Source organism: Mustela putorius, unplaced genomic scaffold (genome assembly GCF_011764305.1).
Source record: "Mustela putorius furo isolate JIRA1106 unplaced genomic scaffold, ASM1176430v1.1 tig00000407_pilon_pilon_pilon, whole genome shotgun sequence".
Lineage (NCBI taxonomy): Eukaryota > Metazoa > Chordata > Mammalia > Carnivora > Mustelidae > Mustela > Mustela putorius.
The window spans coordinates 9,539,066-9,683,244 of record NW_025421373.1 but is presented as its reverse complement, the minus strand read 5'-3'; the positions used below and the strand labels follow the sequence as shown (position 1 = coordinate 9,683,244).

The 144,179-nt window shown below is 37.8% G+C and overlaps 2 protein-coding genes and 1 long non-coding RNA gene across 9 annotated transcripts; 2 read left to right on the top strand and 1 right to left on the bottom strand.

Moving 5' to 3' along the window:
- Positions 1-42,636: 42,636 nt before the first annotated feature.
- On the top strand, positions 42,637-91,937 carry RANBP3L (RAN binding protein 3 like). 5 transcript variants are annotated; one of them, XM_004738005.3, is made up of 15 exons: positions 42,639-43,223; positions 66,284-66,342; positions 67,464-67,500; positions 67,992-68,069; positions 69,075-69,149; positions 71,716-71,787; positions 72,126-72,265; positions 74,985-75,088; positions 76,409-76,493; positions 78,856-78,958; positions 79,539-79,669; positions 81,054-81,174; positions 82,592-82,734; positions 86,720-86,909; positions 88,533-91,937. In XM_004738005.3, exons 1-15 carry the CDS (start codon positions 43,133-43,135, stop codon positions 88,574-88,576), a joined length of 1,473 nt encoding a protein of 490 aa, XP_004738062.1. In that variant the 5' UTR covers positions 42,639-43,132; the 3' UTR covers positions 88,577-91,937. The 5 variants fall into 5 exon arrangements, with proteins under 5 accessions (XP_004738065.1, XP_004738064.1, XP_004738063.1 ...); XM_004738009.2 differs by having other exon boundaries at positions 43,206-43,223; positions 67,464-67,883; XM_004738007.3 differs by lacking the exon at positions 69,075-69,149 and having other exon boundaries at positions 42,638-43,223.
- LOC123391917 lies at positions 72,259-79,013 on the bottom strand. Its single transcript, XR_006606592.1, has 3 exons — positions 77,590-79,013; positions 75,798-75,881; positions 72,259-73,030 (listed from the first exon to the last, which is right to left on the bottom strand). It is a non-coding gene; the product is annotated as an uncharacterized LOC123391917 (long non-coding RNA).
- A 2,803-nt stretch (positions 91,938-94,740) lies between the features above and the next one.
- On the top strand, positions 94,741-140,436 carry NADK2 (NAD kinase 2, mitochondrial). Of its 3 annotated transcripts, none has more exons than XM_045079471.1 (13): positions 94,741-95,174; positions 107,164-107,252; positions 108,119-108,207; positions 109,069-109,150; positions 115,623-115,706; positions 117,101-117,237; positions 120,405-120,483; positions 123,231-123,296; positions 124,614-124,709; positions 133,457-133,512; positions 133,641-133,694; positions 135,880-136,003; positions 138,323-140,436. In XM_045079471.1, the coding sequence occupies exons 1-13, from the start codon at positions 94,875-94,877 to the stop codon at positions 138,459-138,461; spliced, it is 1,395 nt and encodes a 464-aa protein (XP_044935406.1). In that variant the 5' UTR covers positions 94,741-94,874; the 3' UTR covers positions 138,462-140,436. The 3 variants fall into 3 exon arrangements, with proteins under 3 accessions (XP_044935406.1, XP_044935407.1, XP_004738067.2); XM_004738010.3 differs by lacking the exon at positions 94,741-95,174 and adding an exon at positions 102,913-102,984; XM_045079472.1 differs by lacking the exon at positions 123,231-123,296.
- The last annotated feature ends 3,743 nt before the right edge of the window (positions 140,437-144,179 follow it).

Here is a 144,179-nt window from a genome sequence, read left to right as displayed (position 1 = left end):
CTTGTGAGTGCAAAGCTGGTTTTTTTCCCAGAGTTCCCTAAAGTCGTTAGGATTAGTTAGACTTCCTTACCTGATGAAGTTCATAAGAGACTCATGCCAGAGGTTAACTTAGTAGTTTTCAAAGAGAAATTGTCAAATGCACTGGAAGATTGTCATTACTTTTTTCCCCTACAGATAAAGTTATATAAAAAGCCAAATCACAGTCACAGTCTACTTGCTGAACATAGACTCAGTGGTATAGGCAAAACTCACAAATCTTGTGGATTTGGTTCCAGGGCACCATAATAAAGTGAATATTTCAATAACGTGCATTAAATATTTTTTTAATTCCCTGATGTATATGATAGTTATTTTATATTATACTGAAATCTATTAAGGGTGCGATAGCATTGTATCTAAAGGAACAATGTATATATCTTAATTAAAAAGTACCTTATTATTAGGACACCTAGGTGGCTCAGTTGGTTAAGCAGCTCCTTTGGCTCAGGTCATGATCCCGGCGTCCTCGGATCGAGTCCCATATCAGGTTCCTTGCTGGGCAGGGAGCCTGCTTCTCCCTCTGCCTCTGCCTGCCACTCTGTCTGCCTGTGTTCACTCTCTCTCTCTGACAAATAAATAAATAAAATCTTTTAAAAAATATATCTTATTATTAAAGCTAACTATCATCTGGGCTCTCAGTGAGTTGTAGCCTTTTTTTGATGGAAGTTCTTGCCTTCGTGTTGATGATTGACTGCAGGGTGGTGGTTGCTGACAGCTGGGGAGGCTAGGGCAACTTCTTAAAATAAAACAACAATGAAGTTTGCCACATTGATTGACTCTTCCTTCCACAAACAATTTCACAGTACTATGAGGTGCTGTTTTTTTGTTTTGTTTTTTAGATTTTTTTAAATTTATTTGACAGAGATCACAAGTAGGCGGAGAGGCAGGCAGAGAGAGGAGGAAGCAGGGTCCCTGCTGAGCAGAGAGCCCGATGTGGGGCTCGATCCCAGGACCCTGGGATCATGACCTGAGCCGAAGGCAGAGGCTTTAACCCACTGAGCCACCCAGGTGCCCCTTTGAGATGCTGTTTGATAACATTTTACCTACAGTAGAACGTCTCTCAAAATTGAAATCAATGCTGTCAAACCCTACCACGCTTTACCAACTAATGTTATGTGAATCCTTTTTTGTCATATCAACCTTCTTCATAGCATCCCTACCAGGAGTAGATTCCATCTCAAGAAACCATTTCCTTTGCTAATCAGTAAGAAGCAACTCCTCAGCCATTAGTATTGTCATGAGATTGCTGCAACTCTGTCCTATCTTCAGTCTCCACTTCTAATTCTAGTTCTCTTGCTATTTCTACCATATCTGTTGTTACTTTCTTCACTGAAGTTCTGAACCCCTCAAATTCACAGATGAGTGTTAGAATCAACTTCTTCCAAACTCTTGTTTGTGTTGATATTTTGACTCTCTTCCCATGCATTGTAAATTTCTCAATGGCACGTAGAATGGGGACCTTTCCAGAAGGTTTTCAATGAACTTTTCCCAGATCTATCAGAGGAATCACTCAAAATGTATTTCTTAAGTAATAAAACTTGGAAATTGAAATTACTACTTGATCCGTGGACTACAGAATGGATATTGTTTTGGTAGGCATGAAAATAGCATTGATCTCATTGTACATCTCCATCAGAGCTCTTGGGTGACCAGGTGCTTCTCCAACGAGCAGTAATATTTTGAAAGGAATCTTTTTTTTTTCTCAGTGGTAGGTCTTAACAGTAAACTTAAAATATTCAGTAAACTATGTTATTAATAGATGTGCTCTCATTCAGACTTTGTTGTTCCACTGATAGCACAGGCAGAGTAGATTTGACATAATTCTTAAGGACTGTAGAATTTTTGAAATGGTGAATGAACATTGGCTTCAATTTAAAGTCACCAGCTGCACTAGCCCTTAACAAGAGAGTTAGCCTGTCTTTGAAGCTTTGAATTCAGGCATAAACTTCTCATCTGCACCTATGATAGTCCTAGATGGCATCTTCTTCCAGTGTAAGGCTGTTTCATCTACACTGAAAATCTATTGCTTAAAGTGATGCCTTCATTATCGATCTGACCTGGATCTTCTAGAGAACTTCCTGCAGCTTCTACACCAGCACTTGCTGCTTCATCTTGTAGTTTTGTGTTATGAGGATTGGCCCTTTCCCTAAATCTCATGAACCAACCTTTGTTTTCTTCCTACTTTGCCTCAGCAGCTTTCGCACCTCTCCCAGCCCTCATAGAATTGAAGAGTCAAGGCCTTGCTCTCGACTAGGCTTTGGCTTAAAGGAATTTTGTGGCTTCTCTGATCCTTCCAGACCACTAAAACTTTCTCCATATCAGGAAAAAAAAAAAAAAGCCATTTCACTTTCTTATCATTCATGTGTTCACTGGACTAGCACTTTCAATTTCCTTCAAGAACTTTTCCTTTGCTTTCACAACATGACTAACTGTTTGGCACAACAGGTCTAGCTTTTGACCTACTTCAGGTTTCAGCATGTCTTCCTCAATAAGCTTAACCATTTCTAACTTTTGACTTAAAGTGAGAGATGTGTGACTCTTCCTTTCATTTGACCATTTAGAGGTCATTATAGCGTTAGTAATTGGCCTAATTTCAATATTGTTGTTTCTCAGGGAGCTAGGATGCCTGAGGAAAGGGAGAGAGACTGAGGCAGAGCTGGAACACCAGAAAACACACAACATTTATTCAGTTTTCCATCTTACAGGCACAGTCATGGTGCCCCAAACAATCACAATAATAACATCAAAGATCACTGATTACAATTGTCAAATCACTATGCTGTATGCCTGAAACATATGTATGTTTGACATAACATTATATGTCAATTATATTTCAGTAAAAAGATCACAAAGTGCAGATCACTGTAATAAATATAATAATGAAAAAGTTATAAATATTGAAAGAATTACCAAAATGTGACAGAGACATAAAGTGAGCAAATGCTCTTGGAAAAATGGTACTGATAGATTTGTTCAATGAAGTACTGCCACATACTTTCAATTTGTTTGAAAAAAAAAAAAAAGGCAAAACCTGCAAAGTGCAATAAAACAAGGTGTGCCTATTTCTGTATAATCTTAATGGCTATTGCATCAAACCAGAAAGTCTTGGCATCTCCATCTCCATCAGGTGTGTGCCTATCAATCAAATCAAATACATTCAGCAATCAGTTTCCCCTCCCCACTGCTGAAGGTAGCAAACATTCTAATCTTGGGGGTTTTCCCTTTTCTTGATTTTATGCCAACCTCCCTCTTCCTTCTCTCCATACTTGTGTTAATTCGTTCTTTAGATGTTAAAACCACTCATTACCTTTTTTTCCAAAATATACACTCTAAACTAATAAGTAAGCTTGGAAAATTTGGGGTTAAGTGAAGCTAGACTGTTTTTCCCTGTGGGGTTTCTCAGAATCTTTAAGTATTGATGTGAATCATAAAGCTCCAAGAAGGAAATCTACTGTATGGCATGTCTCAAACTTGTTTGGGCACTTTTTATATCTCAGGGCATCTCTCAGGACTAATCGAAGTGGAAAATACTGGGCTCCAGTTCTCTTGCCTTTACATTTATTCAAGTCTTGATAACATTATAGGTCCTAGTCCTACATTCAGCCTAAGGAAATGCTATCTTGTTACAGGGACTTCTGCAGAAAGATAACCTTATCTGTTTCCTATTGACTACATTTGCTAAAATTTCCCAAGTGTGATAAGGTGTATTAGGGTCACCTAATGTATCCATGTACCAGCTTTATATTATATATAACTTATCTTATGTTTATTTTATGTATAAAATGTATTTTTTACTAAGAAGATAATCACTTTTGAAAAGTAAATGAGCTAAAGAAAGGATTACCCTCTCATCCTAATTCAACTGCGTACAAAAAAAAGCAAAGGATTTATTTTATATGTTCTTACCATTCTCCTGAATAAATAATTTAAAAAATACTTTACTTTAGGGTGCTTGGGTGGCTCAGTTGGTTGGGCAACTGCCTTTGACTCATGGTCGTGATCTTGGAGTCCTGGGATCAAGTATCACATTGGGCTCCCAGCTCCGTGGGGAGTCTGCTTCTCCCTCTGACCTTCTCCTTTCTCATGCTCTCTCTTACTTTCTCTTTCTCTCTCAAATAAATAAATAAAGTCTTTAAAAAAATACCTTACTTTATTATTTAATTACTCATTAATTAAATAATTATTTAATTATTCATTTAAAAAATTATTAAAATCAAAAGTACTTATTTATTACTGCTTTGGTGTTAAATTTATAACAGAACCAAAGTGAGTTCACTCCTTGGTGAGTCAAAACTGTACCAGGTTGAGTTGTCACAGAAAGGAAACTTTTATTTGCAGCAAATGAGATCACAGGGAATGGTTTCCAAAGCAGTGACTCCCCAAGAGAGGGTGAACAGGTCCCTTTTGTTTAGGGTTAAGATGCATATTTTGATAGGGAAGTCTTGTCATCGTATGTAGAGGCGATAGTAAGTTTACACGTGTGCTCAAAGGAAAAGTGCCTGTATAGGAGGCTGAGGCTCCTCCTTAGGCAGATATTTTAGTATGGTAGTGAGGTAAAGGTGGTTGTTCCACAGTCCAGAGGTCATTTCATGGTCCATCTGTGCTGGTGTAAGTTGTGAGCCCAGTTTAGCACAAGTGGTCTGGGTGGTCTGGGCCCACTGGAGGTCTTGTCAGGGCAGTCACCATCACCTGAAGGGGTGGTTTTGGGTTTCACTTACCTGAGTTAAGAGGAAAGTCTGGAAGAAGAGTTTAAGTAAAAATGTAAGACAAAGGTTAGTGATTACTAGCAGGTGACCAGTAAGGGCTAGGTCTTGGGGTCGAGCTACTGACAATGTCTTGCTTTAAAATCATCCATTTAAAATTCTAAGAGGTTGTCTAGTCCTTACCCATTCATGCATAAAGTATAGTACCTAATCTATCTGAACTATGATCACCTGCTACTATATTCAGAGACATTTATGTGAAAGAGAAAAACACAATTTACTGCCATCAGTTTTCTTCCTTGTGTCTGCCTATGTCCTCTCCCATGATGGTTACATTCCTTCCTGTAGTATTTGGGGGAAAGAAGAATATGTCTCAAGTCTACATCTAAGTAAGTCAGGGCAACTTCTCTATTGTTCTTTGGCTCCTACTCACAGTTCCTACGGTGAACTTGTGCCTCTGTTCATTTCACTATTGGTCACTGTCTAGAATTCTGATGTGTGGTGTCAACTGATTTCACCAGTAGGTCAGGTAGAGGAGGCTACAATTCCCTTTTTGTTATGCAATAGAATTTTACTGGATGTTTGTGGGTTTAAAAAAGAAAGAAATTTTGGTTCAACATAGCACAAGAAACAATTTGAAATTTACAATTTTATTAGACATTACTCTTCTTATAAAAACAATGACTTCCCTATCACGGGGAATTTCTCAAGCCAGATCTGCTGCAATATCTGCTGCTACATATGAAAGGAGCTGCCTCTCCTTTTTCCCTTTCACTAGATGCCAGCAGCATCTCCAAACTGCTGTTAATTCCTACTGCAGAGCAGTTTATTCATCTAACTCAGTGGCTCTCAGCTGGGATCAATGTAACCTCCCCTCCCCCAGGAAACATTTGTCAATGTCTGTAGACATTTTTGATCATCATGACTAGGCATGGTGGTTCTACTTGCATCCGGGGGTAGAGGCAAGAGGTGTTGCTAAATATCCTACAATGTACAGAACATCTTCTCATAATAAAAAATTATCCAGTATAAATTGTCAGTACTGTAGATATTGAGAAACCCTGATCTGACTTCCACACAACCAACCAAACTAAAGTAAGTACATAGGTCAGCAAATCCAGATACTGATGAAAGTATTCTGCTGAACAATGGGCCATTTATTCCAAGACTCCACTACTAATAGTATAATCAACAAACATTGCAAAATTACAGTGCTTTCTTGAACATATCTTTATTTGAGTTTTGAGCAGAGTTCTATCCCTGCCAATATTTTGAAAGAAAGGGAAACAGTGCTTGGGGTACCTGGGTGGTATAGTCCATCAAGCCCCTGACAATGGTTTCAGCTCAGGTTGTGATCTCAGTGTTGTGAGATGGAGCCCGCGTCTGGTCTGCACTCAACATGGAGTGTGCTTAAGACTCTTTCTCTAAAGGGGAATCCTCTTACACTGTGGTGGGATGCAAACTGGTGTAGCCACTCCTGAAAACAATATGGAGGTTCCTCAAAAAGTTCAAAATGGAACTACCCTATGACCCAGAAATTGTACTATTAAGTATTTAGCCAAAGGATATAAACAAAATGGTTTGTAGGGACACATGCACACCAATGTTTCTAGCAGCAATGTCCATAATGGCCAAAATATGGAAAGAACCCAGGTATCCATTGAGAGATGAATGGATAAAGAAGACATCGTGTGTATGTGTATATATACTACACATTCACATATACATATACATAAGAATATTACTCAGCTATCAAAAGGATGAAATCTTGCCATTTGCAATGACATGGAGGGAACTAGAGGGTACTATGCTAAGTCAGAGAAAGAAAAATACCATATGATTTCATTCATATGTGGAACTTAAGAAACAAAAGAGATGAACATAGGGAAAGGGAAAGAAAAATAAAACAAGATGAATACAGAAAGGGAGGCAAACCATAAAAGACTTACAAATAGGGAACAAACTGAGGATTCTTGGAGGGTTGGTGGGCTAACTGGGTGATGGGCATTAAGGAGGGCACATGATGTGATGAGCACTGGTTGTTCTATGCAACTGGTGAATTACTAGATTCTACCCCCTGAAGCTAATAGTATTGTATATGTTAACTAAATTGAATTTAAACAAAAAATTTAGAAAAAAAATTTTTAAGTCTCTTTCTCCTTCTCCCCCTACCCCTTCTCACTGTGTTCTTCTCTCTCTCTCTTTCTTTCAAATCAATCAATCAATTTAAAAAAAAAAAATTTATTCTTCCCCTGTTAGGAAAAGTCCCTTAAAGTTGGGGATATTTTGTTCTCATTACAATTATATTTTAACTACTTTTCTTCTGTGTAAATGTGAACATTCCTCTTTCTGAAGCCTTACTAATAGAGATGGTGAATTGAGCTTTCTGCCAATGACCTTGCCCATGACTGTGGCTCTGCAGCTACAGGAGTTTGGAGATTAGTCCTGTGGTTAGAAAACAGCTTGCTTTTGTAAGTTTATTTCATTTGGGTATTGTGCATGTCTTAACATGATGCTTGCTTTCTTGTACTGGAAATTCCTAGTTACCTCTGAGACTCCAAAGCTACCCCCACCCCACCTCTCTCAATTTGTAAGGTCCTGAAAATCATCTCCTATCCTGGTGCAGTGACTGGCCCATAGAAGACTCTGTAACAGTTGGTTGCTGGATAGATACATGACTATTTGCTCAATAGACTTAGGTAGAAATGAAATAACATAGTCCAGATTGAGGGTGAGATATGGAAAAGGACTTGCATTAATCATGCAGATGTGGACAAGATACATCATTAAAGTTCTTGTTGCAGGACAACAAAGTTTCACAATACTAACTCCTTTAGAGGGTAATTTTAATTAAAAAAAAATTTTTTTTTTTTTAGTTTTAATTCTAGGTAGGCTCCATGCCCAATGTGGGGCTCAAACTCATAGTTCTGAGATAAAGAATCACACGCTCACCAACTGAGACCTAAGAGAGTAATTTTTTTAAAAGGATTTCATCTTAACTAGCTTCTCTGGTCTCATTTACTCAGAGAAACCAAACAATAATTCTAAAAAAATGTGTGTATACATGAAAATGTATTTTAACTGGAAAGGAGAACTGAAAGAATCTCAGAATTTAGTATATATCAGAACTGCCTGGAGAGTCATCAAAACACAGAATTCCAGGCCTCAACCCCAGAGATTTTAAACATGATAACTGTGAGGCCCAGAACACTGGCAACTTTAAAGAAACACGTTGTGTGAGGCCAGGGCAGTTCATTTGGAGTCTCATGTGGAGAAACACTCTTTGTGTCATAAAAAAGGGTATGCTCTGAGGCCATTGGAAGGGTTTTCTGAAAGTAACAGCAACAACCATAATCATAATGTACATTCCCAGACTTCAGCCTGGTTTATTCTCATTCGCTAGTAAAACATGACTTTTAGGAGCCGTGTGGCTAGAATTCCATAAATCTTACCCACCCATGGTCTGAACTGGTCACATTCTGGACTGGAGAGGGGATAAGTGCATCCAGGGGTTAATTTAAGTGGTCCAGCTGTGGGCAATAGGAGAAGCTACAGAGAAGCAGAGTTGATTAAAATAGGATGAAAAGGCAGAGGGGGATTTCCTAGAGGAGAATTCTAAGTGTCTGCAACGGCCTTGGAGAGAGGTTGCTATCACCGTGTATTAATTTGAATTCCTCTCATTTCAAAACATGGGGTTTTACTTGGACTTGATGAAACATTTTATTCAAAGCACAAAATTCTTGTGTACAAAAGTCTTCACTCGGTTTAATGAAAGGAAATGAAGAAGGAAGTGAAGAACAAGAAAAAGGAAAAGAAGGTTTTATCCAGGAACAAGGCTGGGGCTGGTAGAAGGACAGGAAGGTGAGACAATGAAAGAGATTCTGCCTGGAGCAAGAGATCACGAGCGGAGACTGCCCCTAGAGTGACTCTACCCCATCAAGTGAAAACTCATGGGGGAAGGTGAGACACGCTCTGGGTCCAATTTGCCAACAGTTTACCCACCAGCCTCCCAAGAGAGCTGAGTCCTGTCCTTCACAAGGCTCCCTGACATTGGAGGGGGAGTGCCAAGAACCATTCCTAACCTACCATTCATTATTTTTTCTTTTACTTCTTATGCCAGGAGCCTCACCTGGCACAGGCTTCGAAGAGCAGAGGCTATTCTGCTCACTGCTATCTCCTCGTGTTGTTTAATTGCCCAGAGACCTAGTTCTTAATGTTTGGAATAAAAGAACATAAAAACAAACACCAAATCCAACATCTCAGGATCTCACAGGCAGGAAGAAAAATGTTGTTCCAAGCTACAGGCAGTAAGTTGTAAGAGGGGCAGCTGGAAAAATAGTAAAAAGACCATAGTTTTCTGATCAGCTTTATTTTTCTTATTTCTGGTATAAGCACATTTATTTTGGTAAAAATTGAATTCTGGTAACTATAGGTAGATAGTATGAATGCACATGCAAAGTTAAAGAGACAAAAGTTATGATATATATTACAGGCAAAGGAAAATGGAATATCTCATGTTTTTGAATATGGAAAAGCTAAACATCAAAATCATAATATTTGAAAAGTGAACTTTATAAAACGAAAGTCAGAAAACCATGACTCATGCAGATAGTTCATCTTCAGAGATTATTTATAATTGAGTATATAGACATTACCTCTCCTAGAATGGATTTCAAAGCCACTTTTGAGAAGGTGTGTGGCAAAGTTTTTTAAATGAAACAAGAATTTGTTTGGTCAAAGATATTTGAGTAGGCCTCTTTCTTCGGCACTAGAAATCCATTTTTTTTATTTTTAAAAAATTTTTAGAGATTTTATTTATTTATTCATGAGAGAGAGAGAGAGAGAGAGTGAGTGAGTGTCAGAAGGCAAAGCGGGATCCCTGTGGAACAGGAAACCCAATGTGGCACTCGATCCCAGGACCATGGGATCATGACCTGAGCCAAAGGCAGATGCTTAACTGACTGTCACCCAGGCGCCCTTTTCTCTCTCTCTCTCTCTCTTCAACATTTTTATTTAAATTCAATTTAACTAAATACACTATTAGTAGTTTCAGGGATAGAATTTAGTGATTCATCAGTTGCATATAACACCCGGTGCTCATTACATCAAGTGCCCTCCTTAATGCCCGTCACTCAATTACCCCATCCCTTTGTCCACTTCCCCTCCAACAACCCTTAGTTTGTTTCCTAGAATTAAGAGTCTTTTATGGTTTGTGTCCTTCTCTATTTTTGTCTTAAGAAATCCATTAATTATTGATTTTTTTTTTCATGTGTCTCCGTATTTCTTTGTTCTGGTTGGGAGTCAGAAAAAGATGGAGAAGGTATGGTCCCACCCCAAGCAGAGGTTAATGAGTATTTCAAACTGTGTAAAATTCATGCTTTATCCTACAGTATTTCTTCATTTATTATTTAGAAAGCATTTCATTGAATTTTGCTGGCAAAACTCAACACAGCAAAACTGGGGTATTATTCAGGCTTGCACTTACTCTTATTAAAATAGGACAAAGGCAAAAATTATGTTTGTTTTTCAAGGAAAAGAAAACACCTGGAGAAAGTATACTTAAAGATATTAAAGATGTAATGAAAAAGGCTGAGCTGAAACTGGACATCAAAATGTAGCAGGTGACATTAGGCATGAACACATAAAATTTAGTATTTTTTAAAAGAGTAGAAAGAACTTAATATTCTAACATTTATTCTTTTTAGTAGAAAGAATGATGTTGCACAAAGATTACTTTATAGATTTTCTTTTTCATACAAATTAGCCCCAAACTAAAAATTATCCTAACTTTGCTTCTGGAACTCTTTAAATTTCCATTTCTTCCTTTGGGAGACTTTGACCTTGGTTCAACCAGTAATGTTTTGAATCTGAGTCTGATAGCTTGCTACACCTGGGTAGGTCCTGCTGAGATTCACAAGCATGATCTTGTAGGAATCTCCAGAAGCCTCCTCAATAAAACATTTGATGGAAGGCTTAAAAAGTTCTTGTGTCATCTAAGAGCATAGGAGAAACAACACCCCCTAGACCACTTAGTCCATTAACTGAAGACTACACCTCATCACAGACGCCCCAAGCAGTCCGAAATTCTGGCTGGAGGATTAAATCTGGGCTTCTTAGTTCATAGCATATGAACACACATACCCACATACACTCCGTCTCTCTCTCCCTCCTTCTCTCTCATGTGTGTGTGTGCACGCACACATGTCTGTGTATGATATACACATTTGGATTGCCTTAGGGTTTTTATTCTCAATATATGTAGTCCTCATAAAGTAATATAGAGCTGCAAAGAATGAATCATTAGGCCCCAAATATTCTTAGTATAAATCTACCCTTAAAGCTTTGAGGCTGGCTTTTCCAACCCATTTCAGTGTCTTGAGGATTTCTTAGCTATGTTGAAGGCATCTTCCCATTCCCTGCCACAAAGAGCATGAGAGAATGAGGGTGAGTGAGAGAACACTACTTCAGCAAAGACTTTTAACATTTCTGGACTCAGGAGGCATTTTGGAAAACCAAATTTAGATATTAAAAAAGTGCAATTTTAAGAAATTTCTCACTGGCTTAAGAAGGATGGGGTCAAAGTAGTTTTGATTTGGATTTTTTGGTAATTTCTGAATGTATTTTACATGACATACTATGCATATGATGACTCCAGCATTCTCAATATTCTCCACATTTCCACTGATGACTGACATCCTCCTCCCCAACTCTCGGAGGGTTGACCTTGATGTTTTCATGAGTAGGTAATGAAAGTGCTCTGCACATGCTGTCCATCTGCCTAACTCTATTTTGCCCACCCCCCATTTTTTTTTTTTTTTTTTTGCAACAGGTTATTAAGAATTCCTTCTCAGCCTTTTGGCTAAGATCAAATGCATCAGTAGCCAAAGGAGTAAGACATTGTTAATATATCTTAATATTTTACTCTCTATATAAATATTATGAATATCTCTTTGCAATTTTTAGGTTATAAATTTTATTTTACTGATTAACTGTATATTCTTTATTTAGCTTTAATCCCAATTCTAGCTGTTATATAGCTATATCTTATAGCCACAGTGGTTTGAAAATTGAAAAGCTTATTTGACAAAAATTCTGGTCCACATTATGTCTTTTCCTAAAGAGTTAAAAAAAACTTGTTTTTCAAACTTGAAATTAATCCTAAAAATATAAAAATTGGGTTGTTTTCTTGTTATTAAAATTTGAGAGTTCCTTGTTATGTTCTATATATGTCCTTTATCAAATGTTTTCTTCCAGTCTATAGTTTGTCTTTTTATTTTCTTAAGTGTTTTTTTGAGGCAGTTTTAATTTTGACAGAGCTCAATATATCATATTTTTTAAGTGACTCATGCCTTATCATTATCATATCATATCATATCATATCATTCATTTATGGCTCATGCCTATGAGTCACTTGTATCCTATCTATGAAATCCTTGCCTAGTCCAAGGTCACAAAGATTTTTTTCCTTGAAACCGTAAAACTTCTAGAGAAAGAGGTAAGAAAAAAAATGCTTTATATGGGTATGTTGGGATGATCACCTGATTTTTCTTCTTTGTTTGATATGGTGAATTACATCAATTAATTTTTAAATGATAAATGAACCTTGTTTCTCTGGGATAAATCCAACTAGATCATGATGTATGATCCTTCTCATGTATTTTTTGGACTTGGTCTACAATTTTTTTTTAATTTGTTTAGAATTTTGGCATTTATTTTCATGAGAAATATTAATCTATTATTTTATTTTCTTGTCATGTCTTTGGTTTTGGAGTCAAGGTACTGCTGGCTTCATAGAATGAGTTGGGAAGTAGTCCTTCCTATTTAACTTTACCAAAAAGTTTGTGTCTAATTACTATGACTTATTGAATGTTTGGTAGAATTCACCAGCAAAGCCATCTATGATTTTTTTGTATGTGTGGAATTTAAATCCAATTTCCAATTTCAATTTATTTAATAGATATAGAGCCATTCAAGTTATGTATTTCTTCTGAAATGAACTTAGTGGTTTGTGTTTTTCAATTACCTGTTTAAGTTGTCAAAGTTCTTGGCATAAAGTTGTTCATAATATTTCCTTATTATCCTTTTAATATCTATATATTTATGGTGATGTCGCTTTTCTCAATAATGATATTGGTAATTTGTACTTTCTTTTTTGCCTGATCAGTGTGCCAAAGGTTTATAAATATTATTATTTTTCTCAAAACCCAGCTTTTGGTTTTATTGGTTTTCCCTTTGTTTTCTATTTTTATTGATTTCTGATTTTTACTATTCCTTTTCCTCTATTTACTTAAGGTTTCACTTTCTGTATTTAAAAATCCTATTTTCAGGAAGACTTTGAAGTAATTAATTTGAGACCTTTCTTCTTTTCTAATATTGACATTTACTGTTATAGTATTCCCTCACATATTGATTTAGTGGCATTCTACAAACTTTGATGTGTCATGTTTTCATCTGCATTTAGTTCAAAATACATTCTATTTCCCTTTGGTTTCTTTAGGGTCATAGATAATGTACAAGTGTGTTTTTTAGTTTCCAAATATTTAGGAATTTTCCAGATATCTTTATGTTATTGATTTGTAATTAATTTCCGTTGAGGTTATAAGAATACTTTGTATAACTTGAACCATTTTAAATGCATGGAGGTTTATTTGATGCTCAGAATATGGTCTTTCTTGGTAAATGTTTTATATACTCTTGAAAGGAATGTGTTCTGGGGCGTTGAGTGAAGTGTTCTATAAATGAGTTGGTGAAATTATGTGATAGTGTTGTTAGGTCATCTATATCCTTACTGATTTCTGTTTACTATTTTATTAACTATTGAAAGAGAGGTATTGAATCTCTGACTATATTTGTCTCTTCTTCCTTGCAATTCTATCAGTTTTTGCTTCATGTATTTTGAAGATTGATAATTATGTATGTAAACATTTATGATCATTAAGCTGTCTTTGTGAACTGATAAAAGTTCACAGCTCTTCTTTATTCCTAGTAATAGTCTTTGATCGGAAATGGACTTTGACAATAATATCATCACTCAAACTTTCTTTGGATTAGTGTTAGCATGGTTTATGTTTTACATTGTTTTACTTTTTTTTAATCTGTTTATATCAGTGGCTTTATTGGAAACAGTAGAGAGGTAGTATTACTTTTTAATTTAATCTGCAATCTCTGCCAGGGTATTAGACCATTTATATTTAGTGTGATCATTCATATAATTAGGTTCAAATCTATCATCTTGCTATTTTTTCCTGTGTGCTCACCTGGTCTTTGTTGTCTTCCATCTTTTTCTGTTATCTTTTGAACATTGTTTTTACTGTTTATTTTATTTTTAAGTAGAATATATATTTTAGAGAAGCTTTAGAGTCACATCAAAATTGAGTGGAAAGTACAGAAATTTCATATATACCCCTGCTCCCACATATGCATAGCCTCCCTAACTATCAACAGTTGATGAATCTGCATTGACACATCATTAGCACCTAAGATCAATAGTTTACATTAGGCTTTACTCTTGTAAATTCAATGGGATTTGACAAGTGTATAATGACAGGTATCCACCATTATAGTATCATACAGAATAAATTCAGTACCTTAAAAATCCTTTGTGTTCCACCTCTTCATCCCTTTTCCCCCCTCTAGCCCTCTGGCAACAAGTGATTCTTTTACTACTTGCAGGATTTTGCCTTTTCCAGAATGTCATCATTGTATGTAGCCTTTTCAATTTGGCATCTTTCACTTAGTAATATGTGTCCAAGTTTATCCCCCATTTCTTTTCATGTCTTGATAGCTCATTTTAAAAACACTAAATAATAGTCCATTGGTTAGATGTACCACAGTTTATTTATCCATTCACTGACTGAAAAACATCTTGGTTGCTTCCAAGTGTTGGCAATTATGAATAAAGCTTCTATAAACACCTGTGTGTAGGTTTTTGTGTGGGCGTAATTTTCATCTCCTTTGGGTAAATACCTAGGAATGAAATTTCTGGAACATATGGTAAAAATATGTTTAGTTTTATAAAAACAAAAAACCAAAACAACTGCCTAACTGTCTTCCAAAGTGACTACACCACTTTGCCTTCCCCCAGTGGTGAAGGAGATTTCCTGGCACTCCATAGCTTCTTTAGCACTTGGTGTTGTCAGTGTTTTGGTGTGGCCATTCAATAGGTGTGTAGTGGTATCTCATTATTCTAATTTACAATTCTCCAAGACATTTGAAATTGAAAATCTTTCTGTACACTTGCTTGTCATCTGTACATCTTCTTTGATGAGGTGTCCGTTCAGGTCTTTTGTCCATTTTTTAAATCATATTGTTCATTTTCTTATGGTTAAGTTTTTAAAAGTTCTTTGTATATTCTGGATAACTTTTATCAGGTATGTCTTTTGAAAATATTTTCTCCCAGTCTTCAGCTTATTTTCTTATTTTCTTGAGGTATTTTTTGTTATTATAATTTACTTCCTTTGTTGGCTTATAACTGTAACTTTTTGTTTTGTTGTCTCAAGGGTTTATAAGTTACACTTTCACAGCTTACCTTTAAGTACACTGTACTACTTTACTTGTAGTCTATAACCTTACAATAGTATACCTCTATTTCTTCCCTCTTGATCTTTGTGCTGTTGTTGTCATAGATTTTATTTTTGCAAATGTTATAAACCTCACACATCATTGTTAATACTTTTTTTAAACAGTTAATTATCTTTTAAATGTAAATAATAAGAAAACATCTTATATATTTAACCCATGTACTTACCACTTCCAATGGTATTCATTCCTTTGTACAGATTAACATGTTCAACTGACACAACTTTCCTTTTGCCCGAAGAACTTCCTTTAGCTTTTCTTCTAGTGAAGGAATGTTGACGATTAGTTTTTTCCAGATTTTTGTGTGTATTACTTATTTTGCCTTCATGTTTGAAAGATATTTTTGCTTGGAGTAGAACTCTGGGTTTACAGTATTGTTCTTTCAATATTTTTAAGGATGTCACTCCACTGTCTTCTCACTTGCATTCTTCTGATGTGGGATCTGCTTGTATCTTTATCTTTTTTTGTGCTGTATATCACATGTGTTATACACATGTTTTCACTCTCTGCTTTTACAATTTTTTGCTATTGATTTCTAACAAATCAATTATGACATGCCTTGGTGTAGTCTTTATCTTTCTTGTGCTTGAATTAATGGGTTTATAATTTTCATCCAACTTGGAAAAATTTTGGTTATTATTTAAAAAAAAATTTTTTCCTGCCTTTCCCTGACTCTCATCTCTTTTGGTGACCCAAATCACACATATATTAGTTTACTTGAGGTTGTCTAACAGCTCACTGATGATGCTCTGTTCACTTTTTAAAACTCTCCTTCTTCTATATACTACATTTTAGATAGTGTTTATTATTCTGTTCACATGTTTATTTATTTTTCTCATCTCCAGTGTCCAATCTGCTGCTAATCCCACCCAGTGTATTTTTCATCTAATTTTATTTCTGTTTGGGTCTATTTTTTAAATATCTTTCATGTCTTTAAATTTTTGAACACATGAAATATAGTTAATATTTCAACATTTTTGTCTACTAATTCTAACATTTATTTTGTTCTGAGTTTATTTTGATTGATTATTTGCCTTACTATGTGTTGTAGTTTTCCTCATCCCTAGTAATAATTTACATACTTGGTAATTTTTTATTGGGTGCCAGTCATTGTGAATTTTACCTTGATATGTGCTTTACATTTCTATAAATATTCTTACTCTTTGTTCCAGGACACAGTTATGTTATGTGGAAATGGTGGGTTTTTTTCTGGTCTTGCTTTTATGATTTATTAAGTGGGACCTGGATAGTATTCCATATAAGGCTAATTGTTCCCCACCACTAAGATGACATCCTTTTAAGTATTCAACATAATGCTCTATGAATCATAAGATTTTCCTTCATGATATCTGGGTACAGACACTACTCTGATTCTGTATGGGTACCAGGTACTCTGGTACTCTTGCTCTACCTTTGCAGGTGATTCTGTTCCTGGCCTGTTTCCTCACATGCATTTGCTAGTCAGTACTCAGGTGAAAATTCAAGGGAAAATCTGCAGATCATTAAGTATCTGTCTGTAAAGTTCCTTTTCATTCCCAGTACTTTTTCCTGTGAACTAGCTACCTTGTTCACTGCACAGTTTCAGCTCCATCTCAAGCCAGGGAATCATCCAGTCTCCACCTGGGTGCCCCTTTTCTGGGTCCATTCTGTAGAGACTGGAATCTGTCTTAGGACAGCATAATCATAGGATAATCATAGGACTCACATCATTTTTCTCCTTTCTTTTAGAAGTTGTTGTTCTTCATTGCATGATATCTAGTGTCTTGGAAACCATTGTTTTATATATTTTCTTTACTTATTGGTCATTTAAGGTGGAAATGTAAATCTGGCCCTGCTACTCCATCTTGGCCCAAAGTGTAATTCAGTTTCCAGCATATTTGTTTGTTTATTTTTAAAAATATTTTATTTATTTATTCACCAGAGAGAGAAAGAGAGAGCACAAGTAGGTAGAGCAGCAGGCAGAGGCAGGGGGAGAAGTGGGCTCCCCGCTAAGCAGAGAGCCCCATGTGGGACTCAGTCCCAGGACTTTAGGATCATGACCTGAACCCAAGGCAGACGTTTTCTGACTGAACACCCAAGTGTCCCAGTTTCCAGCATATTTATTTAGAGAAGGATAATGGGTAATATTCATTATCAGGAATGAAAGGGAAAAATGGAAAGAAAGAGAGGAAGAAATCCGCTTTTAAATAAATCTTACAGAAAGATGTTGTTGGGAAGTAGCAAAATGAGAAGAAAAGAATAATGTGGAGTTCTTCATTAAGCTAAATTTATTTCATTTAAATGAAATCATATATATATATATATATTTGCTGCCTTTCTGTGTTAAAAGGACTTTCATCCGATTTTGTTTTTTACCTTGTAAAATAAAAAATTGATCATTCGTCCAACTGAAAAAAATACTGGCTTATCAAATTCTAATGTCTGGGAAAGAGTGGTAAATTTGGGTACTAAAAACAGATGGCTGGGAAATAATTGATTTCTAAGGTTACAAATAAAAAAGCTGTGAGCTCTTTGAAGGTTGAGATTGTATTTTTATTAAGCATTCTGTTTCCAGTGTCCAGCACATAACTGATGCTCAGTATATGTTTGTTGAATGAATGAATGAATTTGGTGCCTAACCACATAATACTCAAGGACTGCTGGTCTGGCAGGTCCAGGAATTTTCCAGTGTAGCCCTCTTCTTAATTGATCTGCTTCATTAAAGTGGAAGCAGTGAGACTAATTGGCTTTGACACAGGCTAATTTCCCCAGGTCAATGATGTGGTTGTCACACACCTCTCAGTAAATAAGCTGATGTCCAAGGCACCTGAGGCACAAGACCTAATCAGTTGGCAGGATCTTGGACCATGACAACATAGGGAGAGAAGAAACTGTACAGCATTAACTGGTGAGTCTTCCAGGATTCTGGAACACAGACACAAAAGACTGACCCGGAAGATACCTGCTCTGTGGTTTACAACCCTGGCTGCTCCTTAGAATCACTTGAGATGTTTTTATAATATATAGAACTAAACCCTATATCCAGCAATTCAGACTCAATTCTCTGAGGTGGGGAATGAAATTGGAATATTTTTAAAGCTCTTATGCAAGTCTACTGTACAGCTAGGGTTACAAATTACTGTGTCAAGCCAAGAAATTAATAATCCCTTTCTGTCTTTGTTAGTCTCTCCCATTCAAAAGGTGTCCTATTCTCCAGTAAGACACTACGAGTAAGAGATATGCATTAGAAAAATGCCAAGTCAGGGGTGCCTGGGTGGCTCAGTGGGTTAAGGCCTCTGCCTTCAGCTCAGTTCATTATCCCAGGGTCCTTGGACTGAACCCTACATTAGGCTTTCCTCTCAGCGAGGAGCCTGCTTCCTCCTCGCTATCTCTGCCTACTTGTGATCTTTGTCTGTCAAATAAATAAATAAATAAAATCTTTAAAAAAAAAAAAAAAGAAAGAAAGAAAAAGAAAAATGCCAAGTCAGATGTTGGCAGATACTGCCTTTATTTTGGTATCAGTGCCATTTTTCTGTTAAAAGCCCCCATTTCTGTTCTGCAGGAGGACATTACAAGTTAACGCAATTAGGTAAGCATCCATCTAATTTAGTGTGTCCGTAGTCAAATTCAAGTCAAACCATTTCAATCGCGATCCAGTTCAAAAATCCCTTCTCCGAATTGCCTTTCTTCCCTACTCTTACTGAATTTCCAGGGAAGAAAGCTCATGCTTGACTTTTGTGAAAGCAGCAGGGAGATGAAGTCAGGAAGAATAAGCTGACTGATAGAGACCAGGTGGGGGCAGGAAACTGGAGCTGGTTACAGTCACTTCTCTGCTGATTACAGATGCCAGTGTCATCACCCAGTCTGGTTGTGTGTATCTTCCTGCTGGCTCAGCAGTCCCTGAATTTTCCCGGCATGCTGTGATTTGCCTCTGCTTTATTCCCAGAGTGCAGATCTGCCCTGAGTCTCTGCTTGTGGGGTTCCTTCATGTCCACCCAACATTTATAAGGCCTGAGGCAAATGGAGACACACTATCTTAAGTCTATATATTTAAGAGTTTTAAATAAGGTTGATAAACTGCCAAATGAAATATGTTTTATCCTAACTCAAAATATATACTTTGTAAGGACAAATCAAAAAAATACATATAAAGCTGAGAGTTAGCAAAATACCAGTTAAATACAAGTGAATTTAATTTTTGTTCCACATGCCAGGCAGTCTCTTGATGGGATGTCAATGTTAGGATGAGTAATAGTTCAGAAATTAGTATATATTTGTTTCCTGGAATCTAAATTTTTGAGACATCATTTCAAGTAAAGTCACTAATTAAGGTGATATAATCAAAACTTTCAGCTATAACTTGTATTCTTGTGTTTACTAATGAACACATGGATTAAAAAATGAAATGTAATTATATTCAAACTATAAAATTTGGGTAAATTTTTAGGAAAATTTAAAGTAAATATAAACAAATAAAATTTTCCCCTATGTTTCCTAGGTTGTTAAGTAAGATTTCTTCTAAAATATTTTAAATATTTTAAATTAAAATATTTTAATATTTAATATTCTTCTAAAATATTAAAATTAAAAGGCAAACTATAAATTATAATGAATATCAGTTGATTTTTCACAAAATTTTAAATCAAAGTGATTCCATTAAAACTGAAAAAAAATTTTAAATTTTAATTCTTATTAAAATTTTTATAGAAAAAGAACTATTTGTAATTCTAAATTTTAATGTCCATGAAATTGCCAGTATAAAGGAAAGTAATCTTGCTTCATGCCGGCTACACTAGATCTATAATATATATACATTTAAGGCTCACATGAGCAATACTGTCATTATTTCTCAGCTCTCAGGTTAGGTGTTAAAAACAGTCGTCCAATTCATGAGCATCTGTGGAAGTACAAACAAAAAATGAAGAGAACAAAGAAAATGGGCAGTTGTCACAATGGGGAAATTGATATTTCAGTATAGTAGAAACTTCTATATGCACACTATTTGAGAGGAAGGATTTACAAGTTAATTAACTTGGTGGTTTTTTTCTCCCCAAGAGTTTTCACCAAATGCAATGCTATAATCCTTCCCACACCTGCAAGCAGCCTCTACATGAGTGCAGATCACAAACCTTCCTGGCTGTGGACGCAATTGCCTGTTTCGAGTATTTGAGGGAGTGGAGAAGCTCTCTCTGAGGCCTGAATAGTGTCAGTCGGAGAGCAAACTTTTAGGGTTTTATGTTGGACTGCACCACTTCTGACCTCAGATTCTGAGTGGCAGCAGCACCATGTAATTCTTCAACAAATGCATTTGTTGGTGACTTGCAGAGCTCTGGAAAGATGGGGTCCAGGAAAGGGCTCCCTCTTGCCTGAGACTAAGGCTGGTATGGAAACATTTGTTTCTTTGGTCTCTGGGGAATGAGGGTTTTCTTAGCAGGCCGATCTGTGCTTCTGACCTTCTTATTGGACCTCTGGGGCCCTGGGAAGCTTGGACTCCCTGTTAGAACCACCTTGGCTCCATGGAACACTGGGAGATAATTTGTGGCTGTTCCTGACTTGTCCTGCCCCCTCTCTCTTCCCTCTGCCTGAGCACTGGCATCCTCTGACGTGCTTATGGGTTCTGCTGCTCAACACATTCCAGATGAGAAACTGGTGCCAACTTCTATGTTCAGATTTATCCCTCAACTTCACAGGCTGTTCCCTGGGGATCCTCTTTATAGGAAACCATGGCGAGTGCTCCCCCTTCTTAAGAGTGGGAGAATGTGGAAAGAGAAAAGCTTCCAACTCTAACGCTCCAAGATGTCTTCAAGAAGTCTCCCTGGTGTTTCTCTATAATTTCTCTGTAGATCCCCCCTCTAGTGGTGGAGTGAGGATCAAATGCCCTTCTGATCTGCTCCATTGTCTTTGTTTCTCACCAGGCTGGTCCTCACATCAGTACTTATGTCTGTTCTCCCAGGAAGAGGCTCCTTGCAAGGGGTAAGAAAGTAACATTGTAGATTGCCATTTTGAAGCCATCCAAAGACTGATCACCACCTGGCTGTGGCGGACCAGGCTTGATACCATATTGTAGGATGGAGGACGTCATTTTTTTCATGACATTCATGACTTTTTTTTGTCCTAGAGTTTAACACCAGGCTGACTCCTCAATCTGTGAACCAAACCACACAAAGACTTTTTCAGAAATCTCTGCCCTTTTCTGCTAAATAGTTCAGGTATCATCATTTTCTGTTAGTCTTTGTCTCTTTTTAAACTACAAAATGTTTGCCTACCTTTAAACTCAAAAATATTCGGAGTGCCTGGGTGGCTCGGTGGGTTGAGGCCTCTGCCTTCAGCTCAGGTCATGATCCCAGGATCCTGGGATTGAGCCCTGCATCGGGCTCTCTGCTTAGCGGGGAGCCTGCTTCCTCTGCTCTCTCTCTCTGCCTGACTCTGCCTACTTGTGATCTCTGTCTGTCAAATAAATAATAATAATAAAAAAACCAAAATTCTTTAAAAAAAACTCAAAAAGAAGCTTATAAAGTTTGTTTCAAATGAGCTGCAAAGAGGGGAAAACCATATTTTTCTTGTAATAGTTTTTAGACAGAATACTTGACTCTATTTCATAACACAAATTCCCCTGGATGAAATATTATTTCTTATCCCAGGCATGGCTGACTCTCTGAAAGGCACTGTAGATAATTCCACTTGGTATCTGCTATGTCTGTAATTTACTGGGTCTGCCAAATGCTGACTAAACAAATCATGTTAGTTGACTCCCAATGGGGTTTTCCTCTTTGGTTCACAATGGGCAGCCATCTCCATCTCTCCATCATATCTAGTTAACATCTTTCATGCTTTGTGCGATTGTAAATAGTATTTAATTTAGAACTTTGTAAATTATAAAAATGGCATAATTTTTAAAATGCATTTCACAACCCATGATTATAGAGTTGGAAAAAGAGAAAGCAAAAATATCTGTTTGTTTGTTTTTTGTTTATTTGGGTTTTTTTTTGTTTGTTTGTTTGGTTTGTTTTTTGTTTGTTTGTTTGTTTGTTTTTTTGAGGGCAAGAGTGGAGATGGTTTCAAATGAAGCTTTCTCATGCAACTGGAAAATTCCCACAGCTGAAATGCTGGCTGTCTGTCAACCATCTAGTTGAAAAAGACTTCCTCGCCCTGAGAGAAAATGGGAATGTGAGAACATCAAGAAAAAATGAAGCCCTACTGCTTTACTGCTTGGTTTTATGCAGGTTTTAAAAAGAAGAATCCTGCCAGGAGTTTTGGGCTGTGCTGTTGATATAAATTTTAGAAATTTGACTTAGAAGAAACCTTGAGTGTGATTTCATGTATTCATTCTGCCAGTGAAACTCATTGCTACCTGAGGTGTGCCTGTCTCTGTGCTCACTTGGGACCCAAAGTTGAATTAGACATGGTCCTTGTCCACAGAAATTCTTGACGTCCTGTTGCTGAGACCCTTGCAATCCACAGGGCTCAAATTCGGTAACTCAAATTTATCAGTTTGCCCAAGAATGTTCATTCTACAGAGAGTTGACTCATCCTCAACAAACCAAAACAGTGGTTTGTTCTTACCATATACATATATGGTAAGAAATATACATATTCTAAGTCAGTACTTTCTATGCAAAGCAAGATGTTAACATCTAAACAGCTTGTGCCCAGCAATGAGCCAGGTACAGTTATCTCATCTAATGTAGACTGCAAATTAATGTTATGTAGGTATTACTGAACTCATTTTGTGTGACTCAGAAATGAAAGTTGGAAGATTAAAAGTTGCTCAAGGTCATACAGTTAGCAAAGGGTGAAACCTTAATTCCAGCAGGCCTGCCTGATTTTAGAGCCCCTCCAATTTAATGATCCTGAGTTCATTTAATCGTATTAAATTCTGCCTTTGGTTCTTAGGTCAATAGCACTTTATTCTTTCCATTTATTCTAGATTTCAATTGCTTAACTTTCCCCAACTATTAAAAAAAAAAATCTACTGCAATTTTCTCCATTTGGTTTTTTAACCATGGATGGAGCAGAAACTTTCCCCATTTGGGGAACAATCTGCTAAGATCTAAACATGCCACAGTTTGGTTATTTCATCATGGTCTCAATGAGAAAAAAGAAATCATAACATGTTTCTTTCTTCCCTTCTTCCACCCTTCCTTCCCTTCTTTCTTATTCTCCCCTTTTCTTTCTGTCCTTTATTTCTAATTTAAAAGCACCATATATTAGGCCCAATGCACTCCTATCTTCATGGGAAGAAGCATATGTATGCAGGTAATTATCAGGAAATACGTATATTCAATAATAGAAAGATATCCAAAATACAGTTCCAGCCTGGAAGACAGTTCCTGGAGGAGGTGGAGCCAAAGAATCTTTCACCCAAGAAGATGCTTGATCTTGATGCTTGAAAAATGAATAGGCAAGAGGAAGGGTGATTTGGAGAGAAAGTGTGTGTCTTTGTTGGCTACAGATTCCTATACCAGCGACTACTAAATGCAATATTAAGAAAAGGAATGGAGATGCAGAAGGGTCAGATCCAAACAAGTATTGTATTGATATTGGCAATGTGTGGTTTCCAAAGACAAGTGTTCTGCTGCTCTCAGTGGTGTTAGTGTGGAAGATGAGGCAGCTGCTGGAATGGCACCATGCCAGTCAGTGTGGATGGAATGACTCTGTCTCATAGAAAGTATGATGCTAAATACTTCATCTTTTCTCAGGACTTTTCTGTTTGTTATAAAAGCCATTTGACATGGTACAAATTAGAGCAAGGCTGTGATGCAAAGCATTTATTTTCTCACAATTTTTTAATGCAACAAGAGTGGGGTCTTCATGATGATTTAGACCAATCCTTGGTGATGGGGATGAAACCCACCTTTCCTGGAGCACATGGCTGCACTAGATTAGAGTTCTGTCAATAAAAAGAGGGAGGAAATGGCTGCCAGGCAGGCACTGAGCAATGTCTGCTACAGAGCAAGTAAGAATATTGAGGGACTAGGTGATTGACATTTGCAATGGCATACAGATGACGCATTTGTGTACCAATGAAGAAGGAGCATTGCATATTTTCTCTCTTTTTTAGTACCATGCACATCACTATAGGTCACACATAATGGTCTGCGGAGGACTTTTCATTAGTTTTTGTTTTGTTTTATTGTATCTTTATTGTCTTTGAAATAGTCTTTATAAAGTGCTTTGAATTTATATTCATCATCTGCAAGGTGCCGGAGATTTAACTTGCCTTCATTCATTCCATATCTGAATAACTATGAAAAAGCAAGGAATTTGCTTTCTGGCAAATCAAAGACGGCAAATAAGATCAAAGATGGTAAATAAAAGTGTTTCTTTGGGAAAAAAAAGAAAGTTTCTTGGGAAACAACAAAATAAAAGCCATCAAAGATCCTAGATGACCTCAGATAAAGCCACCTACCTGACTGGACTACCTGCTCACCTTTGGACTATTATATAATAAAGAAATTTCTATCTTCTTTGAGGCACTCTATTTTACAGCCTATTTATTACAACAGCCTATCCTAACACACTTGTTGATCTTTTTTGAAGACAAAATCAGGTTTTGACATAAGAAACTGAAATTTAGAATTTTATGTAAAATCTACAGGTCTCTCTCTTTTAAGAGGTTCTTAATTCAGTATTATTTGAAGCTCTGCTTAGGGCAAAACCACGTGTCCATGCATTTTCACTGTCCCTTTGGCATTGCTTCTTGCCTCCAACACTTCTTGTCTGTGTGACTGGTTGTTTCTGTGTTTTCTCTCCATCATGGACACAATGATATGTGCAAGGAGGCAGAGAGAGGATCCTGGCCAACATTTGAAAGGAGAGGATGAAATGAACATTGTGGACTCTCTACGTCTCTTACTTGGTATTTTATAAAAATATTAATTTATCAGGTGGAAATACTACAAAGCACGCAGCTCCTCCAGTGAAGGATGATTAAGGATGTAGTAGATCATGGGAAATGGAAAGATAGTCTAGGAAGGACTGTTGAGTGGATTAGGTGGGTTAACATGGGTAAGGACTTAGAACAGTGTCAGCAAACAATAAACACACACTTAAGGCTGGATGTTAGCATTATGCAACTTGCCCAAGGTCACAACTAGTTGAGGAGTACATGGACCTCCTGGATGGACTTTAAATGTTTCAGTTTGTTCACAATTTTTGCTTGCTTTTTGGTTCTGCATGCTGAAATTTCCTAAACTTTACCTTCCATATGACTAATTCTACCTTTAATCATGTTCATTATTTAGTTCACTTACTAGATGAGATGTGGGGGGATTTTTTGGCACTCATATTTTTTTATTTCCAAGAATTTTTCTAGTGCCCTGGTAACTCATTTTTGTATAGCAACTGTTCTTATATTGTAGATGTAATATCCTTTCTGTTCTGAGGACACTCGTTTAAATTATTTTTTTCAAGTTCTCTTTGATTTCCTGCATTATTTCTATTCCCCCCTCCCCCCCTCGCAGTGTCCTCTGTTCTGTTTAACCCACTGAGCCACCCAGGTGCTCCTCATCTGTTCTGTTTAAGCATCTGGTGCATTTCTTTTCTTTTATTGGTTTTCCTGAAACATCTAATTATCTTGCATTGGCCATTCACATTTAGGAGTGAAGATTTAGCTTGATTTATATTGACATTTAGCAGGATTTTCTCTGCAGCCATGTGGGTCTTGTTCCCAGCAGGCTTCTCCTAAGGGCTGGTTTCATGCTTTGTGTAAGTGCACTGGTTGTATTGATAGACTTTTAGGTTCATGGATATAAAGCAGACAGACATCCTTCAATTACCATTAACTAGGACTTTGGCTGTAGAAGGCTTTAGCACATTTCTTTCCTGAGACTACCTACTTTTCTCTCCAGTCTCTTTCCGTGTGGAAAGTGGAAGGGGGGCAGTCATAAGGCACTTTCAGCTCTACTTCTCTTTCTGGCCCCTGTTTCAAAGGCTTTTCTAGGTAAATACCTAGTAATGCAATTGCTGGGTTGTAGGGTAGCTAAACTCCATACTGTTTTCCAGAGTGGTTACAATAGCTTTCATTCTCACCAACAGTGTCAAAAGGTTCCCTTTCCTCTACATCCTCACCAACATCTGTCATTTCCTGACTTGTTAATTTTAACCATTCTGACTGGTGTGGGGTTGTATCTCATTGAGGTTTTGATTTGTATTTCCGTGATGCTGAATGATGTTGAGCACTTTTTTCATTTGTCTGATGGCCATTTGGATGTCTTCTTTGCACTAATGTCTGTTCTCTTCTGCCCATTTCTTGATTGGATTATTTATACTTTGGGTGTTGAGTTTGATATGTTTTTTACAGATTTTGGATACTAGCCCTTTAACTATCATTTGTAAATATCTTCCCCCATTCTATCAGCTATCTTTTGGTTTTGTTGACTGTTTCCTTTGTTGTACAAAAGCTTTTTATCTTGATGAAGTCTAAGTACTTCATTTTTTTCTTTGGTTCCATTGCCTTTGGAGACGTGTCTAGCAAGAAGTTGCTGCAGCCAAGGTCAAAGAGGTTGCTGCTTATGTTCTCCTCAAGAATTTTGATGGATTCTTGTCTCACATTTTGGTCTTTCATCAATTTTGAGTCTATTTTTGTGTGTGGTGTAAGGAAATGGTCCAGTTTCCTTCTTCTGTATGGGGTTGTCGAATTTTCCCAACACAATTCATTGAAGATACTGTCTTTTTTCAATTAGATATTCTTTCCTGCTTTGTTGAAGATTAGTTGACCATAAAGCTGATGGTCCATTTCCGGATTCTGTTACATTGAAAAGACCATACTGTCATGATGATTACAGCTTTGTAAGAGAGCTTGAGGTCCGGAATTGTGATGCCACCAGCTTTGGTTTTCTTTTACAAGATGCTTTTGGCTATTCAGGGTCTTTTCTTATTCCATATAATTATTAGGATTATTTGTTCCAACTCTGTGAAAAAAGTTGATGATATTTTGATAAGGATTGCATTGAATATATAGGTTACTCTAGGTAGCATAGACATCTTAACAATATTTAATCTTCCAATCCATGAGCATGGGACATTTTTCCATTTCTTTGTGTCTTCCTCAGTTTCTTTCACGAGTGTTCTATAGTTTTCTGAGTATAGATCCTTTGTCTCTTTGGTTAGGTTTATTTCTCGGTATCTTATGGTTTTTGGATGCAATTGTAAATGGGATTGACTCCTTAATCTCTCTTTCTTCTGTCTCATTGTTAGTGTATAGAAATGCAACTGATTCCTGTGCATTGATTTTATATCCTACCACTTTGTTGAATTCCTGTATGAGTTCTCACACTTTGCACTTTGGGGGTGGAATCTTTTCAGTTTTCCACATAGAGTATCATGTCACCTAAGAAGAGTGAGAGTTTGACTTTTTTACTGATTTGAATGCCTTTTATTTCTTTTTATTGTCTGACTGCTGAGTCTAGGATTTCTAATACTATGTTGAACAACAGTGGTGATAGCAAACATCCCTGCCATGTCATGACCTTAGAGGAAAAGCTCTTGAATTTTCCCCATTGAGAATGATATTTGCTGCAGGTTTTCCATAGATGGCTTTTATGATATTAAGGAATGTTCACTCTATCCTTATAATGCGGAGAGTTTTAATAAAGAAAGGATGCTGTACTTTGTCAAATGCTTTTTCTGCATCTATTGAGAGGATCATATGGTTCTTGTCCTTTCTTTTATTAATGTCTATTCTTTTATTTATCACACTGGTTTGTGGATGTTGAATCACCCTTGCAACCCAGGAATAAATCCCACTTGGTCGTGGCGAACAATCATTTTAATGTACTGTTGGATCCTATTGGCTAGTATATGGGTGAGAATTTTTGCATTTAAGCAAAATGGATGGATTTGAATGGATCCATCCATTTTGCATCCATGGAAAATTAGATTTTCTAATTTTCTTTTTTGATGGGATCTTTGTTTGGTTTTGGGATCAAGATAAATGCTGACCTCATAGAAAGAGTTTGAAAGTTTTCCCTCCATTTTTATATTTTGAACAGCTTCAAAAGAAAAGGTATTAATTCTTCTTTAAATGTTTGGTAGAATTCTCCTGCCAAGCCATCTGGCCCTGGACTCTTGTTTGTTGGGGGATTTTTGATACTGCTTCAATTCCCTTGCTGGTTATGGGTCTGTTCAGATTTTCTATTTTTTCCTGTTTCAGTTTTGGTAGGTTATACTTCTCTAGAATGCATCCAGATTGCTTAATTCATTGGCACACAGTTGTTCATAATATGTTCTTATACTTGTTTGTATTTCTTCAGTGTTGGTTGTGATTGCTCCACTTTAATTCATGATATTATTTATTTGGGTCCTTTCTCTTTCCTTTTTGACAAATCTGGCCAGGGGTTTATCAATCTTATTATTTCTTTCAAAGAACCAGTTCCTAGTTTTGTTGATTTGTTCTACTGTTCTTTTGGTTTCTATTTCATTGATTTCTGTTCTAATCTTTATTAGTTCTCTTCTCTTGCGGGGTTTAGGCTTTATTTGCTGTTCTTTCTCCAGCTCCTAAGGTTAGGTTGTGTATTTGATACCTTTTTTGTTTCTTAAGAAAGACTTGTACTATTATATACTTCCCTCTTAGGACTGCCTTTGCTGCATCCCAAAAGTTTTGAATAGTTATGACTTCATTTTTATTTGTTTCCATGAATTTTTAAAATTCTTCTTTAATTTCCCAATTGACCCATTCATTCTTTAGTAGGATGTTCTTTAGCCACCATGTATTTAAATTCTTTCCAAATTTCCTCTTCACTTGATCTTAGCCAAAAGGCTGAGAAGTGATCCAAATTTCCTCTTGTGATTGAGTTCAAGTGTCAAAGCACTGTGTTCTGAAAATATGCAGGGAATGATCCCAGTCTTTTGGTACTGGTTGAGACCTGATTTGTGACTCAATATGTGATCTATTCTGGAGAATGTCCCATGTGCATGCAAAAGAATGTGTATTCCTCTGCTTTAGGATAGAATGCTCTGAATATGTCTGTGAAGACCATCTAGTCTGGTGGGTCACTCAAAGTCCTTGTTTCCTTGTTGATCTTCTGCTTAGCTGATCTGTCCATTGCACTGAGTGGGGTATTAAAGTCCCCTACTATTATAGTATTATTTTTTATGTGTTTCTTTGATTTTGTTATTAATTGGTTTATATAATTATCTGCTCTCATGTTAGGGGAATAGATATTTACAATTGTTAGATCTGCTTGTTGGATAGGCCCTTTAGGTATGATATAGTGTCCTTCCTTATCTTTTCTTACAGTCTTTGGTTCAAAAATCTAGTTTGCCTCATATAAGGATTGCTACCCAAGCTTTCTTTTGATGTCCATTAGCATGATAAATCATTTCCCCACACACACACTTTATTTATTATTTTTAAATTTTTTAATTTATTTTCAGCATAACAGTATTCATTGTTTTTGCACCACACCCAGTGCTCCATGCAATCTGTACCCTCTCCAATACCCATCACCTGGTTCCCCCAACCTCCCACCCCCCCACCCCTCAGATTGTTTTTCAGAGTCCATAGTCTCTCATGGTTCACCTCCCCTTCCAATATCCTTCAACTCCCTTCTTCTCTCTAACTCCCCTTGTCCTCCATGCTATTTGTTATGCTCCACAAATAAGTGAAACCATATGATAATTGACTCTCTCTGCTTGACTTATTTCACTCAGCATAATCTCTTCCAGTCCCATCCATGTTGCTACAAAAGTTGGGTATTCATCCTTTCTGATGGAGGCATAATACTCTGTAGTGTATATGGACCACATCTTTCTTATCCATTTGTCCGTTGAAGGGCATCTTGGTTCTTTCCACAGTTTGGCGACCGTGGCCATTGCTGCTATAAACATTGGGGCACAGATGGCCCTTCTTTTCACTACATCTGTATCTTTGGGGTAAATACCCAGTAGTGCAATTGCAGGGTCATAGGGAAGCTCTATTTTTAATTTCTTAAGGAATCTCCACACTGTTCTCCAAAGTGGCTGCACCAACTTGCATTCCCACCAAGAGTGGAAGAGAGTTCCCCTTTCTCCACATCCCCTCCAACACATGTTGTTTCCTGTCTTGCTAATTTTGGCCATTCTAACTAGTGTAAGGTGGTATCTCAATGTGTTTTTAATTTGAATCTCCTTGATGGCTAGTAATCCTGAACATTTTTTCATGTGTCTGATAGCTATTTGTATGTCTTCATTGGAGAAGTGTCTGTTCATATCTTCTGCCCATTTTTTGATATGATTGTTTTGCCACACACACACTTTAAATCTGGAGTTATCATTGGATCTAAAATGAGTCTCTTACAGACAGCATATCAGTGGGTCTTGATTTTTTTTATCCAGTCTGCTGACTTGTGTCTTTTGCTTGGGGCATTTAGCCCATTTACATTCAGAGTAACTATTGAAAGATATGAATTTAGTGCCATAGTATTACCTGCAAAGTCACTGTTTCTGTACACTATCTCTATTCCTTTCTGATGTATGTTAATTTGGGGTTCTCTTGTCCCTTAAAGGATCCCCTTTAATATTTCTTGCAGGTTTGGTTTAGTGATCACAAATTGTTTTAGTTTCTGTTTGTCCTGGAAGCTTTTTATCTCTCCTATTTTTAATGTCATCCTTGCTGGATAGTTTTGACTGCATGTTTTTCTCATTTATCACCCCGAATATATCATGCCAGTCCTTTCTGGCCTGCCAGGTCTCTGTGGACAGGTCTTTTCTTCCAATCTGATGTTTCTGCCCTTGTAGGTTATGGACCTATTGTCCAGATTTTCAGGATTTTCAATTTGTCTCTGAGACTTGCAAGTTTCATTATTATTTGTCAAGGTGTTGACCTATTTTTATTGATTTTCAGTGGGGATTCTCTGTGCCTGCTAGACTTGAATGCCCGTTCCTTCCCCCAGAAGTTCTTTTAGGGAGTTCTCCACTATACTTTGTTCCAGTATACCTTCTGCCCTTCTCTCTCTTTCCCCTTCTTCTGGGATCTCAATTATTCTAATATTGTTTTTACTTTATGGTTTCACTTATCTCTCACATTCTCTCCTCATGCTCCAGTACTTGTTTATCTCTCTTTTTCTCAGCTTCTTTATTCTCCATCATTTTGTCTTCTAATTCTCTCCTCTGCCTCATTTATCCTAGTGATTAGAGTCTCCATTTTTTGCTGCATCTTATAGCCAAAAAGGCTATGTTTTCAACTTGATTAGATTTTAGTTCTTTCCCTTCTCCAGGTATCTTCTATGCTTTTTTTTCTCCCTAAGCCCAGCTGCCATCTTTGTAATCATTATTCTGAACTTTAGTTCCAACATCCTACTTGTGTCCATATTGATTAGGTCCCTGGCAGTCAGTACTGCCTCTTGTTCTCTTTTTCAAAGTGAGTTTTTCTGTTTTGTCATTCTGTCCAGAGAAGAATAGATGAACAAGAGAACAAAATAATAAAATGACAACAATGACCTCAGGGAAATATGCACTAAACAAATCAGAAGAGACCTAAAACAAACAAAACAAAACAAATAGAGAGAGAATGAATATAATCAGACAGGTGAACAGACCAGAGTAATACACTGGGTCCTGTCTATATTTTGGTCTGTTTGTTAGAAAACTACATCCCAAAATTATAAAGTAAATAAAACTACATATATATATACATATATATGTATATATAAAATTAAATGGAGTGAAAGGATAGAATGTAAGTATAAAAATGAAAATTTAAAAAGATTCTTAAAAAGTTGATAAAATTAATTGGTTGAAAAGAAAAGAGGAAAAAATTAAAATTGGGTGACTAAAGAATTGTGCGGGGGTGGGGGGCATGAATTCTGTATACTATTGTCCCCGAGTGCTGGAGTTCGGCAGTTCTGTGTGATCAATAAACTTGGTCTTGACTGAATGTTCTTACTGATCTTCTGGGCTGGGCGGGGTGGGGGTTGCTATTGCACTGATTCTCAAGTGTCTTTGCCTGGGATGGAATTGTACCATCCTTGCCAGGGGCCAGGCTAAGTAAGCTGTTCTGCATTGGTCTACGTGGCTTTTGTTCCCTGAAGGCTTTCCATGCCTTTAGAGGATGATAATGAAAATGGTAGCCTCCTGATCTCCGGCTCTGGAGCCAAAATATCAGGGCTCTACTCCTCCATGCACCCTCAGAGAAAAGCAGTCAATCACCCATGTCTCCCTGGTCTCCAGCCACACTTTGCACTCAGCTGGCATATGACAAAACATTTCTATCTCAAGCACACAACCTCATTTTGAGTCTCCAAACCCTAAAAACTCCTGTAGCTTCTGTCTTGCTGTGGTTTGGCTACTTGCTGGTCAGACCAGTTGCCTGACCATGCTGGGGTTCATGGTTTATGGCAACTCCAGAGCTGAGAGCCCACTCCTAGGCTCTCTGATTGCAGCCCAATTCCCTTCTCCAATGTCTGGGAACTCTGCCACACTCAGGCACCTCTGGTCTTTCTGTGATCCCAAGGATCCCGAGACCACAAGGTTCCATCTAGGATTCTGCCCCACTTTGCCACCTTAGCATCTTTCAGGCAGAGACATCCCACATAGGAGCAGACTTCTATATGTTCTGGTTTTGTGTTCCACTGCTATATCACTTTCCAGTAACCAGGCCACAGAGGCTCCCTACCCCCATGGTTCATCTTCCCATATATTGCCTTGGATTCACTTCTCCATACCTCCTACCTTGCAGTGGTTATGTTTCTATACGTAGGGTTGCAGCTATTCTTTTCTTAGGCCTTGGGTTGGGTTCATAGATGTTCTGAATGATCTGATAGCTATCATGCTGAATTCTTGGGATCAGATGAGACTAAGGTCTCCTACTCCTCCACCATCTTGGACTATCTCTGTCCCTCTCCTTTTAATCATCTTGTAAGTCCTCATAATTTCTCATCCAGTGATGGCACACAGATAAAGATGATTTTCTAATCAGCATCACCTATATTTTTTATATACCCTATTGTATAATTTTTCAATGATATGAAATGACTTTTTAAAAGATTTTTGTTTATTTATTTGAAAGAGAGTGAGAGAGGGAGAGAGAGAGCACATCACAAGCATGGGGAGCAGCAGAGGGAGAGGCAGATTCCCTGCTGAGCAGGGAGCCCAACCTGGGGCTTAATCCCAGGACCCCAGGATCATTACTTGAGCCAAAGGCAGATGCTTAAACAACTGAGCCACCCAGGTGCTCCTGAATGCATTTTGAAGTGTGTGCTCAGTTTCTTATTTTAATTAGTCTTTTCTGTAGTAAGTTTAAATAATCTCTTCTCTATTGTCTTTAAATGTTTACGTAGGGTTGATTATCTACACAGGTTTGCTTAAGAAAGCTGACAATGAAGTATGTGTTTGTTGATTCAGGTGGAATGTGTAATATCCATGAAAACACACCAGAAGTTTTATCTAATCATATCCATAACACTTAAATCTAAGCTTCAGAGTTCCTGGGAGAGTTTCAAGCTGCTCCGAATCGAAAGACATTTTAAAGAATCAAAAGTAGGAGGCTGGGACGCCTGGGTAGCTCAGTTGGTTAGGCAACTGCCTTTGGTTCGGGTCATGATCCTGGAGTCCCAGGATCGAGTCCCACATCTGGCTCCCTGCTCAGCAGGGAGTCTGCTTCTCCCACTGACTTCTCTCCTCTCATGCTCTCTCTCTCTCATTCTCTCTCTCTCTCAAATAAACAATTTTAAAAAAAAAAATCTTAAAAAAAAAAAAAAAGAAATAGAAGGCTAATTCTTTCTTGATTCACCCTTTCTTGATTTACCCCACTGGACCCTTGAGACAATGAGTAGGATCTTGTATTCTGACTCTTCCATCCTTTTCAAGGATATATGAACACATCCTTTCCAACCTTTTCACGTTCAGTTGCTCTCTGTCCTCACTGCACAACAAAGGAGTGGATTCAGTGGCCCTGGTACTGTTTAAACTGTTCAGGGAGCCCCCATGCTGCAGCACACTGGACACTGTTGTTATTTGAAGTTGAAAATCAATATCTGAGCTACAACACCTGATTCTCACATGCCAGTCGTGAATGCCAGGGAAATAAGGGGTGTGTGTGGGGGGGAGGGGTATTGGGAGGCAAGAAGTGGTTGTAGTCCTACAGTATAATGTTAGTTGATATGTATTGACTATTGTGTATAGACCTCTGAAGTCATATATGTGGAAATATAAAAACCTCCTAGATCTTTTTTCTTTACTGCCCCACCAAGGAGATGAAGTTAGATTAAAAACATTTTCCAGGGGTGCCTGGGTGGCTCAGTGGGTTAAAGCCTCTGCCTTTGGCTCAGGTCATGATCCCAGGGTCCTGGGATCGAACCCCACATCGGGCTCTCTGTTCAGCAGGGAGCCTGCTTCCTCCTCTCTCTCTGCCTGCCTCTCTGCCTACTTGTGATCTCTGTCTGTCAAATAAATAAATAAAATTGAAAAAAAAAAAAAACACATTTCCATCCTTGAAAATGCAACCTGTGTGGACTGAATGTTCATGGCCTTCCCTGCCCCCACCAAATTCATATGTTGAAATCTTACCCTCCAGATGGGAGGGTGTTAGGTGGGGCTTTTAGGAGGTGAGGAGTTCATGGGAAAGGAGCCCTTCTGAATGGGATTAGTGCCCTCCTAAAAGGTACCCCAGAGATCTCCCTCCCCCTCTTCCCACCATGTGAGAACACAGTGAAAGTCAGCAGCCTGAATCCTAGAAGAGGGTCCTTACCAGAACCCAACCATGCTGGTGCCCTGTTCTTGGACTTCCAGCTTCCAGAACCGGGAGAAATAAATTTCTGTTGTATATAAGCCATCAGTCTGTGGAACTTTCTTACACCAGCCCAAACTAAGATACAACCTAATTACATTTATGATAGAAATAATAAGATAGTAATAAAATTAGAAGAATGGTATAGAAGGGAACATCTGTACAGTCGAGCAGTAATGAGTAAAATGACTCTGGTTTTCTTTAAATGTGAGTTTTCCATCTTCATGTAAAGTCCAGCCTTCATCCCCTGCCACAGAGGCCTCTGAGTCAATGGTCATGCGCCCTGGACAATGGCAGGTGTTTCCCTGTATACTGCAATGTGCATGTCTTTGCTTGTTTATAAATTATATTCATGTACTGCCCCACAAATACATTATGAATGCTAAAATTCCTATCTTTTGTTATATTTTAAGATATATAGAGTGAAAAGTTAAATAGGAAAAGAAATTTGGAGAGTTTCTCTCCATGTCCTAATAAAACACATTGCCCATTCCTTATATCCTTCCAGTCAAGCTCATTAAAAGTAATCATATTTTAATTTTTGTATCATCAAAATTAAAAATATGTTTATAAAAGTAGTCATGAAGGAATAATAAGTCCCATGTATTTATCACTTAGTTTAATAATGATCCATTTAGGGCGAGGCTTTTTTTTTGAGTCCCAATGGGCTTTTATTGAGATAAACTAACAAAAAGCAAGATTTTATCAGCAGCACCTGGGTGGCTCAGTTGGTTGAGTGTCTGACTCTTGGTTTCCACTCAGTTCATGCTATTTCAGCAGTGGGCTCGAGCCCTGCATAGGGCTCCATGCTCAGTGTGGAATCTCCTTCGGATTCTCCCCCCCTTTCCCTCCTGCTCTCTCTTTCTCTCTCTCTCTCAAATAAACAAACAATCTCAAAAACAAACAAACAAACATAAAAACCCCCAAGATTTCATTAGTCATCTTTTCTGAATCTTACAAACTCAGCAGAGATCCTGGTGCATATGTGTGTACTTACAACATAACACATCCCAAGAAAAAGAGTCCCACTAGAACACTCGCCAATTACCAGAAGGCTGATTTTTCCTATCCCCAAATATTTTCAAAATTTTGAGTCGCCACTCTTCACTTCTCACTGGAACTGGTCCCTTGTGGCTAGGGACATTGGGATTCTTTCCCATTTTTACTGAACAAAAAATACATGTCTTCAAGTTTTAGTTTTGTTTCAGAAAAGGGAACTGACTTTGTTTCCTCCAGGCCCCCCTCCTCTATAACCACCGGTTAAAATACAGTAGAATTTATGGCATGTCTTCTGTCATCTATACCTTCCATATTTTCCTCATTCAAATTGTTTTGAAGCAAATTCCAGACATGTCATTTCATTTTCAATATTTCAAAACTGTATTTTATGCCACTTAATTAACATAAAAGGAAAATGAGTGAGAGAAGAAATAGAGAAAAAGAGTAAAAGGAAGAAAGGATCCAACGTGCTAACTAATGAAGGAAAGAAGGTATGAGGGAGAGAGGGAGGAGGAACATAGTTGGGTCATTATTTTATTCCTGTGAATATGAATTCCTATCAAGGAACAAAAGTTTGGTCTGATGCAAGTTAATTTGCTTTATTTTGGAAATGATCCCAGCTAATGAATGTTTACCTTCAAAGAGTTCAGTTCTGCTGCACACCCATTGACCCCGTGCCTGTGTACTTTAAACACTTTTAGGTAGAATTCAGACTCTGTAGGATCATTTGATCCTACCCAGATGGTGGACATTATGGAATCAGAACCACTATATTCTGGGTTTCCTTGCCACTTAAAACAAACAAAATAAAACTGCATTTTTCTGCCCTTTGGTTTTATTTTGTCTTGCTTTCACTTTGGCTGAAAGGCTTCGATAAAGCTAGAAAAAATGTAAAGCTATAAGGATTAAATACCAGTTCACAGCAACAATCAAATTTCACCCATAGGAGAATAATTAGGTAACTTTCCTACAACTCAGACACAGATTATCATTTCCTGAGCTCACAAATACAAGACCCTGTTCTGTAAGCACTGGATGAAGACATGGGTTTATTTTGCTGTGGGGCCAAGGTTATTTTACTAACTGACCTTGGACTCTGCTGACCTCCAGAGGGAGCCCTGTAGCAGCCAAAGCTGAGGCTCATCTGTGAAAGGGCCAAAAGAAATTTTGTTTCAAATGCCAAGGCAATGTTTATGGAGTGAGGCAATATTTCTGATAACCCAGAGCCAAATGTTGGTGTTCAATGGATTAAAGATCAATGATAGCAATTTCAGAATAGTGAGCACCTTTAATAAGTAAGCAGTTTGAGGCTATGCCAACGTAGCCTCCTGAATTCATGGAGAGGAACAAGTATTCAAGCAGAACAATCTCTAATACCACCATTTGCATTGCTTATGTTTTGATAGATAGAAATTATGAATTGTGAATTGTGAATCCAGCCAACTGTGCTACCTGAGAAATTCTTTGAGCTAAAAACGTACAGTGACTTAGAGTAACACAACTCTAGACAACCACAAAAACCTGCCTGGCTGGTATTTTATGATACACACATTGCATAAGCCATAGTGAGATGCTGAAACTCAAAAGTCTCCTCCACTGTGTCTTTGGTGGAAGGAAGAGTGGTTTAGGAAAAAAACAAATCTACCATGCAATAATATAAAGAAGCAGAAGATCTGTTATTTAAAATCAATAGATATTCTAAAGTCTTAACACTGGTTCCTCGGTGTTGAACTAAAACGACCATGTGATAACTCTTCAGTGTTTGGGGGGTCATGTGAGGCTCTGGCCAGGAGCTCATGATTTTCATGTTTGCATTATGTTGAGGGTCTTTTATCCTTTTATTTGAGGATAAGAGTGATAAATGCAGTACTACTGCTTTTTATTTGTTACAGTTGTCATTCAAAGCAGCCCAAAGACTATCAAAGAGTAGATATACTTGTACACTAAATATCACAAATACTTTTGAAACAAGTCAGATTATTAATTAAACAAGTAACTCACTTGCATACTAATGTACAATGCATGTCCTCCTACTTTTTAAACATGATTCAGCTGAAAGACAAAAACTCCTATAAACCTAGAACCATTTATATTATTCAACCAAGTACTATGCATTCTGAGCTAAGTTCTCATCCTAAAATACCAATTTTTCCAGTATCTACCCCAAACACACCAGCCGATAAGATTATTTACCTGTGACGTACCATTCCACTCTATCCCTCTGGGAGTACAAAGACACAGGTCAAGCAAGGAGAATATGGGAGAGAAGGAAGAATCCAGACCAAGAAAAATAGTGGCATCTTTTTTTTAAAGTCTGAATTCAATTAACCAAAATATAGTCCATCATTCGTTTTTGATGTAATGTTCAATGATTCATTAGTTGTGTATAATACTCGGTGCTCATCACATCACATGCCCTCCTTAATGCCCATCACTCAGTTACCCCATTCCCCCATCCACCTCCTTATTGCAACCCTCAATTTGTTTCCCAGATGAAGAGTCTCTCATGGTGTGTCTCCCTCTCTAATTTCTTCCCATTCAGTTTTCCCTCCCTTCCCCTCCAATCCTCTGCACTATTCCTTATGTTCCACATATGCATGAAACCATATGATAACTGTCTTTCTCTGATTGACTTATTTCACTCAGCATAATCCCCTCCAGTTCCACCCATGTCGATGTAAATGGGAGGTATTCATCCTTTCTGATGGTTGAGTAAGATTTCATTGTATATATGAATCATATCTTCTTTATTTGTTCATCTGTTGAAAAGTATCTCAGATCCTTCAACACTGGCTATTGTGGACATTGCTGCTATGAACATTGGGGTCCATGTGCCCTTTTTTTTTTCACTACATCTGTATCTTTGGGGTAAATACCCAGCAGTGCTATTACCGGGTTGTAGTGTAGCTCTATTTTTAGCTTCTGTGGAATCTCCCTACTGTACCAACTTGCATTCAATAGTGGCATCTTTCTGACATCACAGAGAGTTGACAAGGGATGAAGCTTGAATTTCACTTTTACTCAAATTGCAAGTTAAAAAAATGCCAAATTATTCACCTGTTTTTTGTTTTTTTGTTTTTGTTTTACCCAACTAGACTTTACTTTCTATAGTCTGACTCCTTGCTTTTATTGACAACCAAAAAACAAAATATATATGTCCATTATGAACCACGAACTCGGTAGTGTTTCTGAAAAATAACAGTATGGCTTACTATAGCAGATGCTTACTATGGCTGATGCAGTTGATGTTATTTTATATATTCCTATAAAACTCTGGTTTCAGCTACACTGGCTTATTTTCAGTGGAAATTGGTGAGTCCAACAGAGACTCCTCCCAGAGCAGGCATGTGACCCAACATGCAATGTAGGAGCCCAGGAATCTCCTTAACACTATCAAACACAGGGTCGCGGGGCGCCTGGGTGGCTCAGTGGGTTAAGCCGCTGCCTTCGGCTCGGGTCATGATCTCAGGGTCCTGGGATCGAGCCCCGCATCGGGCTCTCTGCTCCTCGGGGAGCCTGCTTCCTCCTCTCTCTCTCTGCCTCTCTGCCTGCCTCTCTGCCTGCTTGTCATCTCTCTCTGTTAAATAAATAAATAAAATCTTAAAAAAAAAAAAAAAAACACAGGGTCGCTGCCCAGTGCTAACTCAATGACACACAACTGAGGGACACAGAGGAACCAGGCAGCAAGTCTCCCCTGGTATTGTCCCTAGTCCTTTATGTTGTGGCACTGGAAACTACGTTTAGGGAGTCTTGTTTGGTTTCATTAGCCCTCAGGAAAGACAAAATGAAAGAAATAAAAGAGTATACCAGATCTATTTAAGCATATTATGCTTATTTACCTTGATAAGAGGACTTTTAAAATACTCCATCTAAAATAGTCAAACTCAGAGAAACAGAGAATGGAGTGGTGGTAACCAGAATTGGTGGTGGGGAAAATGGGAAGTATATTGGTCAAGAGTAAACATTTACAGTTATAAGATTGACAAATTTGGGGGCACCTGGCTGGCTCAGTGGGTTAAGCCGCTGCCTTCGGCTCAGGTCATGATCTCAGGGTTCTGGGATGGAGCCCCGCATCCATCCGGCTCTCTGCTCAGCAGGGAGCCTGCTTCCTCCTCTCTCTCTGCCTGCCTCTCTGCCTACTTGTGATCTCTGTCTGTCAAATAAATAAATAAAATCTTAAAAAAAAAAAAAAGATTGACAAATTTGGGGAGCTAATGTGCAGGATTGAGATTACAGCTAATACTACTGTATCATGTACTTGAATGTTGCTAAGAGAGTGGATCTTAAGCATTCCCACCACAAAAAACAAATGCTAATTATGTGACAGGATGAGGTATAGCTAATGTTATAGTGGTAATCATCTTTCAAAATATAAATGTATCAAATCACCATGTTGTACACCTTAAATTTACAGGAGGTTCTGTGTCCATTATATATCAATGAGGCTTGGGGGTGGGGGAGTTAGGTTAAAAAGAAAATATATATATATATTTCAGATACCATCCCATATCTCTGACTCTGCATTTCGGGCCCAGGCCCCTTTATGACATTCCCAGAGTAATTACTGAGCCAGGTTTGAAAACTGAGGGCTTAGGTTTTCAAGTACACTCCCTGATCCTACTCATATTTTAAGGTTTAACCTATTTCCTTTTCCTTTCTCAGGTCTTTATATTCCAGAAGGAATGTTGAATAATTTCTTGCATTTGTTACCAAAAGTTTGTTTCATTTGACAAATGAAGACACAAACTCAGAGATGTTAAGTACTTGATTCAAGGTTGTTACACAGTACACTATTTAGGAATGCCAGGACAAGGAAGCTGTTTGTTTTAGCCTCTGTGGTTAGTTCACCATTCCTTTCCCCTCAGCTTTATATCCATGCATAAGAAAAATGGAGGCATCAAGGGGCTTCCTTGAAAAATCAGACATAAATCAGGGTAAATGTAGATATTAATCCCTAAGCAATATTTTCTCTCAGAGAGAAACCTACAGGATGTAAAAGACTTATGACACATATCAACTAAAGACAGCATGTGGACCTTGGGGTCCCAATTTGAACAGAATGTAAAAATTTTTTTTAAATTATGAGACACCAGGAAAATAACTACACCACGTGAATATTCAATTACATTAAGGAATTGTGTTTAAATATTAAAAGGGTGACAATTTAATTATGGCTCACTTTTTCAAAGTCCTTGCATTTTAGAAATATATATTGAAATATTTACAAAAGCAACAATCTCTGGGAAGCTTCAGATCCAGTGGTGGGGTGGGGGACGAGAGTGGCTTTGATGAAAGAGATTTGAAATAAGATTTGACCATGAGTTGATAATGATTAATCCAAGTGATGGTGCATGGGACTTACTTTGCTCCTCTTTCTACCTACTCATATGCATGTTTTAAATTTCTCATTATAACACTCTTTTTTAAAGAATCCATTTCTCTCAAGGGCTGGCTTACGATTTTGTGGGTTATTCAACTTACCTATGTAATAATAGGCTTATTAGTGAGGTCCACAACTTGGTAGAATATTGATAGCTTTATGCCTCCAGCAGCCTTCTATCATGACTGTTGGAGACAAATGCCAACCATTAAAGCAGAAACTATGGTTCTCTAGTAACAACAATCTGTTTCCAAGTAGCTACGTACTTCTATAACCTGTTGCACTGTGAGGGACCTCAAACTACAATAAGTAAGCTATTGAAAAAATAAAAGCAGTTTAATAAATAACAGTAACCGTGAAAGAGCCAGCACACAGATCCGAAGACTTTTCATAACTCCAAGGATGCTTGGCGACTTGTTAACTGTGTCAAAGTCGGAGAAGGGCTTACCCAGATCTGGCTAGCGGGTAACCTAGTTAAGGTGTCAGGTTTAGCACCAATTTCCAAATATGCCCAGGAAGCTGCACCACCCAGACTTTGAGGAGGACCACTCTGCCTTTCTCCTTTGCCCCAGCTCACCACCTGGGGTCAGACTCTACGAGCTGTGAATCTTCAAGGGCAGGATCTGCTAACATTCAATACAACTTCAGAGGTAGCAGTTTCCAGTCAAATGAAAGGTGTTGGGGTTTGTTTTTTAAACAATAATCCAATATCCTATTATTTCAATGAATATTTCAGTGAAATATGCTTTGGCAGCACAAGAAACCCCTGGAGAAAGCTGTGTTTTATGACCTAGAAGTGGAATTAGAGAATGCAAGGGGAAAGAGAGGTAGATTGTTGGAAAGATAATGTTTTATGTGTTTATTTGTCTTCCAGAACTCCAAATAGTTGTGTTGGCAGGCAGGCTGCTCCGTAGCTGCCCCCTTCTGAAGACTCAGAGGTGTTTACAGAAACTGAAAGTTCCAGCAGTATATTTCCATGAGCTCATTACCGGCTCCAGTTATACCCTTTAGCTGTTGCATGTGCAAATGAATATCCACGCAGAATAAACCTCTACTCTGAGCTTTTGTTTAAATTACAAAGTAGCAGAAGTCGGGTATATGATTACTGTAACATCAGGGCATCTTTTTAGAATCCCTGCTTTGGTCACTATCATTCAAAGCAACTCCAATACCATTTCTTGCCTGCCTCTTTATGCTAATCAGCCTCGCTCCCTTGGCTCCTCCTCCCTCAGCTTCCCTTAAGAACTGTTCACTTTCAGCTGTCACGAAGGGTAACTCAGACCAGGCTTTGAAATCATCTGATTTAACTCAGCAGGACTTTTTAAATTTTGCGTCTATTACTCCAGCAGTCCTCTCTAAATGCCAGAGGCATTCGATTTCATGTGAGCAGATGAGGCAAGAATTGCCAAAACTGTCATTGGTTAGAAATAGTTATTTTGTAGGATTTTGCACCAGAAAGGGGGAAAGCTTCAAAGCACTTTGAGATGAAAGAAGAATTAAGTTGTGTTTTTATCCAAACGAATTGTCATCTTTATATGTAAGGGAAATTAAACTGGTAAACATTTATTTCAAGAATCATGACTCGGAAGCATTTGGAAGTTTATTAGAGAAGTAAATGTTTTACACTCAAGGACAGGACCTGCATGCTTCTCTGTGGTTCTGGGTGTCTGATGAAGACCATTTTAGGTTACTGACCAAGAGAAGGAAATGCCCTAGTGAGACTGCAGCCACAGCCCTATCGCCAGCACCATGTCTACCGTACAAAGAAAAGGCAGCAGCCACCTGTTTAACAGTTCGTACATCTGTAAACTGAAGCTTCCACAAGACCAGCGACCACAAGGTGAGTCAGCCAGGCTAATGGGCTATGTGTTCAGTGATCTCTGGGCCATTTGCATTTCAGGAAGAATGGTAGGCTGGGGAAGTACCTGGGGAATCTCTGGTTGTAAAATTCTTTACCATCTTTTTTTTTTTTTTTTTAACTCTGAGACCAGACATACTCGTGATCCATCAGGGTGAGTTAACGTAGATCTACTATTGGTTTTGAAAGGACCGTGGGAGACGATCAAGAAAGCATATTCCTTGGACTTGCAACTCGGAGGCTTATATGCTTAAACTTCTGGCCACTGTCATTTTTCTAGAGTGTGATAGACTTGTGTAATTCAAAATGCCCATCCAGGCAAAGCAGAATCAGCTACAAGGGGAACTTGCTGAGAGTAGCTTTAAGATAGCCTAGAACTATCTTCCCTGCCCTGCCACTAATGGCACATTTTTGGATTTAGAGTTTAAACCTAATTTTTGCCTGGGTCTCTGACGCATTCATCTGTGGGAAAAATAAATATATTCTTAACTCTCTTCCTGTTATGATGTAGGAACAGCTGGAGACAGACAGGGAGAAGTGTCACATTTCACGTGATGGGTTCTCATTCAGACTAAACTATCTACCTGGCAGCCAGTTTCACCATCAGTCTTTTAAAAATTTTACATCTACTACCCAGCTGCATCGATTAGTGGCAGATGGTGGACACGAATAGCCAAGAGGATCCTTCCAATCCATTCTGTCACGGACAGCAAAGGACACTTGGGTAAAGGCAGGGTGCTGTCATAGATGACATCATCACTCCCCAGAGGCTGAGTATTGGCCCCAGGCGTTTCTAACTTGCCCTCTAACGGCTGGTGGATGTCTCTGTGTATGGATCTAGGCTACCAGAACTTGATTTACTTTTCCACAGACAGTTTTAGATTTTAGTGGCATGGAAAGTGTTGGCTCATGCACTGAAAACTCCCATTTCCAAGGTGGCATCTATGTGCTGACATTTGCAAGACAGTGTCAGGCCATCTCCCTGCCTTCGTTCCTGGACTTAGGCTGTACAAGGCTTGGCATAGTGCGGGTAGAAAATACTTTACAAGAAATGGAAATAGCAGAAAATTTTAAAATCATTCTGTATCATCAGGGCTCCTGTAAGCTATTTTAAACTAATTGCCTTAGCATGTCAAGTCCCGGAATGTGCCAGGGTTTAATCATAACATTGTGAAATTCTTACCCTTTTGTTAGTAAACTCTAAATCATCATGGGTTTTTGTTGGCTTTTCATTTTGTTTTAAATGCTTACAGTAACTTCCCCACTCCATTGCTAATATAATATTTATTCTATAAAATTTGCCAGGGAAAGCATTAAGGAGATGGTAAAAATCATCACCCAAAGATAGTTGCTATTAACATTTTAATGTATATCCTATCCTTCTAGCCTTTTCTTCTGTGCACATGTACAACTTATTCCTTGGCTTGTCTTTTAAATAGAGTTATTTCACATATAGTTGTCTTGTAAACTGCTTTTTAATTTAATAATTGATTACAAACAGATCTCCATGTCATATATTCTTCTACAACCTTATCTTTTTTAAAGATTTCATTTATTTATTTGACAGACAGAGATCACAAGTAGGCAGAGCAGCAAGCAGAAAGAGGGGGGAAGTAGGCTCCCCGCTGAGCAGAGAGCCCGATGTGGGACTCAATCCCAGGACCCTGAGATCATGACCTGAGTCGAAGGCAGAGGCTTAACCCATTGAGCCATCCAGGCACCCCTACAACCTTATTTTTAACTGTTGTATACTATTCCTTTAAATAGATGTAACAAAATTCCTTAGGCAGCTCTCGATGGGACATTTTATTTCTATTTTTTCCACTATTACAAACAACACTGTGTTTCATAAAAGCTAATGGATAAATCATTGCAGAGAAAGATTACTTTCTTGGGATATATCCTTAGTGGTGAAACTGTGAAGTCAAAGAATATGTATGTTTTTAATATTTTGTGGGCTTTTTTGGTGTTTGTTTTTGTTTGTTTGTTTTGCCAATTGGTCCTCCAACCAGAAGTTTACATTTTCAGTAATACCGGTGTAATATTTTTAAAAGTTTTTCCCAATTTTATAAGTGGAAATACTATCCCGCTGTTTTCTTCACTGAAGGCAGTCTGTCTTAATATTCCCTCCTCATACTGGCCATATTCAGAGGACACTGGAAATATCATTATGATGACATACTTCCCAAAATACCAACAAGAGAAGTCTGGTCTCTTTTCTCAGACTGAAGCTTTTGCCTAGAATGTTTTGAAAGCAACCATATTCTTCCACAACCGAGTCACAAAATATCAGCCCACATAAGCCACAATCCATAAAGCAATTCACACAGGCCATTGACAGCTACAAAAACTGTCATCTAGAGGTCTGAACTGACAAGTGACACTGGGCAGTGTTTCCTGTGCTGCTAAATAGTGTTCTAGTTACTGTGCTGGAGTTGAAAAGTGTTCTTTGAGTGTAGCGGCCTTGATTTTTCCTCCATGCTCTATTTGCACCTTGCTATTATGCAAAGTTCAGCAAAGGTCCAAGAAAGCAAAAGCCATTAGTTTCAGAGAGTGAGGTCTGTTGCGGATTTATTCACTGAGGTATTCTGAGTTTGTGGCTTTGGCCTACCACACCAAAATTCCAACTTTTTAAACTTAATGTACGGGCCATGACTAGCTGGCATTAACTCTTCCAAGGGCACAACTGGATTCAACACATACATACTTTCTAGACTTCCACGCTCTATGTTGAGGTGCTTGATGTCATAAAGCTGTGCTTTTTGGGTGATCACTGATATAAAAGTCACTTGTTTTTTAGCAACTCTCTGAACAATGACTATCCAAAGCACTGGGCTGGTCACTGAGTACATGAGTTGAATCAAGCCGACTAAGCCGTGGTGTCCAGTCCAGCCAGTATTTACCTGCTACAGCAATAGCTGGTACAGAGTCCGGAACAGAAGTCCAGGAAGGTCCTCTCTCTACTTGTTGCTGTCTGATAGCTTCTTCTGGGAGAGTTCAAATCCACTGATATCTAACTCTAATCTGAGACCACATTTGTCAACATTAACCTGTGTATGAAAAACCTCTACACTGTTCAGTACGTGATACATGTAGGTACTAGGCAAAATTCACCATATGTTTTATAATGCTGTATACTTTAAAATTTACAAAGTAAATTTCTAAAAGCCTTTAAAAATTATAAAATTTTCAATGTTACCTTATTTAATTCTCACAATAGTCACACAAGGTCATGTATTAGTTAAGATTCTCCAAAGAAACAGAATCTATACAATGTGTGTGTGTGTGTGTGTGTGTGTGTGTGTGTATGTAGATAGAGATAAAGAAAGAGATAGAGATAAAGATAGAAATTTATTTTAGGGGCGCCTGGGTGACTCAGTGGGTTAAAGCCTCTGCCTTTGGCTCAGGTCCTGATCCCAGGGTCCTGAGATCGAGCCCCATGTCGGGCTCTCTGCTCCGCAGGGAGCCTGCTTCCTCACCTCTCTCTCTCTCTGCCTTCCTCTCTGCCTACTTGTGATTTCTCTCTCTCTCTGTCAAATAAATAAAATCTTTAAAAAAAAATTTATTTTAAATAAAAAAACCTGGGTCGCTCAGTTGGTTGAGCATCTAACTCTTGATTTCAGTTCAGGTCATTGCCTCAAGGTCCTGGGATCAAGCCCCGTGTGGGGCTCTGTGCTTGGTGTGGAGTTTGCTTGAGAGTCCCTCCCTCTCCCCTGCCCCTACCCCAACTTGCATGCTTGATCTCTCTCTCTTTCAAATAAATAGCCTTTAAAAATTAAAAATAGTCTTTAAAATTTTTAATTTTTTAGAAATTTAAAAAAATTTATTTTAAGATATTGCCTCACACAATCAGGGAAGCTGGCAAGTCCAAAATCCTCTGTGTTGGCCATCAGGCTGGAGTCCCAGGCAAAGAGCTGACCAATGTTGCTGCTGAAATCTGAAATTTCCTCTTGCTCAGGGCAGGTTAGTCTTTTGTTATATCAAACCCTCGGCTGATTGGTTGAGGCCCACAACATTCTAGAGGGTCATTTGCTTTACTCACAGTCCACAAGTTTAAATGTAAATCTTACCCCAAATCACCCTCACCAAATCATCCAGAATAATGTTTGACCAAATATCTGGTACTGTGGTGCAGCCAAATTGATACATAAAATTAACGATTTTAAGTGGGCATCATTATCTCAATTTCAAAGATGTGGAAACTGGGAATCCTTAAAGTCAAGTGATTTTTCTAAGGTTATGTAGTTATTAAGGCCTACTTTCAGTGCACTTTCTGCGCTATAGATCTGAATCATAGAATCCATGATTCCTAACATTACAATGTTTAATTTTTTTTCATTGCTCCATATCAAAGAACGTTCTCTGCAAACCCTCAAGCTGCATTAGGATTCCTTCTGCTTTTGTTCATTCTGACACCACCTGAGTGTGCTACAATTTAACTCAATTCTGGTATTATCCAAACTTAGTGAAGACTCCCAAAGTGAAGGGCTCAGTCTCATGGGACGGACCATTTCAAACATCAGCTACAAAATTTCAGGCACCTCCATTTCTGCCTGAGTGATTGCAAATGCAAGGCTTTCCACAACTCTCCCAGGTTTAAAACTTTGGTAAAATGACTCATAGAATCCAAGTAAGCCTTGTACCATTTTATTACAAAGAATGCCCATGAACAGCCAACTGAAGAGATACATAAGGCAAGGTTTGGGAGGGTTCTGAGCTCAGGAGTTCTGTCGCCATGGAGTCTGGGTCTTCTGCTCTCCCAGGACATCAGTGAGATCACCAACGAGGAAGTCCAGTGAGCCTGGGTGTCCAGAGTTTTCATATGATTGAACTCAATTTCCACTCTCTCTTCCCTCTCTTCAGGTTGGGGGTAGGATGTAGGGCTAGAAGTTCCAACTGTATAGTTGCTTGGTCTTTTTGGTGTGGCTAATCCCTCCCTGGAGACACCTCATTAGCAAAACAGACACCTGACACTTAGTTGGGAAATTCTAAGTGCTTTGAAGCTCTGTGCAAGGAATAGAGAACAAAAACCAGATCTATTCTTTATTACATCATACTTTGGCTGTGATTTCTGGATGAATTCTCTTCTTAGTGTCAGGTCAGTTTCCTGCAAGTCAAGAAAAATAGATTAATGCCTTCAGTCGCATACTTATTCAGTGCAGTTTTTGCCAACTGCTGGATTCTGTGTTAGACACCAGAAATGCAAAGATGTTTATCTCCCAGGATTGTTTTCTATCATGTGTGTTTTTAGAGGAATTCTGTAATGAGAACTCAGCTAATGATACCTATTCAACTTTTTGGGTGAAAGAAAAAGTGGTTTGATTCCATAATGTTCTGACTTTGCTGTACGCACCCTCATTCTTTGTATCTGAGCCACACTCCTCTTGAGGGTTTCAGAAGGCACTTAATTTAGCTTTGAACTTAGTAAATACAAATATAAAGGCTAAGGGGGCCTATTTACTGTGCAATCAAATTTGCTCCGAAGTCTGAACTATTGAGTGCTGCAAACGCACTCTCTCCCCTCAATATATTCTGTAAGCATTTATGAACGTACTTAACTTAGAACACCTAAAAAATTTAAATGCTTAGAACTGAAGACACAACCATGAGAAAGGGAGCCCAGTAGTGGCAAACAATGAAATAATGCCTTTTATATTAAAACATTAGGTGAAATATATATATATTATGCTTCTCAAAATAGATTTATATTAACTTTCCTTTTTTGTGATTCTAAAACTATGATACGGCCTAGACAGTGTGACGTCTTTTGGATGATGCATGCCTATATAAACAAGGATCAAAGAAGAAGGCGTACACATATTTCTGTTTTTCTTTCACCAAAGGGAGCCTCAAGGAGGCTAGAATGAGTTTTGTCCTATCTGCAAAACCATTTTACTCTCTTTTAAAGGCACAGATTGGTGGAAACAAATATAGATCACTTTAAAATAATTAGAAAGGAGAGTTTCATATTCTGTTAGATTTGATCATGTTCAAGCTCTCGCCTAGGACAGGAATCCTTTCCATTAAAACGACCTTAATAAATGGCTCATATATAAGGATTTGTAAAATATATGTAATGGCTTAAATTTCATCTTCCCACCTCACACTCATTAGGATGGCTACCATTAAGAGAAAAAACAACAACAGAAAATAACAAGTGTTGGCAAGAATGTGAAGAAATTAGAACCTGTAGGCACTGTTGGTGGGAAGGCAAAACGGTGCATCTGCTGTGGCAAACAGTATGGCCGTTCCTGGAAAACTAAAAATAGAATTATCATGTGATCCAGCCATTCTACTTCTGGGTATCTCCCCAAAAGATACAGTAGGGACTCAAACAGATATTTGCACATATGCGCATGGCGGCATTATTCACAAAAGCCAAAAGGTGGAAGCAAACCCATCTGTCCATTGACAAAAGAGTAGACAAACAAAATACAATAAAATACAATACACAATACAATATAATGCAATACACAAAATACAATAAAATACAATAAACATACAATAAAATATTATTCAGCCTGAAAAAGAAAGGAAATTCTGACACATGGATAAATACAGCATGGATAAATCTTGAGGACATCATACCAAATAAAACAAGCAAGTCACAAAAAGATAAATAGTATATGATTCCACTAATAGGAGATGGCTAGAGTAGTCATTCACAGATACAGAATGCAGAATGGCAGTTGCCAGGGTCTGGAAGGGGGACTAGGAAGTTATTATTTAATGGTGAAGACTTTCAGTATTCAAGAGGAATAGGTTCTAGAGATAGATTGCACAAACTTGTGAATGCAGTTAGCACTAGTGGACGGTACACTTAAAAATGATTAAGATGCTAAATTTTATGGTATGTGTATTTTACCAAAAATATTTTAAAGCCGTGGCTGCCCAAAGCCATCTCTAATTACATTTCTGAATTTGGGCTTTAAAAAAAAAAACAAAAACAAAAACAAAATAAACCTTCATTTTTCCTATTCCCAAAACAAAAACTAGAAAGAAATAGTGTGCTCATCTTCAATTCTCAAAAGTTATTTTTTTAAATCATTAATAAAATTAATAAACTCCTAATTTCCATTAAAAAGAAATAAAATATTACCAAATATCAGAAATGATAGAGGGTTTTATTACAGATCCTGTAGCTAGCTATTAGAAGGATAATAAAGGAATATTATGATTACCACTATGCCAAAAAGATTAAAAAAAAAAAAGTTCAGCAGCCACTCATGTAAAAACTCTAAAAGGATTTAGAAAAGAAGGGAACTTCCTCAACCTGATAAAGAACGTTTTCAAAAAACTGACAGCTAATGTAGTACTTTCACTATCAATGAAAGACTTAACACTTTCCTACTAAGATTGGGAAGAAAACAACGTTGTCCATTATAATCACTTATATTCAACATTATGGAATAGGACTAAAGGTACTAGCCAGTGTACTAGGTTAAGAAAAAGAAATAAAAGTCTTACATATCAGAAAAAAAGAGGTAAAACTATATTCACAGATGGATAATAGTTGGTATAGAAAAGCATCTAGGAATCCATTAAAAGAAAAAATACTAGAATAAATGAGTTTACCAAGGTCACAGGATAACAGCATATAAAATCAATATACCAAAAAAAAAATTGTATTTCTATATATTAGCAAAGAATAATTGGAAATTGAACATTTTTAAGTATCCTTTTAGTAGTAAGTTTTTATAAATATCTATAGATAGATAGATATAGATATAGATATAGATATTTAAGGATTGGGACACCTGGATGTCTCAGTCATTAATCATCTGTTTTTGGCTCAGGTCATGATCCTAGGGTCCTGGGATCAAGCCCTGCATAAGCGGGGGCTCAGCAGGAAGCCTACTTCTCCCTCTCCCTCTCCAGCTCTCCCTGCTTGGTTCCCTCTCTTGCTGGCTCTCTCTGCCTGTCAAATAAGTAAATAAAATCTAAAAAAAAAAACCAAAAAACTTAAAGATTAATTTAACAAAATATGTGCAAGACCTGTGTGTACACTTAAATAAATGCAGAGAAAAGTGAAAGAATATTGAACTAAATACACAAATTGGAAGGTTCAATATTATTAAGATATCAATCCTCCTCAAACTGATCTAAAGAGTGAAGGCCATCTCAATCAAAATTCCAGTAGACTCTTTTCTTTTTCATTGGCAAGCTAATTTAAAATTTATAAGGAAATGCAAAGAACCTAAAAGAGCTAAATGAATCTTGAAGAACAAAGTTGACAATTTGTGCTTTGGATTTCAAGATACAATAATCGAGATGATGTAATATTGGTATAAAGATAGAAAGTTGATTATTAAAATAGAAGAAGCCCAGAAATTGATTCACTCATTTTTGGCCAATTGATATTTTTTTAAAAGATTTTATTTATTTATTTGATAGAGAGTACAAGTAGTCAGAGAGGCAGGCAGGGAGAGAGGAGGAAGCAGGCTCCCCGCTGAGCAGAGAGCCCGATGCGGGGCTTGATGCAGGGCTCGATCCCAGGACCCTGAGACCATGACCTGAGCCGAAGGCAGAGGCTTTAACCCACTGAGCCACCCAGGCACCCCTGGCCAATTGATATTTGACAAAGACACCAAGATAACTCAAAGAAGGAAAGGTAATATTTTTTGTAATAGCTCTGGAACAAATGGCTAACATGTTACTAAAAATGGACCTCATTACCTTCCTCACACAAAAATTAATTTGGGACGAAATATGAAAATACAAAAGCTTAGTCCCTAAAGCATCTAAAGGGAAACACGGGAAAATATTTTCACAAAATTGGAATAGGCAATTTTTAGACATGCAAAAAAATAGATAAACTAGACTATGAACATTAAAAAACATTTGTTGTTGGGGAGGGTATGTGCTATGGTGACTGCTGTGAAGTGTGTAAACCTGGCGATTCACAGACCTGTACCCCTGGGGATAAAAATATATTATATGGTTATTAAAAAAATTTAAAAAAGGAAAAAATATATTTGTTGTTTAAAAGATAGCATTGATACAAAAAAAGAGAAGACTGAGGATGACTTAGTCTATTAAACATCTGCCTTTGGCTTGGCTCATGATCCCAGGATCCTGGGATGGAGACCCCCGTTGGGCTCCCCGATACTGGGGATCCTGCTTCTCCCTCTCCTCCTTGCTCATGCTCTCTCTTGCTTTCTCTGTCTCTCTCTCTCAAATAAATAAATGAATAAAATAATTTTTTTTTAAAAAAGGAAAAAAAACTAGGAGAAAACACTTGTGATATATAGATCTGATTCTTATAATCAGAATATGTAAAGAGCTCAATATCAACAATTTGATTTAAAAATAGGCAAATGACCTGGCAGACACTTTAGAAAAAGGATATACAAATGTCCAATAACCACCTCAAAAAATGCTCAACATAATTAGTCATCAGGGAAATGCAAATTAAAAACACTGTGAGATACCACTTTACATCCACCAGAATGGCTAAAATTGAATACAGCAGTGCAAAAAAATAAATAAATAAACAAATAATAAATAAATAAATATACCATGCTACTGTGTTTCAGAGAATGTGGAGCAACCAGAACTCCCCTTCACTGTTGTGAAGTGGTGTGACCAGTTTGGAAAACAGTCTGGCAGTTTCTTTTAGAGTTAAATCTATGCCTACCCTGTGGTACTCAATTCCATTCTTAAGTATTTTCCCAAGAGAAATGAACATGATATGTCCACAGAAAGCTTGCAGAGGAATGTTGATAGCGGATGTTATACCTATGCGCTCCGACATTTGAACAACCTGAATGTACCTAAGCAGGTAAATGGATAAGCAAACTAGTATGTCCATAGACTGGCATACTGCCAGGAGTAGAAAGGATTTAATTACTGATCCATGGAGCCACACAGATGAATCTGAAACTGCACGACATTTTGGCGATGAAGACAGGAGGCTGAGCCTATGGAATGAAGGACTCTGAAATTGGCAGCCAGGTAGCTCATACAGTGGGGTGCTGTATACCCACGGGCTGGTAAACTCTGCCCACAGCACACATTCTAACCCTGAGGCTGTGTTGGAAGGCTATCTGTTAAGGATGCTGCAGACACCTCAGATGGTAAATTCTCCTAGGAGAACAATCAGATCCCTTTCAAAACTAAGATTCTGTGATTTGGCCCTCCTTCTTTCATTCATTTGGATGTTGCCTCCTCAACTGTGTTGTACAAGTTCTTTGGGACCAGTTACCTGGGTTTATACTGGGGACCAAGCACAGTGCTACCATGTCACCTATAAACAAATCACATTTTGTCACGTGACAGGCCCTGTTTGAAGCACTTTGCGTGTGTTAGCTCATTTCTTTATTAAAGTCCCGTGAGGTAGGTAACATCAAGACCTCACAGCTGGGGTCTTGAGCCAAGATCCTAATCCAAGAAACTCCAGAGCCTGTTTAACCCATGTTTGTGTCCTCTTTGGGGGGGCACAAGATAGATGCTTAGCGAAATACATGCAAACTATCTGAGTGATGGCTGGCCCATGAGCTCCGTTTGTGGTTCAGTTTAAAATGTGTTGTCATTGAAGTCACCAATTAATTCCTATATGACTGCTCACCGCATGCAGCTGTCTCCCAAAAGGGTGTATTTGACCCTGAAACAAACAGGTAAGAAAATGCAGCCGTGTCAGTGCAGACCTACCAGCCCAGGGCAGGTGGTCTGCTTCCTGGGCGAGCAATTGTCCCTTAAATCTCAGTGACTGCATGGTCTCCATCTCTCCCCACATGAAGCGTGAAAGGTTGCTTTGTACCACTTTTGGAACTGGGCTGATATGGCCTTGGAGAGATGATTTGGGTTTTAACTAAATACACAAGAAGTATCCAAAACTGCAAATGAAAAGGGGGTTAAATAATTGTCATTATTGGGATGCCTGGGTGGCTCAGTTGGTTAAGCAGCTGCCTTCGTTTGGCTCAGGTCATGATCCCAGTGCCCTGGGATCGAGTCCCACATCGGGCTTCTTGCTCAGCGGGGAGCCTGCTTCTCCCTCTGCCTCTGCCTGTGCTCACTCTCTCTGACAGATAAATAAATAAAATTTTTAAAAAATAATTGTCATTATTATCTTTTGCTCTTTTATTTAAACTGAGGGCTCCGTTCAAAGAGCTGGCTCAACTTCTACCTTAAATCATTAACTTGACTTGACGTCTTAACATTCAGGTGAGGTAAGTTTCACACCTGAGTTGCTTTTTAATGAAACCTGTTGGGAAAACCAGCATAATATCCAAAAGTCAGGATTCAAGATGCAGCGAATACCTGTATTCAGTTAAAAGGTGCATTCTTTCTACCCAGTGATCAGAAGACTCACCCTGCGTGGATGGCCAATAAGTAAGCACGAGGTCATAGGAGAAAGATCTAGACTACCAGCGAGAGATTTCAGGGTTAACTAAAGCCACAGCAAAAGAGCATGAAACCTGCGGCTGTGTGCTGAGCCAGGAGACAGGGGTTAAACTCTAACTGAGGAAATGAAAATGGACCTACAGATTCAACCAGAGAGAGAGGAAAGGGATTTTTTGTAAGTGGTCTGTATCAGTGCAGGATGGACTTCAAGTCCAAAAAGAACCCAAGGCTAACAGGACACAAATTCCTTTCCCTCGGTGCATGCAGAGAAACGACCAGACTTCCAGACACTATAGCTTGGTAACTTGACTGTCCCTCTCGGGTAGGCATCTGTAATGACTGGTTTAAATAATGAGCACCAACCTTTCTTGTTCTGATGAGAGGAGGTAATTCATGAAGAAAGTGTGTGACCATCTAGAGAGGAAGAAGTTGAGGAGGGAGAACACCTTCTTTCTGGAAATGGACATTTTGGGGCTAGGGCTGTCAGTGTTAAACTTTAGTTGTCTTGCAGAGAAATGGAGTCACAGATAAAGACTCGTGTGCATGTATGTTTTTATAAACTGAGCGTGGGTAAGACTTAGGCCAACGCTACTGAATAGGAGAATCCGTTTAACCAGTAAGACCAACTTTGTCACAAGGAACTTCATTCTCAAGTATGGATTAATGTTTTGGTATTATTTGCCATTTTTCTTTCTGAAAATCAAAAAAGCTAAAGTGAATTGGTAGATGGGATTATTTTGATAGTAGGACAAAGCAAAGTAGATTTCGAGGGACTTCTAGAAAAGAACTCCAGCTACAAATATAAAGGGAAAAAAAAATAAAGATTTAGAAAACAAATCTTCAAAAACTACTGTAATAGAGGTATCAAATGTCTTTCTATCTTTGTAGACATTTCTCACATTTTAATTCTTTGTAGACATTTCTCACATTTATTGATTTAAATTTAATTTAAATTCAAAATATTGTTATTGCCTATTTCCTTGATCATAGCAGGCAATTAATGTTTATTAATTTAATGTTTATTAAAGGAATTTAATTTGAATTTAAATTTAAATTTGATTTGAATTTAAATTGAATTTAAATTCAAAATATTGTTATTGCCTATTTCCTTGATCATAGCAGGCAATTAATGTTTATTAATTTAATGTTTATTAAAGGAATCAATTCATTTTCCTCCCAAAACTTCATCCAAGGGATTAATATTCCTCAATCACTGAATGTGAGAGCTTCAAACTCCACTTTGTCCAACCGATCCTCACTAGAAAAACAGAAACCAGAGCCAAGAAGTGCCTCAAAGTTAATAAGGCAAAGAACTCCTACTGTGTTCCTTCTACATCTATCTGAGAATTTTATGATCAAAGGGCCACATAAGAAAAGTATCTAAAAAGGATAAAAAATCAAGAGGAGATAAACTTGCATTTTATCTCCTTTGAAAAATACCATAGAGGGTGCCTGGGTGGCTCAGTGGGTTGGGCCGCTGCCTTCGGCTCGGGTCATGATCTCAGGGTCGTGGGATCGAGTCCCGCATCGGGCTCTCTGCTCAGCAGGGAGCCTGCTTCTCTCTCTCTCTCTGCCTGCCTCTCCATCTACTTGTGATTTCTCTCTGTCAAATAAATAAATAAAATCTTTAAAAAAAAAAAAAAGAAAAGAAAAAAAAATACCATAGAAAAGAGTATTTACTTGTGTAATAATCCTAATATTAAGCATGTTGAGAAAATGATGAATATGTAGGGGAAGGGGGAGAACAGGAGATGTGGAGGGAGGAAACACGTGGGGAGATGCTGGAGAGAAACATGCAGCCAAATGAGAACAAGGAAAGGGGAAGGCAAATGCAGAAAAGCTGATTTTTTTTAAACCTGCCGCATCTGCCACACCATTTGCTCTCCTATTACTTCTACCTCAACTAGTGGTCTTTCTCTTTCATCTGCTCTGATGTCAACTCCAGCAGGAGCACATTGGTGACAGGAAAGGATAAAAAATTTGCATCAGCCTTGCCTGCCTTAGGATTCATTCCATTTTGAAGGCGAATTTGGCGTCCTGGATTGAAAACTCTTTATTATTCTCTGGAATCAGTTACCTTATTCCATTCTAGTGTTACCTAGAACTCTTATTTGTGTCACTAGCGTTTGCCTTATGGTCTTATTTCTCTTTATTCTTAAGTATCTATATGTATTTTTAAAAAAAGAAAGAAAGAAAAGAAAAGAAAAAGAAAAACAGATATATGTATGAAAAAAGTTCAAGTTAAGAAATTATGGAATATGTTGTATTAAACCTCCCAATTCCAAAAAATAATAAAATAAAATAAAAAGTCCCCAAATGTGCTACATACATATGCTGAGATATTAATCAGCCTTATAAAGGAATGAAATTCTTCATACATGTTCCAGCATAGATGAACCTTGAAGACCCTATGCTCAGTGAAATAAGTTAGATACAAAACGACAAATAGTGTATGATTCCACTTACACGAAATGTCCTAGAGCGGTTGGATTCACAGAGTGACAGAGCTGAGTGTGGTTACAGGGTGCAGGCAGGGGGAGTGGAAAGAGGGGTTAGTGCTGTGTGCACAGAGTTTCAGTTTGGGATTATGCAAAAGTTCTTGAGATGGACGGTGGTGATAGTTACACCTCGATGTGGATATACCTAATGTCGCTGAACTGTACATTTAAAATGCTTAAAATGGTAAATTTTAGGTTATGTATCTTTTCCCACAGTTTTAAAAAAATTTGCACATAAAAAATGAATGAATTTAAAGGATCGTTCTCTGTTTTCTTGAGAATTTTTCAAGTCATATAAATTTGAAAAGTGTTTTTCTCTTGTAGCATGGTAAGAAAAATATTTCTGTTTGCAAATTGCTACCTGGCCTTTACTTCTGCCAGATTAGTTCTAACATCAGTGCAGTAAGGTATCTGCAGCAGGCATCACTCTATTCCTGTCCAGTTCTGTGCCCGAGGAGGGCCCGCAGGGCATTTCAGTGACGATGAATGCCCTCCTGCCGGCTTCTGTGAGTTCCCAAGAAGAGAATGAGGTCCAGGGCTTCTGGGCTTATGAGCGCCTTGGGTGGGCAGCTCTGCTCCTTTCTTCTGGCCTAGGCCTCCAAGGTCTTGTTCTCAGGGGAATAACATCCATTTATTCCTGTGGAAACAAGAAAACAAGGAGCCTTTTCTCCTGCTTGCTCAAAGGCTCAAAGAGGAATAAGTTTAAGGAAAAGAGATTTGGAAGTAGTAGAGGTTGCAGTCAAACTTCTCCATCCGGCCTGTGTCCTTGGAATCATGGAGGAATTTAAAAATAGTGTGCTTCTTTACTGAAGAGGAAGAGCTTAAATTTATCTGAATTCGACGTATGAAGCTATGCTTCAGCCATATTGACTTATTAATAGTCTATGTGACGAGTGACTTAATTCTTACTAATATGACACTTCGTGTCAAAATCACCTCTTTAATTTTAGCAGCCCAGAAACACTAAAGAATTACTTAAAATAAAAAGATATCATTTTAAACCTGTGCATGTGCCTGTTCAATATTAATCTTCAACATGTCATAAAACTTAGATGATATTTCTCTTTCTCCTCTCTCAGCAAAACGGAGCGACCCGTTCCTAACATATGGAAGCAGTTTCACACTGCAAGCTATTCTGAGGGGGAAACATGTGATTTATAAACGCTGTCAAATGAAATATGTATTTCCAAATGGTACCAAGTTGACCAAGCACATCCCAGGACACGTTCCCCATCTTTATTACCCCGTGGGCATAAAGGAACAGTGTTGAGAGAAACAAACAGCCCCTTTTGGCATTCTCAATCCAGAAGTCCCATGTTTGTTGCTGGTAAACATATTCAAGTCATCAAAGATCGCAAGTAACCTTATCACAAAATTGTTTCATTTATCAATAAAATAACTCCTTCAAATTATGGAGAAGTAGGTATGCTCTGTTGAAAGTAATACAGTGGTCTGTTATTTAGGCCAGTGATTGGATGTATATATTGACATGGAGATTTTGGATGGCAAGGCTCACCAGGCCACAGGTCTGCCAACATTCTCGAATACCTTCTTTCGTCAGAATGGGAACAGAAACGGTGAGATTATATGCAACCTCTTACAGTGTTTACAGAGGGTGAAACAGAAGTGCGGGGGGACTGACACAGTCCGAGACGGTCTCTTGGTGAGGCTTGTACAGAGCACGGAGGGAGCGGAGCTGGGACAGCACAGGCATCTCACAGTGTCAGGAAGCTGGCCAGTAGTCATTTCGCTCACAGTGGAAGCTGGGGCAGGGGGCTCGGGGGAGTCTTGCTTACAGGACAAAGCTCCAGATTTGGAATCTGCTCTCACGTGCTTTACCCATAAGTTTGAGCTGTATGATCTTGGGCACCTCTGGTAGTTTTAGAGCCATTCTTTTCTCATGATGAACACACGGTTTCATGATGTTTCTTCTGAGAATCCTGGAAGAGCAGAGCTTACTGAGCATTTTGTGTCTGCCACCCACACTCAGCCTTTTGCCCACATCAACTCGCTTAGTCCTTACAACTCTGTGAAGAATGTTTTATGCTCTCCATCTTACAGATGAGGAAACCTGCCCTAGTTCATAGTTAGTACATTCCGGAGATGGAATTTGAGTCCAGGTCTGTTTTTTGCCAAAGATTGGATGTTTAAAACTATGCATTCTGGCCCCTAGTAGCCACCAAAATCTGATGTTTTTAAACCTGTTTTATAATAGGTGAAGTATGATGCAAATGTAAGGTTTTCTAGTACACCAGTCCGTCAAAGAAGCATCTTGGGAGATCACCAAGGTCTAATTTTTCATGCTACTTTTTCTTTCTTTCTTTCTTTCTTTCCTTCTTTCTTTCTTTCGACAGAGAAAGAGAAAGCCAGAGGGAACACAAGCAGGGGGAGTGGTAGATGGAGAAGCAGGCTTCCCACTGAGCAGGGAGCCCAATGGGGGCCTTGTGGGGCTTGATGTGGGACCTCTATCCCAGGACCCTGGGATCATGACCTGAGCCAAAGGCAGGTACTTAATGACTGAGCCACCCAGGTGTCCCTTTATGTTACTTCTCAAAAGTCATATTGAGTTAAACACTTCAAAAGGCAAAAGGATAAAGACTAATCATGACATGCACAAGCATATCACATGGGAGCTACTTACTGTCTTTAAGAATGAAAAAAGAAATAATTCAAAGAATTATGTTGTGATCCTGGAATAATAGTAAAATTTAAAGGAGTGTGCTATGATATCTATTTTAAAAGTTACTGATCACCCCCAAATATAAAGCACAGTGTACATGATGACCATATATTTTGGGGGGTAATTGCAGAACACACTTTGAAATATAAAGCCTGGTTTTTTCCCTTCACCCTTGTGTTTTGATCGACAGAATGATTTTGCCAGATCTTCTATACCAAATGGTTTAATTAAAATTACCTGTTTTTTAATCGGTGCACTTCTCCACTTATACAGACATTGTGAACTCAGTGACTTTAAAAAACAAGAATTTTTCTTCAGCTGAATTACTGCTACTATAAATCTCTGGATTCTAAAATGTGAATGAAATTATTTCACTGGCTATCTCCCACTATCACGTAAAACTGGATAATAAATTAAGCAGCACAGTTTGGAGGTGAGGTTGGACGGGTGTATTCAGTGCAGAATTCTCAGGGATTGGTCCTATCCCCAGAAGGGTAGCAAGGTCTGTATTTGACACAACCTCTAAGTCTTCTTGCTTCTTGCTCACACTAGAGACTTTCATCATCTCTATTCCTTGGTTTTGCAAAATTGGCCTGTGTGTATCAAGTTCTAGACCAAGGTACACACCAGTGCAGGAAAAACTCTAGACTCTTTAGAATTTGCAACAAACAGATTCCTTGAAGATTATCAGCATGAGAAGAAGATGAGTTAAAGAAAATCGGATGGATTACATAAACTCTGGGTGATGATGGCTGTGTTCAGTGAATTGAGATAGACTTGTCTCATCTTCTCTAATTTCTTAATCTGATATGATTCCCATTTTGAAAATGAGTGATTTCTTTATCAACATGATATTGACAAGAAGAGGAATAGCTTTCCTGTGCAATTCTCATGCAGGTTCTTTTTGTCCCTAGTGTGCGCTTCTCGTAATGAGTCAAAACTAGAAATGCTAGATTTCTTAGAATGAGCAGTTAATAACTTCGTTTTCGACAAGAACTTAAAGCAGCTCAGAAAAATGTAGAAGTTGATTGACAGGGTGAGTGTTTTTCCCTTCTACTTCATACACTGTATTTATTAGAGCAGTTGGGTATGACTTCAGCAGCAATGACCAGGACTGGAAACAGTCCAGCAGGGTCCATTCATCCTGTGTCTCAAGTTGAGTTAGTGTTTTGTAATCAGCCTGGAAACTTCCTGTGTAAACTGCGTCTGTTTTCCTCCAGGGTCCTGGTTATTTTATCTTCAAGGCAGTACAAAGCATCTCATAACATAGAACCAAGAGTGTTCCATCACAGTTCATAATGTCAGTCTGTGACCCTACTACCTGCTCTGCGAAGACTTAACTTTTTATATGTGGGTGGGTGGGTAATTTGTTGTTTATTTCATTCCTTTTGCATTTTTATAGAACTCCTCCAGGTATGGCTGGAGATAATTACAGAATGTCTCATGCTTGTGCTTCCCATCTAAAGTTCACTTGCTACAATGTGTCTATTTTTTCTACAAAAGAGATCATTTTTAGAGTTGAAACTTTAGGCGTTTCCGATTTCTGTCAAAGAATCTCAGTACCATGGCAAGGTTTTTTTATGTAGTTTATGCTTTTCGCCTGATTTATTGCCTTGCAGAAATGAATATTTTAATCAACATTTAATAATCTCAAGCAGAGTGGTGCCTGCGTGGCACAGTCGTTAAGCATCTGCCCTTGGCTCAGGTCATGATCTCGGAGTCCTGGGATTGAGACCTACACCGGGCTCCCTGCTTGGCGGGAAGCCTGCTTCTCCCTCTCCCACTCCCCCTGCTTGCATTCCCTCTCTTGCTGTCTCTCTCTGTCAAATAAAATCTTTAAAACAATAATAAATAATCTCAAGCAGAGACATTTTCTGAAAATAGTTTTCAAGAAAAAAAAATCAGATTTTAGGCTCATCAAAGGCAGGAAACCAACTTTTGCATCAGAGAGGAAATCATTAATTGCTTTAAGCAAAATAGCTGCATGACTGATTTCAATATCAATGTCAATATTTGAATATCCTTACTACAGGGATTTCTAGTTAAGTCTTCAGAGTAGCCCTTGACTTCACCTGACATTGAGTCATAACAATCGTAGTACGTGGTTGAGTAATAATCATTTTCTCATTAACTGTCAGGCTACTCAGAACATCTGGAGGTTTAATCATTGATTCCACAAGTCTCTACTGCCATCTTCCTAAATTTGGTCTCAGATGAAAGAAACCAGGAATAGTCTAGAGGACTGCTTCTTAAATATATATATATATATATATATATATATATATATATATATATCTCACCTGGGGATAGTGTCAAATCCAAATGCTCATTCTGTAGGTCTTGGGTGGGGCCTGAGAGTCTGCATTTCTAATAAGCACCCTGTAATGCTATTGGTCAATCTGGGCCACTCATCGAGGACCAACAATCTCTAAAACTATGTATGGGCCACAGCCTGAATTCAGGAACTTCCTGAGAGTAAAAGAAGAAATATAGGAGCTCAATGAGGAGAAGGGACAAGAAATAAGGTAAGGTAAGGATAAGAATAACAATATAAGGTAAGGAAATAAGGTAAGGATAAGGTAATGAGTGAAAGGAAAGAGACCCTTGAGGAACAATGAGATGTTTCCCCGAGACTAACAAGAGTCATAGGGTTCTTGCATGTAACAATGGATGGCAGAGGAGGAGGAGGGCAGGGAATCTGACTTTTAGTGAATGTCTTCTGTGCAAACTGTAGTCTAATATATTGCTAAATGTTTATGGATGGGTGGATAAATCGATTGGTAGATATGGAAGATACTGCAAATATCTGGATATGTGGAGAGACGTGTGCGTATATGGAGAATAAATGGATAGACAGATAGATGGATGGGTGATAGATGAGGTTCTGCTTTGTTCCAAACAGGTTTGAAGAGGAAGCTGTACCAAGTCCTCCATATGCATGCATTGCTTCAGTCCTCATGATAACCTTTTCAAAATACATACGGAGAGAGGTGATAAAGCTGAGGCTTAGAGTAATTAAAACAAAACAAAACAGAACAGAACAGCTCTAGGACCGTTATACTTCACAGCTCCAAAATCCATGCTTTGACCAGTCCCAGAACTGGACATAAGTAAAAGAGGCAGGGGCATAAAGAACAGTATTGGAGCCTAGGATAAGAGTGCACAAGAAGAAATTAGAGAAGAGGATGTGGCAGACATGTGGATAGGTCCAGCAAGAAGGGGAGAAGAAAATGCAGCTTGCCAGGGCCTTGGTCCAAGTGGATAATTCCAGTCCTGGTAGCAATTAAGAAGTGACCCATTTGGCAGAGCCAGCCCCTCTGCAGGGGGGCTGTTGCCACTTTCTTTCCTGCCAACACTGTTTCCATAACCCTTCTGGTCCCGGCTAGAGTAGCCTGGTTCTATCCAGTGTGGACGACTCAGTTTTCACTTTTCCTGAACTACTAACACAGCAGAGAGGCCGTCTGCAGGACTCTACATGGGAGAAACTGTGTAGCAGAAACTTGGGGCCCTTAGCAGAGTCCACCCCACTCCCGCTGCTCTGAGTCAATGGTACTCCCTGTTCAGAGTCTTCCTCCTCTTCTGCATCTGCTTTTGGCTGCACAGATCCTTTTGAAGCTCCTTCTCTGGGATGATTCATTGAGAAAATCCTCCAGTTGCTTTCCTAGATGAAGCAGGTTTGTCAGAGACCATCAGTTAAACATACAGGAGTAAGGGCAGGGACAAGGCCTTGCAACCCACCTAAAATTGGGGGAGGGGGAAACTGTGATACTTATTAGAAGAGGAGAAAAAGAAGTTTATGTTCACTCGCTTTCAACCTCATCTTGTACCACTTGTCCTCTCTCTCTTGCCTTGCAAGGTGTCTTGTACATAGTCAACCCTCAAAACAAATTTTTTGAATAAATGGGTTGATCAATGACTACATCAGAAAGAAAAGAGGATAAATTTAAAAATATAAAATCAGGGGCACCTGGGTGGCTCAGTGGGTTAAAGCCTCTGCCTTCAGCTCAGGTCATGATCTCGGGATCCTGGGATCGAGCCTATCTCTGCTCTCTGCTCGGTGTGGAGCCTGCCTCCTCCTCCTCCTCCTCTCTCTCTCTCTCTGTCTGCTTCTCTGCCTACTTGTGATCTCTATCTGTCAAATAAATAAATAAAATCTTAAAATATATACATATATATATATAAAAAATCATAAGAACCTTGCTTATGTTTTGAAATTTTCCTACTGGATCAAGTAAGAAACCTGTTATGGATCTGATGTCTTGATAAATGCTTAATTTTGGCATCGTCTTTGAAGCCAAAAGAGTTATTTGGGAGAATCCAGATGAAGGAAGAGATGTGGAGAGTCTCTGCTTTCCAACCACGTGCCGTGCAGTGTCAGGGGGAGAAGGTGGTTAGTCTGAGGCTACTGTACCTTCAATCAGACGGTGTATACCCCTGTCTCAGCACAGGGGTATTCACAAAAAAGATGTTCAAAAAAGATGGCTGGCACAAAATATTATAAATAAATATTTATTGAATTAATGAACAACAGTGATGTACTTACTCTATCATAGGTCCTCCAAGCTGCAAGGAACACTTAATGCTGCCCAGAAGATTGCTTTTGCCTGTGTTTAGCTGCATGTTTTGATCAAGGGAAAGTCGCATGTCCATTGTCTAGGGTTAGGGCTCCTCATGCTATTTTAGGCAGAACTACCCTAAGGCCAGTTTAGAAGAGGCTAATTTATAATTCTAATTCATAAGTATTCCCCGGAACATTCACAAAGACTATTTTCTTTCAAAGTCACTGGAGTTCTCATTTCTTAAATCTAATGTAATTGCTGGAAGAGGAGACTGTTCAAGAAGGAACAGGGCACTGAGTATAGTTTAATATGGATGGGAATGATAGTACATTCTTGTGCGCTTTCTGCTAGAGCTTGCTTGGCTCCAAGGGCAGCCAGTGTAATAAACGCTTGCATGAAAAAGTGAAGAGTTTACTGGACTGAAAGAAGGTACCCAAAATCCCAGGGCCCAAGAGCTTGGCAAGGGTGGTCTGGCAGAGTTTTGACACTCTTATGGGATTAGATTATGGGGAACTGGAAGACCCCTTCCTAGCATATAAAGAAAAAAAGTAGTTGTCTGATAGTTCCTTGAAACCCTTCAGTGCGAGTTTTATTTATTCAGCCCAGGGAGGGCAACTTAACTTGGCTTGTATTCCAGGACAATAGATTGGTAATGGCTGCTGGAAACCTGTAATGAGAAAATTCTAAGATCATATTCGGGCTCATTAAGAAAGTGTTGTCCCTTATACTTCAACTTAAGAAAAATGGAAAGAGGAAGAAAGAAAGAGGAAGAAAGAGGAAAAGAAAGACAGGAGGAAAAATGGAAAGGAAGGAAGAGAGTTGTCATAAGCTAGCAATGTCAGCTAAGAGTTCTGGAGTGGGGATTGGTGGCATGCCGCATATTTCATATCCTTTCTTTAAAGATATTTTCTTTTTTATTTTTGTCTTGTAAAAATCTGAGTACTTACATCCCCAAATCCATTTCATTGTCCCATAAACTCTGTGAGGTAACTATTGTTATAATCTTCATTTTGTTTTCAGATGAAGAAACCAAAGGTACAAATATATTATTTCCCCAAGTATTAGTGCTACATGTGCCTAACTTCAGGGCCTAGGCTTTTAACAAGCATGTCATTTTCCCTTAGAATTCTGGACTCCTGATATTTAAAGTTGTTATCACTCATTTACACCCTATAGTAAATGAGTTTCTCTCTGTTGTCTTACCTAAGGTAAGAAAACATAAAAGATTAATAAGGTCAACTGGGCTGAGGACAAAAGACTAAGACTGATTCTTAGTCTAAATATTGAAAACACGGCTTAGTATATGACTGCAATCAAGGAAGTATAGGTTATTTCTGGATCATTCTAAGGATGGAATGCAATATATCTATACCATTTTTTCCTTGAAATCCAACCCAAGTAGAAGAACTATTTTTTTAAAGATTTCACTTATTTATTTGACAGAGAGATCACAAGTAGGCAGAGAGGCAGGCAGAGAGAGGTGGGGAAGCAGGCTCCCTACTGAGCAGAGAGCCCGATGTGGGGCTCCATCCCAGAACCCTGAGATCATGACCTGAGCTGAAGGCAGAGGCTTTAGCCCACTGAGCCACCCAGGTGGCCCTAGAAGAACTGTTTTTCACTCCTTGCATTTTTTCATTCTAAAAGCAAAGATGTTAATCACGATGTCCTAATGATATTCTGAATGTAGGTAATTATACTTTGTTTTCTTTAAACACTTAAAGTGTGTTCTTTTAATGGGATGATCTCACTTTTTATGGAAACACATTATTATCGCTTTCCCCGAGTATTTATTTCTATAATTAACTGTTAAAATCATTTGTAAATATGCAAGTTACAGTGGCCATGTAAAAACAGTTTGGATTCTACCCAAAGGCAGGAAAAATACAAAATGAAACCACAAAAATCTTCAAACATCCTTAAACATCCTTCAAACATCCTTTGTCTGTTCTTTTCCTTTTACAGAAAAATCTGTCATTGCTCAACCAGTATTCGTTTTTGCAAAGAGAGAAAACACTTTTAAGGTAAGATCAAGCTAATTTTCTTTGTTTGACTTTGACTTTGACAAAATGATGTTTCAAGCAGCCAGTGACACTGAATGGTTTCATGCTTGCCTAAGTTTATCCTTTTGCTCCTCACTTAGCAGAGCCGAGCCTCTAGAATATTTATACAGTAGGTTTTTACTGGCAGCAATCTGGCCTAAATGGGAGGCCAGAGGCCTGCCTTGTCTTGAATCTATGAATAACATACCATCTTTACCAAAATTATAGGGTTTTTTGGAGTGACTTGGAAAGGGGCGGGACTGAGAGAGGTGAGCAGGGTCGAAATTCCTCATGGGTCTCCACTGACCTCGCCTAAAACTGGGTACAAAATAAGTTCTAAACTGTGATGCTTGATTTTAAAGGGATCGTAAGGTCCCTTAAGGTCTGTATCATACTGAAACCACCTGCTTGGAAAGACCAATGATAAGATTAGTAGCTTTCCCACTTTAGCTTGATTGATATTTTCCTGTTATTCGTTCCTGCTTATCCAAGTCATTTACCCGACTACCCACAAACTCACTAAAGAGACGCTCAGGGGTGCCTGGGTGGCTCAGTGGGTTAAAGCCTCTGCCTTCAGCTCAGGTCATGATCTCAGAGCCCTGGAATCGAACCCCACAACGGGCTCTCTGCTCAGCAGGGAGCCTGCTTCCCCCCCCCCCCCCGCCTGCCTCTCTGCCTACTTGTGATTTCTGTCTGTCAAATAAATAAATAAAATATTTAAAGATGACCTTGGAAAAAAAGAAAAGAAGAAGAGTCGCTCAACCCCCAAGCCCTGGCTGAAAAGTCGGTTGCCCTGGTTGAAAAGTCAGTTTCCTGGGCCCCACCCCAGGCCTACAGCTCAGATCTTGAGAGCTGGTGTTTCAAATCTTCCTTTTAAACAAGTTCTGACAAGGGATAGTGCAGTCACTGAAATACAAAACCGCTCCGCTAAGACTTTGTTTTGTCTTGAAAATATGCCTAGCGAGTAAAGGAGCAAAGGTGAGTGGGTTTGCCCTGACCTAGCTGAATAGACTTGGCTTTTGAGAATTCTCTTCTAAAGTGACAGGGTCGAATTTTGATGCAGCAAACACTCAGCTCTCATGGGCAACTTTGTTTCTTTCCAGAGACCAGCAGAAGACACGTTTGAAGCAGCCGAGCATGGTAATGACTTACATCCTGTATTTCAACCTGTCTCCGGACAAAGAAAAGAAGCAGGCACAAGTGTTTTGGCATGTGGCAAGAACTGGGGAAAACTTCATGGTTCTGCTGGTTTTTAAACACCAAATACACTGGCTTTTGTTTTGAAAGATGACATGTAGGAACACTGACGTTAGAAATGCCTAAGATCCCTTGTTTCTCCAGTGCCTGGGTCTCCACCAACCAAAGACACTCCCTACACAATCTCAAAAGTCACATGCAGTTTCTTGCCAAAGCCACTTGTTTCTAAGAGTTTCTTAGGAGGATGAGATGCCTATCACTTTAAAATCACCAAGCTGTTAACCCCAGTGTTTAAACTTGGGCTTCAGGACTTAACATCTTAGCAGGTGATGATCTATGTAGGCAAAAGGTCATTCTATTTATCCTTCCCCATCTTGGTTGAGGATAATTTGTTATTGCTGGCAATTTTACCCATCCTGGTGAATTTCTTGCAGAATCCAACGATTTTCTAAGAAAGCGTGCACGGTCTTCATCTTTTACTTTGCATACGACAGATCCTCAGTTCCAAGGAGGTAGGTATAGACCTGACTGTTGGCTGGTCACTGTTATGTTTTCTCTATGTGAAATTAGTGAGAAACTTTTCAAAGGGAAATGTTTAAAAGTCTACCCATTGGAGAGCGTTTATAATAAATTACTGGATAAAAATAGCCTATAAGATGGATTGTACAGCGAGTCACTATGTCAGCATTCAACTGGCCACCATGGGATGGAAGATGGACAGGACATCAGCCATAATGTCAGCAATGGTTATCTTAGGTAGGGGGATTACACAGGCAATTTGGGGTTTCCTACCCACTCTGCACTCTGTCATGTTTCCAGAGTGTCCGCATTGAGTATGCATTAACTTTGTAATTAGGGGAAACTGACATTTCTCCCTAAGTTACCATCTACTTAAACAAATAGATGTCTGCCTTGAAAAGAACACTTTAAGAACTTCATCACATACTCCATTCTGAATAAACCAGTAACTCAGTTTGCCTCTCTTCTATACTCTAAGCACTCCGTGATTCCTTTTATACCTGACCACATTGCTCTCTCTGCCTTGTAAGACAGCTGTCTCTGTGTATGTCTGTCTCCTCCACTGCGCCTTCCTTGAGGTCATCTTCATGCCTGGTAGAGTGTCTTATACATGGGGAGCACTCCAATATTTATTGAATTGAATAGAAATTAATTTATAATTCTCATGATAGACATATTTTATTTCTATTGATTAAAAATACAAAACTGGGGCGCCTGGGTGGCTCAGTGGGTTAAAGCCTCTGCCTTCGGCTCAGGTCATGATCTCAGGCCCCGCGTCAGGCTCCCTGCTTAGCAAGGAGCCTGCTTCCCTCTCTCTGCCTGCCTCTCTGCCTACTTGTGATCTCTGTCAAATGAATAAATAAAATCTTAAAAAAAAAAAAAAAAAAAAACCTTTTCTAAATTAGTGATATAGAAATTTTAGAAACAGCAAAAGTCCAAATCAAAAGAAACACAAAAGCCTACTTCCTCACTGACTTCAGTTTGCAATTTGCTTCTAGCATCCACCTTGTCCCAGAATCGAATGAGATCATCATCCTTCACCAACCTCCTGACCTTCCCCCCTTCTGGGCCAGGTAATAAACAGCTTCTAGAACCTTGAGCCTGACACTCTGACTTTTTCAAAATCCATTCTCGGGACACCTGGGTGGCTCAGTGGGTTAAAGCCTCTGCCTTCGGCTCAGGTCATGGTCCCAGGGTCCTGGGATCGAGCCTCACATTGGGCTGTCTGCTCAGCAGGGAGCCTGCTTCCCCCCCTCTCTCTGCCTGCCTCTCTGCCTACTTGTGATCTCTGTCAAATAAATAAATAAAATCTTAAAAAAAAAAAATCCGTTCTCATTGATGGTACTAATGGTGAGCTTTATTACTCAGCTACTACAAAATGCTGGCATTTTAGTGGCAAATAAAATGCAGGCCTTAGCAAATTATGATTAGTAGAATGCCTTATGAATCCAGACAGTGTATCTAATTTTGGCAGAAATTTTGAGTTTGATGATGCTTTTAAGGAATTTATGTTTATGTTATATAAGGCAGCTCCATAAGATAACTTTATTTTATTCATTAATGTTCATCTGTACAGTTTATAATATATACAGTGCTTAAAATATACTGCTATACTTTAAATTCTTATCCCAAAATTTATGCTTTAGGTGACTATTCTAAGGTTGAAAATATGATTCCTTTTATTTTCATTTATATTTTTAACTCCTTTGGGAGATTTTTTTTTTCAAAGATTTTATTTATTTATTTGACAGACAGAGATCACAAATAGGCAGAGAGAAGAGGAAGCAGGCTCCCTGCTGAGCAGAGAGCCCAATGCAGGGCTCGATCCCAGGACCCTGAGATCATGACCTGAGCCAAAGGCAGAGGCTTTAACCCACTGAGCCACCCAGGCACCCTGATTTATATTTTTAGAATATGATTACTTAACCTTTTCATTAAAACATTACTTCTTTTAATTTGACATTTAGAGTGCTTTGCTAATGAAATCTATGTTGTCATAAAATATTTGAAATGGTTGGAACATTACATTGAAATTACAATTTTATATTCTTTTTGGTTTTGTTTCTACTGAACATTCATCTGCCTTTTCCAGGTTAAGCTTGCCACTAAGAAATAACAAAATACAAACTATTCACTTCCTTCTAAATGATCCCTTTCTACATGGGAGCCATGGGGTTTTCAAACTAATGAATTTATATTCTTATTAAAAATTCCAAACATGACTGAGCAACATACATGTCAGATACCTTTCAGATACAGAAGAAATACTTTCAAGCTCAGTAGACCCCCTTTAAACCTGAATCACAAGTTACAGACATTAAAAGAAATAGGGATCCTAATCCTAGAGAATTTATTTTATTGTATTTGTGCATAAAGTGAAGGGATGGATATAAGTTATCTGAGTAACTGTTTTGATTCATTATTATTTTAATAAGACATACACGTACAAAAAGATTAAAGGAACATTGATATCAGTAAGTACAATTCCATTTTATGTTGTGCAGAGTGTTGGTGGTATTGGAATGGAGAAAAATAGTACAATTTGATATGGCCCATTTGTGGCTGGTTTTTAATAATAAAGATCATAAAGCATTTAATTAAACTTTGAATTAGAGAAGTGATTCTACCCCAACCTTTGTAGTTTTTTTTTTTAAATAAAGACATTATTTATTTATTTGACATAGAGAGAGAGAGGTCACAAGTAGGCAGAGAAGCAGGCAGAGAGAGAAGGGGAAGCCGTCTCCCAGCTGAACAGAGAGCCCGATGTAGGGCTTGATCCCAGGACCCTGAGACCATGACCTGAGCCGAAGGCAGAGGCTTAACCCACTGAGCCACCCAGGTGTCCCTGTAGTATTTTTAATACATAGATGAAGCAGTTCTTATTCTTTTCTCATTTCCACTAATCAAATCCTCAAAGGTTGCTGTTTCTGCAATTTGCAGCCAAGAGGGAGGTGATCACTTTGAAATGTATAATAGTCCTATATTGCAACCACCATCCTTAGTCTTATGCCACCAACACACTTCATAGAAAAATTCCCTGGCATAACAGTCATCTCTCTCTAGGAATCACGAGAGTGGGGAAAGTGGAAGAATTTGCTATTAGTTTCATAACATTTTATAAGAAATACATATTAAGGGACACCTGGGTGGCTCAGTGGGTTGGGCCTCTGCCTTTGGCTCTGGTCATGGCCCCGGGTCCTGGATAGAGCCCTGTGTCGGACTCTCTGCTCGGCGGGGAGCCTGCTTCCCTCCCTCTCTGTGCCTGCCTCTCTGCCTACTTGTGATCTCTCTCTCTGTGTCAAATAAATAAAATCTTAAAAATATATATTAATACAGAGGGCTCACTACCATCAGATTTTATAATACGTACTCATTTCAGTAATCATTGTCATGGTTCTAAAGAAGAGTGCCTGTTCCATTAGTGGACCAATTTTCATTTATATTTCTGAAAGTCAGCAGACATATGTGGCAGAACTCCCTGCCATCACCCCTTTCTAGCGGACTGCCTTCTCAGCTCACTGCCTACAGTTATTAGCGCCAACAGCGACACCTACTGGTGAATGTAGTACAGGACTGTTAAAACCCGAATTCCTAGAAACCGACTCAGATTTAAGACGCACAAAATATTTTTTCTCACAGTGAAGAAAAACAATGTTTTTATGACATCAACTCTTGTGCAAAGGAATGTGGATATGAACAGTACAGAACAAGGTATGTAGTTTATTATAAGAGCCTCTGAAATTTTACATTTTACCATTTATAGTTTAATTTGTTGTATGGGTGTTAGGATCTGGAGGTAGGTCAAGTGACAAAATGTGAAAAAACAAATTTGGTAAACCAAGTCCCAGGGTCGAGATGAATAGGTAGTGGGTAAAAACTAAGTCTGAAGTAAGCACTAAGCAATTCACTGGCTATTTTGACGTTGATCAGTCAACATTAATCCCTCACTTAATAATGACTTTAGAAAATAGACATTAAATTAGTCAAAAATCTGGAGGAAGAAGTATGTCACTAAAGATATAGTGACTCCTTAATTCTGTTTTTTTAAGGTCCTGTGAAACATTCCGATCATGTCCTAAGACCTGCTGTTTTGCAACCACCTCAAGCTCAAAGGTGTGAAAAACTAAGAAAAACATTTGTACACAATACCTTGGAATCCTGCAAGACTAAGGAAAAAACAAAAAATAAGGTAAGAAAATCTCCTATAGTGGGATTGACATCAAGTCTCCATCTTTCATTTAGTAGATTGTTCTGGGCCCTACATTCAGCGTTAGGGGCTGCCTGACTTTAGTTCTGTTGCTGAAGCAGCTGCCAGGCTGGAGAAACACCCAGACGATAGATAGGAAGCAGCCCTCAGTGACCTTATTAAAGTTGTCCTCTTGAAATGGAAAGTATTCCTAGAAACTAGTTTTGTGGTCTCTCCTAGCTGTAAAGTTGAGTCCCTTATGGTAGAAACTCCTGGGGCCTTGTTCCAGGGCACTGACTCCTCATGAGAACAGGGGGAGCAATGAGGTGGCCAGGACCAGGAGCCACAAATCAAAGAAGGAACAGGCGTTTTCTGCATCAGCAGCTGGTCAACATCCCAGTGCGGCCTTGCCAGTTTAGTTCACACAGGAAATCCATCCAGATCCAACTTCGTGGATAATGGCAGCAGAGAATTACCCACACAGAGTTGGGAATTGGGAGGACTGGGGAAGCTTCTGAAGACAGAGAAACAGTCTCCCTTCCAGTGGTTGTAATGGCTGAGTCCCTTACTGTGGGCCTTTTTAGGGAGATTGTCATTTTGCTCAAGCCATGCAGATACGGGTTGGGGATATTCTGTTGCTGTGTCTTCCAGAAGCCAATACTTGAGAGGAACGGCGCCCAGGATTTCAGAGTCATTCCATTCTTCATTTGTTTCCAGCAGAACTGTTGAGGCTTGGTCCCCTGTTTTGTTTTGTTTTGTTTTTCAATACTGAACACAAAGACAGGGACACATGGAAATTAAGATGCCAGTCATTTCATCAATGCAGTGAAAAACAAATCAGATCAGTACTAATCCTACCTCTGCCCCTAACTAACTTATGTTTACATTCTTGGTCAAAGCTTACAATCTTCTCTTTTTATCAGTGAAGGGAGAGAGTTTAACTTGGTCAGCATTTGACAACATTTTTGTAATTCCAAGCCTTTTTTTTTTTGTGAGATATAATCTCACGAGACTCACTGTGAATTTTAAAAATCCTTTCATTATTTCTGCATGGAATATGGCAAGAGTTTTAAGTAAAACATGTTTTAAATTTCAAATCAGTAGATTATTAAAAGTTTTCATTTAAATACAGCCTAATAATCATCATTACATTACATAAATTCTAACTTTTATCCTTTCAAGAAGAGATGCATGTTGTTTGTGTTAAGGTATGCAAGAAAAAGTATGATATGTTGACTAATTTCTAAAAGTTATCATATTGCATATAACTTTGGAACAGGATGTACTATAAATTATAGATTAAATTTTTTGTTACATATTATGATATAAAAAGCAAATCAATATTTCTTCTTTGGCATGGTTTATTGAACCTTGCATTATATATTTTAAAAATAAAATTTATTCTTGCATTTTCTTTCTAAATGATAAAGAATGAGAGAAATTTTCAGGTAATTGTTTGTAAGCATTTCTTCTTGAATAAATTAAACATATGAATGGCACTTTATTAGTGAACAGCTTAATTGGATATGCCCATTATTGAATTTTGCCTGTCTAATAATGACCTCTGAAGATTTAAAGACATGCTATATAAAATGCAGTGTAAGAATTCTGACAAAATAATGTAATTTACAGATCTAGTGAAAATTATCTATAGGTGAATTTCATAGAACTGCTATTTTCATGTTCCTTAATGACTTGTACATAAAATCAGAGCAATTTTCATTCACTGTCATCAATCAGTGGTCACTTATTATGTACAATTTAAATAATATATGCCCAATAAAAACCATTTTAAGTACATAAGAGTAAAAACTACCATTTGGACTGAGAGATAAGTCATCTGAGTGACTGACTCATGAACATGCACTTTGATCTTTGCAACCAACAACATATATTCTCTTCATACATATTTCTCAGCTCTCAAATTCTATTATAAAGGGGAAAATGCTCCAAATTATTTTTATTGATTGATATAAAATTGAAGTGGAAACAGACCCCACCTACCTTTAAAGATATGAACTCTTTGAAATGTCTTTGCAAACCCTTGCTGGGGGAAGGGAGGTGCTAAAACATTGGAGATACTAGATCCGATAATTTCTAGGGCTCCTTCCAGTTCTAAAATTGCTCACACAATTTTCATTTATATATTATTAATCAGGTAATAAACATTTCATATACAGCAGACAGAGTAACTAGTTGATTAAGTCACCTGTCAAAAATTTTTAGATGAAGAGATGAATGGGTTTTCCTCTAACATTTGGTGGCTGTGCTGGTGAAGCTCTTAGGGTATTTGCAGGATTAAATAGTCCTGAAGGATATATTTGTGAAGCTAGAAATGAGAATTAATTCCAAAAACATAAAAGTACCAAAAGGAAGTGGGATTTCTGAATATAATAGCAAAGGCTACAGTCCCTAGTCCCTGATGTCAGACAGACCCTAGCTCTAAGGTCAGCCCCATTTCTGGTTGCCTAAGCCTGGCCAAGTTATTTAAATTCATTATGTCAGTTTACTCATCTGTAAACTATAAAATGTGGATAATAGACATACAACCTTTACAGAGATGTTGTGAGGAGTAAATGAGATAATGTTCTCAAAATGCTTAGGGTAGTATTTGAACATAGTAACTTTGCAATACATTTAACTGTAACTAATGTTTCCTTATCTGATGCTCCTTCAGCAAGGCAATTGAAAGGAACATTCTGATGAATTGCCTTTCTTTCAGATTTCTGAGGGGAACTCCTCTTTGCTAAGTGAAAATTTACCAAGTGCCAGAATTTCAGTCCAGCTGACTACCAGCCAGAATTGTTTAGGTGCTACATCAGTAGGGTAAGTTAATGATGAGGACACAGAAAGGATACCCTTTTATTCTTGCTTTATCATTATCATCATTTATGGAAAATAGGTTTCTGATACTAGACAGATAAATTGCTAAGATTTCTCTTTTTCTAATATTTTATTTATTTATTTGAGAGAGAGAGCATGAGCTGGGGGAGAGGCAAACAGAGAGAGAGAAGCAGACTCCCCACTGAGCAGTAGGGAGCCTGATGTGGGACTCCATCCCAGGACCCTGGGATCATGACCTGAGCCAAAAGCAGACACTTTAACTGACTGATCCATCCAGGCACCCCAAATTGCTAAGATTTCTGTTTGAGATTTTCGAAAAGACACAAATTTAAAATGCTTTTCAAACTGTCTCTAATATTTAAGGATTATCGTATTAATATCAGGTTATCTTTATTGTTTTGTTGACTTAGGTGAGAATAGTTTAAGAACATACAGCTAAATTTTTATTTAGTTAGGAATTAATTATCTGGGTGCTAGATCAGCCTCCCCGTTCTCTGGTGCCTCCCCTCCCCCCACCATCTCTCATTATTTTTCGTGTTATTCCTTATTTATTGACATACATTAGATAGACAACAAAGAAAGCAGTATAAATGTGCAAAATGGAAGTTAGTATTTACCGGTGTCATCAGCAATGAGGGCATGTTTGATCTGAGAGATGATTAAAATTAGCCATAGAGATAACCAGACTCACATGATTAGGGCCCGTGTGGATTCCATAGCACTTACTACCTATGTTGCACACTGGGGTACAGTGGGGATCCCAGACCGCATCAGCCTACAGATAGAAAGCCGCATATCTTTGAGTTTCTCATCATGCAAAACACTTCTAACGACAAGAACAAAAATGTTCCAGGAGGTAAAAACCCAAATTAAACAAAAGCACACTTAAGTATAACAAGACAGATTGGCTGTGCTTTTGCTCTGGAGACCTCTGGTGGCTGAAAGCATCAGTCACTTGGGGAAGGAGTGAGAAGAAATGAGAGATCGGAGAGGCTGTGCTGGAAAAGCAAGAAGATAAGGTCTGGGCCAGCCCCTGGTTGATCACACAGCCCGAACAGAGATGGGCATGACATGTGTTTGGACTGGTCTTAGCTAGTGCTGTCACAGTTGTCAAATAATTTAAATGTCATCCCTGGGAGGACCTCAATCTCTCCTTCATTTCTCAGATGCAGATGAACAAGAGTTAGCAGATGTTTTTATGCTTTACATAAATCTGTTAAATCATAGGATTACTTCATGTGCTAAGGTCTAATGTGCCTTTATCCCTATATTAAAGAACAAATGTTCATTTCTTTTCCTTAGATGTCAAGCAAAGGAAGATAAGTATTCTTTTAAAAGCTGCAGTTCTGATTTCGTGTTTGGAGAAAACATGGTGGAAAGAGTTTTGGTAAGAATTTGGCAAATGTTTCTATTATAAAAGCTGTCATTTTGAGTTTCTGGAGAAAAATTAATTAAAACAATGTTAAATTGGAGCATACTTTAACTCCTGAGTCCAAAGGCACGTTTTCTTTCTTTAACTGCAAAGATTCTCCTGGGAAGCAAGTTCTGGTTGTTAGAATAATAGGCAGGAACCCACAAAGGAAGGGAATTGTGTAATTATAACATTATTACTGATGAGAAATATTAAATATTCTTCGACATGTTACACCCAAGGTACCCAAGGAAATCCCAGAATTATCTGCAGTAGATGAGTTAACGGGTAATGATATTTTAATATCAGGTTTTTGATAGCATCTTTCATAACAAGATGCACTTAAAACCATTTGCCAATTTTTTCTTGTTAACCACAACCCTCCCCTTCTAGCTTTTATGGTGAAAAACATTATCACAACTTTTTTTTTTTTCAGGTTTTAAGAGGGAAATCACAGTACTTTTCTTGCCTAGGGAAACATACTTGCCAAGTGGAAACCGTTAAGGAATATTACCAGCATCCCTATTTAGAAGTGGGCGTCCTCATCCATGAAGCGGTTGCCACTGTGCCCTCCACAGTGAGGGTGCATGAGGACTACTAATTACATCAAGGATCCCCAGGAGGCCACACAGATTTAAAAACCTGTATAGAGGCTCAGAATAATAAAGAACCAACTCATGAGGCCTATGTATTCCAAGTTTTTTAGGGCTTTCACAAATCAATCCCTTTTAAGACTTGGTTGATTCTACACCTGCCTCAGGCTAAACCTAAATTTGAGAGTACTGTCATAGCTTTCTAGCTTAGGGGCACCCTCTGTCACTCTCAAGGTGAAGGGCAAATCCACACTTCTAGGGCTATTGATCCACATTTTTTAATCTGAACCAGAATGGACCAACTTCCGGAGGGAAATTCTAGGCGATACATTTAGGAACATTTCTTCCATATCATTTAGTCCTCAATTTGGTACTAGCTTAGCCACAGCTTCTATAAGATGTCACACACACACACACACACACACACACACAACTTTCCAAGCCCCACAGGATCAACTTTAACATCCAATTCAACTTACCAAACATATTTTGTGTTCTCATCATATCCAAAGCTCTGGTGTTGGACTCAAGTTTGGCTGCATATTAACAATCATCTCGTTTACGTGAGTCTCTAAAGGATTGCGTATGCCCGGGCATCTCCCCAAACAGATTAGATCAAAGTCTCTGGGTGAGGCTAAGTGTCACGTGATTTGAATCTACAGCCAGGATTGAAAAACACCTGGGGGAGTGGCTATGCAGAGCTATAGGGAGACACTGCATTCTAGAGGTGCTTACAATTGAAGAAAGATAGAGACATGCCTGAGCAAATGAACTACCGTTGGGTTTAGAAATTTGGTTGGAGGAGGTACCCGTGTACATTTCCTGTGGGTACTTCCACTCTGGCTTGCAGAGGAAACAGAGCTTCCTGTCTCTCTAAATTGATAACATCCTAGGATGGCAGGAGCTACAGTGATCACTTGTGTGTGTTCTCTGGTTAATCCTATAATCCTGTGACCTTGTGATTTGGGGGTCAGAATGCCCTCGTGACTTGTTTGCTGACTATGCGCTGTTCCAGTGAGTCATGAGACTTTCTGTGCCTTTCTGTTTATTTTCTTAAAATGGATATAGTTACACCCATCTCTACCAGTTTTAACAGAGTATCTTAAAAGTTCCAATTAAATGATGTGGAAGAATTTTGAGTTCATAAAGAAAAAGAAACCCAAGTTCTGAAGTGCTGTTCTAATTCCCCCTGTTCTGTAGGGGGCTCTCTGAGATCATAAGTGACCGGGTAATTGCTCAGTTTTTCTTCCCTGGCCTTGGTTAGAGCACCTGTGCAGGGCCCCAGGTGTGCAGCCTTAAAAGCGATTGTTGGCAGAAATTGAGGAAAAATTAAGATGATCTCTGAGACAGCGAGTGGGTTCTCTGGGTAACTTGTATGATTACTTTGGATTGAAAGTTAAGTGTTGGGAATACTGAAATACCTTGCAACAGAGATGAAAGTTTCATCTCCTTTATTCAGGTTAGTCTGGCCGTATCCAGGAACAGCTGCTACCTCCTCTCAGGTCTCTAATCCTTCTCCCCTTGTTCCTGGAATGAGATCCCACCTGACGTAGGCTGGTGGTAACTCCATTACGCTTCCTGAGGATCGGGACCAAGGTCCTGTGATGTGACAGGAAGGATTTCCCTGCAGAGCACACAGGGAACCCAAAACAGAAACATCGCAGTGGAGTTTGTTTGCATGTTGAAGTAGAAGAAAGAAAGCTGTAGAGATACAATTCAGTAATGTATTTTTTTCCTTCGTCTAGGATACTCAACATCTCACCCACTCTCAACTTGAAAATGACTCATACACTAAGGAAAAACCCTTCAAATCCACTCTAGAATTTCCTGTCAACTCTCCAAATTCAAGTAAGAATTATTTCATTTGTTAAAATTTTTTTTTATTCAATTAGTGTGTTTCCTGTTTTCCTATGTCATTTATTTAATATCTATAAAATACAAAAACAATAATGCAGTGTTTTAAAACTTTTGGGTAAAAAATTAAAGCATACAGATATGGTTGTATGATACATAAGCTTATTTTATTTATTTTTTTTTACTTGAGGCTATGGGAAATTAAAGAGATGTATCTAAACTCGGGTAATTCACTTTTGAAAAACGCTCAATTTTTTTTTTTTTAAGATTTCGTTTATTTATTTGAGATACAGATAGAGAGCGCACACAAGCATAGGGGTGGGTGGCAGAGAGAGAGGGAGAGGCAGGCTCCCCCTGATCAAGGAGCCTCATCTGGAGTTCGATCCCAGGACCCTGAGATCATGACCTGGGCTGAAGGCAGACGTTCAACAGACTAAGCCACCCAGGCGCCCTGGGAAACACTCATTGTTATAAAAAGCTAAGGGGGCATGTATATTCATGGGGACAATGAAGAGCTTGTACAGTAGAGAAAATGGGGTCTTTTATGTGTCTTTTCTCCCTCTTATTTTCTTAGGCACAGACTCTCTTAAAAATATATCCTTAATTGAATCAGCTGCTGCTTTCTCTTCTACACCATCTCCCAAATGCTTGCTAGAGAAAATTGATGTTGTAACAGGGGAAGAAGCAGAGCATAATGTATTAAAGGTCTGTATATCACCCGGTGCTCTTTCTGCCAGCACGTGTATACATGAAGCCAATTTCTATAAGCAGGAACACCTTTGCAAATGAAGGCAGAAGTATCACTTTCCTGAAGACATAGCTGCTTCAATAAAAATGTGAGAGGCTTCCAAAGACGAAGCCAACATTTTGTTGTATTCATACGTTAGTATATGTAATTTTCAGGAATTTGGATGGTTGGATTTAAAAGCGTTCACGTTCGTCTGTCAGAAAGAAGACAGCCAGGCACCCTGTCTTAAAACAACTTCAGACCCATGTTTTACACTTCTCATGCCTACTTTTATAATCAGTGCTATCATCCTATGATTTAAAAGTTCTACTTACCCTGGACATTTTTAAATGATAAGATGAATAGATTTCAGTTCAAGAGAATTAAAAAAATTCTGTTCGTCCTTGAAAAGTTCTTCTATATAAGTTTTGGACTTCATATAAAGCAAGACTTTCATAGATGTGGTGTCCAGTATTATACATAGGATTTGAATGTTAATTGCCTTAGGGATCAGCCAAGGCAGAGGAAATGTAATTACTATGACATAATCGTTTTTCAACAAGGTGCAGGTTTCCTCTTCTCTTTCTCCTTCTGCATTTACCCCCCAAATCTTTCCATTTCTCTCCTCCAATGATTTACTGATACATTTGATGGTACAAGTGTGCTTCCAAGCCTAAATCTCAGATCAGATTAAACCGAGATTAAGTGAAGTAATTGCTAGCTGTTGAGGCCCTGGCAGGCTGTCTTTTTAACAAGTCATCTTGGTAATTCTTATACATGGTAATACTTAATTTTGGTAAACATCAAATTATAGTATGGTACTCTGGGGTACCACATCTAGTTTTGATGCTGTGTTCCTCAAAAATTTTTAAACATGCAAATAGTTTCACTATTCCTTTACTTTCATGTAAGTTACATAGCTCAAATAACATCAATTTCATTTCAAAGTTGGTACACATAAATATATTGTTAGGTGATGCAGAAAATAGGTATGGTATTCTGCCATTTACAAAAAAATTAAGGGACATACGTATTGGCATGTATGTACATGCAACTATCTCTAGAAAGAGAAGCAAAATACCAGCAACAGCGATCACCTGTTGCAGGGGTGGAAACTGACAGATGGAGAAGTCGGGCTGGGAAGGACTTTCCACTTTGTACATCTTTTTGCTTTTTGATGTTTGAACTATTCAAAAATTGCATGCTTTAAAAGTTAAATAAATTTTTAAAGCTGGTTTACAAATCATTAACAGAGGTTATTCTGGTAAAATCAGGCAAGAAAAAGTGTTACAGCATAGGAAAGAAATCACTTTGAAAAACATTTTTTTTCTATATTTGACATTTTAAAAAATTGTCCTTTAGATCAACTGCAAGCTTTTTATATTCAACAAAACAACACAGTCCTGGACTGAAAGGGGCAGAGGAGCTTTGAGGCTGAATGACACAGCAAGCAGTGACTGTGGAACATTCCAGTCAAGACTAAGTAAGGAATTGTTTTGTACAGCCACCCACTCTTTCTCAGAGTAAAATTGCCAATAGATACACATCATCTTCTGGAGATGTGTTATCAGAGTCAACAAATCAGACTGTTGAAAGCAGTGTTGTTTCTAATGTGCTATAGCAGCTTCGTGTTTGGAGCAGGCTCTGGTTCTGCCTCTATCACTGACTAACTAGTGACCTTGGAGAAGGTACTTCATCTCTCCCTGCCCTAGTTACATCAGTTTCCAATGGGGGGACTAGTACTCCGTGACTAACTGAGCAACAGGGAGAATTCTATGAGATGATGCACTTCAGCAGCTCTGAGCAAGCCCAGCACACACCTCAACCGTAATCTCCGTGTGACTTAAAGGTGTGTGATGACATTAGTTTTGAAGGAAAAATAGTTTTTCAAAAGAGAGTATTTGCGCTGGCATTTCTTCTTGGCATTCTACATAGGGCGTGTGGCTTGAGATGAAGGGCCAGTTTCCCAGGAAACAGAGGTGTGTGGTTACTGACATCCAGAGCGATGGTGAGAATCTGGAGTCGATCAGACTGAAACACTCAGAAAGTCTTTAGCATCCGAAAAGACACACTGGGCTTTGTTCAGAGGCCCAAACTGAAAGTGGGCACCCTGGGCAGGGTGAGTAGGTTTCCTGGTCAACACCGGGAAGTCAAAGCTGTGGAGGGGACCATTGGTAGAAGTTGGATTCACATATAAGGATGTTTCCTGAGCTTTAGATATCGAGCTCGAGAACCCAGTAAGGAACAGAATTCAGACTAAAAGAATAGGAACTAGGTCTTCAGTTTTATAACTGGCAAACAGGTTTCCAAATAACCCAACCAAGCATTATTCCCAAGGCAGGATGCTAGTTGTTTTCTACTCTTGTTCCGCGCTGCTCTTTCTACTGCTTGCCAAAATCTGTGATGCATGGTGTTTACGTTGCTGGGGACCTTGTTTTACCTTTTATATGGTATATCATGATCACCTGTCCACATCAGTAATTCTCTTTCTTCCCAATTCTTAATGGGTTCATAATATTATCTTGAATAGCCATGTCATCATTTATTTCGCTACTTCCATTTTTTTAATGCCTAAAGCCCAGTTTTCTCCACTGTAAGCAATTCTTGGATAAATATTCTTCAGACCACTAGCTCCTCAAAGGAGTTCTAAAATTTTCATCATTTTTTAGTACTATAGTAAAAAAATAAATTCCAGCTTTTAAGCTAAAAATAGTCCTTCAACATAATAAAGCTCGGTTGGAAAACCAACTTATTGTCAAGCCAAATTACAACTTCATAGTGAAAATACAGTCTGAAAAACAACTGTAATGATTGACTTTGCTTTCAAAAATGGCACATTCCCCAGGAAGGTCAAGGAATCGACTGTTCTGTAGTCTTATATATTTACCTTCCCATTTTAGTTATGCGCAATCAAGGCAGCCTGAGGCTGATTCTCAATAGCAAACTCTGGGCTCAAATGGAGATCCAAAGAGCGAACCACAAAAATTTGCGAATAACAGCTACTGATTTAGAAGACTACAGCATCAAAGTGTTTTTAATTCAGGTAAGTAACAAAGTTCAGTGATAGAGAATTACTCTACTACATTTCTAGGTCTCTGTAATTGCTAATTTGTTTAATTTCTTTTTTTTTAATTTTTTATTTTTTATAAACATATATTTTTATCCCCAGGGGTACAGGTCTGTGAATCACCAGGTTTACACACTTCACAGCATTCACCAAAGCACATACCCTCCCCTAATTTGTTTAATTTCATTGTAACCTGTACCACTGGCAAAAAAACAAACAAACTTCAGCCATTGATTTTGGTTGTTTACAGTTTAATATAAATTTTAAATTTTATATGAAATTTATAGCTTAACACCAAAATCTACGGTAATCAGTTGGTATATGTCCTGAGACATTGGTATTGATATATGCTTCAAACCTCCACATTTTTCTTTACCATTGAAATTATATCAACAATCTTACTAAGTTACCAAAGGGACTGTTGTCAAGATGGGCTCCTAGGAGTCCAGGGGAATACACAGCTCAGCGCTTATACTGAATGCTGAAACTGAGAAGGCTTTGCAATCACTAGAAAGGAACCAGTGAGAAATGGAAAAACACAGGCTAGTAAGTTTAAAAAAAAAAAAACAAAAAACCGTCCCGGAGCAAATTCCCATTCTGGACATGAGTCAGTCTCCAAGGTAACAGGATTGGAGCACAGCCTTAGCTTTTCCTGGAAGCAGGAATGCTTGACCTCAAATACAAGATCCAGGCACAAAAGAGAGAGAGCTGGCAGGAATCAGACCAGAAAAAAGGCTAGGTTTCATACATAGGCTGAGACCCAGAAGACTTGAGAAGACTGAGTACTCATGTGACCCAGGCAGAGGGTAACAGTACAAGTAAATTAGCTCCCATATAGTACTGTGGGGGTGGGGGGGAGTTGCCAAGTGCCCAATGATGAAAAACCAAAGTTTTATTAACTATCAGTAAGGGTACTCTTAGGTGTAAGTAATGCTGAGTATTAAGATGTTAGAGTAAGAGCATGCCCAAATGCTGTTCATCATTTAGGGAGACAATCCCTAGTACTCTGCCCAGCTGGGTCCCCTGACTTTGAGCAAGTAAAGCAGCCTGCTTGTTGCTAATACTGCAACCGAGACCAATAGCTAAGATGGGATTGTGCTGTTCAATATCTGGCACACGTGGACTCCGTAAATTGTAGGATATCTGCTACAGATAAGCAAACATATGAAAATCACCCCAATTTCCTATCCAAGGGATGGTCACTACTAACATTTTTTGTTGTATATTTTAGCATATATGTGTGTGCGTACCTATGTATGTACAAAATGTATGATCTGCAGGTAGCTTAGTTAGATCTCTGAACTTGATTTTATTCATCTGCCAAATAAAGATAATAATAATAATATACTTTATAAAGTGGTTGAATAGATAAGAATGCTAATATTTGATTATGAGGTACACGTATGTAACCTTTTCACTCATGAATGAAAATGAGTGTTTTCATGTCATTAAATAGTTCAGTCTTTAAGAAATCTTTTAACAGGTGAAAAGAATTCTATTATGCACCCTAATTTATTTCCACTAATTCTACTTTATTAAGTACTTAGGTAATTTACTGTCTTTTGTTATTATAAATTCTGCAAGGAAGTTGTGAGGAATTCTCTGTGTACATACATGTTAATTTTCTTGGGAAAATTGTCTTGACAAATTTCTCTTCAGAAAAACTGAATCGATTTTCATTCTCACCAGCATTTTCTTATGGTACTTCCTGGGAATTATAATTCTTTTAAGCACTAAAAATTTGTTATTCAAAAAATATATCATTGTGATTTTATTTTTAATTTCTTGTTCTGAATTTCTTGAATGGATATTTCTTTTCTTTTTTTTTTTTTTAATTTTATTTATTTATCAGAGAGAGAGAGGGGGAGAGAGCAAGCACAGGCAGACAGAATGGCAGGCAGAGGCAGAGGGAGAAGCAGGCTCCCTGCCGAGCAAGGAGCCCGATGTGGGACTCGATCCCAGGACGCTGGGATCATGACCTGAGCCGAAGGCAGCTGCTTAACCAACTGAGCCACCCAGGCGTCCCTTGAATGGATATTTCTGAATGAATTTGGCAAAACGCAATATGTTAACTAGTGGAGAACATATTTAAATTTTAATGTTAGAAAATCAAGGTGACAGAGTAGTATTTATATTTCAATTACAAATACTCTTTCAATATTTATTAACTGACTAAGAAAAAATTACACCTTTGCATATAATGTAAAAAATGAAATCAGTCAAGAGTCAATAATTATTTTCTCAATATTTACTATATAATATTTAGCATAATATGAGGGGAAAAAAACATTCTATTTAACTTTTCGTTATTTTCTCCCAAAGTAATTAAGGAAACTTAAGAAAATCCAAATGAAAAAATATAATTTTAACCCTTCTCCCAAAAAGTTGGCATGTAGTTTGTTCAACCCTCAATTTCTTGGCTTTGAAAAGTAAGACAGCTTCCTGGAGGATTAGCAAAGAGAAAATTTTACCTGGATTTTCTTTGAAATTGTGAAAAGATAAAAAAAAAAAGTAAACTGCTGCCATGTCACCTAAAAAGAATACTGACTTTGATGGCAAAGATCTGGCATTCAAGCCCAGTCATTTGCTGACTATATACACTCACACAAGTCATTGTTCCTTTCTGAGCCATAATCTCCTCATCTGTAGAGGGAAGTGGGAAATGAGTATCTACTGAATACTTGTGCTGGGTGCTTTTGCTAAAAGAAGTGAAATAAATAATTCACTCATGGTTTTATTGTAAGGATTGAAAAAAAAAAGAATGTAGTAACCATAACTGTTATACCAATGTTATTGTTACCATCATTTTTTATATTAATTGCATCCATAAAAACAGCATAGAAAATACTGAGAGCAAAGACTTCTGATGTATTTCTGATACAATATTGTAAGGGTGGCTCTGTGGCCCAATGGATGGCACACTGAATTTCTGTGCTGCAATATTATAGACCACTCTAATGAGCTCTGTTTTCCCACTGAGCTGGGAGGCTTGTACATAATGTCTAAACACAGTCTTGTAAAGGAAAGGCGGTCTTTTTTGATCCACCCTACACTTTTCTACAGTGTAAAACAGTGGAGAAAGGATAGTCTTAATTTCAAATGGAAATTTTAAATCATGGGGCACCTGGGTGGCTCAGTTATTAAGCGTCTGCCTTTGGCTAGGGTCATGATCCCAGGATTCTGGGATAGAGCCCTGCATCAGGCTCCCTGCTCAGGTGGAACCCTACTTCTCTCTCCCATTCCCCTGCTTGTGTTCCCTCTCTTGCTGTCTCTCACAAACAAACAAACAAATAAATAAATAAAATCTTAAAAAAAGAAATTTTAAATCACAGAATTTCATTTCTCAGTTTAAAATGCACAAATTGGGACCTGTTATAAGATTATTCACTTTCAGATTCAATTTGCTTCAAGATGAGTGGCTTTTTGCTCTTTAATTTTTAGGGTTATTTATAGTCTAGATTTATGCCGTTTGATCCCTTCCTTATTAATAGTGAAAGATTAAAAAATCTCTAAAATGTAGCTATTACTAAGTTATTTATACTTTTTTCTTAAGATTTTTGTTTATTTATTCGACAGACAGAGATCACAAGTAGGCAGAGAGGTAGGTGGTTGTGGGGGGAATAGCAGACTCCCCGCTGTGCAGAGAGCCCAGTGCGGGACTCGATCCTAGGACCCTGAGATCATGACCTGAGCCAAAGGCAGAGGCTTAACCCACTGAGCCCCAGTTATTTATACTCTTAAGATTTTATTTTCTTTATTTGGGGGAGGCAAGAGGAGGGCAGGGGGAGAAGGGGAGAGATTCTCAAGCAGACTCACACTGAGTGTGTGAAGCCTGACATGGGGCTTGATCTCAAGACCCTGAGATCACAACCTGAGCTGAAATCAAGAATTGGCTGCTTAAACTGACTAACCACCCAGTTGCCCTATTTATATTCTTAACAACTTAATTTTCCTCATGCAGGCCAGCGCCAAAGACACAGGATGTCTGTATGCAGCAATACATCACCGGCTCCTTGCCCTTCGGAGCTTCAATAAACAGAAAGATGTAAATCAGGCTGAAAGCCAGTCAGAAGCAATCCTGCAACAATTAAACTGTGAGAGCTGTGATGAGGATGAGGATGATTTCCTCCAAGTCACTAAAAATAGATCAGGTAAATAACTTTTCTTTTCTTAGGTCAGCGGTTTAAGAAAGAAATCTTCTGCACAATCCTAATAACATGAACTAGATTTTTGTAAAGTGGAACTTATCTATTTAAAGTGGATGGGAATTAGAGTCCTAGCTCTTTGGATCAGAGGAATGGGTTTGGAAATCATTGTCTTCTGTGTATGGCCTTCATTAGAATTTTGCCAAAATTCCTCTTCACTGTGATGCCCATATGTCATTTGCACATAGATTTAATAAAAATGCCATGAAGTCTTACACTGAAGACTTACACTGAAACTAACCCATTTATTCATATTTTTCATCACTTGTTCTCATTTTCCTATTATGGGCCATAATAGAAGAAATCACAAATACATCATAAAGGTAAAAGCACATTACGATGAAGCCCACCAGACATATATGACTTGAAATACTGAGACTCCTATTTGTCTCCTTTTTGGAATTTGACTGCTTTATCCTCAATGACTTTTTTTTTTTTTTTTTTTTTTTTTTTGCCTATGGCAAGCAGTACTATTTTTTATTGGGTCAAGATTCATGAATTGAGCAAGGTTCAACTGGAACCAGTTGTTAGTAGATTTTTAGGTTTCAGTGCTTGTCCTGATGATAGATTTAAAACAAAAATTTATCATTATTTTTGGAGAGAAATATGGTCAAGGAAATAAGACGACCAGCTTTGCTATATAAATGGTGCCAAGTACATTCAGTAATAGTTTCATTTAGGCCTGAATTCTGCTCTACAAAGAACTGAGTAACATCCTTATAAAGACAGTGTGTTAACATTTTTCCAACCTTTAATCATTTTAGATCTTAAAGGTAACTTAATCATACATAGTTTAAGAATCTCCACAGGACAAGTGCAAAACATGATGAAATATCTTCCTTTGCCTAATCCTAAGAATGTAATCAAGAAGAAAAATACACAGAATATGCAACCCAGGAATATAAACTGCTTGACTAAAATGAGCCGGACAACTAAGTGAATATGATTTTTCTTGTCACTATTAAACAAATGGTTTCTTATTCTTTAAAGTGTATGAGATCTATACATAAAATTACTTTTATAATGCATATATTGTCAATAAAATGGGGTCTATTGGAAAATGAATTTGTATCCATCAAAAATGTTAATTTGAAATAGGATTAAATGGCAAAATTTTCTCATCAACAAAAGTCACACTTAGGAAATCTATATTTTATTATATTCCATTTTAGGAAAGAGGACTATTCAACTCTCTTCATACAAAATGAGAAACAATGGAAATAATGCAAAGTAAATGTCAATCATAGGAACCCATCCTTCCTCTGCCATTTTCTTTTTTCACTTGGTATTTTCTCCAGGAGGTGTTACATACAAATGCTAAACTGTTAGGAAAGCAATAAAAAGTCTATTTTTTAAAACTTTGTTGCCCATGAATTAAGGAAAGGTTTAATTATCTGAAATGTCACATTTAAAATTAGTAACATTTCCAAATGTTACATATAAAATGTATATTCTATATATCGCATTTCCTCATAGTAAGCATAGTCATGCATATTCATGTTCAGTTGTGTTCAATATTAAATGTAATCCGAATATAACATTTTGTAATATTTTGAATTTATATCACAGATCCTTCTAGGTGGACTCACAGACAGTCAGTTGCCTGTTCATGAGCGCCATCTACCATAAACGTGACAACATCTACAAAAGGATTGGTCATCTTACTGAAAATTCTAAGCCATCCTAACAAAATGAGAAGATCCTATTAATTCCTTGGAGAGTTTTTATAGCAAAGTTCAAAAAAGATAATTTGTTGCAGTTAAGATTTTTCTCTTATATAGTTTAGTAATTGCAAGATTTTACATTTTGTTTATTGTGGAGAAAATGACAGAATTGAAGAAATACACGGACTTTGGAAGTTCAAAATTTATCATTTTTGAAGAAGCTAATTTAGAATAGGATTTGATAACTAATTTGGACTATTCATCACATTGGTGGATATAATAGTTAAAATAAATTGCTCGATTTGATAAATGTTTAACTAAAATGTTTTTCAGTCATACATTGGTCATAAAACAAATATTTTACAAGATTTCTAGTCATTTCTTCCAAAACAGTATAACTGCATGCTAACATTTCATTAAGTCATGTTTCTCTTCTGGGAAATGTGTATTTTCATGTAATCTTTAGATTTACTACTATGCTAAGATTTATATATTCATGGTATCAATTCCTTTAAAGATAGTATTGTTCTTGGACTTGTATCCATTGCACCTTGTATATGCTTGACAACAGTCCAGCATCCAATAGCTGTGGAAGGGATGATCAAAATATATTAACTATGTAACAAAACAGTAAGTATATAAGAAGTAAACTGTGTTAACTTGTTTTTTGCTTTATGTAATTAAATTGTCATTAATAGACTAATGGGTATAGCTGTATAGAGACTTTAAAAAAAAAACAAATATATTCATATATACCCAAATGAAATTTGTTCTTAAATGCTGTTACTGTGGTGGACTGTATTAGTTTCAACACTTGTGCAACAAAGTTCTGATGCTCCTCTTTTGAGATTTGTCTCAGAGACACTTTATGAGTTACACACAAAAATTAGGACTTCTAGCCATATTTCATTTTTCAATCCAGTTTGATCACCCTATGACTTCAAAATGACTTTTGATCATGATTTCTAAATATTCCCTTGTTAGAAGCATCTTAGTTCTCTCAGGGTGCCATAATAAATTACCACACTGTGCAGCTTCAACAATATAAATTTATTTCTCCGGGTTCTAGAGGCTGAGAAGTTGAAGATCAAAGGGTTAACACAATAGGCTTATTCTGAGGTCTCTGCTCTTGGTTGTAGGTTGCTGTCATTGCCTCCAGGGCTCACAGGACCTCTTCGTGGGAGCACAGGCAGGGAGAGAGCAAGCTCCCTAATGCCTCTTCCCATAAGAGCACTAATCCCATTAGACGAGAGCCCTGCCCCCATAAATTTATTTAATCCTAATTACCCCCCAAAGCCCATCTCCAAATTCCATCATATTGGGACTTCAACATACACATTTGGGGGAGAACATAAACATCCAGTTTGTAACTAGGGAATAGGATTTACAATTCCAAAATGATTTCTGAAAATTTTTTGAACAATGACAACATATTTGGAATAATGGGTCTATCTTCACTAAATGCTACTTTGAAGAACAATATTCATTTGGATATACACATGTGATTATACATTTTTTAAAGTCACATTATTTTGCTATAGTACCTCTCATAGTAATAAAAGCAATTATTTAGATATAGATAGGTAGATTCATACATACATACATACATACACATAGGTATGGTCAAATCTGAGCTAATGCCTGACAATTTGTTATATGAAAGTTTAATTAACTCTTTTAGACTCTAATTTCATTAGCATATAAGTTGTTCAGAGTTTTGTTCTTTCCCTATAACTTAGTAAAGTTAGCTCATTCATATGAATGAGAGAGGCTCATTCATTATAGTAACTATAGAAGAAATTCAGTATCCTTCTAAAATAAGCAATGATTCGGGAAATGGAAAAGAAAAATTAATGTGAGAGAGGAATACAGAAAAGGTAGAGAGAAGAAAAAAATCAAAGAATAGCTCTAGCATAAAAGGAAGAATAAAAACAATGGGAAAACAAAAGTTTAAAGTTGGTTGGGTTTTTTAACTCCTAAAAATGCCTCTGATGCTGAAGACATCAGAGTCAGTGGAAAATTTCCTTTAGAAGTGGAAATAAACAGGAAGACATCTGGAGAAGAAATTAATTGGTTCTCTTTTCCTATAAGATCTTAGCTGATATGGAAACATTGTCATTGCACCAAATTGTTAAAGTGAAACAGACAACAGAGATCTTCTTTATCTTCCTGACATGTTCATTCTTGTGCTCACTTTAGGGTGGAGATAAAACAGTATTTTTTTAATGCTTCAGATATTTTAATATCATTTGAATTTATTCTTTCTTTCATTTTCCTTATACTTTAACTTTCCTTGTACTGCATATACCAAGCAGAAAAAAAAATTAGACTACTTTAATTACTTATTTACTCACTAATGCCAGTGCAACAGTATAAAAAATAGAGTATCAGAAAGGCAGAGAGAAAAAGTGAAAATTTCGTCATTATGACATGGTTACCAACAGCAGAAACATGGTATTTAGCTTATGATTTTCAAACCATTTCTATCCACTCTACTATTCCTTCTTATAATCTTTATGCAAATATTTAGTAATATTTTAGAGGGATAATAGAAGTAAAAAATCCTTATAATTTCTCTTTGTCTTCTATCTTCATTTAACCTTCCTCTTTTTGGCTTTTCTACATATGTTGACCTTTCTGTAAGGTGAAGAGATCACCATACATGATAATCATTTTCATAAATTATGAGATGATTTCAAAGCATACATTTTAGATTTTGATATAAGCTGCTTTTTGTCAAAATTTACTTCAATATTTCCCAAATATACTAGATATATATTTAATATATTATCTAATTATAGATCTTAGATTCATATAACCTGACCATTCTTCTCTTTCAACAGGACTTTAGACTCTACTAAGTTATTCAGCTTAATTACGGGCCATCAAAATGTTCTCTTTTAAAATACTATTTTACATCCATTACTGTCAAAGCCAGGAATCTTTTGACCCCAACGATTAATATCCCATACAAGTCTTAGAATATGAGGATGTTTAAAAAAAGGAGGGTATGTGTATCTTTCCTAGAGTCAGAATGTATGTGAAATGGGTTGGAAGGGTATCTCTTAACCTTTGTAAATCCTCAAATTGTGAATATCACAATGATATAATTTTCCCTGTAACATGTTGAGAAAAATAAGTTTCCTGAGATGTGGTTACCAGATGGTTGGGTAAGCCCACTCTCTAGAAAAGTATATCAGCTGTGCCAGAGATGGGTTTGAGTTTTTGACACTCAGTTACATTACGGATTGTTTTGGATTGTTTTAGTAGTTCGAGGGTTTTGAAACTCATATTAAATCCACAAATGCAAGCACTTCCGTTTGTTTTGTGATGGACAAATCACACTCACAGTACTGCAGGATTTTGACATCAGACTTGCCGTGGACAAACTGGAATACATGAACACATTTAAAGTTTCTAAGATGATATTTGGAAACTGTGGCATTGGAGAAGTTACTGAAATAACTGGCAAATATGTAGCCTAATAAAGACTTGATGTAATCGTTTTCAAACAATTAGAAGTTCACCAAATCTTCCTAATTTCTGCCAACCTAGTGGATATAAAAGACTATTTCAGTGAAATTACCTTAATTTGTATTTTTCTAATTTCTACTAAGGTTGATTATCTTTCAGGTATTTATTCTCTGCTTGTTTCTTCCAAGAAATTCCAGTCAAAGCTAAGTGTGCCTGTCAAAGCCAAGTGGCTTTGACACTCTTTTTAAAATTCTTTTATATTTAAAAGATTTTATTTATTTATTTTACAGAGATCACAAGTAGTCAGAGAGGCAGGCAGAGAGAGAGGGGAGGGGGAAGCAGGCTCCCCACCGAGCAGAGAGCCCGATGTGGGGCTTGATCCCAGGACCCTGAGATCACAACCTGAGCCAAAGGCAGAGGCTTAACCACTGATCCACCCAGGTGCCCCAAATTCTTTTATATTTAATTTTAACTTAAATTTCTGTATCAGTAAGACCCAATATTTTCATGCAAATAGGAAAATAGTATAATTCAGTATCATCTGTTTGTCTCAAATACAAGTACAGCGTATACAGGATAAAAGCCAAACTCCTAAGCATGGATGTAACACTTTCCATGACTTCCCCCTCATCTGCCTCCCTAGCCTTACTTCCCGCTGCAGCCTGCCTTCCTCTAAATTCTCTAGCAATTCAGAACTATTTCATTGCTCCATACTTTTTTTTTTAAGGTTTTATTTATTTATTTGACAGAGATCACAAGTAGGCAGAAAGGCAGGCAGAGAGAGAGAGGAGGAAGCAGCCTCCCTGCTGAGCAGAGAGCCTGATGCAGGGCTCAATCCCAGGACCCAGAGATTATGACCTGAGCCGAAGGCAGAAGCTTAACCCACTGAGCCACCCAGGTGCCCCTCATTGCTCCATACTCTTGCTCATGCTGTTTCTTTGTGGAAATCTTCATGATAAGAAAGTGTTGGAATAGTGAGGAGAGAAAGGGTCTTGAGAAGGTTCAAGTTATACATGAGTAGCTCACACCCCACAGAAGTTAAAAGATGGGCTTTAATTTCCACTCCAAGTCACTATTTGCACCTGCTGTGAGGCAAAGTTCCAGACCAGAAGGGATCAGTGACCTACTAAAAGTAGACATCAGCCTTCATTGTGTTATTTTTTATTCTAATACACTACCTGGCACACAGGAGGAACTCCATAAATATTCAATGAACCCATGAATGAACCTCGGTAGTGGTGGCTAGCTGAAAAGGAAGAGTGAGAATTCATGATCAATTTGGGCTTGATAGAACCTTGGCGTCACTCTAGCTCAACACCCTCCTTTTCCAGATGAGGAATCTGAGGCCCAGGAAGATGAAGTGACCTGCCCGAAGTCCCCAGACTAGTTAATGATAATGCTAGGACTATAAAAAAAGCAAGACGGGGCCCAAGCAAGTGGATGTAAAGAGCAGGAGGGATGAACGGTAGGATGTGGACTACCATTTGATTCTCCTCTTGGAATGAGAGCGTTTTCTCTCACTTCGCTTCCTACGAAATGAACCCAGGGCCATGTGTAACTATTCCTACAGGGCCAAGCCTCTTTCTTCCTCTGACCTCCCAATCCGCTCAACAGTCCAAAGCAGTCATCACTGTTTTCAGAACTCACTTCTTTCCAGTTAAGAGTCTCCAAAAAACCTAACTACTTACTGCCTATAGAAGTCTAAATTACTAACATTCTTACCTTCCTCTACTGACCTATCCACTTTTTCCATCTTATCTCCTCATCTAGAAATGCTCCACATCGCCGGATTCCTCTACCCATTTTCCTCTAATTTCCTCAAAGGCTACCTACCTGTCGTTCTCCCTCTGAGCTGACAGTTTTTTGGTTGTTCTTAGGGGCTCTAACTTGAGCAGTCCCACAAGGCACCATTCTTCGATGGACCAGGCACTCGGCTCACTGCGGTCTATCTTGCAGTACTTAATAATTTCTGAGCAAGAACCTCTGCATTTTCATTTTGCACTGGGCCGCACCAATTGTGCAGCTGGTCCTTGTTCAGGCTCCTTGGCCCCCAGCCCAGCGCTGGTCATATCGGCCGTCCGACTAGATTTGGTTAAACGAAGCAATAAAGAATACAGTCTTGTGTGCGATAATGACAGGGTCTAGTTTTACACGAGCCGATAAAGTGCAGTAAGGAAACCCAAGCGAGGAGGCGCCCAGGGTCGCCTTGCTCTAGCAACAGAGGCTCGAAACCCCAGACGGAGCCCCTGCGCTGCTTCAGACCGGTTCCAGCTGGATTCCTAAAGCAGCTCAATCGCCAAATGGAATTCCAGCCCTTCCTCCGGCCGCAGCCAATCCCCGCAGCTCCTCGGGCTCCGAAACCGCAGCTGGCTCTGATTGGCCCACAGAGTTGGCGGCGGGCGGGTGGGTTTGGTGCCCACCCAGGGAAGGGGGTGGAGCAGGAGGTGGGCCCCCGAGCGGCGAAGCGGCCACTGCGCAGGCGTAGATGGAAACCGATACACAAACAAACAAAACCCACAGCCCAGAGGCCTCTAGCTCTTCCCCGCCCACCTTTCCCGGGCTCCGGCGCTCCCGCCTCCCCGCCGCCGGGCTTTTCCCCGCCCCCGTCAACGTCTGGGCACGTCCCCCTGGCGGCGCGGGCCACGCACGGCGGTGCACTTAACCTCTCCCCGCCCGGCGCAGAGTTAAAAGCCGGGGCGGCGCGGGCGGCGCGCACTGCTGGTGGCGGGGAGGCGAGGCGGGACCCCGGGCCTGCAGCCCCGCCGGGCGGAGGATGACTTGCTACCGAGGCTTCCTGCTGGGCAGCTGTCGGCGTGTGGCGGGCGGCCGGGCGGCGGTGCTGAGGGGGCCGGGCGCGGGAGGCCCCGCCGCGCGGCCGCGGCTCTGCGGGGACGGCGGCGGCCGGCGGCACCTGGGGCAGGGGCAGCCGCGCGAGCTGGCGGGCTGTGGCAGCCGCCCGGACGGCGGCTTCCGCCCGTCGCGGGTGGTGGTGGTGGCCAAAACAACCCGGTACGAGTTCGAGCAGCAGCGGTACCGTTACGCGGAGCTCTCGGAGGAGGACCTGAAGCAGCTGGTGGGTCCCGGCGCCTCCCGCTCCCTGCTGTGTGCGGACGCGGCCCCCGTTCACTCCCAGGCTCGGTCGCGGCTTCGTGGTGTGGCGAGACCGCTCGGGACCACCCTTCCTCCCCGGCGCCCTAGATGCCCTGCCTTCCCGGCTAGGTGCCCTCTACTCCCTCTGGCTTCGCTCGTAGACTCCTCGCTTTCTGTGTTTGTGCGTCGAGAGAGAGACGGGGGAGAGAGAGACAGACGGCGGGAGAGGGTCACTGTTACTGTAGAGACCCCCAAGACGGGGGGAGAAAGACTTGGAGGGGGGAACAGGAGCCCCCAGTGGGAAGGGGTTGGGAATTCATTTGTGCGCTCACCAGCCCCACCCCCTGTTTTCCCTTTCGGGAATAGCAGCAACAGCCCCGAGAAAGGTGGGCGGGTGGCTGAGGTCTGGACGCTCTGGAAACAGGTCCTCAAGCCTCCCCCAGGAAAGGGGCCCCGGGGCATGGCTGCGGGAGGTGGCAGAGAGGGCTGTGGTACCGCGGACACACCCCCTTTTACTCTGCAGGACTGCGAGGCCTGAAATACTCCGGAAAGACAGTCTGAGTGAGCCTTTTCCGTGATGGAACGTGGTCGTCAGACAAGGTTCTAGCAGTTTGTTTGAAAAGCACACGTGTTTTGAGTTCAGGGTCTAGCAGGGGAGAAAATTTGACTTTGGATATATGCTGTTAAGTAGAAAGGGCAAGATGGAGGGCAGGTAAACTTGGTAATTATGAGATAAAAAGCCTGCGTCCATAACGTAGCAGTATCTCCACAATGGACTCTCTTTAGTAGAGATAGCAATATTTTTGCAAAAGTATATAAATCCATCTAAAGGGGGGAAAAAAACCCCCGAATTTCCCTCTCCTCTCTCTCCTTTTGAGATTTCTGATCCCATGCGCTCTACTCACCAACGTTAGGGAAAGGAGAGTGAAGATGCCACCATGAACAGTATGGAAATCTCTAGTTGTTGATACCGTGCACCAAAAAGCTTGGAATTACATGCCTATAACCAAATCTTGTAGACTTCTTTACAGGAGTAGGCAGCCTGTTTTAAACTTCTGGTATGGTTTCTAATCTTCAGATTTGTTTGTAATGTTTTGTACAGGTATCAAAATGAGGTTGTAAATCCTGTCTGCTTAAGTACTGAATCTATTTTCAGCATTCTTGATTCTTTAATGAGTTAAATGAGGAGGGCCCCTGCTTTCATTAGATGGAAGTGCTAGGTGCAGGTTTGTTTTCTCTCCTTTAGTGTTTGCAGATGTAGCAATATATAGAAAACAGTTGTGTGATTTAACAAGAGGAGATCAATCACTTTGAACAGGAAGTTGGAGTAGTTTTGACAGGGAGTGAAGTAGGGGATGAGGCAGGGAAGAATGATGTCAGACACAAGCGCATTATTTGTGTTGGGAAAGGTGTGTTCCTTGGATTGTACTCAGTTTTGCAGGATTTTTAGGTTAAAAATTTTAGGTTAGGTGAAAATACATATATAAATGTGTTCTTCATACAATTTTACAGAATCTCTCACAACAGTTTAAATTAGTACACTCCGTTGGCCTGTTTGAGGTGTGGGATTGCGGGTAGGATCTTGGGGTTCTAGGCCCAGTTCTGTGTGGTTAACTTCCTAGGGGCCTAATGTGTGACAACGATACCTTTTTGTAGTACGGTCAGGTTTTCAAAGTGCTTTCCCTAGGTCATTGTGTGATAGTAGGATTGGACTAGATAATCTCCAAGGCCTTTTTTAGTTCTGGTGTTTTGAAACTGTGGGTAACTTTTCAAGGCCTCAAGAAAATGCATGCCCTCTGAATTAGACTTTTGAACTAGATAGCCACTAATTAAAACTTTTTAAAATGTGGGCAAATCAATATGTCTTTAAAAATTGAACTACCTGGTGTATCCACTCTGAGTATCTAAAGAGAAATCTCTAAGGTAAATATTTGTCTTTGGCTAGGCAGTGTTGTTTGGGATAAGAAAACTTTGAGTTAAAACTTTTGTGCTATAGAACACATGGTTTTGTAATTGCAAGGCACATTTCAATTATGTTTTATTGGATTAGCTCCTTACTGATTTGAGTTTGTTTTACCATTTATATTAAAGGCACCGTTCAGAATGGAATAGCATTAGGTTGAGTGCAAGCCAAAGAATACTGAGCTGTGTAAAAGATATTAAGATATATGAATCACCTGAATTGGGTGTGTAAAAGAAAGTGTCCATGTCTCTCTCTTTTTTTTTTTTTTTGTGAGTTTTGGATCTTTTATTTTTTATTTTTATTTTTTTAATTTTTTATTTTTTATAAACATATATTTTTATCCCCAGGGGTACAGGTCTGTGAATCACCAGGTTTACACCCTTCACAGCACTCACCAAAGCACATACCCTCCCCAATGTCCATAATCCCAACCCCTTCTCCCAAACCCCCTCCCCCCACATGTCTCTTACTTTAGTCTCTGGCAGCATACCTCTTAATGTTTGTAGTGTCATGGTAACCTGAATTTTTTGATCAGAGGGTTCTCTTTTGTTGTTGAGGTGGTGATTTTGTTGCAGAATAGGTCTGTGTTAGGTTATTTGTTAAAATGCCAATAAAAGATGAAGGATGGAGTGTCAGTGTAATTTTATACCCTCAACCCTCATAGTTTTCTCACTTTGTAGAAACTTAAGTAGAGGAAATACTTAGTTGTTAGAGCCCGTACAGAGTAGGTTTCTATCTTTCAAAGTTGGTCAAAGTCTGACTTCCAGTTACTCGTTCACATTGGTTGCACTACTTTATTTTTTTAAATCTTGCGATGTTTCCTGTGAATTTCTAGGAAGGTGCCTTCGAAGTTACGTTACCTCTACTGGCTCATTACCTTGCAAGGGCTAATTAAACTATTACTGTGATTTGCTTACATCGTAAGAGATGCAGCTATTCAGAGATATGGAATTTTTTTTTTTAAGATTTTATTTATTTATTTGACAGAGAGAAATCACAAGTAGATGGAGAGGCAGGCAGAGAGAGAGAGAGGGAAGCAGGCTCCCTGCTGAGCAGAGAGCCCTATGCGGGACTCAATCCCAGGACCCCAAGATCATGACCTGAGCCGAAGGCAGCGGCTTAACCCACTGAGCCACCCAGGCACCCTGGAATTTTTATTAATAGGGTCCATGGAACTCAACAAATTAGATCTTTAAGTGAATCAAAGCTGATTGGAAAGGGTTTTGACATTGTAAACATGGCTTATTGGCCAAAGAGTTACGTTTTATTTAAACATAGTATATACCAAATAAAATCGGAACTGTTTCTACTCTTCTCTTCCTTTATCCCTACCCAGAAGCAACCTTCTTTAATGGTTGCCATTTTTAGTTTTTTTAATTTAATTATCTTTATAATGGGATAGAATAATTTCATTTGGCAGTCCCTGTATTACTGGATTAAATTATTCCTAGTTATTGCTTTCTTAGCATACTTAGGAGATGCAGCACCTTGGATTTTATTTACCATGTATCCTGAAAATGATGGTGTAGCTTAGGTTATAATTCTTGGGCAGATACTTTTGCCACATGGTGTGCATTGAGTGTAGTGTATAGGAGTATTTATCAAATTAAAGAATATGATCTGGAGTACTTCCAGGGCTTTCTAACAGAATCCCACTCCTTCAAATCTTTCAGATACAGGCACCAGAGTCCTCTATCTAAAGTGAACATCTGGCCGCTTTATTCCTCTGCTCAGAACTTCTCAAAAGCTCCCTCCCCTTAACCAGTAGAATCAGCTAGGAAATTTGTTAAAATGAGGATGCCTGGGGCGCCTGGGTGGCTCAGTGGGTTAAGCCGCTGCCTTCGGCTCAGGTCGTGATCTCAGGATCCTGGGATCGAGTCCTGCATCGGGCTCTCTGCTTAGCAGGGAGCCTGCTTCCCTCACTCTCTCTTGTCTGCCTCTCTGCCTACTTGTGATCTCTGTCAAATAAATAAATAAAATCTTAAAAAAAAAAAAAATGAGGATGCCTGAACCTCAGCACCACAAGATTCTGATTCAGGTCCTGGAGACTCCAGACTCTGCCATCCTGAACCACACCCTTAAGTTTGCTAGCTCTGTCCAGGGATCTGCATTTTTAACAAGTTCTCCAGGTTTGCAAGTGGTCCCCAGATGACACTTTGAGAAACATTGCTGTATGGGAACCTTTAGGATCCTTACTTAGTACTCCAGATAAGGCCCTTCATGAACTGGCTCCTGTCTACCTCTTGAGCTTCATTTCTGATCAATTTTTGTCCTGAGCTTCATTTTCCATTAATTTCAAACTACTTTTATTTTCATTAGGTGGTGTATTTACTGACCAGTAGTGCATTAAAATGGTTCAGTATGTAAAAGATACAGAAGGGTGTGCATTGAAAAGCCTTTCTCTTATTCTTGCCACTGGGCACAGTTTTTGTCCCTGGAAGTAGCCACTGTTAGCAGTTTCTTGTTTTTCCTTCCAGAAATAATCTATACATACAAATCAGCACAGTGAAATATTTTTCTTTGTCTCATCCTTTTTTACTTAGTGATTATATACTTTTTAAGCTATTCTGCACCTGTTCTTTCTTTAAAATAGTATGTATAGTATTCCGTTGTGTGCATGTCTTAATTTATTTAAATACATTCTATAATGAATAACATTTGTGTTAATTTATTTGCATGTGAATTAAACTTGAAGATAAATATCTAAAGGTAGAATTGTTGGGTCAAAATGCATGTGCATTTGACTTTTTAATAGGTATCACCAAATTGCTTCCCTTGGAAGCTGTACCAGTGTATACCTTCACCAGCAATGGATGAAAGGTGCTTTCCCCCCTCCATAAGCCATTTATCACATTCTGGGTGTCTTACCAGGATGGTCCATGAAAAAATGGTATTTAAGGATGGTTTGATTTGCATCTATTAATGTCTTTACTTTTGCAGCCTCTTTTGCTTTGAATGTTCTTCCTTCCTCTAGCCAGTTCCTCCTTCCTCTAGCCAGTTCCTAGCCTTCCTTTGAGGTCAAGCTCCAGACATTACTTCCACAGGAAGCCTTCCTTGGGAACCTGGCTGTGCTCCTTTCTGCTACCAAGGTTGTGTTAGATGTTCTTTACTGTATCTTCCTAATATTTCCATATTTGAGCTTTCCACCTTTGAGTATAATCTGATTATTTTCTTCTCTAGACTTGAGGACAATGACCTCATCTTATTCATCATCCTCTCTATCTTCCCATCCCCACCAAAAAGGGTTCTGACTTTTTAAAAATGAGTTTTGGCTCTTTTCTCCTGGAGGCTCCAGAGCCTTATTTCCAACTATCGTTCTTCCAGAAGATTTTAGCTGCTGAATGCTTAAGGTTGAGGTTACCAGCACGAGTTGGTACAGGAACAAGGGTTTCATGGTTAAATACGTTTGAGAAACATAAACCTAAACAAGACAGAATTTTTATTTGACCATAGGATTTGGTGGGGGAAGGGGGTGCAGATTAGAAAAATGTGTCAAATTATGTGGAATACATCTTGGAAAATAGAGGCTTATGATATACTCCTTCCATAAATATTTGCAGCTAAATAGGAGACTCCTGAAGATGTAAAAGGATTGAATATTACAGTAGCTGAAATTCTGCCATTAACGTAATCATTGACCAATGTGCTTTAGAGCCCTGATTTTCCCCCTTCACTGTATCAGGATTACCTGGGGGAGATTTTAGAAACCAGGTATATATGGGCAGCCGTGAGCTTGTAAATAACATAATGTCTTACTATATGATCCCTTTTCCTGTATTTTCAATTATATGAATTACATTTTGAGTAAAGTATCGATGCACATTAATATCTTCTCAGCTAGTAAAGTGTAAGTTAACTTTATTTTTCACTATCAGTAATCTTTGTTAATATGTAACAGAAATGTGTATTTCAGAATATCAGCAAGTGTGTGGGTTATTTCTTTCCTTGGCAAAGTTCATTCTATATGATGTAGATTGTGCAGGAAATTCCACCAACCTCTGTAAGACCTTTTCATTCAAGAAGAGGTTAGCTGATTGGTTCTCTTCTTCCTAACTGAAGGTTGGTAGAATTGGGACTTGGGAACAGAATAGTTCTTGATTGGCCTATATAACTTAATCATTAAATTGAGGCTTAGGGCGCTAATGAGTATTTTCAAGCAGAAGTGAAATGTATAGCTAACATAGGAATGTTAGGAGTCTGTAGTGGGCAAGTCCTGAGTTAAGAGCAGGAGATAGGAGTTTTGATCCTGGTACCAGTTTATTAGCTTTATAAACTTGAACAAGTAACCTAACCTCTCTCTATTTATCAGCCTCTTTGACTTTGAAATAGGTATAATAATGTCTGCTTTTCCTTGCTTATATAATTTTTAGGAAGATCAAGTTAATCTATAATTTACATAATTTAGAGCAGCATAATTCTAATTTTTCAGGCACAGTAATGATCATTATGTAAATGCCACTATTATTTACTGAATTAGGTACCTAAAATGGTACTGCTTTGGTCACTTCAAAGTGTTTCCTTTATAAAATAGACCACTAAAAAGGCATGAAGATTTGTTGAATCTAACTCCTGCTTATGTGGTTTTTGTTATTTTTAAGCCAATTTCTTGGAGGAAGTGACAGTCTTGATTTTTTTTTTTTTTTTACTTTCTTTTAAAGTTAATTCACTTTAAGTGCTGTCTAGTATTACATTGTTTGGATAATTAGATTGTTTCCATTTTTTAAATTAGAAAATGCAATTAGAAGTACAAATATGTCCATAAGCATTGAACAGCTCTGTGATTCCCCATGTTCTCAGTGGCACTTGGTAGACTTTTACATTTTTGCCAAAGTGATAAGTGTGAAATGATATCTTTTAAGTTCAGGATATCTTAATTAAATATTAATAAGGAAGAATTTATATGTGAATGGGAGAGAATAGTACTAGCAAGACGGCGGGGGGCACCTGGGTGGCTCAGGGAGTTGAGCTTCTGCCTTCCGCTCGGGTCATGATCTCGGGGTCCTGAGATCAAGTCCCACATCAGGCTCTCTGCTCGGGGTTGGCAGGGGAGCCTGCTTCCTCCTCTCTCTCTCCTTGCCTCTCTGCCTACTTGTGATCTCTCTCTGTCAAATAAAATCTTAAAAAAAAAAAAAAAAGACAGGGGGAAGTTAATTTTTTTGCCAACAAAAAGAACTTAAATGTTTTTGACTCTAATCCACAGTCAGAAAAATTTTATATCATGACTAAGTGCATATACTCATTTGAAATAAAAGATAAAATGAAACAGTTGAACCAGTTAAAATGTAGTAGAGTTTATTTTTTTCTTAGTAATGTGGGTTGTCATCAATAAATTGATGTGACAACCTTTTTAAGGGCAGTTTGGAAATCTTTGTTCATGAATAAGTTTATAGAAGCTAAATAGGTAAGCCGGACCTTATAAGTATTAAATGTCATGTGCAGGAGTTGGCTTTATGTCCTAGTAATTTTCAGTCTATTTTAGCAGGAGAATACAACTATCACTCCTACTCTCTTTCCCCATAAGAGTGGAGTGGAGGGTCAATTTTTCTGAGACTTGAGCATTCTGGAACTAGTATGAAAGCAGCCTCCTGGTGGTGGTTGTTAGGTTGGCAGAATGGGAAATAAAGACTGAAGACTCAGCGGTTCTGGAGGCAGGCTATTTATTGCACGAGACCGGAGAAGAGCTGATGTCCAGAAGCCAAGCGGTGGCAGCATGAATGTGAAGGACGGGTTAGAGAAGCAGTTTACACGTATATTTATTGTACTTTGCCACATGGAGATTGAGTGTGAGGGGAGAATTAAACGGGATACTTGGGTTTATTCTGTTGATTATGTAAGTATTGTTAACTGATATATGGGGGAAGAGCAAATTTGAAGGAGGAATATGTCATCGGATTTGGATGGTTTTGGTGAGAGGTACTTGATCTACTAGTGGGGGGATTTAATGTAGACCTTTGAATTTGAGCCTGTAGCTCAAGAGAATGGCGTAAGCTGACAGTATATATTTCATAGTTACTGGTGCATACTTGGGAGATCAAGTCCCTGGAGTGAGGAAGTAACTCAGGGAAAATTATGTGGGACCAGAGAAGAAAGTTAAAGATGGAACCTTGAACGATCCCAATATATGAGGGAGTAGGTGAACAGAATAAAAAGAGGAATGTAGAAATAGAAAGAGAATGATGGGGAAACTAAAGGTAAGCACCTGAGAGAAAGGAGAGTGAAACTGAAGTGATCCAAGATAGATGCCAAATATACCTCAAGAAATACTTCAGCTTCACTGTAGCAGGCTTGATCATGCTAGGTGGAAGTTTACTTTTTAGCTGTTGACTAGGTGTTACTATTCATTTTAAGGCAATTCTGAATTAACACTCACTGCACCATTTAGGTAAGTGGGTATGCTTTTAAGAGTGCTTAAATTATGCCTTGTGAGTTTATGGACCAAACTGTCATTGTTCCAGAAAGTTTGTGCATTTCTTATGTGTTAAAGACTGATTTCCTTCCCTTATTGAGCTTTCATGTGAATTAGTACCTTGAGTACAAAGTCAGTGGCATTCAACTGACTAGTAAAATAAATCTTAAAAATTTGTATTTTTAATAAATTCAGTTTTGGTCAGTTAAAAATATCTATGATATTTTAATAAAAGTGGTTGGATCATTTAGGAAATAGCCTAACTACCACATCTAACTTTAAGGTCAGCAAATTTTTGTTGGTTAAGTTTCCTCTTTTATTCCTTTCATGCTTTGTTGTATCTTAACTTTGGAGCCACCTAAGGAGAAGTGATGTTGGTTTTTGTAGATTTTGTAGGAGAAACTCTTACTCCTTGAATGAAACTCTTTTTTGCTCTTTCACTGAAGTATGTTGGACTGACATAGAATATGATATGGAAATATGTCGGACTGAAATAGATCTTTTAGATTCACATTGCTTTTTCCAGATATTCTGGTGAATAATCTTATAACTTTGTTTTTAATGCACATCAACAGTCTTTTTTGGGGGGAGGATATTAAAACTGGTGCTAATAGTGGTGGTGTAGCATTGCAGAATTGAGAATGTGTTCTAAATTTCAGTAATTTCTCTGATCTCTTCATCGTAGGACATAAAGAATGTGTTTTTGATTAAAGTATGGTTTTAAATCTTTGAGGTCTTGTTATTTTCGGAGGGATAGCTAGCAATTTTTACCAGCCTTTGAATGAGAAGAGAACTTGAAAAACTGTACGTGCCAGTTGAATAGTGATTTCAGGCTTTGTAATTGATGCTTTCACTAAGGTATTTTATAAAATGCCTTATCTTGTATTTGCCTAGTTTAGCCAGTCCATGTTAATGAAGCTTATTAGCCAACCGTCTATATCTTTAAAGAAAATAATTAATATAAGAACTTGTATTCTCTAAATAAATGTACTGAACATGAGTTGCTAGAGAATTCACAAAAAACAACCTGGGTGGGAACAGAATGAAATGATATTTCTGCCCCAATATTAACTATTCTGATGCTAAATAAATTTTGTATTCAGGCTTGGAAATTTAGGAATTTTAGTGTTGGTAGCAAGACTTATTAAAATCATGGAAAACTTGAAGGTTTTTGTTAGTGCTTCAAAATTATTTTCTCCACAAATTTAAACCCCCTTCACCATCTCAAAGCACAGTTTCTTAACATTCAACTGCTGAGTAATCTTAATTTTCTGGAGTTTGCTGAGAGCCAGGAAGTGAGCACAAAAGCTTCTGAACAACCAAACTAGAATTTACAGTTATCATACATAAGGATTTCTGTCCTGTATTCTTGGGTACATGTTCTATATAATCCAAACAAAATTAGAGGATAAAAATCTGGACAGGAAACTGGGGACCAGCTACTCTTAAGTTCTATTTATAGCAGGTTAGATGCAGTACATTTGTTGAAACTATTTTAATAGCCTTCTTATACATTTGAGTTAGTTCTCATTGTCCTTGCCAGTTTTCAGTGCCCCATTAAATACACTTGATTGAGCTAAATTAATGTTTAAACTAATACAGTAGTAGGCACTCAAATATTTGAATGAATGAATTTTTTTAAATTTCAATTTCTAGCTATGTATTCACTCTTGAAATGGGCTCATGAGAGGTAATTACTGTAATTGTAACAAAATTATATACCATAGTAACTAATCTGTTAGAAAAGTCAGGAGTTTGATACTGAGTATTTAATGAGATTGACTCTCTGCCCACTGCACCAAGAGGGCTGTTGATACTGAGTATTTTAGTTTGAGATTCCAGTTAGATATCCAGAGAAAGATGTCAGATACACTGTTGCATACATTTATTTGGAGCCCTAAAGAGAAGCCAAGTTTAGCAGTTGGGAGTCCTCTGCATACAGATCTCTCACGGAAAGCCTCGAAGCTAGAGATCACCAGGGAGAGAGTAGAGATGAAGAGCATTGTGATCCATATTTACTGAGGAATGGTTAGTACGGTTTTAGTTAATTTGTAATTGGGTAATGGTAGTATAATAATCTGAATGTTAATGCTATGTTCATTTATATTCAGAAATTCTATTCTTAAAATAGTTTTTCAAACCTATTATATGTTGATTTTTTTTTAATTAAATGAAGGATTATCTAATTATGACCTTGGTCACTAGCTTCCCTTTAAAAAATACTTTTGATGTTAGTATGGTCTGTCTAAATATGAATCTTATGTCTAGGTTCCAGAGTGTTGTACAGATTATCAGATCTAATGGATCTTTTTGAGTTAACATCGTGTATTATCAAATAGCCAAATATGTCCTCCCCTCCCTCTTTTGAGGAGCCTACATTTCCCTTTTGATTGTAGAGTAAGGACAAAACTATTTTAAAACTCTTAACCCCATATTCATAAACAAAAGACTAGAAAGATAGATATATCAAAATATTAACATAAATTGTCCTGGGACAATAAGATTATATGTATTTTAAAATTTTCTTTATATATATGTATCTTTGATATTTTGTTAATAATTTTTAAAAGGTAAAATACATATTAAGGATGCTACCTAAAATTTGGTTTTACTTTTAATTGAGTAATCTAAAAGGAATATATTTAAGATTGTATTTTGGACATGTACTTGAAAAACTGATACTGTACCATCAAGAGGCAGAGTATTAAGGGAAGTTGGAGAAGGAAAGAAAATAACATGCTTTTTAATTCTCTCTACCAGACAAATTTCATAGTGGATTAAATGGATATGCACTAAGGATATGTCTAAACTTCTCTCAACATTTTACTTTATGGATTATTTCGTAGACATATACTTTAAAAGGGTGACATTGCAAAAATACACATCAGTGGACTAGGAGAGATAATTCTTGAAGGATATATATCTTCATATCTAAAAGTTACCCAATTTCTGGGAGCTAACCCGGCCTTTGTTTGGATTGTGTGGGGTAAATGCCAAATAGAGTTCATAAATGTGAACAGAAGAGAGCTGCAAATCCAAGTGGAACAAAGGTCATCTAACTGCCTTCTAAAATACTAGTTTATCTTTGGTCTTCAAGTAGCTGCATGTGATGTGTTACAAATTCATTAAAAAAAACACTCAAGGGGCGCCTGGGTGGCTCAGTGGGTTAATGCCTCTGCCTTCAGCTCAGGTCATGATCTCGGGGTCCTGGGATCGAGCCCCGCATCGGGTTCTCTGCTCAGTGGGGAGCCTGCTTCCTCCTCTCTCTCTGCCTGCCTCTCTGCCTACTTGGATCTCTGTCTGTCAAATAAATAAATAAAATCTTAAAAAAAAATTAATTAATTAAAAAACTCAAGTTGAAAAATAAGCAAATTTTGAGATCTTATTAACTACATAATTCAGGAAACTTAATGCTGTATTTAATATTGAAAGCAAATTATGATTTTCTAAAATCAGACTTTTCTAGTTCAGTTTAAACTTGTAGTCATAAAAATGTGCCTTAAAAAAACCCATTATACTTTTTATAGGGCTTTTTAAAGAGATATGTTATAATGTATAATATATGTCATGTAATGTGACAGAATTTGTTTTATCTTGATATAGCTTGCATTGAAAGGCTCTAGCTACAGTGGACTGCTTGAACGACATCATATTCACACCAAAAATGTAGAACATATTCTAGATAGTTTGCGGTAAGTTAATGGGATTGGAGCTTTGGGCATTTGTATTCAGGACTTCCAGTTTTTATTAGCAGATGATCTTGAGATTTTTAGTAAAGATTGCCATTATAAGATCATTTTCAGAAAATTATATTGTGGTTAATGGAGTTGAAATTAGTGTTTTTAAGGAAATTTTTATTGTACTGTGAAAATTGCACAGATTTTCAGTTAATATTTGGTCTGAGAAGTGCCTTTTCTACATAGGTAATTCTGTATCCATTAGGCTTCAACTGTATTTGTAATGTCTTATTAAACTGAATACTGTATTATATGGGTGTTTGTTAAAATATTCTTTGAATGTCTAAAAATTATAGGAACTGTAAATTCAGTTAATGCAGTCAGTGAATAAGTTTATATGTATATAAGAGAATCAGTGTGAGAACATGCAAAATAGAAAGTATTTTGGTCACTGTTTCAGTGTCTGACACTGAATGAATATTTGTTGGTTTAAAATAATGACTTTTTATAATTAAAATGTCTCGAGATACTACACTTCTCGACCATTTGTATTAGTGAATTTTAGCATCAGAGGAATAGAGAAAATGAAATGGAATTCTAATTTATTGATACTGCTTTTGTCAGGGGCAAAACAAGATGTTTTTGAAGCACATAGAGATTTGGGATAGTCATTAACTTTTGGTTTATTCATATGCTTCTTGACCATAGTAAATTGGCTGTTGTAATTAAATAAATGAAAATGAAGTTAACCTTGCAAAACTAAACATAAATTTGTTTTATAAAACAAGCTTGGTTTTTTTACATTATTGTAATAACCTGTCTCTCAAAACATCCTTCATGTTGTTAGTAGACATTATATAACCTTTACTTTTTTATCTTAGGAATGAGGGAATCGAGGTTCGTCTAGTAAAGAGGAGAGAATATGATGAAGAGATTGTTCGATGGGCAGATGCTGTCATAGCTGCAGGAGGTAAGAGTTTTACAGAGGTAAAGATGTAATACGGAAATGCTCTTTACTATGCATTTCCAGACACCCTGTGGTCTAGCTGTAATGAAGTCTTCTGATTCCTACCACAAGATGCATTTTGGAATTTTTAGGATAAGATTTAGAATATCTGATATATAAAACATTTCACTTTTGTAGTGAATGATGTTATTGTGAGGTTCTGTGTCTGTTTCTCTGTGTATATTTAAAGTGTGCATTTGACTTCAAATAGGATTCAAAAGATGAGTTGTAACTGTATTTTGGTTTAGTTATACCAGCCTTAAAAGATGAAATTGTTTAAGAGTTCAATGAGATAAATTCCATCCCACTCTGACTCCAATATACTTACAGCTATCTTTCCTGAACTTTATTATCAAGTGGGCATTGTTGCCAGAGCTTTAAATTGATAGCATTTGTTAGAAAAATCTACACTGGACACTTTGTCGGATGTATTCTCTTTAAAATAATGTCTGAATTTGGACTGATGTTATGGCAGAAGGAAGGAGATTTGGTTAGTAGAATGATAAGGACTGGAGCAGTGGTTCCCAGCTGGGAGCTACTATGGGGCTTCCAGAAGGTAGAGACCATGGATATGGCTAAACATCCTGTAATGCACAGGACCGCTCCCCCCACCGCCCCAACAAAGAACTATCTGGCCTAAAATGTCAGTCTTGCCGCTGTTGAGAAATTCTGGATTAGGGATAGTGGGTAGAAAGGAAGTAGAATGGACTGTGGTGGTCAGCAGGGTGGAGTAGGAGTGTGATTGTTAAAGCAAAAGGACTTGTGTTCAAAATGATGCTAAAAACCAGATTTGTTACAAAACTGGTTATGTTTTATGTCCTTTAGGTGACGGCACGATGCTTCTGGCAGCAAGTAAAGTCTTGGATAGACTTAAACCAGTTATTGGAGTAAACACTGATCCAGAACGGTAAGGAAAAACATGGTATTTTAGTTTGCTGTGTATGTTATACATACAGTTCTTTGCTTTGCATACTATCTATTTCTGATAAATCTTAACTCTGAGGAGCTCTTTTATTTTCTGCACCATGGTCACATCGCTGTGCTTTGTTGCTATAGGGAGCTTACTGTGGTGTGTGATGATTAAGTGGAAGGATCACTGCTCCTGGTTATGAGTGTTAGAACTGTGTACCAGAAACATTTTGGAGATGAAATTCAGGCATGTACAGTTAATTTCTACTGTTAGTAGAATTTTCTTCTATGTGGTGGTTTTCAAGGCCCTACCTCTCGTGTATAGCTCAGGCATGAGAAATATAAATGCATTTACTACCATTGGTGGTAGAAAATTATGACATGGGATGAGGAGTCTTCATATTGGACTTCCCAGGTAGTCTGGGAGTAGTACCTTTTGGCAGAATAGAGCTGAGCCCTTGACCTAGTTGGATATTGGTGACCTTTGGTATCGCTGAAAAGGGATGACTTAATGTCCCATTTTCTGCCCTTCCTTATGTCTCTCATCTACTTTCCTGGTTATGCCTTTGCTGATTTTTCTGGGTGACTGCATTGTGTTAATGAATAGACCAAATCCTGTCACCACTTCTTTCTTTTCTTTCCTCAGCTTCACTGACATTTAGCATCATTCTTTTCCAGCCACCTGCAGCCATGACTATACCTGGACTTCATGATCATTTAGAGTTACCCTGTAGCTTAAATCTTAATTCCACTCTGACCACAGCCTCCTGTCTTTAACAATAGTCTTATTCCCTCAATCCTACTAAATCTGCCCTTTGGTTTTTAGTGTGTTAAGCCCCTCTATTTTCTTAGCTTTCCCTCACTTCATTCACATTCTTTTTTTTTTTTTTTTTTTAAAGATTTTATTTATTTGACAGACAGAGATCACAAGTAGGCAGAGAGGCAGGCAGAGAGAGAGAGAGGGAAGCAGGCTTCCTGCGGAGCAGGGAGCCCAATGCGGGGCTCGATCCCAGGACCCTGAGATCATGACCCAAGCCGAAGGCAGCATCCCAAACCACTGAGCCACCCAGGCACCCCACTTCATTCACATTCTTAACAAAATTCTCCTTCCTTCCTTCCTTCCTTCCTTCCTTCCTTTGTCTCTGTCTCCCTCCTTTCCTTTTCCCTTTCCTTTTCCTTTTGGGTGGAGGGAGTGCACATGTAATGTGGGGAAGGGGGTAGAGAGGGAGAGAGAGAATCATAAGTAGGCTCCATGCCTAATGTGGAGCCCATGAGGGGCTTGATCTCACAGCCCTGAGACAAAATCAAGGATTGGAAGCTTAACCAGCTGAGCCACTCGGGTGCCCCTCTTGACAAACCTCTTAAACATTTTGTACCACTGTCTTTCTGTTCAGTCCTGCATCAGGCTATGATCCTTTTTATTCCTTCTTCAGCACTGCTGAGGCCATCTGGGCCTGGGGGAGTAGAAACTTAAGCTTGGTGACTTATTTGGGCCCAAATTTACTTCCAGTTTTTTATTTCTAGCACTTAGAACTGGACCCTCAGAGTTGTTCAAAAAACCTTTCTGTGTGGCTCAGGTCTTCCTCTCTTCTTCCCCGTGCTCTGCAGTAGCTACTTCAAGGTTACTGAACTATATGCTTCTTGCCTTCCTTACCCTTTATCCTTCAGCATTAGTCTTCTCTTACCTCATAAAGGAAATAGAAATCATTGGACTTTTCAACTTTTTCCTGGCTTCGGAACAAAATCTTTTTCTGTTATTTGTTCCCTTTCTTCCCCTCTCTCCAGCATGCTTCTTCTGAGTCTAAAAACTTGGTCAAGACTATACTCTTTTAAGAAAATGTAATCACTGCTTTACCCTGTGTCTCTCTCTTGGTTATTATTCTTTTTCTTCCTCTTTACCTCCAAGCTTGGTATCTCCACTTCCTTACTTAAGTTACTGTTTGGTCAGCTTTTCCATCTTTTCTGGTTTGCCTCCAGCCAGTTCATTGACATTCTTTTTGCCTTACCAGTGATGTCCTGGTTACTGAAGTTACTGAACATTTCAGTCCTTCTCTTACTTGATTTCTGGGGAAATTTTTGCTCCTTTGTTGCATCTGTAATTCTTTGGCATTTATGACACACACACTCCCCCCCCCCCCCCCCCCAATCTTGGTGACTACTACTTTGTCTCTTTTGGAGGATGTTATATTTAAGTCGCTGCTTAAATAATGGTGTCTTCACTTCTGGGCCTTCTTTTTCTTTAACTTTTTAAACGATCTCCAGTGTAACTCATTAATATCTATAGTTGAACTTAAATCCTGGTGACTCCAAAGTATTTATAGCCAGCATGGATCTTGCTTCCACTCTTATCCTTATTTATATTCTCCCCACTGCAGCCAGAGTGATCATTTTATGAAAGTTTGATAATATTAAGTGACTTCTGTGCTCAGAATCTTATGGTGGCTCCCCATCGAACCCAGGATAAAAATCTAATTTAAGATTTTTACCTAATCTATCTTATCTAATTTAAAATCTAATTTACTCTGACTTGGGGGTGGGGGGACCCATTCACCCTGATTTGCCAAGAACTTTCCTAGTTTTGGCACTGAAAGTTCCATGTCCTGGAAAAATTGTCAGTCCTAAGCAAACTGGGACAGTTCGTCACATTAGCTATGGCATACAAGACACTACATTTTCTGGTTCCTGATTATTCTCTGTCCTTTCTCCTGTTATTTTTCTCTTTCTTCATGCTATTCTAGCCATACTGTCCTCTACTTGAAAGTATCCAGTGGCATTAAAAATGTAACAAGTCTGGCTGGCTCTGTCTTAGAGCATGGGACCCTGAATCTCCAGGTCATGAGTTTAAGTATTATGTTGGGCATGAAGCCTACTTAAAAAAAAAAAAAGCGGGGTGGGGGTGCGCACCTGGGTGGCTCAGTGGGTTAAAGCCTCTGCCTTCAGCTCAGGTCATGGTCCCAGGGTTCTGGGATTGAGCCCCGTGTCGGGCTCTCTGCTTAGTAGGAAGCCTGCTTTGTCCTCCTCTCTCTCTGCCTGCCTCTCTGCTTACTTGTGATCTCTGTCTGTCAAATAAATAAATAAAAGCTTTAAAAAAAAAATAGGCAACATGTCTGCAAGTGAACCTGTTTCCCTAGCCTTCCCCTACCATACTTGATGACTGAAATCGTAACCTGTGCTGAAGCTGGGACCACCCTGTATCACAGTGGTCTGTGGGTCTAGTGTTGCGTTCTTGGGATCTTAGCTTTGAGTCCATCTCTTGCCATCCTCACTGCTAACTGAGCATAGGCCTTCATAACTGGTTGTTGAAATTACTGCAACAGCTTCCAGTCTTGCTTATTCCAACCCATCAATTATACTCATGTTCTTTCCAAAGTACAAATCTGATTGTATCTACTTCTAAATTAAAATCTTCTAGGGTTTTCCTATGATCTTCAGAATACATTGAAAATGCCTTAGTGCTTTTTTAGTTTCACTGAGCCTCTTTTACTTGTGGGTACTCTACTTTCAGAAAAAATTACTGAAGTTCTAGGAACTCCCTGCGATTCTTCTTATGGCTGCTTTTTATTTTTTGTTTTTTGTTTTTTTAATTGCATTTTTTGCCCAGTTTTGTTGAGCTGTAACTGACAGACTGCATATATTTAAGGTGTGCTGCAGAATAACATAATGTGAAATGATTACCACAGTAAACTTAGTTAACATTTATCATCTCCTGTAGATATGAAAGAAAGGTGCTTTTTCTTTTTTTCTGATAAGCACTCTTAGGATCTACTCTTTATAACTCAAATATACAGCAGAAGGAACTATAATTCTTTTGTTGTGTTGCTACATCTCCAGTGTTTGTTTATCTTATAATTAGAAGTTTTTACCTTTGACCACCTTCATTCACCCACTTCCTCCATCACCCACTTAAGTGCACATGTCAAGTATGAGCATCTGCTAGCACCATGGGTGAGGCTTTTCCTCTGGTGAGGAGGTTCGTTGGTACTTAAAACAGGAGGATGTGAAAGAGTATGTGAAAGAGTTCTCCAGAAGGTGTATACTGTTTTCATGCCCTTACACATGCCGCTGCTTTCTTTTTGCCTGGGGTGCCCTCCTACCACTTCCTCGGTGGTTCGGTTGTGTGATTGTTCACTGGAGACTGGTGCCTCTCCTGGACTCTAATTCTCTGCAGAGAGCACATTATTTTCTGCTTGGTTGTTGTCTCTTCCATTAGACTCTAAATGTCTGAGTATAGGATTGTATTTTAATTCCTCTGTCACTGTTACAGTATTATACATAGTTCATAAACAATAAACCTTTGAAATGAATGATTAAATGATCTTAGGGAGTAGGGCTAGGACCTCAACCTATTGCCTTTGGTGTTGATTCATTTATATTTTGGAACTTCTGAATGGCATATTTTTATATCATTAAGAAATTCTTTAGTGATCACATTTTATACAATTTGTTGAAATATATTTTCCTTCAAAAAGCTGGCTTAATACTCATATAAGCATGTGGGAATTTTGAAACTGGTAAGCAGGCAGTACTGCTTCTCCATTTTCTACCTAGAATAATAGGCTTTAGAAGTTCTTTGGTTTCTCATCTTTTCTCAGGCCAACAATGTATTAAGCCTCCTAGCTCGTTTGGTAATTCAGGTTGCCTGACTTCTTTTTCTTAAGTACTCTGGTACTCACAAGCCTTAAATAAGCCCAGAAGTTAATGTTCAACTTAAATTTCCTCTCCTCTGTATTAGTTATCAAATGCTGCATGACAAATCAGACCAGAACTTGGAGGCTTATACAGTAGTAATCATTTATTATTGCTCATGGTTTCTGTGTATCTGGAATTCAAGAGCTTGTCTGGGTGGTTTGGCTTGAGCTTTCTTATGAGGTTATGGTCAGCAGGGGCTGCAGGCACCTGAAGACTTGACTTGGGCTGGAGGATCCCCTTCTAAGATGGTTCACTTACATGGACTCATCTAAATTAAATATATAACTTTGGTTTGTCTTGTTTGTATTCTGCTTTCAGTTTATTGAGCCCAATAAATAATTATGACACTTGAATGCTTAATAATTAAAGTGGGATAGAAGGCATGTGGAACTAGCCTGCAAGGTAGCTGCCCAGCATTCACACCTTTATGTGGTTCTCTCCCTGCTTCTGTATTCAATCAGGGCTGGCCTGTGTGACCAGTGGAATATGGTATGAAAGTGTGTGGATTCCAAGGCCAGGTCATAAGTGGTATTACAGCTTCTGTATTAGTCTCTTGGATTGCTCATTCTGGGGTAAGTCAGCCAGCATGATGTGAGGATACTCCAGCAGCCCTGTGGAGAGGCTCTCATGGGGAAGAATTGAGGCCTCTTGCCAGTAGTTCGCACCAATTTGCCAGCCACGTGAGTGAGCCACATTGAAAGTGAATCCTCCAGGCCAACTCAGGCCTTCAGCTGCTGACGGCCCTGGCTGATATCGGACTACAATCTCATGAGCCATTGTTCTCTGTCCCAGGTGTTGTAGACTGGTTGACCCTAGCAGGTACTGTTCTAGCAAATGGCTACTGATACCCTCTGTACATTTAGCACTGTGTAAAAGTGTTGCAGTGACTATGAAAATTTAAAAACTTAGGGCCTAGTCTGAATTTCAGTGTTGATCCTCACAGATTAAAAAAAAATTGATTTGTCACAACTTTGTAAAAGCCTTTTTTTCTGCTCTTTACGCTTATAATGTACAGCGATTAAGAGTTTGTTTTGCCAAGTCTCCTCAACCTTTATTTCAAGATTAATGCATCATGTGAATGATGTTTGAACTTTCTGGATGCTGTTCCTCATGTTAGGTGCCACGTTTGCTCATCTTCCTGTATTAACTAAAGGCAATGTTAACACTGTCATTTGTACTTTTTAAAAAAAATATTTGTCTTCTATGTCAAGCTCTTCACTCCCTGGAGGAAGTTTACCCTCATATATTTGAGTAAATGAAGGATTGGAATCGATTAGCTTTATGATTCTTCTTCATGACTCAGTATCTTAAATGATATTGAAAAGGGATTTATGGTTCACTTTCACAGATAGTGTGATTCCTCAGAATAACCTTTTGAGATTAGTGGTTTTATCTCTTTTAGAGATGAGAAAGCAGATGCTAAAGTGACTTGCCCAAAGTTTATAGTTAAATAATTTAAAGGTAGGGTGCAAATACCACCATACCATTACATAATTTTGTAGGGTGATCAGTTGCTGGCAAATGTGGTGTTATTTTTAGTTTCACTGTGATGTGGAAACTTCAGTAGTGTGTATTATAGCATTGAAGATGGATGTAAAACCACTCTTTCTATTTGGTCTTTTTGTCTTACTGAAAGTACAGAAAGTTTCATGGCCAAAAAAATTGAAGTATGGAACAGAAATGTATAAAATTTCATGTCTGGTTTTTGTAGTTTAGTGATACATTTTGAATTAAGTTTTTCTTTCTTTCCTTTTCTTTATACCACTACAAATCTCTTAAAGGTCTGAGGGTCATTTATGTCTTCCTGTTCGATATACACATTCCTTCCCAGAAGCCTTACAGAAGTTCTATCGTGGTGAGTTCAGGTAGGAATTTCTTACAGTTGTTTTATAAATATCTTCATGTGCCACTAGAAATGCTTTTGAACAGAACAAGTTAGATAATATTTGGCTTAGTGCATAATTCTGTATTGTTCTTTATGGCTACTGTTATTGGCTTAGTCACACAAACCTCTAGCTTTCTTCTAGTCCAACTGGAACTATGTAGAGAAACGCTGACAAAAATCACTTGGCCTGTAACCCAACTGCAAGTGGAGGGGTTTTCTCCATCAGTGAGATTAGAGGCCGTGTTTCTGTTTTCTTAATGTTGTTACATGTTCTTAGCAGTTTGGTACAAGGGTAGTTATGCTACTGGCTAAAACTAAGTGTTCAAATTCTCGGAGATTTTATATTTTTAACCTCCCTCTTCTATCCAGAATGGCGGAGGGTTGGATTTACTCCACCATTCTGAGGTTCCTGGGATGTTTATTAAGTGTTTCTCAGGTAGGGGGATGTTTTAGCATACTTCTCTAACGTAATTTGTTCAGTGGTCAGGCTATCCTGAAAACAGAAGCGTGGGGGGAGGAGCCGAGATGGGATTGGTGAGATTGTAGTGGAGAGTACCAAGTTGGACGACTTTTTATTTCCTGACTTGGACTAGATTTTTACTGTTTGAGAAAGCGCTTTGTCTGCTTTTTTTTAAATTTTTTTTTTAATTGTATGAAATTTTGATTTCTGGAATCACTAGTAATGATTCTAGTTTCTGATCATTTCAAAAGTTTGGCACCTCTACAAATGTCCAGTTTATAGCTACCAATTGGGAGTATATTTTTATATACTAATCTAGCAGAATCTGTCCCACTGGCTTTTTGATAAATCAGTTTTTGGTTTTGAAATCAATTATACTTAATTTTTTTCCTGCTCTCAAAAATGTCTTAAGTTTGAGGTGTAATCTTAAATGTTATAAAATTTGTCATTGATTTCTTTTTTATTGTAAAAAGAATCATTGTAGAACTTTCGGAGAGAGTTTTGTCTGACCATCTTAACACAATAAATGTTTTAATCTCAGAGTGGTTTTCTACTTGTTTTTTGTTTTGTTTTGTTTTTGCATGTTATAATTTTGTATGAGTGAAACACAGCTGTATCTAACTCAGTACCTTAGATTTAATGGATACTTAATAAGGATACTTAATTTGATTTTAATTCAAGTTATGTGAGAGATTTTGTACAAATATATGAGATATTTGTATTATTTTTGAAAAGAGAACTAAATCTCTGAATTTGTCTTTGAGGAGGAACCTTTGGATTTTAGGTGTTTCTGGTATAATTTGTTCGTGGAATAATAGGTTTTTAACATGATTTTCTTAATTTGGTGAAATTATAATGCCTCATCCTAAGCTTACTTTATCTTAACATCTTTGGTTTTCCTTCATTCTTCTAAGGTGGTTATGGAGGCAGCGAATCAGGTTGTACCTTGAAGGGACTGGCATAAACCCTGTTCCTGTGGACCTTCATGAACAGCAGTTAAGTTTCAATCAACATAGCAGAGCCTTCAACATTGAAAGAGTTCATGATGAAAGTAAGTTGATTGGGAATTAGATATGTTTGGGCAATATTTAACTTCTTGTTCCTTTTTTTTTTTTTTTTAAGATTTTATTTATTTATTTGAGAGAGAGACAGTGAGAGAGAGAGCATGAGTGAGGAGAAGGTCAGAGGGAGAAGCAGACTCCCCATGGAGCTGGGAGCCCGATGCGGGACTCGATCCCAGGATTCCGGGATCATGACCTGAGCCAAAGGCAGTCGTCCAACCAACTGAGCCACCCAGGCGTCCCTTCTTGTTCCTTTTGACTTCTAATTTCTAGAAGTAATAATTTGTAATTAACTTATTTCAGGATTTTAGTACTACTGACGACATTTAAGAAAATACAGTCAACTACTTTATGTGTAAAATGTAATATGACTAGATACAGAAATAAGAAGTAAGTGTATTTCCAGAAGAAATGTTTTCTAGGATGGGTTTGAAAACTTGCTGATTGTGAAAGAAATTATAAAATGTCTAAGAATAGTTGATACTTAAGGAAAGGTTCTTGGCATTAATCTTTAAAATGTCAAAAAGAAAAAAGAGCAGTAGAAATAAATGACCTAATCTATAGATTTCTTAATAATTATATGTTTGTATAGTCATATTTAAATATATCTACCATATCCGCACCTGGGTGGCTCAGTCGGTTGGGTGGCTGCCTTCAACTCGGGTCATGATCTCTGGGTCCTGGGACTGAGTCTCACATTGGGCTTCCTGCTCAGCAAGGAGCCTGCTTTTCCCTCTCCCTGTGCTCTGCCTATTTACATGCTCTCTTTGTCAAATAAATAAATAAAATCTTAAAATCAATTAGTCGATCTATCGTAGTTGTTGATTTAAACATTTTTGTTGGGAAATTTTGCATTGTAGCCTTAAGATTTGTGTTTCAGACATCTCTGTAAGCTGCTAAGATAATATTAGTATAAGGTGATAATGCAGTTTTTTGTTTTTTTTTTTAAATGTTAAGGTGAATTCTCAGTTTTCTGGATTGTAATGTAGCTATATTGTCCTGCTTTTTCCAGTAATTTTAAGACTTTCATGATACAGGAAGACCCCAAGAGATAAATATCTGTGGACTGTATAAAAAGATACTTTTTTTCCTCCTGTGTTTCATTTCTTGGCTAAACTTATCGGGAAAAGCTACCTTTACAAACCTACTTTGTTTCTGTCTTGTCTCATTATTTTCAGAGTTTTTCATGGTGATATATAGCATTATAAGTTTGGGCTATTCTTTAATTATGGGTCCATGTCATGTTTTAAGGATTTTAAAATTTTAGTTGGAAATCTTACTTTATTCCTAGCCAAAAGAATTTATTGCTATCACCGGAGACATTCAAGATTGGCTCTGAAATTCAGCGGCTTTATAAGAAAGCTATGGATTGGTCTTTAGAGATTCATTGCTTAGATTCCTGTCTCAGATTTACTGTTAGTTTTACAAACTAAGTTTATATATATATATATATATATATAAATATATATAAATATAAATATATATTTTTATATAAATATATATAAATATAAATATATATAAATATATATGTTTATATTTATATATATTTATATAAAAATATATATTTATATTTATATATTATATATATATAATATACTTAATATATATATATATTTCACATAGTTATTAACTAAGTAAGAAATAAAATCACATAGTTATTAACTAAATAACATCCAGGATGTTTACATCTGATTAATGGCATTTCTAGAAAAGGAGAAAATGTTCAAAAAAATAATAGAAATTTTTCAAAATGTAGGCACCATTCTTTGAATTGTAAGGACCCACAAATACTTAGCATAACTAATGGTAAAAGATTTCATACCAAGTATGTCAGAATACTAAGGATAAAATAAAGTTCCTGTAATTTCCAGAGAGGAAGTGGTGGTGGTGATTGTGGCCATTATTTTATACAGGAAGAATCTGGAATCAATAGTTTCTGATTTCTCAGTAGTAACACTGGAAATTACTATGCTTATTGTAATATTTTTGTTAGTAACAATTATATGATATTTACGTTGTCTAGACACTACTTTAGAGGGCTTTTTTGTGAGCGTGTTTTTGTTTTTTGATAGCTTTATTTTGTGAGAAAAAATTTAGGAAGATTTCAAGGTATATCTCATTTTTTTCTATTTAAATTCTCATCACAGTGGTAGGAAACATTTATTAGGAAGCTACCATTTGGAATTTTGGAATAGAGGAGTGGGTATGATATTAATATGTCACTGTGTTTGATCCCTGATTTAGCTTTCTAATTTAGAACAAAAGATTATAGAAAAAACCAGTTTATTGTTTTTTTTTTAACTTTTCAGCTTAAAAATAGATATTGGACTGTATTTGTGTACAAGTTAGTGAGGAATACATTTTTATTACCTGTATACTTTCAAGGGAAGGTAGGTTTGGTTATTTTTAAATTTTCATCACAAACCAGTAACTAGATAGAGCAGTATTCCTCCAGTACTACTACTGCTAAAAATGCTCTTGAAGTTTTCTATTTGAGGAAAAAAAAATCTGATCTCTAATGTATAACCAATTTGATTTCTAATATAACCATGCATGTAATTTGCTCCTTAAATCCAAAGTGGCTCCTGTGGAAGGAAGTACTTGATTATTTCCATATCTAAAGCTCTCAGAGGAAAATTAAGTGTGACAACAAGAATCTTATGAGATGGATAAGTGTATTTCGTCACTCTTAAAAAATTGTTTCAAGAAGAATTAAGGTTTATTTTGACCTGCTCCGTTTCCGACCTGGGCCGGTTCACCCCTCCTTAGGCAACCTGGTGGCCCCCCGCTCCCGGGAGGTCACCATATTGATGCCGAACTTAGTGCGGACACCGATCGGCATAGCGCACTACAGCCCAGAACTCCTGGGCTCAAGCGATCCTCCTGCCTCAGCCTCCCGAGTAGCTGGGACTACAGGCCCGCGCCACCGTGCCCGGCAAATTAAGGTTTATTTTGGAGAGAGAGGCTTCATTGTAGGTATGTTAGGTGATTTTGAGGTTCCTTATGAACACTCTAAGTACGATTTAACTTATTTGTTAGTAATGTTAAAGTATGGATTCTGTTGAAACAAAAGTATGAATATATTAATGTTTTATAAAATCTTAAGTCTTAACATTTCTGAAATTTTAACAAGTTGCTTTTCTTTTCATTACTACAGGACCTGAGGCTTCAGGACCCCAGCTTTTGCCAGTGAGGGCACTAAATGAAGTCTTCATTGGGGAGAGTCTATCATCCAGGTACTTTTACTTTTAAATCTGTCTTCTTGAGTTTGGAATTTCATGTTTTAGTATTTTTTAGATATTTATTTGATCTCTACACCCTAAACATTGTGAATAATTAATATGGTGTAAGTGATAGAAATGAATTATTTAATGAAATTTTCCAAAACTTTCTCACACATTTATAATACATGTTAAGAGGAAAGATGGTTCTATGAGCAAAAAAGTTTGTGAAACCCTAGGTTTAAGTTATTCAGGTTCCATTACTATAGAGCCTTTAATCTGTCATATAAGTGCTTTATAAATGTTTAAGAGAATGGTATACATTTGCAGTTGTTATAGAACTTTTATAAACAGTCCATATTAAAACTTCCCAACTACTTATCTTAATATACCTTAAGGCTGATTTGCTTATTTATCTAGGGTCCACTTAAGGATTATGCATTTTGTTTGGCCATCATGGCTCTTTATAATTAAGAATTGTTCCTCAGTCCCACCTCTGTTTTGTCATTTCTGGTATTAATATTTTTGTATAGTCTAAGCCATTTGGTTTGAAAAAATCCCTTGTTTTAGATATGTAGGATTTTTCTCTCTCTGCATGATAAGATTGAGACTAAACACTTTTGGCAGAATACCGCTTGGTGTTAATTATATACTATATGCAACATCATAAGCCAAGTGTATTGACAGTGTAAGATTTGTAACCATTATTATCAAGACTAAGGTTAATAAAGTTTTTCATTAGGACTATAAAATTATGGTATGAGTTTATTACTGATGAAATCTGTTTTGTGGGTGTTGAATATAATTTGACTAAAATGGTCAGCAGAATTTTTTTCAAAAACTTTAGTATGATATTAGTTACCAGTTATAAAATGGCAGCCATAATGTAAAGCTAATTAAACTCTTGGTTGCCATTTAGAACTTGCCTTCTCATTTTTGGAGATATAAGTAAGTTAGGGGTAGAAAATGAGAGCTGAGTCTCCGTCCCACGTTGCTGCTATCAGAACCGTGTGACCCTCTTGAAGGTCATGTAGCTGATTCCCTAGTTTACTGAGAGTTCCATATATTCTGAAATTCTGTTTGTTGACCTGTCTTTTCATAAGAAGTTTAATTATGATGAGAAATATTTGTCTTAATTAAAAAAGATATCCATGTTTTAGCCAATGACTCAGTACTGAAAACAGTACACCAAGGCTTGATTCAGTAGAATGCTTTGAATTATTTTTTAGTTGTAATTATTTTGATTATTGTAATATTAAAATTATTGTGTATCTGCTACATGCTGTATGCAAGTCACTAGGGATATAAAGAAAGATAAAGGTAGTAGTAGCATCTTATTTTTTGGGAGGGTAATAAAATACATAATTTTTAGAAGTATTTAAAAGTAAAATCCTTTGAAGGAATCAAAAATATATTCTTTAAAGTACATAAAGTATAAATACATTTAACAATAGTAAGACTCATGCTATACATAAAATTTTTCTTTTGCTCAGTATCAAATTTGAAGCAATATGGAAATGAATAATGGATAATTTTGTGACAGAAGGCAGGAATAATTTGTGATATAATCTAATCATGGTTACTAAAAACATAAGGCAGAGAGCAACAACTTTAAATGAAATTGAAGAATGTCTACATTAAAGGACAAATGAAATCTTGCCACTTTTAACAGCATGGATAGACCTAATGGTATTACACTAAGTGAAATAAGTCAAAGATAGTTACCATGTGATTTCACTTATTTGTGGATTTTAAGAAAATAAAACAAATAGAAAAAAGAGAAAAAAGCAGACTTAAATATAGAGAACAAATTGGTGGTTGCCAGAGGGGGCTGGGAGTTGCGCTAAGAGTGTACTTACCTTGATAAGCACTGAGGAGTGTGTACAATTGTTGAGTTACTATGTTGTATACCTGAAACTAATAGAACACTATGTTAATTAAACTTGAATAAAAAATAAAATGACAAAGGTAAAAATGTTTTGTGATTTTTATGCTGATTCTAGAGAAGCCATTTAATGGCTTATGTTAATTCTTCATCTATTTTAAAGGTTATAAACTTCTAAGAGCTTCTACTAGTGTTGCTTTGTAATTTGTACTTACTAAAAATCAAATAACTTATAAAAGGAGGAAAACTGGGATCGATTAACAGACTTCTGGGAATTGAGTGAAGTCCCACTAGATTTGGGATTGAATGTTTTTCTTGTGGCAGCGGTGATTTGGTTGGTTTATCTCCTAAATGTCTGATGCTGCTGCTTTTTGTGTTGAGCCTCACCTTGTTTCCTTACTAAGATGAGGACCGCAGTGGGTTCGCTTCTGATGCTCTTGGGAAAGTTTTCACTCTAGGAGGTATTAGAACTTATTTTTAAGGAATCTGTGACCGAGACCCTTAGGCAGAAAGGCAATGGATACTTACTGGATACCGGCTTTGCGTCCGGCTTTGTGCATATTGTACATATTACGTTACACACGCATAGCAGCCCTGTGAGAAGGGTAGCTCTGTGCATCAGTGAAGAAGTTGAGATTTGGAGAGTTCACATAACTTGCACACGGTCCTATCATTAGTTAGCCTCAGAACTGTCATGTGTACCCAGTATTTCTGGTTCTAGATCCTGTATTGAGGCTTCACTTTGCCTTGAAAACTTAAGGGCTTTGCTTGGAAAATATGAAGTGCAGCAATATTATTCCTGCCTCATTTATAATGTTCTTAGATTTAAGAACATTTTAAAGGCCCAATTTTTTTTTTCTTTTCTATTCTAACCTAGAATGTCTTATTCTTGGGCTGTAGCAGTGGACAATTTAAGAAGAAGTATACCCACTCTAAAGGGACTGTGAGTTTTATTGCTGCCTTAAAAAAATAATTTCCCTGAAACAAAAATTCTGAGTTGACTAATCTTGATAAACCTGCATGTGAGAATGACACTAAATTTGCTCATCGTTTTGGGCTCAACACCCCTCACCGGACTCTACTTTTCTTCCTCTCCACCTGTTTCTCTTCTGTCCCCACTTACCTCTAATCTCATTTCTTTTTACGTGATTCTGGCATAATAGCAGCCATTTCTATAGATTTGACTAGCTTGTCTGAATGTAATAGGCTCCTAATATGCCTAAAATTCCTAATTTTCTAGGAAGACATAACAAAGCTATGAAATAGATTAAATGTGAATGTAAGGCCTGCTGTCTTTTATGAAGAATGGTGACTTCAGAGAAAACATGAAAAGTAGTTGTGCCATGTGAAACCTTTGCAGATTGAGTTTGGTAGGAGAATTGAGGATTAAAATAAGAGATACATTATCCATTGAGTGTTAGTGTTTGCAGGCATATCTAATAATTGTCATTATTGGAAAAGCTGGATTAAGAGTTTAACTTTTTCATTTGCTGGACAAAAATAACCCATTGTTTATCAATGACACCATTATTTAAGATAAAGTTTTATAAAATAGGCTTTTACATGTCTTAAGATTTTTTGAATAATTGCAATTTAGATGTTCAAGTTAAAGAAGTGTCATTTTTGCTGGTGTCAGAAAAACCCATTTGATTTCATATTTCTGAAATACTCGAAGAGATAGAAATCTTTAAAGAAATTACAGTTCTAGTTTATTCCTAGTTTTGTCCACCAATGCAGTACTGGTTGAGAATTTTCTTTAGAACTTTGTCTCTCCTAGCTTATTCTCAATTCAAAAGGCACGTTAGTATACAACTTTAACCCAAGTTGAGCAGAAACTTTTGGCAGCTTGAAGGGTTAGATACAGACTTAGGGTGATCAAGGACTGAATTAGCTACCAAGAATGAAACTCACCTAAAAAAATGGCATTTCCTTTTTGAATTCTGAAATAAGACTCTGCATGTGTTAGATTCTATAAAAACTGTAGAAGCTATGGTAGGTAAAAATTTACCAGGAGCCCTTGTTTGAAATGTTAAAATATTGATAGAAACCATATGGATCAGAGAGGGATGGAAATATGCAGATTTTTTTTAACTTTTTCACTTAATCGGTATTAGTATCATGGTGTGTGTGCCTACTAAGTCAGGTATGTCTAAGTCAAGCTGGCCCACTTACATTTCATTAGTTCTGGAAAAATGATGTTTGTCTTATTTACTGTGAGCCATAAGTTCAGCAAATCCAGTTTTATATTCTCAATTCATAGGGCTTCCTACTATGAGATTTCAGTTGATGATGGTCCATGGGAAAAACAGAAGAGTTCAGGGCTCAATTTGTGTACTGGAACAGGATCAAAGGCCTGGTGAGTAACTTGGTATGTTGCTTATTGACTTTTGTGAAATATTTTAAGTAATTTACTCAAGGCTGCACATCGGTGCATCTAAAGCTTCTAATACTCAAAAGGTAGCCTGGGGGTGTTATGTTGTTTGGCTCACTTTCTGCTTGTCTCATCAATTGGGTCCAGAAGTCCTGCCTTGACTTCTTAGATTAGATCTGTAGGCTGGATTTGGTCATTATTTAGCCTGTTAGGTTTGTAAAGAGAAAAAAAGAAAATGAGAATGTTTTGGGGAACTGTAGGTTTTTGTTTTTAATGAAAAACATTTTAAATAATAAATGAAAACAAATACAGTAACAACAGCAAAATGTCCTGGAGGTTTGTGCAGCAAAGGCCTAACTGGAGATAACTTGGGCTCCTATATCTTCTTTACCCTCTCACCTCTCTCTGGGTAATCCCTGCTGCTTCTTGGCTATATACATGCAGATGCCTCCCAGATTTTCAACCGTTTCCAGAGCACAAACTCCTATTCTAAAGTTACCTGCTAGAGGGGGTAATAGACCTTCAAATTCAACACATTCAAAACTTAACACATTATCTTCAGGTTTTTATTCCTGTGGTCCCTGTATTCCTAAATAGGATCACTGTTACCCTGAGTCCATGCTCTAGAGAAAAAGCATTACTCCCCCAATCCTTGCTCTTCGTTTTGAGTCTCCCTGGTCTCCCCCTTACACATCGCAGCCTCTGAATCCTGCTTGTCACACTTCTGAAGTCCTTGCCCCTCTTTTTCAATTTCTCCTGCTATTTCTTTGGTTCAGGCCTCCTAACTTTTTAGTGAATATTCTTTGTGCCTCACCCTTTGTCCTCCAGGCTGTCATCCATACTGCTAACAGAGTAGTATTTCTAAAATGTAGAAAAATTTGGCTGTATCCCTTCTGTGCTGTAAAAGTTTCATTTACTTCTGGCTGTGTTCAGATTATTCAGTCTGTATGTCAGACCCTTTAAATATGACCTAAGGAACCTTCGCAGCCTAATGCTGTCCTGCCCTCATCCGCCAGCACGCTGGACACTCTGCAGGCTACTTGTGATGCTCGGCACAACCTGCTCGCTCAGGCTTTTTGTGTTTGCTCAGTGCAGCTTCTTCCTGCATTGAATGCCTGAACGTTCTCCACTTCCCATCCCCCGGCTGAAAAATCCAGTCTTCAGACGTCACTCTGTGTAGGAAATCTCTACTAGAATCTAGTTCATCAGCATAATGAACTGTCTTTTGGTGCATTGCTTCCACTTTTTCCTCCTAGCACTATTATAGCACTTACTACATTCTTCTCTGCCCAGCTGACACCCAGCTGGTTCAAGCAACAGGAGGCATTGGGAATGGTGACTTGTGGTTTTGTGTTATGTATGTGTGTGTGTATTTTTCCCCCTCCCTTAATTTTTTGTGTGTATAGCCTAGTACCTAATACATATTCACTCATTTTTTTTTAAATGACTACATGTTCACAAATACAGCAGAAAACCGTACTTATTAAACTGATTTTAAGTTTGGATAGTTTAAAATGGAGTAATGCTTTTTCAGCATTACTTTTTATTTTTTTTTTTTTAAGATTTTATTTATTTATTTGACAGAGATTACAAGTAGGCAGAGAGGCAGGCAGAGAGGAGGAAGCAGGCTCCCCGCAGAGTAGAGAGCCTGATGTGGGGCTCGATCCCAGGACCCTGAGATCATGACCTGAGCCGAAGGCAGCGGCTTAACCCACTGAGCCACCCAGGCGCCCCTCAGCATTACTTTTTATTAAAAACTTTTTATGGTGGAAAAATTTGAGTAGACCAAATAGTATAATCAATATCCATGTACCCATTAGCCAGTTTCAATAATTATTAACACATGCCAATCGTTTACTCTGTTCCCCTGATGTCTCCTTTTGTCTTATATTATTTGGAGTTAATTTTCAGATACCATATTCATTCATAAGTACTTCATAACTTCACATCTTTTAAAAAGAAATCCTCATCTTTGTCAAATAAATTAACCTTTGGAAATGAGAAGTGCTATTTAAAGATTGGATAAGATCTTATTTTCCTGAGGGTTAGTGAGAACTGTATTTCTTTTTTTTTTTTTTAAGATTCTATTTATTTGTCAGAGAGAGAGAGAGAGCGAGTGCATAAGCAGGCAGAGTGGCAGGCAGAGGTGGAGAGAGAAGCAGGCTCCCCACCGAGCAAGGAGCCGGTTGCGGGATTTGATCCCAGGACCCCGGGATCATGAACTGAGCCAAAGGCAGTGGTTTAACTGACTGAGCCACCCAGCTGTCCCGACAACTATATTTTTAAAATGATGATTTTTTTTTTGTAATTTTATTTCTTTCCATGTTTCAAGATTCATTGTTTATGTACCAAACCTAGTGCTCCATGCAGTATGTGCCCTCCTTAATACCCACCTCCAGGCTCACCCAACCCCCCACTCCCCTCCTCTCCAAAACCCTCAGTTTTTCTGAGTCCACAGTCTCTCATGGTTTGTCTCCCCCCTCTGATTTCCTCCAACCTAACTTCTCTCCATCTCCCCATGTCCTCCATGTTATTCCTTATGCTCCACCAGTAAGTGAAACCATGATAATTGACTCTCTCTGCTTGACTTATTTCACTCAGCATAATCTCCTCCATTCCCGTCCATGTTGATATAAAGTTGGGTATTTATCCTTTCTGATGGAGTCATAATACTCCATTGTATATATGGACTATATCTTCTTTATCCATTCGTCTGTTGAAGAGCATCTTGGCTCTTTCCATAGTTTGACGATTGTGGTCATTGCTGCTATGAACATTGGGGTACAGATGGCTCTTTTCACTACATCTGTATCTTTGGGGTAAATATCCAGTAGTGCAACTGCAGGGTCATAGGGTAGCTCTATTTTTAATTTCTTAAGGAATTTCCACACTATTCTCCAAAGTATCTGTACCAACTTGCATCCTCACCAACAGTATAAGAGAATTCTCCTTTCCAACAGTTGTTGAATACTGTCTTGTTAATTTTGGCTATTCTAACTGGTGTAAGGTGGTATCTCAATGTGTTGGGTTTTTTTTTTTTTTTTTTTTAAGATCTTATTTATTTATTTATTTGACAGACAGAGATCACAAGCAGGCAGAGAGGCAGGCAGAGAGAGAGGAGGAAGCAGGCTCCCTGCGGAGCTGAGAGCCTGATGCAGGGCTTGATCCCAGGACCCTGGGATCATGACCTGAGCCGAAGGCAGAGGCTTTAACCCACTGAGCCACCCAGGTGCCCCTCAATGTGGTTTTGATTTGAATCTCCCTGATGGCTAATGATGATAAACATTTTTTCATGTGTCTGTTAGCCATTTGTATGTCTTCTTTGGAGAAGTGTCTGTTCACATCTCTTGCCCGTTTTTTGACGTGATTATCTGTTTTGTGTGTGTTGAGTTTGAGTTCTTTATAGCTCTTGGATATCAGCTCTTTGTCTATATTGTCATTTGCAAATATCTTCTCCCATTCCATGGGTTGCCTCTTTGTTTTATGGTCTGTTTTCTTTGCTGTGCAGAAGCTTTTGATTTTGATGAAGTCCCAAAAGTTCATTTTTATTTTTGTTCCTTTGCCTTTGGAGAAGTGTCTTGAAAGAAGTTTCTGTGGCCCATGTCGAAGAGGTTACTGCCTATGTTCTCCTCTAGGATTTTGATAGATTCCTGTGTCACGTTGAAGTCTTTTGTCCATTTCAAGTTTATCTTTGTGTATGGTGTAAGAGAATGGAAACTCGACCATTTTCTTACACCATACACAAAGATGTATGACTAAGATGACTTTTTATCAATAATTGTTTGAAAAAATAAATTTAATAATCTGTTATAAAATTATTGTGTAACCCTCTCATAAAATGAAAACATCACAGTTAACTGCTTTAATTTATCATAACATCTTTTCTGCTCACTGCGATGTGTTACTTGTTGAAAACTGTATTGAGGATCAGAAATGGTTTCTTAGATCCTTCTCCTTCTCTTCTTCTGGTATTCTGATTCCCCCACCCCACCCTCAAAGTGGGCAAAGTGGTATAATTGAAAAGAGCACTAGCCTGGATGTTAGAGCCCGGGCTAAACCACTAACTAGCTTTGTGATCTTGTACAAGTTTCCTTTTCGGCAAAGTGAGGGGAAATGGAACAGATAATATAAGATTACTTTAGCTGTGAAGTGTATAAACCTGGCGATTCACAGACCTGTACCCCTGGGGCTAATAATACATTATATGTTTATTAAAAAATTTGAAAAATTATAAAAAAATAAGATAAAGTAATCTTCTGATTCTGTAGGTTCTGTTGTATGGATTATAATTACAAGCTCTTAGTCATTTTGCTTCTGCTACTCTGCATACACTGTACTAGGCGCTTTTTATACATTGATAATATTCTTACAGAAATCCTGCAAGAAGGTAGTTGTATCCCTGTTTTATAAAGGTAGAAAATGAAGCTTTGCAAGGATAAATAATTAGGGGGAGGTCACAATTAGTGTCAGAAACTGGATACAAGCACAGGTGTGTTTGGCTGTAAAACAGGTGTGTTTGGCCCTTTTGACCGCCAGCTTTAAATGCAGAGGGGGAGCAGTCTGTACAATTCCTGCAATTCAAAGATGTGTCAGTAGGTTTTTTGAAGAATTATCAAGGTAAACTTGCTAATCTTAGTGAAATAGTGGTTATGCTAAGGCAGGGAATTGGCTTTGGCTTTTGCTTTGGAGTGTGTGTCTATGTCTGTGTGATTTTGATAGTTTTGGTTTTCAACTTTTTAGTAGTAAGAAGAGCATAAAGAATAAGAGCCACTAGGCTTGTAAAACAGTCCTGCCCTCCACTCCCACACGCCTGCCAGCTGAGTCCTGAGTTGATGTTGGACATGAGTATGGCTTAAATTAGGATTTCCATCTTTTCCATGTTGCTTGTTAAAGTCTCCTGTGGTCTCCAGTGTTGTGTCTCTGTCTAGAAGTCTCTGTCCCTAACTGTATCCTGTCCCTGCCACCTCAGTCACTCAGCCTCTTCTCTCTTCGACCCTACATAGCTTGCTGGCTTCTAACATCTTCTGCCTTATTCCCTCTTATTACGGATCATTCTTTTGCTGTGATTGCATTTCCCATTCGTCTGTTGTCCTTGTTCTCTTCAGAAGATTGTGGTGGGGAGGTGGAGAAGAGAAGCCTGGGGGCCAGAAGAGCTGAGAGAAAGGTGTATGTCTATCAAACTGCCGTTTCTTTCTTTTCCTTTTTCTTATTTTTTTTTTTTGCTCATTTTTCTCTTTTTTTAATTTTTAAAAAATTTTATTTTTTAAATCTCTTTTCAGTGTTCCAGAATTCATTGTTTATGCACCACACCCAGTGCTCCATGCAATACATGCCCTTCTTAATACCCACCACCAGGCTCACCCGCCCCCCCCCACCCTCCCCTCCAAAACCCGCAGTTTCTCAGAGTCCGCAGTCTCTCATGGTTCATCTCCCCACTCCAATTTCCCCCAACTCACTTCTTCGCTCCATCTCCCCACGTCCTCTGTGTTACTCCTTATGCTCCGCAAATAAGCGAAACTGCCATTTCTAAGTTTTGTCTTGAGCTTACATATATTATTTAAATCTTCGAAAACACTTTGGAAGTAAGTGATTTTATTTTTCTTAATAGAGTATTATTAAAGTCTCAGGAGTTTCCCAAAGCCATGTGGCTAATAAATGGTGAAGACAGATTTAAGTTCTGGACTTAACTCTAAACCGTAGACCTTAGGGATCACTGGAAAGAAAGGAATAGGATAGCCTATTTCTTTTACTCTTTCAATTCTTGATATGGAGATAGAAGTTTTCCTATGTGACCTCTCAGTCCTTGCTTTGACTATGAAACGTGGAAATGTGTAACTTTGGATAAGATAATTATCGGTACTGATAGCCCCCCAATCTCAGTGACTTAACAAAATAGCAGTTTGTATCTTATTCTTAAAAAGTCCAGGTGGGTCTTTAGTTGGGAGGCGGATCTGTAAGTGGTGACTCAGGGATCCAGGCTCCTTCTATCATGTGGCTCAACCGTCTTTTAAACATGACTGCTTAAATCCCCTCTACTTACATATATCAAGCCAGAGAAGGAGGAAAAACTTGGAGGATCACCTATGGGAGACTTACAGGACACAGGCTTAGACATGTGCGTGACTTCCATTCTCATTCCTGTAGCTAGAACTCTGTCACATGGCTTTATGACAAGAAAGGATGGAGAAGATGGCCTGTCTATGCGCATGCACACACACACCCACACACAGTATGTGCGCATGCACACACAAAGCAAGTGGGGATTAGCTATCCCATTTTGCATTTCTAAAAATTCCTCCACAGGACAGAGGAGGTAAGGGTTATGTTGCATAGCAGATTGTCTCTGAATTGTCTCATGGTCATCTCTGTCCTTTTCCTAGTGTGGACTTAGCTACATTCACTGGGAGAAGTACTACAGAGTTCGATCACATGCCTTTCTGTTGGTTTTTAGGACTATTGCCAATCCCCCTCCTCCATACATTCTGTCATGGCCAATTTAAGGATGAACTTAAGTGAGGAGAGAAAGCTTTACTGGCTTAAGAAGATAAGAGATTCAATTTGTCTTTCAGTTGGATTATCTTTAATGGAAGTTGTGTGTGATTTGGGAATGTTTAGAATGTTGAAAGTTGTAGACCTAAGAAAAAAGTCGTGATGGGCTAGCTAAGACCTCCTTAAGCATATAGTTTGTCTTTGATGTAGAATATAAACCACTCCTAAAGGGAGAGTGAACTGGCTGAGATCCAGTTTGCAACCATAGGAAATTCCTCTTAATTTAATCCCTATTCAGAGGACTTAGTTAGGGTTGTCTTGTGGTATCCTGAATAAGTCTTAGTTCTAGGACTGTTAGATCAAGTCATAGGAGACTTTTGTTCTCTTAAGTCTTAACATCAATATTTTAATTCAGTGGAACCCTAATAAGTATAGCTCATTTTATGTGACTTCTTAATTTAAAATAGAGTTCTAAAACCGTATCTTCCAATAATGTGAATATTCAGAAGAATTAGGATATAACTCATGTACATCTTTTTCATTTGGTATTTTCATTCAGTATTGAGTTCTTGCCATGAGCCAGGTGGTGCCACAGATGCCTGGCCCTGTAGTGTGTGGCAGTAATTCTAATGAGATAGATATGGCATCTCATACTAAACAATGAGTCAGGATACCTAAAGTATTTTGCTTCATGCCACATAGTTAAGTATGAGCAAGAATGGGCTTAGTGTGGTTGCAGTAGGAAATTGGAGTAGATAATGGTGAAAAATAGAATAGGCAATGGCTAGATCTGAGATTGTTTTTTTTAGCATAGGTATGTGGACTGTGAGTGACCCCAAATTTTTAATATAAAAATTTGTGTATCTGCATTGTTAAGAGAATGCCCACAATGTTACCACATTTCTCAAAATGTGAAGGGTATAGAGTTAGAAGGGTATGCAAGAGTATCTGTTACTTGCCCTCCTCAAAAAAGGTTAAGAATCACTGAATTACGTTGAGAGTGTGTGGGTCATTGAGTTATCTACTGAAGCTATGTGAGAAGAATTGTGAGGCAGCAGCAGAATTCTAAATCACTGGAAAGAATGAAAAAAACAAAACAACAACAACAACAAAAAACCTTCCATAACCATCTTTGTAGACCCAAGGACAGAGCTACTTTTAAAAGTGATTCATGGGGGCACCTGGGTGGCACATTTGGTTAAGAGGCTGCCTTTGGCTCAGGTCATGATCCCAGGGTCCTGGGATCAAGCCCCACATGGGGCTCCCTGCTCAACAGGGAGCCAGCTTCTTCCTCTCCCTCAGCCTGCTGCTCCACCTGCTTGTGCTCTCTATCTCTCCCTCTCACTGTCAAATAAATAAATCTTCAAGAAAAAAAAAGTGATTCATGTTTGTGTTAATATTTGTTCTTAAGTGGTTAAGCAAGGCATCACACAGTAAAAATTTCTCATCTTTTCTGTTTTGTAATTTAAAGAGATATTTGCACATTAAAAATGTTAAATAGTATAAAAGGGTATCAAATGAAAAGCTAGTCTTTCATTTCATATCTCTATTACTAATCTCCAGACACAACCATCCCATATGTATATATATGTGTGTGTGTGTGTGTATACACATTTTATTGTATATGTTACTTCCCTGTTTATTTATATATACTATATAATGCCTTTGGCTTTTAACTTAACATATCCATTATCTGTCAGCACATTCAGTTCTATTTTATTCTTTTTAATATCTACATAGTAACATTTAATCTATTTCCTATGGATATAAGTTGTTTTGCTATTATAAACAATGCTTCAGTAAATAATCTTGTACATGTCTTTGTGTATTATAGATGCAAGTGTATTTTAGGATAAATTAGTAGATTGAAGAATATGTTCATTTTAAAATTTTAATAACACAGAATTGCCCTCCAACTGCAACTTCCATAAGCCCATCAGTATATGAGAATGTTTCTCTGATATCTATGCCAATATATTATCAGTCTTTAATTTGTATTTCCTTAGTAGGAGTAAAATTGAACACTTTTTCATATAGACCTGTAACTGTTTGTCATATAACTGTTTTCATATAGGCCTGTAAATGTACTTTGCCCACTTTTTAAAACTGGGTGAAGTGGCTATTATCTTTTGGCTGTTTTTTTTTTCCTTGATAATTCTAAGAGTTTTTTATATATTAGGGAGATAATTTCTTTTTCATTTTTAGTTTGTTTGTAGAATTAAAGAACTTATGTTTGTTTCTAGGTCATTCAATATTAACAGGGTTGCAACTCAGGCTGTGGAAGATGTTTTAAATATTGGTGAGTACCATAATAGCTATTATGTTATAATTATATGCTATATAATATGTATATATTATTATGTTAGCTGTTATATGACACACAATATTTAATCAAGGTATTTATTTCCCCCTTTCCTTTTTCAACAGCAAAACGACAAGGGAATTTAAGTCTTCCATTGAACAGAGAATTGGTAGAGAAAGGTCAGTGACTAATGATCATAATTACTAACAGTTTCATTTAAGTTCTACATCGATCTTGAGGATGTTATTGTGAAGTTAACTTGTCTAATTAGCAAAGCATAGTACTTTTTTGACTCAGTCTCTTGATATAATATCCCCTTACATATATTTAAGCAATAAAAAGTTTTCAGCTGGACTTTTTATATATTATATTTTTGTGAACTATGAAATATATAACCTTTATGTCAAAACACATGGTTTTGACATGTAGTGTAGTTAACACTACGACTATATCCTGGGGGATAGGAAAATATGGAAAAATATAGATCAGCAAATGGGAAATGTTTACCTAACTTCAGTATGCCATTAATACCCTGTGAATGAAATGAAATTCCCTGAGCTGTGAATGCTTTATCTTCACATTCACTAAAATATTCTCCTTAACTTTTGACTACTTACTCCTGCCAGTTGCTTCAGGGTTCCCTTGAGAGAACTAGCTCTGTTGGGAAAGAATACTACTGATCAGGGAGTTTGACCACCTGGGGTCCAATCGCAGACCAGTCACTCACTGAAAATATGAGCAAGACTGATTCCATTCCTCTGCTTCCTGGACTGTAAGATGAGGAAGTGGAAGTAGATTGGTAATGAATGCATAGGGATTCTTCAACTTTATTCTTAAAAATTTTTTTCTATATATTTAAATTCTTAAATTAGAAAACATGTTCCTTTGATTTGCATATGAAATTAACTCACTAAAGTCCCAACTCATCTATCAGGAACATTTTTGTACAGACTTCCCGCTAAAGCTCTCCTTTCTATTTCTAACTGAAGAGTATCCTGAGATTTCAAAGTCAATTATATTTTTAAAAACTCCAAACTTTTTCATAGTGAATCTACTTATATATTTAATAGTGTCAGTTCGCTTATGTGAATATTTTGGATTTCCAGGTAAGACTTCCTTTGTTGAGGAAGATGCTTGGCCTGTAATAGTTTGAAAAAACAGGACTAAATCTCTAAAGTCCATTTCAGCTCTCTAAAGTGGACTTTCTCCCTATTGGAGACTAAAAAGATTAACATTAAGTATGTGTCAAAGAAAGGAAAATTAGGCATTTATAGTAATGATTCATTATATAATTTAACTTAAAACATAATTATTTAAAACAACTGAAACATATCAGGCATGTAAATTTAAGGGTATATGTAAAATACAGTGATTTTTTTTTTTTCTTGCTCTATTGAGTGAATGTTACAACTTTGAAAATTTGACTGTTCTTTAGAAGCAATAGTGAAAGCATGTGGTGCAGTCACTATTACAGACATTTCTGGAATTAACTTCTTTTGGAGCTAGTACTTTTTTTTTTTTCCTAAAGTTCTCTCTGTGCCTAACATGGGGCTTGACCTCACACCCCCGAGATCAGGAATTGCATGCTCTAGTGACTGCAGCCAGCTAGGCCCCCCTGGAGCTAGGACACTGTGTGTGTGTCTGTCTCTCTCTCCAGAAAAGTACATTTTTATTTCTGATATATTATTTTCAAAGAGCCAAATAATTTAAGTGAAATTTTAGTAAATAAGCTAGATTGTCTGACAGTCTTATGATTTGTTTTAATGTGGTGTTCAAGTAAACATTCTTACAAGCCTGATTTCTTTGTACAGTTGTTTTTAACCAATTTGTGCTTTGCCTGTCAACTTTGATATGCCCCTTGGTTATGAAAATCAGGTCTCAGAGATTTCTAAAAATATCTTTGAGTAATCGCAGTTTCATTAGAGAAAGCATATTTTGCCTGTTATTGTTTAAGACTGCATTTTACATCAAGACAATTAACTTATGAACACTTTGACATGGTATTTTGGAAGGGAACTTGGCAAGGGAACTGTTGGAGCCCAAGTTCCATTTGAGTGCCTCAAGCTAGTTCCTTCTGTTTAATTACTGGTTTTGTAGCCCACCCCAGTACATCTATTTCTGCTATATTGTGGTTGATACAGGCTTTGATGGCCTAGTCTTGGAACCCAGTCCTCATTTATAAGGTGGGTTTTTTTCTTTCGTTTTGTTTTGTTTTAATGGAATGTATTGTGAGTTCCAAGAAACTTTGTGCCAAACAGAGTTGCTTTTAAGTTGGGAAGAGGAGATGGCATTCGTTTTTCATTTTGCACTTCTCAGAAGTGACCATCTTGCATTGACTCTGCTATTACATTTTTTTCTTCATAGTAACAAATGAATATAATGAATCGCTGCTCTTCAGTCCAGAAGAACCAAAAATACTTTTCAGTATTCGAGAACCAATAGCAAACAGAGTTTTCTCCAGCAGTCGTCAGCGCTGTTTCTCCTCAAAGTAAGCTTCCAAAGGATGACTTGTGACAGTGCTTTCACTTCTTGTAATTATAAAGGACTCTTGGTTTTAAAGTATTCATTTTGATGAAATCCACTCATTCAAACTTAATCTGGTAGGAAAGGTATAGAACTTGTGGAGCTAATGAGGTGTCATGCTATATACCCTGGTGAGAATGGTATTTTCCTTTCTAACATACTTACAGTTTCTCTAAAATGGTACAGTAAATAGAAGGATCATGAATATTTAATTGGGTGATGTGGATTTAATATATTAAGACATACAAGATCAAATCACTTTTTCTGGAAAGCAACTTTTTTTTATATGCTATGGGATAAAAAGCAAGATATAAACATTCATATAAAACCTCAGTTGTGTAGCAATAAACTTTTAGAGTAGGACTCCTTTCTGTCACCTTTTCCCTAAAACTAACCCCTCCCTATTCCACATCTAGCAGGTTTGATTTTTTTTGAAGGGTGGATATAAAAAAATACATAATTTATTTTGTAAACGTTGTCCAATTTTCTGGAAAAAAAAAAAAAACTAAATGTCATCTGTCTCCTGTCAGGCAAAAAATGGTTTAAGTTTGAATTGCTGCTTATGCAGTGTACACACTCTTTTTAAAAAAATACTGTTGATTTTTTTCTAGGAAAAACAAGGAAACTCATTTTACTCCTTTGAAAGTTAATTTTGATTACTCAATAAATCTGTACTCAGTTTAGGTGATACTACAAAGACATTTAAATTTTTGCTCATGTAAACAGAATAAGCTTCATGACTTTAGCAGTTGGGCAGTATTTTTTAAACATGTCATATAAAGCACTTAGCAACAAAAGATTGGAAAATTGAACTATATTAGAATTAAGAACTTCTGTTAATCAAGACAACATTAAGGGGAAAAAAAGGCAAGCCACAGAGTGAGGTATTTGCAATACCTATATCCAGCAATGGACTTATATCCAAAGTATTGTAAAAATTCCTACAACTCAACAAGAAAAGTCAGCTCAGTAGAAAAATTGCCAAAGTTCTGGACAAGCATTTTACAGAAGGTATCTGAATGGTTACGTGTATGAAAAACATCCTCGAACTTACTATTCTTGTGGGAAATGCAAATTTCCCCACCAGAACTGTAGATACACAAATGTCTGTAACAAAAGATGCTCAAGAATATGCACAGCAGGGCACCTGGATGGCCCAGTCAGTTAAGAGGCTGCCTTCAGCTCAGGTCATGATCCCAGGGTTCTGGGATTGAGCCCCACATTGGGCTCCCTGCTCAGAGGGCAGCCTGCTTCTCCTTCTCCCTCTGCTTGTTGCTCCCCCTGCTTGTGTTCCCCCTCTCTCTTTGTCAAATAATAAGTAAAATCTTAAAAATAATAATAAAATAAAATAAATTTTATGAATATACACAGCAGCACTGCTTCCAGTAGTAAAAACTCAGGTGTTGGTGAATAGAAGAAGGCCATAAATTTTGGTATTTTCATACAATGGAAGTATTTTCATATAGCAATGAAATGAATACACCAATACTACTGTTAATAACCATGGGTAAGTTTCACAAGCATACTATTAAGGAAAAGAAAGCTACACATAAGCAGACCTATTGTATTCTTCCATTTATATAAAGTTTAAGAACAAACAGCTATGACTGTGATGGTGACTGACATTAGAATAGTGCATGTGGGGGTGCCTGAGTGGCTCAGTGGGTTAAAGCCTTTGCCTTTGGCTCAAGTCATGATCCCAGGGTCCTGGGATCAAGCCCCGCATTGTGCTCTCTGCTCAGCGGGGAGCCTGTTTCCTCCTCTCTCTCTGCTTGCCTCTCTGTCTACTTGTGATCTCTGAGTGTCAAATAAATAAATAAAATCTTTAAAAAAAAATAGTGCATGTGTAGCGAGGAGGGGGCTTCTGGGGAACTGGGGCACACTTGAGTCCTGATTTGGGTGAGGAATGACTACACAAATGTGTTCATTGAGCTGTACACTACAAATTTGTGCCTCTTCATGTGTTAAACTATGAAAACAGTTACATTCTTGCTCAATATTAGCACTTGTAATAGCTCAACATTTTTTTGTATGAAAAAAGCCTGTGAGTTCCATCAAGTCTGGACTTGTTCTCTCATAGCTATCTGGGTGAATGGAGGTATCCTGAATATTAGATTTTGGTAATGTATCCATACATATTACTCTCTCAAACCAAAGAACAACTTGATTTTGAAAATCAAGGCCAAATGATCTACCAGTTTCAAAAAATATTAAGAGTTTTAAAGAAACCATAATTAAAGGTTAAGACAACTTAGTATTTAATGAGATGTTTCTTTCTTCCCAGGGTGTGTGTTCGTTCTCGTTGTTGGGATGCCTGCATGGTTGTAGATGGAGGTACTTCTTTTGAGTTTAATGATGGAGCAATTGCTTCAATGATGATAAATAAAGAAGATGAGCTTCGAACTGTGCTTCTAGAACAATGAAAGATTTCCTCAGATGACAAATTTTGATTACTGGGAAAATGCTTTCACTGCAGAAACAGACTACCATATTTTGGTTATTCTTGAGACTGGTTGGCCCTGGGCTTCAAAGGTGACCAAGAAAGTGAGATTTGCATTATTCTTCTTTTGAATTTGGATAGAAAAGTTTGTTCACTGTGTTAGAAAATGGATGGACTAAACAGATGAGAATTGATACCAGTGAAATTTCTATATTGCTTATAGTTGGTATCTAAGAGTACTGATAACCTTTTGAGAGAGGGTAGGCTCAAATAAAGGATTAAATGTTTAGGATTTGAAATTTCACTGTACAAGTTTTTTTTTCCCCTTCCCTTTCTAACTGCGGAATTGGTCAGACCAAACACATATCATTTGATTAGTGTATATTTTTTATAGTACCTAAAAATCAAGATTTTTAAAAAATTTTGATGGAGAAATTTGATAAATCCTGATATTGACCTAATTGAAGTAGGTAAATGTGTTTTTTATATATGCTTAGAATTTTCTAATTTCAGAGTAAAATATTGTTACAGCTCTCTACTGATTTAAGAAGTTCAAACAATCATTTTTGAAATTATTGGTTTTCATTTAATAATTGACTTTCAGGTTAATTTTGAGAGTGGTGGGTGAAAAAGTACATCTGGACAAATCATGATACTGTTATAAATATATTATCCAATAGCTATTTTAAGTCCTAGACTTTTCTTTTTTTTAATGCTTTTGAATCTTAATAAGTTCTTCCATATTTAAAACTCTAACATGGATTCAAATACTAAAAAGATGAGCTAATTAGACATATTAGTAGTTTGGTAAAACCTTTAAAAAATATCTAGTATTAGGAATAGTGTCAGAAAATGGGATTCTTCAATAAATATACAAAACACAAGTTTTGGAACTGCCTTACTTTTAATATCATGGTAGTTTTTACCTAGCCTCGTATTCCATGTTTCACAAATTAGCTTTGTGAAAGATAAAATGTTACGGCTTCCATTCCCCTCCCGCCCCATAAGAGTTCCTTTAGTTTGGGAAGAAATTATCTAATTCTTGATCTACTTATAAGCAATCCTAGAATTCTTATAAAACGCACCTATTGCTGCATCATGAGACAAATTTATTCAGAGTTGTATCTTTTTTTCATTTGCTGTTAAGAAGTTATATTCAACATTGAAATATTTATTGAACACATACCTTGTATTATGTACTGTGTCAGATGCTGGGTATACTACACTGATGAATGAAGAGTCTATCCTAATAGACTCCAAGAGTCTATCCTAATAGACTCTAATCTAATCCTAATAGAACTTGAGTCTTGTGAGCTCAAATTCTGTGAAAGCTAGGATGTATAATCAAATTGAGTGCTATTAGCTTTGCCAACATTTAACATGTTCTTGTCAAATTTTTAAATAAATGTTACACAAAGGTAACCTAGGTTTTGATGTATATCCAGAACAAGAATCTGTTTTTCTTTTCTAAGAGTATCTGCATAGACAGAGCAGTGTTTACATGATGCATAAAAACAAAAAATCAGTGTTTTCCTAGAGCTGGATCTAGTTTCTGGCTTGATTTAAAATGATTAACTGAAGAGAACACTTTATGGTATGGGATTTCAGTTCTTTATAAAAACTCTTCTAAGAGGTTTAAATACCTTCTTGACAAAAATTCCAGCTCCATCTTTATATCAAGCAAATCCGATTGTCCAAAATGGTACCGTAGATCTGTTAATATGTAACATATTAATAGGCAACCTACTCTGTAAAACTGTTCATCAGTCATGTTTTAAAGGTTTAAAAAACAGTTAATTTGCTTCCTTTGCACTGTAACTTCTAACATTTCTGCTATGTTGTGGGGATTTATTTGGAAGAGAAAAGAGGCAAAGTATATTACAGTAGAAGAAATGTTTTTATGAATGAGTTAACCTTTTAATGGCAACTGTATGTGAATAAACATAATTAAACTAGTATTATCTTTGTTTTTTAAACTACATTTATTTCTTACTCTTACAGCATCATTAGAAAGCCAGATTCTTCCAAAATGTTATGTTTCAGACCTTTTCCAGTGCTGTGCCCTGTTAGTTTCATTGACTGCTAATTTTTCACATAGAACTAGGGCTTATTAAAGTACCTACTATTTTTGACGTTTCACAGGTATTTATATTCATAGGCCTAGTAAATCAAATAATATTAAATGTTTTACTAGCCTTAAAATAAAGAATTTCCATTCATTATACTTTTAAGTATCAAACTACGTATAAAACCATTAGAACCAGTTAATACAAATTTTGTATCAAAGAGTCAATTGATGCACGTGGAACATTCTCAACAAAACAAGTCTCAACAAATTCAAAAAGTTCAAAATCCTACCATGCATCTTTTCTAACCATAAGTCAGTGAAATTACAAATCAACCACAAGAAAAAAAATCTGGAAAGACCAAAAATACATGGAGTTTAAATAACATGCCACTAAACAATGAATGAATCAACCAAAAAATCTTTGGGATGCAGCAAACAACTCTAAGGGAAGTTTCTAGCAAGAAAAAGCTCAAACAACCTAACTTTACCCTTAAAGGAACTAGGAAAAGAACAAACAAAACCCCAAACCACACAAGGAAGGAGATAATAAAATCAGAGCAGAAATAAATGATAAAGCAGTTTAAAAAAAAAAATACCAGGAGCTAGTTCTTTGAAAAGATCAACAAAATTTATAAATCTCTAGTCAGACTCCTCAAAAAAAAAAAAAAAAAAAAAAAAAGAAAAGGAGAAATAACAACCAATACTGCAGAAATACAATTAGAATATTATTAAAAATTATATGCCAACACATTGGACAACCTAGAAGAAATGGATAAATTCCTAGAAACATAGAAAATTTGAACAGACCAATTGCCAACAAAGAAATTGAATTAGGAATCAAAAGTTCAGGACCAGATGGCTTCATAGGTGAATTCTACCAAACATTTAAAGAAGAGCTAATACCTATTCTTAAATTATTCAAGAAGTAGGAAGGAAAACTTCTAAATTCATTCTATGGTACCAAAACTAGATACAGCACACACACACAAAAGAACTACAGGCCAATATCTAATGAATATAGATGCAAAAATCCTCAACAAAATAATAGTAAACTGATAATACATTTTTAAAAAATCACCATGATCAAGTGGGATTTATACCCATCGTGCAAGGGTGGCTCAATATTCATGAATAGTCAACATGATAGATCACATCAATAAGAAGATAAAAATATGCTCATTTCAGTAGATGCAAAGTATAATGTCCATTCTTGATAAAAACTCTCAAGTTTAAAAAAAAAAAAAAACAAAAAAAACTCTCAAGTTTAGAGAGAACATACCTCAACATAATAAAGGCCAGATATGAAAAACCCACAGCAAACATCATACTCAATGGGGAAAAACAGAACCTTTACCCTAAAGTCAGTAAAAGACAAGGATGTCTACCCTCATCACCTTTATTCAACATAGTATTGGAAATCTTAGCCACAGCCATTATGCAAGAAAAAGAAATAGAAAGCATCTAGATTGACAAAGCAGTAGAACTTACTACTTGCAGATGGCATGATACTATATATAGAATAAAGTCCTAAAGATTCCACCAAAAACTAGAACTAATAAATGAGTTCAGCAAAGCCACAAGATATAATATCAAGAAGCAGAAACCTGTTGCATTTCTGTACACAAATAATGAAAGAACAGAAAGAGAAATTAAGACCATTCCATTTAGAGTTGCACCAAAAATAGTACCTAGAAATAAGCTTAACTAAGGAGGTAAAAGACATATGCTCTGAAAACTAAAATGCTGATGAAAGATGACATTAAAAAAAAAAAAAAAAGGAAACACATTCCATGGTCATGGGTGGAAAGAACAAATATTGGTAAAATGTTTATACTGTACAAAGCAATCTGCAGATTTAATGTAATCTCTATCAAAATGCAAAAAGTAGGGGCGCCTGGGTGGCTCAGTGGGTTAAGCCTCTGCCTTCGGCTCAGGTCATGATCTCAGGGTCCTGGGATGGAGCACCACATCAAGCTCCCTGCTCAGTAGGGAGTCTGCTTCTCCCTCTCTCACTCTGCCTGCCTCTCTGCCTATTTGTGATGTCTCTCTCTGTCAAATAAATAAAATCTTTAAAAAAAAAAAGTTACAAACCTGGAAAAAGTATCACAATTCAGGACTTGAAGTTATATGATAAAACTGTAGTTACCAAAACAGTGTAGTACTGGCACAAAAACAGACACACAGATCAGTGGAACAGAACAGAAACCCCAGAAGTAAACATAATTATTTATTGTATTGTATACTATATACAATTAATCTTTGACAGAGGACCTCGCTGGTCTAGTGGTGGTAGGCACCGTTTCTGGCTCTACCTAGCTAGTACTGCTTGCCTTGTCCTGCCTTGACGTTCCTCTGCAGACCTTACCTATCTAACCAGCCTGCTCTAGCAGGTGCCTCTCCAAAATAGTTCCCATGCCACTACACCCAGTGGGCAGCCTTGGTCTGATCCAGCGCTTCTGTCTCCCCATTTGGCCTAGAGTAAAAGTAGTGGATCACCACTTATAAAGCTAGTTGGAAGGTTAAAAGAAAAAAGTGTAAAATCGACTACAACTGCAGTAGTTAGGGATACATAAAATATGATGTCAAAAACAAAGCATGGGCAGAGGGGTAAAAATGTGTTTTTAGAATGTTTTCAGGGGCGCCTGGGCCACTCAGAGTGTTAAAGCTTCTGACTTTGGCTTGGGTTGTGGTCTTGGGGTCTTGGGATGGAGCCCCACATCGGGCTCTCTGCTCAGCAGGGAGCCTGCTTCCCCCTCTCTCTGCCTGCCTCTCTGCCCACTTGTGATCGCTATCTGTCAAATAAATAAATAAAATCTTAAAAAAAGAATGCTTTCTCATATAAGCAACCATCAATTTAAAACAGACTGCTATATATATAGGTTGTTATATATGAGCCTTGTGGTAACTACAAACCGAAAACCTCAAACAGATGCACCATAAATAAAAAGAAAAGAATAAAAAAGTAACACAAAACAGTTCTCTAACCACAAGGGAAGAAAACAGAAGAAAAGTACAAAACTAACCAGAAAATAATGAACAAAGGGGCAATGATTACATACCTATCAATAATTAAATGTAAATGGACTAAATACAGCAATCAAAAGAGAGTGGCTGAATATATAAAAATTTAAAAAAAGAAAAGACCATGTATATGTTGCCTACAAGAGACTTCAGAGCAGAAGACACACTACGAGTGAAGGCAAGGAGGAAGATATTCCATGTCAATGGAAATGATAAGAAAGCTGGGGTAGCAATACTTCTGTCAGACAAAATAGACTTTAAAACAAAACTAACAAGAGACAAGGGCTTACATCATCATCATCATCATCATCATCATCATCATCATCATCATCAAGGGATCAGCCTAACAAGACGATAGAACACTTACAAATATGCATCTAACATAGGAGCACCTAAATATATAAAGCAAATATTAATAGACGTAAAAGCAGAAATTGACGGTAACACAGTAATAATAAGGGCCTTTTACACTGCACTTTTACGAACAGATACTTCATCCAGATAGAAAATCAATGAGGAAACAGTAACTTTAAATGGCACATTAGACAGGATGAACTTAGGAGATACATATATAGAACACTCCACCCCAATACAGGTCAATACACATTCTTT

Excerpts from the sequence above, each read along its gene's own strand:
- RANBP3L (XM_004738005.3), top strand. The coding sequence starts at position 43,133 with ATGTCTACCGTACAAAGAAAAGGCAGCAGCCACCTGTTTAACAGTTCG. Across the intron at positions 75,089-76,408 it reads TTAGGTGCTACATCAGTAGG|ATGTCAAGCAAAGGAAGATA; the intron begins GTAAGTTAATGA and ends TCTTTTCCTTAG. Across the intron at positions 76,494-78,855 it reads ACATGGTGGAAAGAGTTTTG|GATACTCAACATCTCACCCA; the intron begins GTAAGAATTTGG and ends TCCTTCGTCTAG.
- NADK2 (XM_045079471.1), top strand. The coding sequence starts at position 94,875 with ATGACTTGCTACCGAGGCTTCCTGCTGGGCAGCTGTCGGCGTGTGGCG. Across the intron at positions 107,253-108,118 it reads CATATTCTAGATAGTTTGCG|GAATGAGGGAATCGAGGTTC; the intron begins GTAAGTTAATGG and ends TTTTTATCTTAG. Across the intron at positions 120,484-123,230 it reads GGGGAGAGTCTATCATCCAG|AATGTCTTATTCTTGGGCTG; the intron begins GTACTTTTACTT and ends ATTCTAACCTAG.